General features: G+C 34.0%; 5 protein-coding genes across 16 annotated transcripts in view; 1 reads left to right on the top strand and 4 right to left on the bottom strand.

The window, feature by feature from the left end:
• The window catches only part of LOC111056747 (protein O-mannosyl-transferase TMTC1), a 397,568-nt gene extending 397,070 nt beyond the window's left edge, over window positions 1-498 (bottom strand). Inside the window, 1 exon segment of the mRNA XM_039438835.1 lies at window positions 50-498. Within this exon segment, the coding sequence (XP_039294769.1) occupies window positions 50-312 (263 nt within the window). The 5' untranslated portion in view covers window positions 313-498.
• Window positions 499-13,636: 13,138 nt separating this feature from the next.
• Window positions 13,637-63,438, bottom strand: LOC111045616 (nose resistant to fluoxetine protein 6). 3 transcript variants are annotated; one of them, XM_039438834.1, is made up of 14 exons: window positions 63,162-63,437; window positions 49,129-49,338; window positions 46,995-47,164; window positions 44,503-44,714; window positions 42,948-43,027; window positions 42,013-42,206; window positions 39,878-40,038; window positions 38,186-38,357; window positions 34,977-35,167; window positions 33,425-33,557; window positions 32,681-32,870; window positions 17,094-17,236; window positions 16,239-16,347; window positions 13,637-15,896 (listed from the first exon to the last, which is right to left on the bottom strand). In XM_039438834.1, the coding sequence occupies exons 1-14, from the start codon at window positions 63,241-63,243 to the stop codon at window positions 15,769-15,771; spliced, it is 2,175 nt and encodes a 724-aa protein (XP_039294768.1). In that variant the 5' UTR covers window positions 63,244-63,437; the 3' UTR covers window positions 13,637-15,768. The 3 variants fall into 3 exon arrangements, with proteins under 3 accessions (XP_039294768.1, XP_039294766.1, XP_039294767.1); XM_039438832.1 differs by lacking the exons at window positions 13,637-15,896; window positions 16,239-16,347; window positions 17,094-17,236 and adding exons at window positions 23,434-25,948; window positions 28,221-28,329; window positions 28,720-28,862 and having other exon boundaries at window positions 63,162-63,438; XM_039438833.1 differs by lacking the exons at window positions 13,637-15,896; window positions 16,239-16,347; window positions 17,094-17,236 and adding exons at window positions 27,237-27,831; window positions 28,221-28,329; window positions 28,720-28,862.
• An 18,813-nt stretch (window positions 63,439-82,251) lies between these two features.
• Window positions 82,252-113,102, bottom strand: LOC111050402 (nose resistant to fluoxetine protein 6). The gene is made up of 14 exons (XM_039438819.1): window positions 112,205-113,102; window positions 110,897-111,106; window positions 107,523-107,692; window positions 105,459-105,676; window positions 102,189-102,268; window positions 99,625-99,809; window positions 97,321-97,481; window positions 96,645-96,813; window positions 90,347-90,537; window positions 88,186-88,318; window positions 85,365-85,554; window positions 84,090-84,232; window positions 83,081-83,189; window positions 82,252-82,357 (listed from the first exon to the last, which is right to left on the bottom strand). Exons 1-14 carry the CDS (start codon window positions 112,251-112,253, stop codon window positions 82,254-82,256), a joined length of 2,112 nt encoding a protein of 703 aa, XP_039294753.1. The 5' UTR covers window positions 112,254-113,102; the 3' UTR covers window positions 82,252-82,253.
• Window positions 113,103-114,122: 1,020 nt separating this feature from the next.
• On the bottom strand, window positions 114,123-123,030 carry LOC120353802. 10 transcript variants are annotated; one of them, XM_039438820.1, is made up of 10 exons: window positions 122,856-122,989; window positions 121,836-121,865; window positions 121,034-121,096; window positions 120,639-120,695; window positions 120,472-120,528; window positions 119,507-119,563; window positions 118,988-119,056; window positions 116,820-116,928; window positions 115,811-115,916; window positions 114,123-115,135 (listed from the first exon to the last, which is right to left on the bottom strand). In XM_039438820.1, exons 1-10 carry the CDS (start codon window positions 122,915-122,917, stop codon window positions 115,050-115,052), a joined length of 696 nt encoding a protein of 231 aa, XP_039294754.1. In that variant the 5' UTR covers window positions 122,918-122,989; the 3' UTR covers window positions 114,123-115,049. The 10 variants fall into 10 exon arrangements, with proteins under 10 accessions (XP_039294754.1, XP_039294759.1, XP_039294758.1 ...); XM_039438825.1 differs by having other exon boundaries at window positions 122,894-122,958; XM_039438824.1 differs by lacking the exon at window positions 120,639-120,695 and having other exon boundaries at window positions 122,856-123,026.
• A 3,374-nt stretch (window positions 123,031-126,404) lies between these two features.
• LOC111050404 lies at window positions 126,405-138,275 on the top strand. The gene is made up of 9 exons (XM_039438818.1): window positions 126,405-126,592; window positions 126,911-126,931; window positions 127,573-127,647; window positions 127,949-128,014; window positions 130,826-130,939; window positions 134,362-134,502; window positions 136,117-136,252; window positions 136,793-136,898; window positions 137,973-138,275. Exons 1-9 carry the CDS (start codon window positions 126,528-126,530, stop codon window positions 137,999-138,001), a joined length of 753 nt encoding a protein of 250 aa, XP_039294752.1. The 5' UTR covers window positions 126,405-126,527; the 3' UTR covers window positions 138,002-138,275.
• The last annotated feature ends 5,904 nt before the right edge of the window (window positions 138,276-144,179 follow it).

The raw sequence follows: 144,179 nt of genomic DNA, 5'->3' as shown, positions 1-144,179 counted from the left end.
AAACAACAGAAAAATCAAAATTTGATTACTGTTTTGGATCATTACTCACCTAAACGTCAACGTGGTCAACGGCCGATAGCTCTTGTGACTGTTGACATCGGCCATAGGCGTGCCCCAGAAGTCGTTGACGAACATCGTTGGCAGAGCGTTGCCTCCCAAAACGTCAGGATTGGTGGTGAGCGCCGGGATATCATCGTGCACAAAATCACCCTCCAGCCCGTTCATGTAGCAGAGCAGAGCTAACAACGACACGGCACTGTACACTCTTGTCAGGTCGCTCAAGTCATGATAGCTCTTGGCCCGTCCCCCCATCACTTTGACGTTGTCACACTTTGTCCCTGTCTCACCTTGAATTTGTCGACGTTACACTTTGACTCCAAAAATTCCTCAAACTTGTCTCCCAACTCAATATTTAATTTTTTGGGGATAACACTTTGCCGTCGCCCGCCCAACGTGCTTAGTATGTCGACGTCACACTCTGACACGCCCGTCACGAGTCGCGGACACCTACTGAGCTGACGGAGCTCTGTGACGGGTTTAAGTAGGGTGGAAATTTTGGGGTGCGACTGGAGACAGCATGAATTGGAGCGCAGTAGCGCGCCTGTGCGTGAGAGAGCTCATGTTCATTGATGGTGGCTTGGGTTGTTGAGTGTGTGAGAGTATATAAATGAAGGTATAATGGTAGGGGGTTATGTTCGTAGTAGATAGTTGCCATTATTTAAAACAAGCAAAAGTGAAGGATATTTCAAAAGTAAAAAATTGAGAAGATGAATGGGATTAATAATATTGGTAGGTTACCAGTCGCATATAATAAGTACGCATATAATATAATAAGTACTGGTACCCAGGAAGGGTACCAGTCGCATATAATAATACATAGTCGCAATATAACGACGCATAATAATACAACGCAATATAAAGATGCGTACAGATATACGCGCCGCGAACATGAGCAATTCACTTTTAATCAGCTGACTATACCTGTATTTTTACAGAAACGGTAAGATACAGATATAAAAAGCTTGGCATCAGCTGATTGAAAGTGAATTGCTCATGTTCGCGGCGCGTAAATCTGTACGCACCTTTATTATTGCGTTGTATTATTATGCGTCCGTTGTGATAGTCTATGTGATTGTCTTATAGTGTGCAACTCTAATTCAAACACCTAGGAATGGATTCTTCATGTGTCCACATGCATACATCTGTCTAATGCTGTGTGCATATTTTATAGTTTGTCTTATAGTGTGCAACTCTAATTTGAGGGAATCTAGTGTCCAGTACAGACCTCGGTGATTCACAATAATGGTGAATGGTTTCAGTGCTGTATAGATATTGGAAAATTTTCTGTTCGTGAAGCTAATGGTTCTGAGTTAGTTGAGTGATTCTATACGAATTATTATCATCTTAGTTTGTGATCTAAATGGGGTTAGATAATCTAGGATTTCAAGCAACTTTGAAAAAAAACATAATTGCCTGATTTATCTATTCATACTGAGTTTAAAGAGACCATAGAATGATTCACCTATTCATTCTATTAAGTTATAAGTGATCAAAGCCCACATAATGGAGCCATTATCTATTCAGATTTAAAACTTTTGATTGAGTTTTTTCAAATGCAACAGCATATACTGGGCAGCTGACCGTAGTTCAAACCAGAGTCCTTACATTTAACCTAATATATAACGATTACAATAACAGACATTTTTTAAATTCATGTGCTTATGAAAAATAGAAGATACTGCCTGGAATATAAGGATCACATAGACTCACCCCCGTCTTATGAAATTCATGGATTTGGAGAGAAGATCCATTGTTCTGAAGCTATGTTTACACCAAAGATATTAACAAAATGTTAATAACTTGATCTTATAGATTCTATCAGATTGATAATAACTTATCATACACATGATGATCATAGTGTGTTTGTCACGTTTCGTTCAATCTAATAGAATCTATAATGATTAAGTTATCAACATTGTGTTAATAACTTTGGTGTAAGCGCGACTTAACACTAACTCTATTATATTGTTATGATTCTGGATCCAACAAAAATATGTGTGAATAATCTTAATGTTATGACATAATAAACTCGACAGAAAGAAAAACACAGAAAAAGAAAGAGAAAAGGATTTTTGAAGAGATGAGGTGGTAGAAGTGACATGTGAGAACGGATGTAGTTAAACGAAGAGGACAAAAAAACAAATGGAAATAAACTGAAAACTGGAGCTACAGACATTTGAAAGCGAAAGGAAAGCTGAGCAATCAAAGGGTTGAAATGGAAATCAAGCTCCTTTTCATGCTGTCTTCAAACGAGTTGTAGTTTAAGTTTGGTAGTTACTACCAACTATCGCCAGATAGCATGCGAGTTCAGTAAAGCGCTCTTCAATTCAAATCAATTTTGAATTAGAAACACTGGAACACATTATTTCCAAACTAACCAGCAAAAGCTAATGAAAAAAAAATGTAAAGAAAATAACATTATACCATAACAGAATGAAGAAGATGAAAAAGGCTAAGGGGAACAAAGATAGTAGTATCGAAGTCATGGAATTGCTGAATTGATCAGAATTGTTAATAATGGATGAATTGAATGAATGAATCCACTGTTGAAAAGAGTGTTAAAGTACAATATAGTTTTATGAAGCTATACTCAGTGACTTTTTATCTCATTCTTATCTCAGAACTTTTTTAAATTCAAACATTCATAGCAATCATCAATTCTCAATAGTCATGGGTCATACAATCTCAGAAGATATCACAATACTGCGTGAAAATAGTTAATTTCAACATGCACCATCTCAGTTTAAACGGAGGTCAGATAAAACCTGAAATGAAAGATATTATAATAAATGCGTTGTGGAAAAATACTCGAAAGCATCTGCCGATATCAAAAGGAGGAGATTAAAATTCTTTTGACATTTGATGAGACTGCCGGAGGGTAGAATGATGAAGAGAATCCTACTTTTTATGAAGAGCAAAAAGACGGGGGGAAATTGGATTAAAAATGTTAATTGGATTGAATTCCTGATGCAGGAATTGATGATGACATAATATTTGACAGAAACCAATCCAGAAGGAGTGATGCAAAGTGGGAGATACGCACTGTGGAAATTGAGAGGAGAAATGTAGTCCTTTCCCAAGAAAGAAGAGATGCTCTATCTGCTAGAATGAACAAAATTTGGGAGAATCGTAGAAATAAGGATCTAGTACGGCATTCAAAAAGTAAATACTTAGCGATTTCCATACAAGGGAATTTGACGCATAATAATAATAATAATAAGACAGCCAGGGAGACTATTTTGATTGATGTTGGCATACCATGTTGTCACAACTTGGAACAATATTACAATGAGAAAATATCCAAGTATCTCCCCCTTGCTGCTAAAATCAGGGATGTCTGGAAGCAGGAAAAAGTTACAACTGTCCCTGTAATTATCTCTACTGTTGAAGTGATCAGGCAGAAGGTTTCAGCGAACCTCAGTCGCCTTGGTGTCTCAGGGAGTGCAAAACATGGAATTCAAAAGGCGGTTGTACTCAGCACGGTATCAATGATTAGATCCTTTTTAAATTTGACAGAATAGAGATGTATCAAATTCTTGCCAATGGCCGACTTAGGTTACAATAAAAAATGCTCACTCTGTAAGTGATGAAATAATTGAATAACAATGATAACAATGATAATAATAATAATGATAAAAATAATAATAAATGCGTCCATATCTTCAATTATGATGTAGGCCTATGACGTGAGATATAGTGCTAGAAATGTAATATATAATATTAAATACGACTTCAATTATATTGTATACTAGGGTGAGCGTTAAGTGCAGATGATTCATACAGGCCTTAATGAAATAGGGTTGAATAAAACACTGGTCTAGATGGCATGATCCACACAGCAGCTTCCAGACAACTCAAACCAGATTTGATATGAAGTTTGACGGTTCTTAAACACAGGCCAGACGTGATAATCTAATCAAGCCAGTCTAGAGGTCGAGCATATCAGAGCCACAATCAGTTTTCAATGAATTTGTCAGATCACTTTTTGGTAGTAGTTAAGCTTCACGAAACAGACCTCAGTTTATTTTAGTATTTGGTTAGATCCAGTGTTCGCGCCACGCTTAATTTGAGTGACATGATTTGAAACTCGAATAATAGTAGCAGATCTGTTGACACAACAAAATAACTGTTATTCGGCCCTTCTTCGCTGAGTATCAGTTGAAGTCACTGTTCGTCTCTCCTGATTTGATTTGGAACCTGGATGATAGAAGAACAGCAGACCTGTCAAAACAACAAATTAGATGATATTATCCTCCTGCCTATTCTTACCTGTCTCTACTGTTCGTATCTCGTGGTTGTGTCTCGTAGTTTGTGTCCTTGACCCGTGGTTGAGTGGTAGATTCGAAATTACTGTCCAAACTTCGCCACGTCGAAAAATACAAAAGTCATCCTATTCTATCCCAAAGTCATACTATCTGCTACCTTTTGTGACATGTTTCGAAGACCAAGTGATAGCAACAGTAACGGTTCTATTGATAGGATAAAATAAAAAACTTAACATTTCTTGTATTCTTGTTTTTCATTTTATTCATTTTGAAGGGTACTATAATTCTATTTCAAATTACATTTTATAAATACAAGAAAGTAGCCATGAATTCATACATTTAAACAAGATACTAATTTTAATCCTTGCAGAATAGAACAGAAGAGATAGATCTACTTAGAGTGTAGCTGGATAGTCTAGCTAGATTGACATAATGGCAAAGGCTGCAGTCTGGAGATGAATCTAATAATCACAGACAACGTGTCTGATTTGAGTATTCCAGTATTTGGGCTTTTTTTTCTATCATACACAAATTTCAAAAATGTTGTAGTAGAAAATGTGTTTTCTCATCAATCACCAAGTATAACAATGATTTCTTCTCTGACTTTCAGATCTGATATTCCTAAATTTTGAGACTGATTCAGTATACCATTACAGTTGTAATAAGTATAAAGTTTCACTTTTTGTGTAGTTGAGAAGTTGATATTGTGGTAATTATTCATATTGAATGAAAAAGACTAAGATATTGTCAAAAAACCACTGATTTATTGAAATTAGAAAGACCGGTTTCGGTTATTACACCATTGTCAAACTCTCATAAACTAAAACTAAATACAAGAGCAGCAGAATTTATACTAGTAGGCGAGTACTGCTATTGGTCGAGGGCATGAACGCCTGCCATTGGCCTAGCTAGACAGTCTCCTCCCCCTCAACGGTGTGACAAAATAGCGGCTTAAGCAACAGAATCGCCATGATAATAAAATTTACTTTTTAGTACAAAATAAGAACTAAGAAAACAAATGTGAAAGATAATAAAACAAATATGTAAATGGAAAACTATTGACTAATGTATGCTTACATGATTATGATAAAACTAAATTCGTAGTGTTGTACTGGTTGAAATGAATCTGGTCATTTAAACTATACTGGGGATTTTCCTTAATTACTCTTGTTATTTCTAAAGCCTCTAGAATATTCAAAGATCTGCCTTTGTGATTAACATGCAGAAACTCAACATTCTCCTTAACTGTGAACTTGTGATTATTTGTTATCAAATGTTCTGCAAAGTTAGATTCCCCATGTTGTTTATTCCAATCTCTGATGTGTTCTTTAATTCTACTTTTGAAACTTCCACCAGTCTGACCCACGTAACAAGCATTACAATCATCACATTTAAGTTTGTACACCCCGCTTTTATCCCAAATATCAATTTTGTCTTTACTCCAGCTAAATAGACTATTTAAAATCGGTTTGGTCTTGAAAGCAACATGAAATCCATTCCTCTTCAATTCCCTACCTCTCTTATCAGATACAAGGCCTAAATACAAATACTAAACCAAATCTATAGGTTTAATGGTCCATTAGATTTGATTAGTGTCCACGAAACCAAGCCTCAATGTTACAAACAGGTTAGTGAGTTGAAATATGTTTTGTTATGGACCTGTATGGAGAAACCTGAATCCAAGAATCCAAATCCTTCTGCACGCACTTTTTGTACACACTTTCCTGCTATCCTCTCAGATGGTGTGTGCTGAACTCTTTTTCCGAGTACACTACCCTTCCTCCCCCCTGTTACAATACCTCCCTCTTCCTCTCTCCCTATTCATTCCCTTTTTTGCTACTGTCGGTAGTCGAGTAAAAAAGAAGGGACAAAATCCCTGCATCCCAGACTTCCCTTTCATATGGGGAAGTTTCCAGGAAACAGGGAATGAACACTTTCAGTCTGTTGGTTAATTTTGTAATATGCACCTATGGGGGTTCGAACTAAAGCTTCTGAACCTCTTTTTTCTACAGTAGTCTGTTTTCTCCTACTCCTTCACCACCACCTCATTCTTCTTTTTTTCTTTCTTTTCCGTTCATCCACTTTCTTCTTCTCTGTTCGCTTCTACTCCACCATACCGTTTGCCCCTCCTTCTACAAATTCTCTCACTTTACATTCATGTAGAGATTTTCCAATCATACAGATTTTCTTTCTCACATTCCATTTCTCCACCTCCACTTCTCTTCTTCACAACTTCAACTCTTTGTTTTTTTTCTCCATTTTTCCAGCTAAGTCTCCTTTCTTCCATTCTCTTGTATAATCTGTTCTTTTTATCTGAAAATGTGGTTTTTCTATTTTCAACTCATTCTTTATGTTATTCATCTTCCACTTCCTCTTACTGTATCCCTTATTCTCTTTTCTATGATTTCTGTTCCCACTCATTCACTATTTTTCCTCCACACCCTTTGCTCCTCCTCTTCTCCTCTATCTCCCATTTCTCTTCTCTATCACCGTTTTTCATACTTCATCTTTCTTTTTCAAAGTCTTTTGTCCTATGATGTTTTCCTCTTCCGTCTCTCCATTCTTCTCCTCGACCTCATTTTCTCTTTCTACATCTTATATTCAATTCATTCTACTCTCTTCACGGTCTAGTAAAATTCCTCTTCCATCCTTTATCATTCCCTTCTCCTTCAACCCTCCCACTCTTTCTTCTTCACCACTTCCCTATACTTCCTCCTTTCTCCAACCTCACAAATTCTCTTCTCCCTTCTTCACCTGGTTCTTCTTCTCCTTCTCCACATCCTCATTCTCTCCCTCGTCCTCTTCCTCATATTCTTCCTTCTCCTCCTTCTCCTCTACTTACTCCTCCTCCTCTCCACCTTCTATCAATTACTCTCCCTTCTCTTTCTCCTCTTCATCCACCTTCACCCCTTCCTCCACTTTCACTCCTTTCTCCACCTCTTCATTCTTCTCCTACTTCTCTTCATTCGCCTTCCACTTTTCTCTTTGCACCTGTTTCTTAAAATCACTTCCCAATTCGAAAAAGCTCATCCACCCTTTCAATTCCCATTCCTCACACACAATCTCTACCTCTTTTTTGGCCTACAGAGATCTCCAAATTGTGAATTCCAAACCCCCACAGTCAAAACCCGTGTACTTCCCTCCACGATGTTAAGTCACCCCTTTTCCAAAGTGCAATTCACATTCCTTCACTCCCTGCTCCACCATCTTCTCCTTCTTTCCCGCTTCATCATTCTCCTCCACCACCTCCTCCTACACCCTTTTTTCCCTTCTTCTCCTACTCTTTCTTCTCCTACCACTCCTTCTTCTCCTTCTCCTCCTCCGCCCTCACCACTTACTCCTCCTCCTCCTACTCTTCTTCCTCGTTCACCTCCGTCCGTTAAAACACATTGCAAAACGTAGGCTTTCCGATGTTTTTCACCCATTTTCAAAATAAATCTCATCTAAAAGTCAATATTGCAGTCGTTATAACAGGTATTATAAAAATATAGCAGAATCTCGGTTCTTTCACCTGTGTTTGAAATCTTTCTTCAGACCATTATCCTCACGTCCACATGCTTCAACATGTCTTTTCCTCTATCATATTTGTAAACATTTCTTCATTTTTTTTTATAAATGCTTCTCTAAAACCTGGCAATTACAAATTATTATGATTCATTCGCTTTTTTCACTCAGTCCAGATTGTTGGACAATGTTTTATTCATAAATATAAAAATGAATCGAAGCTGGAACTATTGATTCATGAAATAGCATCATAGAAGGCCTACCCTTTTTTTGGAAAGTTTTTTATATAAAATGATAGATTAAAAACACAAATTAAAACTACAAGTTTTGATGTTTCACATCATCTTCAGGTTTCAAAAATAAATTTCAAATAAATTTTCTACTAATAGTTTTGCTATTCCAAACATCATCTTTGTGTATTATTCAACATTAGGAATTTTCAAGAGAGGGTACTATAATGCTATTTCATGAATAACAATGAGAGCCCTGACATTAATTTCAAGAAGATCTGGAACTGTTTATATTGAAAATCCTCTTGATTCAGTAACGAGGAAAACGTTGTACAACATACCCTCAATATGATTATCCAGTACACACCAATTGTATCAAGTGTCGTAATCAATCCCAATTACGATTTCAAATCATCCAATTAAAATTCACAACTCATAGTTGCCGTACTTCCCAAATGAACCAATTACAATTCACCAATTCCTCCTCAGCTAACTGAATAAACATTATTGTTCTAATCGAAAATAATGCCCAAAACAATCGGAATACATTTTGACATACTTACCATGCAAATTTAATTCGAATGAATTCAATTCATGCATTGGAACTGAGCGCGAATGAATTGAACTCACACAATTGAAGTGGGTACAAATTGAATGAATACGAATCATGTGTGAGATGTTTAGCATTCAAATGAATCTATGGAGGGTCTAGGAACATAGGTCCTATTCTTATTGGTATAGCATATACAGAAAATGTAGGTGAATACACATTGTAGTTTATTAATATATACTGTGGATGGGAATGGTACTATATTCAACTTGAAATAGTTTTCAAATTGAGTTCTGAGTGCATCACTTCAGTGGGCACTCTGTATAATACCTATAGGCTACTCCTTCTTCATGTGGTTCTCCCATTTGAATTGAAATTCTCTGCAAAAGTGTCAGCCTATTGATAATTCAATGGATTGAATTTCTTCTAAACACAGCCTGCCAAATATTCATATTCATTCACTGTACTTATATCTAACCTACCCTTTTATTTCCACGCATCTATCTATAGCTATTTCACTAACAATTTATAACTACCTTGATTTGGATAATGAACCTTACCCTATTCTTAATGTAACATAATCAATCATCTTTATCTACCCACCGGATACCTACTTATCTATCTTTTGATTCTTGATTGTGGGAATAGGAATACGAATGTGTTAGATTGTTTGCTGTGAAATTAGGACCTACCTATCTATCTTTTGATTCTTGATTGTGGGAAAAGGAATACGAATGTGTTAGATTGTTTGCTGTGAAAATAGGACCTACCTATCTATCTTTTGATTCTTGATTGTGGGAATAGGAATACGAATGTGTTAGATTGTTTGCTGTAAAAATAGGATCTACCTATCTATCTTTTGATTCTTGATTGTGGGAATAGGAATACGAATGTGTTAGATTGTTTGCTGTGAAAATAGGACCTACCTATCTATCTTTTGATTCTTCATTGTGGGAATAGGAATACGAGTGTGTTAGATTGTTTGCTGTGAAAATAGGACCTACCTATCTATCTTTTGATTCTTGATTGTGGGAATAGGAATACGAATGTGTTAGATTGTTTGCTGTGAAAATAGGACCTACCTATCTATCTTTTGATTCTTGATTGTGGGAATAGGAATACGAATGTGTTAGATTGTTTGCTGTGAAAATAGGACCTACCTATCTATCTTTTGATTCTTGATTGTGGAATAGGAATACGAATGTGTTAGATTGTTTGCTGTGAAAATAGGACCTACCTATCTATCTTTTGATTCTTGATTGTGGGAAAAGGAATACGAATGTGTTAGATTGTTTGCTGTGAAAATAGGACCTACCTATCTATCTTTTGATTCTTGATTGTGGGAATAGGAATTCGAATGTGTTAGATTGTTTGCTGTGAAAATAGGACCCTAAGCCTTTCAATAAATATTCTTTTCCTCCACCTACTGTCTGAAGAGCCTACTTTACACCCTGAAACATAATACTAAGGTCTCACTTTCTCGTTCTCGGTAGGAAAAAACAGAGAAACTCCCTAGAGCGTAAAAGTAACTCCATTCAAATAACATGGGAAGCATCTTTATTTTAAAAACGTAAATTTGAAATAGGTTAGAAGGTCTAAGATCAGATAAAGAAGCATATAGAGTAGTCATAAACCAAATAAATTCAATACCTCAACCAGACATTTGATCAATATATGAAATATTTGTTTCATGCTACAATTAATTATTACAAACTTCATATCGATATATTATTAAAATGTATGAATATTTTCTTTTATATTTCATGTTATTCAAAATACCAACCAACGAATATTCCTCATTAGCTAATCAAATTTGAAACGGGAACTTCATCATAGTGTTGTAGTCGAGTCGGCGGCCATTGTTGTTACAACTCTTGCCGACAGATAGCGCTGTCGGCGGTGAACTGTGCTAAACTGTTGATTACAAGACAGCTGTTTAATTTTTAAGTTATGTTGTAACACATTTTACTGGTCACGTAAGTTTTTAAAAATTATTTTATTTGCAGTTTTTATAAAAATGTAGGTGGAGGAGAAATGTTGTGTACATCACGAGTGAAAAATGTTTTTTCTCCCTCAGGAAAATTGTTGCACTCGGCTTCGCCACGGGCTTCAAACTTTCCCCTCAGGGAGAAAAACAGTACTTTTCACTCTAGATATACAAATAACTACTATTTGGTGTGAGGCTCTATTTGGCATCGAGTGTTTTCCATACGAGAGTATGAAAAACTCATCAACAAATTGATATTATTAACGAGTAGTAACAAAAGGCGGGTTCTGGGACACAAGTGTCCCAGAACCCGCCTTCACCTCAAGGTCAACCAAACCTAACCTCAAGGTCATCTAGGTCAACCAAACCCAGCCTCAAGGTCACCCAAGTCGACCAAACCTAACCTCAAGGTGACCCAAGGTCACCAAACCTAACCTCAAGGTCATCTGGGTCAACCAAACCTAACCTCAAGGTCATCTAGGTCAAACAAACCTAACCTCAAGGTCATCTAGGTCAACCAAACCTAACCTCAAGGTCATCTAGGTCAACCAAACCCAACCTCAAGGTAATCTAGGTCAACCCAACCTAACCTCAAGGTCATCCAAAAAAAAACTCATAAAATCGGGAATAAATGAGAAAAAAAAAATAAAAAAAAACATAAAATCGGGAATAAATGAGAAAAAAAAATGGGACATTGTGTCTTGTGCAGTCATGCCACCAGTACGTGGGTGATTTTCGTGTAGTAATGAGATCACACCAGATGAATATGTTCATACCTACTTGATCAAGATGTCCATGGGAGACTCTAGATCGACATGGCCATGCTGCTCTAAAGATCAAAATGGCATTGAAGATAGATATTTTCAACGACTCCCACTCCATGTTCAGACATGACATATGGACATTCTCAATGACCCTCACTCCTCCTGTCATATGGACCATCATGTATGTATGGCATAATTGGGTCGTCCACTCAGTGGTCAGTCAGTCAGTTCAATTACTGATCAGTCACTGTTCAGTTACTGATCAGTCACTGATCAGTCACTGTTCAGTCACTGTTCAGTCACTGATTAGTCACTGTTCAGTCACTGTTCAGTCACTGATCAGTCACTGAACAGTGACTGATCAGTAATTGAACTGACTGACTGACCACTGGTGGGCGTGGCCATTGGTCATATGACTGGGGAGGTGGAGTGGGGTCATTGAAACAGCCTTCATTGAAAGCATAGCAATATGATTTCTTACCTATCGCCACCGATCGCCCGGCCGCCGCCTTTATTGATCAATTCAACATCCATTTCATTGAAAAGTTTACTACAAGCAGGTATATCTCTGTTCCAAAATCCAAGTTGTTTATCATATTGAGTGTGCAGAAAAGTGATTTATCCATGATGTTTCTCCTTGGTCCATGTCAAGCAGGTGATGTCTCAGGTAGTAGACTCCTTTTCCAGCACTAGTCCTTGGCAAGTCTTCTATGTTGTCTGATAGTCTTCGGATGATATTCAGTGATACCTCTAGAACACTGTTTCAGTTAGAGACAATACCCTGTCATTGATGTTGAATCAACTCACAACCTCTTTCCTTCAGGTAATTGATGCTCCTTCGAGTCAAAAGTATAGGTGTAGTAGTATTTCTCACCACTACATCATCCTCCTCCTCCTCCTCCTCTTCCTCTTCCTCCTCCTCCTCCTCTTCCTCTTCCTCCTCTTCCTCATCCTCCTCCTCATCCTCTTCCTCTTCCACCTCTACCTCATTGTTCTCCTCCATATCAGTTTCCTCTTCCTCATCTTCTACATGATCCTCGTCCATCTTCAGATCAAATGGGGAGATTGATGGTAAATTTGTCTTACCATAGTCACCCCACTTTGAGAATAGGAGTACCATCATTCTTCTCTATTGGTCCAGATACACAGTTGATCGACAAAATGTCTATTCTCCACAGATGATTCCAGCACAATGAATCTAATCTGCTATGTATCCAATATATATCCATATTTGTACAGCATTATGATTTTGATTAAACCTCAATATATTACCTAATGTCTAAGGTGTTGCTGTTCTCTGCTTTCTCAAGTAAAGACCTTCACCGACCTTTGATCTCTGCTGTCTCAAGTAAAGACCTGTACCAACCTTTGGTTTCTGATGTCTAAAGTAAAGACCTCGACCTCCTTCCATTGATTTTTTCTTTGATTTCTCTATTCTCTGCTACCATCCTCTTTCATCCTTTACGCTCTATTCCTCATCTTCTATCTGCATTACCCTCTAATTTATCATATTCTCTTCTCCCAAACTCCTGAATTCCCATATTCAATTCCAATATCCTTCACTCCCATATCCCCTATCCCAGATTCCATATTCAAATTTGGGGACAAGGTTATTGGAAGCAGAACTTTGAAAATGCTAGTGACGATGTTTCTTGCTTCCATCCGATATTACACAAGTTGGTGGGTTGTTACCATATATTATAAAATCATATTAGATGCGTATATAAACATGCAGATGATACATATTATATTATATGCTAGTTTCGTTCTGTTTTACATGCTAGAAATCTTGTTTTTCTCATTTCTGGTAGGATCTTGTTGAGAAACTTCTAAGATTTCTCTTAAAATGTTACTAAACACTTCCTGGTGTTTATTTCATGTGGAATCGGAGTGAGGTTAATTCAACTTTCCTCTCTCCGATGATACAAATAGATGATGATTTCATACGTTGTACGAATCCTTCAATATTGAGGGACTTGTGAGAAACCTTCAACAACCAGTAATGAATATCCTCAATATAAGGTGTTTTTCATCAAAGCATTAAATTCATTGAACAAATATATTCAAATTGATAAGAGATATCTCCATTTACAATAGATATAGATATATTCATATCTTCTTTTTGATAAGAGTAGGTCATATTTCAAAACGACTACATCGAAGAAACATTGTTGTGCTTGAAATGATGCTGTTTAACTTTTAACATGGAACGCAGGAAGCAAGTGGAGTTTCACGCTGTGTAGGATCTAGTGATGGATAGAAATAAAACAACTTTATAATCATAACTTACTATTTATTATCACAACACATATAATGTCTCACAGGATATAGAATTAGCCTACATATTGTTTTTGAATCATTGTCTATTGCAAATTTTATTCATATAATCATTATTAAAATATACCGTGATTCAAAAAGAATACCACAACTTTGAAAATTGATAGCTCTGCAAAGAATAAACGGAGAGTAAAGCATCATCTGTCATCGATTCGAGGAAGCTCTGAAGTTTTTTCTAGTTCCTTATTCAGTCCCATTGGCACTCATCTGACCGTGCCTATTTGAATGGAAACTATCCGAGGCAATGGATCAGCTGCTAAGCAGCTCGAGACAGAACACTTCATCACTGGCCTCCAAGAAGCCCTGAGCTCACCCCCTCCGATTTTTTTTGTGGGGGTACGTTAAAGATAAAGATTTCAAACAAGAAATGACAGTAGCTATACAAACTGTTACGCCCGATATACTACTGAGGGTGTGGAACGAGTTCGAGTATCGTATTGATATCACTCGAGTGTCTGGAGGAGGTCACATTGAACATTTGTGAACTTGTTTTCTAATGGGGAAAAACTTACTTTTTTAATACCCTTCATTTTGATTTACAACGCAAGTTTCTATTATGTTTTCTTGATTGAATACAGATTTTCAAAGTTGTTGTATTCTTTTTGAATCACGGTGTACTTGAGTCAGTACAATATAGCATCGAATAATGTTATAAGAATTGCAATAATACTAATACACAATCTACAAGACATGTGAATTATTTCAAATTTACCCTCTCAATAAGGAAAAAGGACAAGACCAATTTTGATACGGAAAACGATACAAAAACTCCTTCAGTCACAACAGTGTTAGGAGTACCCAATCGACAATTTCTAACGATTCACCAATTTGAATACAGGGGAACAATGTATAACCAGAACTATTGAATAAGGTAGGATTAACATTATCATTAGGTGTTACAATAAATTTGGTGTAACATCATCAATGATATTATTTCAATTTTGGAACTCATCTCGATGTGTTAAATACTTTTTTGATTCATAAGTAGCCCAATGAATATACTTAATAATAGTGCTTAAAAATATGTTCAATATATATACTCAATAATAGATTCATCATGCAAGATTGAATAAGAAGTTAACTTTATTAATCCAATTGGATGAAATTAATTTCCCATCTGAAAAGCTAACATTTTGGAATTGGATGTAAAACGTATAGTGATTGTAACCTATTATTATTTTGTGTATAGATCGATGAAATACATCTCTACTCGCTGAAGGCTTCCAGGATTCTCATCAGATAACTTGTAGAGTTTGGTTAGTGTAGAGAGGACACTGGGGAATTCGACATCATTCCTGTTCAATTAATTATTGCATTGCTTAGAATACGTGATTGAAACAAAAAATCATTCATATCAGAAGAACCTTATTATCATCTTGTCAAAGATAAGTTTGAAACGTTTCAAATGATAATTCATCAGATATTCACAACACAAAATTTATCTCAGTATTGACTGAACCGTGAGCATCACTCAACGCAAAAATACATTGCATTGACCTCAAATTTGACCTCTGGTCTAACAGTGACCTCAGACTTAAACTCTGACATTTGACATTGAATTCACGGAGCCTTGAGGTAGACTATACCTGAGGCCTACTATATTCCTCAATATTCAGCAGAAAAAACGGCAATAACGTACTTATTCATCATTCAGAACATTCCAACTATGTAAAAACGTGAAACTATCCTCAAATCTTATTCTACTATTCATTGATGTATTCTGATTTGGTTTAACATTATAGCATTTACTTTGATCCTAACTCACAAACAGAGTTTCATTTTATCAGTCATTGACTCCAAGACATCATCTTTGTTTAGCTGATTTTTGTATTTTGATAATGAAAAAATTCTCATTCAAAGTTCTTTCTACCATTCCATTCATAAATTCTAATCTGGTTCAAGAAGTACTATTATTTTGTGGCTTCATTCGAATTCTTTTCCGACGCCTAAGATCACTATATTCTCATTCATAAATTCCAACTAAACCGAGCAACAATTAGTTGTTGAAAGAGTTCTCAATGAATTATTTTACTATTCTATTCATAATTAATAGTTGGAATTTGGTTCAAGTTCAGCAAATTGTTGCGTTGTGGTTTGAGTTTCCATTCAGTTTTTGTGTTTCTTCTCCACTTCCACCATTCATAGATTTTGTTCTTTCCTTCATTTCTTGGTCGCGTTTCTGCTTTGGTCCTATTATACCTGGAAAAGTGGATGAAGAATGGATAAATTTTTATGTCTCATTTAAACAGTATATGCTTGCACATATCATTTTCTGTACCGATGTACCTATCTATAGTGTATGAATACATACTGCATACTGTATTATTTATTTTGCTAACTAATCTATCATTAGTTATTTCCATTATTATTCTTATCATTGTAGATTGCTATCATATAATGAGAATTGAGAGCTACAGAACTTATACACAATAGCTTCAATCATCTAAGAGATCTTCTAGATTATTTGAATATTTTTTCCAATTCTCTTCACACATTTCCATTCAAACTTCATGTAAATTGTCATAGAATGAATCTACTCACATCTATTTATGTAGAGCCTTTCAAGGCAGATGTAGGGAGCTTCATAGAAACATGATAAGAATGGCGTCACTAAAATGCAAGCTGTTATTTCACCGAGAATGTTTGTGGCCTGAAAATGAATGAAGAGAAGTTTGAACATTGATCGAAAACAAAATTCTTCTATAAAAAAGTAAGCGCAAGTAATTTAAAAATCTGATGGAAATTATCATGATGCATAATTGATAAAAGTGGTGAAAGAGTATGGGTTTTCTTTGCAGGGTAAGAAAGGAGAACACAGTTTTCAGCGAAGACTTCTAGTTTCGAACTCCTCTAAATTTGATAAATCAGATCACTTTTGAATGAAATTTCACACATTTTCCAGAAAAGAATTCTAACTTGAACAACAGAAACATAATAGAAATTGTAAAAATGAATATTTGGAAAATATTTCATTATAACTTCCATCTATATCATAGAGATCAACTGTTAGTTGATCTACCATAACTTATTCTACAACCAATACTACTGGATCCTCTCCCCCTTCTCCAACTTTCTCTTCCAAGGAAGGAGTTTCTGATGTTAAATTTGCACGATTGATTATGAGTTCCAGTTTCACAGTGAACGTTTGAGGTTCACTGTTTTTGTAATGTTATGGGGAACATATAATTATCATAACATATGAATAGACACAGTGTTATCAATAATAACATTGGAATTAAACAGTTGAAAATCTTCATATAACATGGGAGTAATGGAACAATAGATGAATATCATCAATTTACAGTGATTTAAAACTCCACAACCCATAACAATCCAGAAATACGACATCAAAAATTATCTAGCTCTTTCGAAAGCTCATTCCATAAGTCTACTAACCATAGGTACTTTTTCAATGTAGCCTGATGCTTTACTGGCACTAGAGTTTCCGTACTGGATTCCAATATGGCACATGAAAATAACGAATGTCAGTTTTCCCAAAGGCTGGAAAACTCGCCAGGCTAGGAACTTTTTCACACCGCCTGAAAAATGAATGTATCAATGTTATCATCTTTATCACTACCAATGAATTGAATAAAATAATATCAATTTCGATTTCGATTCAATATGAGATTTATTCAGGCTGAAGTTTGGCGAATTTGAATGAATTGGTGGATAATGAAGACATTAAATAAATTAGACGCCAGTAACTTGCTGTCTCTACTTCCTCCATCTATAAACCGCTCAATAACAACATGTCTCATATCTGATATTTCAATGTTATGTTTCCGTTCGAAAAAGGGCTGAAACAGGCACTTCGTTTTTTTCTGTTTCGGACGCTAATTCCCAACCGATAATCATGAAAATGGTACCAGATTGTTCAGAAAGATTTGGACATCTCGAGCCTTACCTCCAAATTTTCATAACACTTACAAAGTTTTTTCTATTGCATGTCAAACTTTGCCAAATTTTCTCCAAGTTCATCGACTTTTGAAGTCATTTTATAGTTGGAAAATTGGAATTTGGAGGTGAGTTTCAGGATGTCCAAATCTTTCTGAACAATTTCGTACCATTTTCATGATTATCGGTTGGAAAATATCGTATGAAACAGAAAGAAACGAAGTACCTGCAAAATACTCTCGATCGAGGGAGCTTGAATTCTGTACTAGCCTTTCAAAAACGTGTGGTTAAACCCACTAATAAAGTCTATGATTGATTGTGATTGATAGAACACAGTCTATTCTATGATTGTGAGTAGAAGAAGAGATGTAGATGTTTGCGCTAGGGCTTGGTCAGCTGGTCATATTTCAATGGTCGTCTAAACAATTGATTCTTTATGTACAATAAGCTAAACAGTAATTCGCTTGAACAGCAAAGAGCGGAATCGCTTTTAAACAGGTCACTATAATTATTCGTGGTCTTTTATAAGCACAAAGCTATTAATAATATTTGATGAAACTTTTATGTAACTTATCAATCCATCACAATAATACATCTCAATATTCATTACAATCATTATATTTATCTCGTACAATAAGTAACATCCCTCATATGCAAGCTCATTCAAAATTATGATAGACAAGACAACTGACCCTAGACATTGACCAACATTGCCAAAGTTCACCGTCCAAAATAGTTACATGTTACATATGAGCACACATCAATACATGTAAAGTACTCATGTAGATCAAGGTGAAGTGCTCACTATCTCTAATAAATGCAAACACGGAGCTCGACTGTTTACGTACTAGCTGAATCAGAAACATTAGATAATAGATTAAGAATGAAATATAACTCAATTTTATTAATTCTAGGAAAAGGGTACTATATAATTATATTTTGAAAATAAGAATGAGTAGCTCTGATCCCATACATTTATCATCATAATATATTCTTATTGATAAGAGTAAACCCAGACCTTGAAGTTGGGAGCTGGTGGCGTGATCTAACGGTGGTTTTAGCACTAGTTTTCATTGTATCCTATCCTATTACATTATTAAGCAAGCAATTTCTTTATATATTTATATATTTGTTATATATTCCAGTACTTTATTATTTATGTCCAAAAGATCTCGAAAATGGCTCTAACGATTTTCACGAAATTTGGAACATTGATATAAAAAATCGATTGCACTAGGTCTCATCCCTGGGAAAACTTACTGAAGGATAATAATTATTAATCCTTGGAAAAACAGATGATGATTTTATCATCTGTCGATAATGGAAGATCTATTTGATCAATTGCAATAAATCAGTGGATCTCATGAGAAGTATTAGTGGCAATTATAGATAATCCGACTTGATCAACCTTATCTGATTTGTTGACATGACCAACGAGATAATTTTATTCAAGATCCATTATTTTTATATTTACTTTAAAGGACCTATATCAAAAATTTTGAAGTTTATCATTACTTTACAGTTTTAAGTGATAGATTAGTGGATGTTATTTTGTTATTAAAATTGGTTTAAGAAAAATCTAAATTCGAACTTTTCTGTTCTCAAATATTTGGACTGGAAATTGGGATTCAAAAGTGTATGGAACATAGCCTACTTTTTGGACTACCATATTTACATCAAACTTCGGGGAAGAAACGTTTTGGGCTGTGCCTGTTGGTCCTTCCCCAATCAATATTGATTGACAGGAACTGTGTTCTGTGTATCAATAAATATTAGTCCAGTCAAGGAAAGGTTATAGAGGGAAAAGTTGGGAAGACAATTTTTTACCCCGCAGTTCTGTTTAGGGTAGTAAGGAGGTAGACATATCAAAAGTCCCCTACCCCCAAGCTCACAAAATTCCACTGAACAAGAAGTTTAGACAATTTATCAAGTTTCATTTTTGAATAGTAAGTTGAGTCGGTTGTATGCATCGTTCTCAAGATATGAGCGTGGAAGCAAAACGTTAAAAATGCAACTTTTAAACCACCCTCATTCCCTCAGCACATGAGTTAGGAATAGGGACTTTCGAATAGGACCCCTCCTAACTTGTTTCAACAAAGCTGCAAAGTCAAAAATGTTGCTTAAAACATTCCCTCCAAATTCCTTTGTCAATTGGTCTATAGTCTATTGTTGCAAGAATAGAAATTCCACACTCAACACTAAAGCTGCTGCAAAAGGTGTAGGGAAATTCGTAAGAGTGTGAGATTATACATCAAATTGGAGAGAACTTATTGCTTTATAAGCTCATAATCAATATGGATTTTTCCCATTGTTTTTTTAGAAGTTATATGAGCAAAAATAGGAAAAAAATGGTGACAAAAGTGTTTTTTCACAAATGTCACACCTTCAAGATTGGATATCTCGAAAACTAAAGAAGATTTAAAAAAAATTGTGGGAAATTATGTAAGCTTCAATTTGTCATATGACAGTCAAGTCCTTGGGATACATAGTTTTTGAGTTTCATGAGAGAAACCAAAAAATAGTATCTTTAAACCACCCTCACTCCTTAAGCACAGGGATTAGGGGTGGGGACTTTTGATATGTTTACCTCCTTACTACCCTTAACAGAACTGCGGGGTCAAAAATTGTCTTCTCAACTTTTCCCTCTATACCCTGTTTTGAGCATTCATTGCCTGGACTATAATTCTTTTATGCTCTGAGTTTTTGTGCTTCCTATCCGGAGCAAAGCTCGTTGCCCCCATAATAATATTATTAAACGAAAATCCCAATTAAATGCTGTTCACCCTGTTGTCAGTATTTGCAGTAGCGGAAGTCTTCGGGATGATTTACAGCATTTAATTGGGATTCTCCTTTAATAGTTATTATTCATTAATTAGCATTTGAACAAATGCATCTTCAATTTATTCCCAACTGCAGTTTTCACTGTGTCTAAACGAAGTAAGTTCTTTACTGAATAATCTTAGCAGATCATTTCTGTTGAATTGATGTTCCAATCATAAATAATGTGATGGATGTGTCAATTATATTTCAAAACGACTACATCGAAATAGTTATTTGTGCAACTAGTGCGCAAAGTGACAGTTTGCTGCACCGAAAGAAACGTTTACGCCCGAGCCGTAGGCGAGGGCGGAATGGTTTCTTGAGTGCAGCAGAGGAACTTTGCGCACGTATTTCACATTAAGTTTTTCCTACAGTTACCATTGAATATGAAAAGTGGGTAATTATGGGTAAAATTGCCTGAAATGCATCAAATATTTTTCTGTGTAATTTTATTATTGATAAAAACCTTAATCCTAAAATCCCAAAGTCCTCGTTGTCCTTGGTTATAATATCTAATGTAATAATTAGCGCGTTGTGCTTGGTTGCACCTCTGCTCACTATAGCAGCCACAGCAGTCACTGTTACCAACTTCATTTTGATTTTGCTGCACTGTTGCTCCATATAACCTACTAAGTATTTTGCGTTGCCATGTTGCAAATCTGGAGTGCAGAAAAATTTTTCCCGCACTAGAGCGGAAAAGTGATTCTTTGCGTTCTGTATTCAGTGCAGCAATGGCCACTTTTCAACGTAACTGTAGGAAAAATCATTTTTTTGCTTGAAATGATGCTGTTTCCTTTTTAAGATGGAACACAGAAAGCAAGCGTAGTTTCACGCTGTATAGGATCTAGTGATGAATAGAAATAAAGCAACTTCATAATCATAACTTACTATTTATTATCACAACACATATGTCTCACATGATACAGAATTAGCCTACACATTGTTTTTAAATCATTTATTATTGCAAATTTTATTCTTATAATCATTATTATACTTTAGTCACTCCAATACAACATATAATATATAAGAATTCAATAATACTGATACACAATACACAAGGCATGTGAATTATTTCACATTCAAAACTCTCAATAACGTAATTGGAACAAGGCAAATTTTGACACGGGAAACGATACGAGAAATCAACATTATCATTAGGTGTTAAATTGAATTTGGTGTAACATCATCAATGATATTATTTCAATTTTTGTAATTTATCTCTATAATAACGTAATGTGTTCAATGCTTATTTCATCCATAATTAGGTAGCCCAATGAATAATATGAGCAGCCGCACTCGACGTGTTAATAATAATTATATATTTTATACAAGGTTGAACAACTTCTATTTACTTTATTAATCCAATAAAAATAATATTTGGCTTAACAGTATTAATCTAATTGGATGAAATTAATTTTCCAGTTGAAAAGCTAATAGTCCAGGCAACGAATGCTCAGAAAAAGTTGAGAGGGGAAAGCTTGAAACACAATTTTTGACCCCGCAGCTCTTTTAAGGATAGTTGGGGGATAAAAATATCAAAAGTCCTTAACCCTACCACCTGTGCTAAGTGGGTTGCGGTGGTTTGAAAGTATCATATTTTGGTTTTTTGTATCATCTCGAACAATATAAAACTTGAAACTTGAAAAATATGCGTCTTTCGGAAATTTATGTTGAATACAAAATTGAAGCTCACAAATTCATCCCTTCAGCCCTCATTCCTTAAGCACAAGGAGTAGGAATGAGGACTTTTGATATGTTTACCTTCTAAGTAGTCCAAACAAAGCTATAGAGTCAAATAATATTGTGCTCCAATTGTTCCTTCCAGATTTCTTTGTCAATTGATCTATTGTTGTAAAACTGAAGATTTTACACTTAACACTATCACGGCTGCAACAATCGTAGGGAGATGCAAGATATAATCCAACATCAAATTGAATAGAATATGATGCTATATGAGCTTATGATTAGCACGGATCTATCCAATCAATAGTTAAAAAGTTATAAGGTCAAAAAGCAGAAAAATTCGGAGCCGAAAGGGTTTCTATTCAAATTGTGACACCTTCAAGAGCTCATATCAAGAAAGCTATGACAGATATGGAAAAATGTTACAGATAAAACTTGTAGGCTAATTTGTAAACTTCAATTTTGTGTTCGACATGAATTTCCGAAAGACGCATAGTGTTCGAGATATATACAAAAAACCAAAATATGGTACCAACCAGACCAGCCCCGCCCAAAGGTAGTAGTGGTGAGGACTTTTGATATGTTCACCCCCTAACTATCCTTAGAAGAGCTGCGGGGTCAAAAATAGGTTTTTCAAACTTTTCCCTCTATAATCTATCGTTGACTGGACTATAAATGAGATATAAAATGTATCGTGATTGTAGCCACTCGTTTGTGTATCAATCGATGAGAGACGTCTCCATTTGCTGAATGCTTTCAGGCTTAACATCAGATAGCGTGTAGAATTTGATTCGTGTAAAAGACACTGCGGCTTTTGAGTGCGTTACAATCTAATTGCTTGAAAAACGTGAGTGAAACAAAAAATCATTCATTTCAGAAGGACCTTATTATCATCTTGTCAAAGATAAGTTTGCAACATTTCAAGTGATAACTAATCAGATATTCACAACACATAATTTTTCTCATTATTGACTGAACCGGGAGCATCACTAAACGCTAAAAATACCTTGCATTGACCTCAAATTTGACCTCTGATCTAACAGTGACCTCACACTTAAACTCTGACATTTGACATTGAATCTACGAAGCCTTGTTATAGTCTACCAGTAGCCTGTAGTCTGTAGCCTATAGTCCTGTAGCCTGCTATTTTTCTCAATGTTTAGCAAAAAAACGGCCATTACGTACTTGTTTAACTATCATTCAAAACATTCCAACGTAACTGTAGGAAAATCATTTTTTGCTTGAAATGATGCTGTTTCCTTTTTAAGATGGAACACAGAAAGCAAGCGTAGTTTCACGCTGTATAGGATCTAGTGATGAATAGAAATAAAGCAACTTCATAATCATAACTTACTATTTATTATCACAACACATATGTCTCACATGATACAGAATTAGCCTACACATTGTTTTTAAATCATTTATTATTGCAAATTTTATTCTTATAATCATTATTATACTTTAGTCACTCCAATACAACATATAATATATAAGAATTCAATAATACTGATACACAATACACAAGGCATGTGAATTATTTCACATTCAAAACTCTCAATAACGTAAAGGAACAAGGCAATTTTGACACGGGAAACGATACGAGAAATCAACATTATCATTAGGTGTTAAATTGAATTTGGTGTAACATCATCAATGATATTATTTCAATTTTTGTAATTTATCTCTATAATAACGTAATGTGATCAATGCTTATTTCATCCATAATTAGGTAGCCCAATGAATAATATGAGCACATTGAGCAGCCGCACTCGACGTGTTAATAATAATTATATATTTCATACAAGGTTGAACAACTTCTATTTACTTTATTAATCCAATAAAAATAATATTTGGCTTAACAGTATTAATCTAATTGGATGAAATTAATTTTCCAGTTGAAAAGCTAATAGTCCAGGCAACGAATGCTCAGAAAAAGTTGAGAGGGGAAAGCTTGAAACACAATTTTTGACCCCGCAGCTCTTTTAAGGATAGTTGGGGGATAAAAATATCAAAAGTCCTTACCCCTACCACCTGTGCTAAGTGGGTTGCGGTGGTTTGAAAGTATCATATTTTGTTTTTTTGTATACATCTCGAACAATATAAAACTTGAAACTTGAAAAGTATGCGTCTTTCGGAAATTTATGTTGAATACAAAATTGAAGCTTACAAATTCATCCCTTAAGCCCTTATTCCTTAAGCACAAGGGGTAGGAATGAGGACTTTTGATATGTTTACCTTCTAAGTAGTCCAAACAAAGCTATAGAGTCAAATAATATTGTGTTCCAATTGTTCCTTCCAGATTTCTTTGTCAATTGATCTATTGTTGTAAAACTGAAGATTTTACACTTAACACTATCACGGCTGCAACAATCGTAGGGAGATGCAAGATATAATCCAACATCAAATTGAATAGAATATGATGCTATATGAGCTCATGATTAGCACGGATCTATCCAATCAATAGTTAAAAAGTTATAAGGTCAAAAAGCTGAAAAAATCGGAGCCGGAAGGGTTTGTATTCAAATTGTGACACCTTCAAGAGCTCATATCAAGAAAGCTATGACAGATATGGAAAAATGTTACAGATAAAACTTGTAGGCTAATTTGTAAACTTCAATTTTGTGTTCGACATGAATTTCCGAAAGACGCATATTGTTCGAGATATATACAAAAAACCAAAATATGGTACCAACCAGACCAGCCCCGCCCAAAGGTGGTAGTGGTGAGGACTTTTGATATGTTCACCCCCTAACTATCCTTAGAAGAGCTGCGGGGTCAAAAATAGGTTTTTCAAACTTTTCCCTCTATAATCTATCGTTGACTGGACTATAAATGAGATATAAAATGTATCGTGATTGTAGCCACTCGTTTGTGTATCAATCGATGAGAGACGTCTCCATTTGCTGAATGCTTTCAGGCTTAACATCAGATAGCGTGTAGAATTTGGTTCGTGTAAAAGACACTGCGGCTTTTGAGTGCGTTACAATCTAATTGCTTGAAAAACGTGAGTGAAACAAAAAATCATTCATTTCAGAAGGACCTTATTATCATCTTGTCAAAGATAAGTTTGCAACATTTTAAGTGATAACTAATCAGATATTCACAACACAAAATTTTTCTCAGTATTGTCTGAACCGGGAGCATCACTAAACGCTAAAAATACCTTGCATTGACCTCTGATCTAACAGTGACCTCACACTTAAACTCTGACATTTGACATTGAATCTACGAAGCCTTGTTATAGTCTACCTGTAGCCTGCTATGTTTCTCAATGTTTAGCAAAAAAACGGCCATTACGTACTTGTTTAACTATCATTCAAAACATTCCAACTATGTAGAATGGAGAACCTGGAACTATCCTAACATCTTATTCAACTATTTCATTCATGTATTCTGATTTGGTTTAGCATTAACTTCTATCCGAACTCACAAACAGATTACATTAGTCATTGACTTCAAGACTCCATCTTGGTTTAGCCGATGATTGTATTTTGATAAGAAATGAATAATTTCTCATTCAATGTCCTTTCTACTATTCCATCCATAAATTCTAATCTGGTTCGAGAAATAATATGATTTGTAAATTTATTCGAATTCTTTTCTAACACCTAATATCACTAATCCATTCATGACTTTGAACTCGACCCAGCAACTAGTTGTCGAAAGAATTCTCATCAGAGATTGTTATTTTACTATTCCATTCATCAATAGTTCGTGAATGGTTCAGCATATTGTTGCGTTGTGGTTTGAGTTTCCATTCAGTTTTTGTGTTTCTTCTCCACTTCCACCATTCATAGATTTTGTTCTTTCCTTCATTTCTTGGTCGCGTTTCTGCTTTGGTCCTATTATACCTGGAAAAGAGGAAGAAGAATGGATAAATAATTATTAATCTCTCATTACGATTATTACAGTAACTATATTACCCACAGTATGGCCATTGGAATTTTTTTTCCGCCGCCGCCATGAAAATTCCAAATATTTGATTTTACAATGGAGCTTATAGGCGATTATAAGTAAATCGCTTGCCTTTACTTATTAAGGCATATTTTTGTGATTATTAACTTCGATATAATTTCTTTAATGTTTTTTCTAGATTCCCATATAGTTTTGGAACTTGAAATAGTGATTCGTAGATAATAGCGAGTGAAAATGAAAGGTTGGTAACGTAATTTCAAATCTGAATCTCCAAAAAACTTTTGAGATATGTCATGATATTGTGATAAATTTTGTTCCATTGACAATAATAATGAAGTTCTCATATCTATTTGTAGAAATATGATGTAATTCTCATCACAATAGATTCCATAACATTCAAATATTTGTTTTATTAGTTGACATCCAATAAGTCTGACGAGCATATTGTAACACATTGGATATAACTGTGGAAAAGACAATTGTTCTAGCCATAGTTCCACTTAATGATTTGTAATCAATGAAAGAAAAACACATAACCCTTAACCATTATTATTCATATTTAGTGATATTCAAATCTTAAGCTCGTGGTAATGCACTCAAAACCATATTATGGTACCAACCAGACCAGCCCCGCCCAAAGGTAGTAGTGGTGAGGACTTTTGATATGTTCACCCCCTAACTATCCTTAGAAGAGCTGCGGGGTCAAAAATAGGTTTTTCAAACTTTTCCCTCTATAATCTATCGTTGACTGGACTATAAATGAGATATAAAATGTATCGTGATTGTAGCCACTCGTTTGTGTATCAATCGATGAGAGACGTCTCCATTTGCTGAATGCTTTCAGGCTTAACATCAGATAGCGTGTAGAATTTGATTCGTGTAAAAGACACTGCGGCTTTTGAGTGCGTTACAATCTAATTGCTTGAAAAACGTGAGTGAAACAAAAAATCATTCATTTCAGAAGGACCTTATTATCATCTTGTCAAAGATAAGTTTGCAACATTTCAAGTGATAACTAATCAGATATTCACAACACATAATTTTTCTCATTATTGACTGAACCGGGAGCATCACTAAACGCTAAAAATACCTTGCATTGACCTCAAATTTGACCTCTGATCTAACAGTGACCTCACACTTAAACTCTGACATTTGACATTGAATCTACGAAGCCTTGTTATAGTCTACCAGTAGCCTGTAGTCTGTAGCCTATAGTCCTGTAGCCTGCTATTTTTCTCAATGTTTAGCAAAAAAACGGCCATTACGTACTTGTTTAACTATCATTCAAAACATTCCAACTATGTAGAATGGAGAACCTGGAACTATCCTAACATCATATTCAACTATTTCATTCATGTATTCTGATTTGGTTTAGCATTAACTTCTATCCGAACTCACAAACAGATTACACTAGTCATTGACTTCAAGACTCCATCTTGGTTTAGCCGATGATTGTATTTTGATAAGAAATGAATAATTTCTCATTCAATGTCCTTTCTACTATTCCATCCATGAATTCTAATCTGGATCGAAAAATAATATGATTTGTAAATTTATTCGAATTCTTTTCTAACACCTAATATCACTAATCCATTCATGACTTTGAACTCGACCCAGCAACTAGTTGTCGAAAGAATTCTCATCAAAGAGTGTTATTTTACTATTCCATTCATCAATAGTTCGAATTTGGTTCAGCATATTGTTGCGTTGTGGTTTGAGTTTCCATTCAGTTTTTGTGTTTCTTCTCCACTTCCACCATTCATGGATTTTGTTCTTTCCTTCATTTCTTGGTCGCGTTTTTGCTTCGGTGCTATTATACCTGGGAAAGAAAAAGAAGAATGGATAAAAAATAATTATTAATGTCTCATTACTATTATTAATCGTTGTAAGCATGCACATATTATTTTCTGTAACAATGTATCTATCTATACTCTATGTATACATACTGTATACTGTATTACTTATTTTTCAAACTAATCTATCATTGGTAACTAATTTCGTCATTATTAACTAACCATTAGTCATTTCTATTATCAATTACTATTCCATTTTATTTTGCAATCATATCTTGATAAACTACTGAACTTAAACTCTATTTTTCCAAAAATCTTAGCCACTGATCTTCCAGATTACTTGAATATATTTTTTCTTTTTTTTCACATATCCATTCAAACTCTATGTAAATTGTCAGAGAATGAATCTACTTACATCTATTTATGTAGAGCCTTTCAAGACAGATGTAGGGAGCTTCATAGAAACATGATAGGAGTGGCGTCACTAAGATGCAAGCCGTTATTTCACCAAGAATGTTTGTGGCCTGAAAATAGACAAAAAGAGTTTAAGAATTGATCAAGACATAATTTTTCAATTGAAAAATGATATATCGTAACATATTATGAATAGAAACAGTTATTAATAATAATTTATGATTAAACGAAAATTAAAATTAAATGCTGCAAATTATTAATTCATTAGCATTTGAATAAATGTAATTTCTCATTAATTCTCATCTGTAACGATAGTGATAATATTGGATTCACACAATTAAAACTCTGCATATAACATAGGAGTGATAGAACAATAGATATTATCAATTTACAGAGATTTAAAACTTCATAACAAATAACAATCTGCAAAATAATTCTGAAATACAAGATCGAAAATTATCTAGTTATATTTTGAAAGTTCAATCCATAAGTTTACTAACCATGGGTACAATTTCGATGTAGCCTGATGCTTTACTGGCACTAGAGTTTCCGTACTGAATTCCAATATGGCACATGAAAATTCCGAACGTCAGTTTTCCCAGAGGCTGGAAAACTCGCCAGGCTAGGAACTTTTTCACACCGCCTGAAAAATCGAATGTATCATCTATTCCACTACCAATGAATCGAATATAATGATAATTCCAATCTATTCTTCTTCTTAATAAAATTTCAATGTAGAATCATTTCCAATTCAGGCAGATATTTGACGAATTCAAATGAATTGGTGGTGAAAGAAAAGGTGAAATAAACTGAACACCAGTAGCTTGTTTCCTCCGTCTATGAGCCGATTAATAACAACATGTCTCATCTTTGATCCTTCATTCAACAGGTCATCAAGCACAAAGCTAAACATTTTGAAACCATCATGGAAAAGAGAAATTGATTTTTATTGATATATTTATCTTAAAAAGCTTGGAGCCCAAGGATAATAACTAATAATAAATTGCTCTTTCTCTCTCACACACTTAATGGCCTTAAGCTTAATCCCATCAAAACACAACCCATTATAATTGGATATTCTCGTCTTATAAACAATATTGACCTTGAATCGATTCACAAAATTAGTGTAGACGGTAATGACATTCCTTACTGTAGCTCAGTTAAAAATTTAGGCATTATTATGAATAATACTCTTGACTGGTCAGAACAAGTGAACAAAACTTGTAAAAAGGTATTCTCAGCCATGCATGCATTGAAGAAAATGCACGATATCCTCCCTAGAAACATTAAATTATTATTGGTTCAATCTCTTATCTTCCCACATTTAGAGTATTGTAATTCTGTTCTTAACGATATGCAAGTCACTCTGAATGATAAACTACAGCGTTGCCAAAATTATTGTCTACGTTTCGTCTACTCTCTCCAACGCCATGATCATATCACCCCAGCCCACATTGCTAGTTCAACATTGAAGCTTCCCGATCAGAGGCTTTTTCGAATAGTCAAGCTTGTTAGAGATATCTTGAAATACGGTAATCCGAACTATTTTAAAGATGATTTCAAATTTGTCTCTGAAGGTAGGAGGATAGATGCTTCACATACTAGAACCGGAGAAAGTACTTTAAGGATACCCAATCATCGAACTACTATTTTCACAAAATCCTTCTTAGTCAGTGCCTGTCGTGCATGGAATACACTTCCTGTTTCTATCAGGTCTATCGAGAGCCGAGCGAGCTTCAACCTGACTTTAAAAAAACATATTTTGGAGCAAATGACTGAAACTGTCCGGCCCTAGAACGATCACATGACAACCATCCCTCACCCATTCCACCAATATAAACCTTTAAACCATGTTATAGAACGAATTGTATATATATATATATATATATATATATATATATATATATATTATATAAACTCATGTTATTTCAATTATCCACTGCATACTGCTGTATATTACTGAAATTTGATAACCCTGATCTACTTTCAGCCTACTTCATTTTATTAATCAATTATTTGATCTTATCTACCTATATAATTATTTTACTTTATCAATTTTCTGTTTTTTTTTCTCTTCAATATTCATATTAATTAAAACTTTTACAATATTTCCATTAATAAATAAATCCTTAGTTTAAATAACGAAATTAACGTTTTGGTAGAGAGTTAGTGGGGAGGATATTTTTATTATTCTTCCCAAAGAATGGACATTAATATGTCCAAAGCTCCGCCAATTTATGTAGATGCATAACAATATGATTATTATCTATAGTTATTATATTACAAATTGCTTTTTCATATCATATACAGTTCTATAGTTATTTTCCTAGTCTATATTATGTAAATTCATCTATAATTTTGCTGTATTGTAAGCTATTGTATATAAGTGTATAAGCCAGTATATATTGTAATCTACATAAATAAAGTACTCAATCAATCAAAAAACACTCTCTCTCAACACATGTGAGATAAAAAAATAGACAATTGAGAATGCCATATGCTATGACAAATTTTAGAATAAATGGGAAGTTTCTCTGGAAAATATCCAGAACATAAAAATGTGGAAGCAATAAATTTCGATAACAGTGAAGATTATCACAACAATAATAAAAGAAGAAAGGCTCTCAAATTATACAAAAGTCACTCAAAGAAAAAGAAAATTCGAGTAACGAGAAGAAATTAGGCACATGGATTGATTGTACCTTGTTTCTGTCTTATGCACCCTCCATTCAAATCTATCATAATAATCATAAATCTCAAAATCCATTACAATATCACATTTATCTCATACAATAAGTTACATCACACATCTCACATGCTCTTTCGAGCTTGTTGATAGACACGACAACTGACCCTAGACATTAACCAACATGCCCAGAGTTCACCGTTCAAAATAGTTACATGTTACATACGAGCACACGTCAATACATGTGAAGTACCCATGTAAATCAAGGTTAAGAGCTCACTATCTCCAATCAATGTAAACACGGAGCTCGTCTGTTTACCAAGTTCATAACATCAAGTACGCTTGACATAAACATAAAGTTACCACCTTGGTTGGTCTTGTTAGCTTGGAGTATGAATAGGTCAATAGTGTTACGAGGTAGGCCACTACATAACATTAAATTATCACAGTACATTATCTCAAATGGTGTGCGTTATAATGGGTAGTTCAGCTGGTATAGCTTAAGGGAGGTTGTGAATCATGGTGAGAGACGTTAGAGAGAGATTAGTACAGATTGTGAGGTGGAGCCAGTATGCGAGATTAAGGTGAGATAATGATGGGAAGAGTTTTCTCACACATTCAACTCTACGATTATTCATTGTTGAGCTGCGTTTACACCAATAGATTCCATTAGATTGAATGGAACTTGACAAACACATATGCTCATCATGTGGATGAAGTTATGTTCAATCTAATAGAATCTATCGGGAGTAAGTTATTAACATTTTGTTGTAACGTTTTGGTGTAAACGCAGATTTAGTGTCATTGAATATTGATCAGGAAGTTTTTCAAGATGTGATGACAATAAGATTTCTCCCACGAATTATCTTTTAATTCCAGTTAGAGATCTTGTTGGTCTGAGGCTCTCTGCTTTCAAACAGCTGTTTCTCGATGATGTCACAACATGCATGAGGAGCATGAGTGTTCAAACATGTTCAACACACTTGTCTTGTCGTTGATGGCTCCCTTAGCTATGTTATGATGATAATATTGTTTGCATTCAGAGATCCCGGGTTCAAACCCTCTTAATACCAAAAGTTTTTTAACCAGATCACTCCCGTGTTATCGGATGGGCGTTAAACTGTCGGTCCCGGCTGAAGTATGACAGTCGAAAGGCCCATTGACGGCTTAAATTATATATTCAGGCGGTGGGACCTTCCCGCAAGAGACTCCCCACCAACAAAAGCCATACGAATTTACTTTTTTTATTGTTTGCATTTGTTGAATTGTAAGCGTCGATGTCATTTATCTATGAAAAATGCTGTTTATTGAAAATTTAGTAAAGTGATAGAAAATTTACAATTTAATGACATTCACTTTATATTGTCAGTATTTCCCATTAATGCAACCAGATCTTCCCATTGAAATAATGTCAAACAAATCAAGTTTGTTATAACGTAGTTTGTGGCCGTAATCCACTCACTAATCGAGTGGATTAGATGCTGGCTTTATGATTCAGAGGTTCGGATTCAAATCCCGGCCCGGGCAAGATATGTATTTAGGGCCAATCCCGTGTTCCGTAAGGATACGTTATATCATCGGTCCCGGCTGGCTAAAATGCAGTCGTTAGTTCATGTCAGAGGCACTGAAACTGATCAGTTGCGCTGAAAAATCTGACAACAGACCTGAGCCAGCCAGGTCAATTGATATTATTATCATTGTTGTTATGGCATTCCGGAATCTTTATTCTTTGATTATAACCCATGTTACTAGCTGATTCAAAAACATAGTCTCACCTCCATATCCGGTTTCGCAGGCGAATATGACCCAAGATATGCAGAACGCCCATATAGTACTATGCAGACCTGAGTAGGTAGAGGACAGCCATCTGTTGTATTCCGTGCTATCCTGATGGAAGTAGGAGATGCTCATTATCACTCCCATGCCGAAAACAAAGCTCAGGGTCCAGCCTAGCTTCACCATTGGCTGAAAAATTTGGAACGGATATTATAAATCGTATGATGAGGCAAATAAACTTACACTAGAATCAAACGAAATCTGGATTGAACAAAAATTCAAATTAGGCCGTTTGCTATTTTATTGAACAACATTACTTTGCTGTTTCATATATGTTTCATTCATTTCAATTACTTGAAATGTCTCATCACACCAACATTAAGTAATAAAAATCAATTTTATTACTATTTTTTACTATACTATTTTCAGAGATGTTGAATAAAATTGGGTCATATTACTACAGAAGAAATATTGTGAGTAGAACTCCGTTTTGTAAATTCTGTTGGGGGATAAAATTACTGAATCATGGTTCGTTTATCTCATCTATAGATTCAACTTTGTTGAGATTAGGAAGTAAGTAGGAGAGTATAAAAGTAAAGAATTCCTCATTTCTCAATAATGAAAAGCATACAATTGACAATATTGAAAAAGTCAACATTGAAACTTGTGCCCTCTCCAAATAACTTTTTCAATTGATTCAAGTTGAATGAACCTTCTATTAATCTCAATTTTTCTAAAATTACCGCTGTTAGTTTGATTGGCTTTTCTCTGGCGTAGTAAAGTATGTATCCCAATCCCAAGCCAATAAACCAAGGTCCAAGTTTATTGTGGGTCGTGATGTACTCATAAGGATACGTGTGAACAGTCTTCAAATCTCTGAAAAAAATTGAAATTCACATAATAGTATTTATTACATGAAAAACCTCCATCTATTGAAAAAATTACATAATAGGTCACAATCTATAAAAATAAAAATCGAGCCTCAAATTTTGACGTTCAATAACTTTTTTATGTGTGCATCGAATTTGATGATTTTTCTTTAGTTGTGTTCGTTATGTTCAGGACCAGGTTTATGACCTACCAAATTTATAATCCGACTTGAGAAGTCTTTCCTACGGTCCTTCAAAGTTCACATGTAATCCTTATGGGAGAAGATGTGTGAGCCGGCCACACACAGAAATAAAAATCAGCTGTTATAATCATTGCGTCATCCAACAGCCGTCGGTAGATAGTAGACAAGAGTGTGTGCTGCTCCAAGAAACCGCCCATCTATTTTATTCTAAACTCCCCCACTAAAAACAAAATGACTGTTATGTGTGTAACCATCCAGCAGTGGTGCCAAAGCTCAAGGACTTACATGCTCTAAAGACATTGCTTTGTTCTAAGTCTATTCAATTAGTTTATTATAATTATAGAGAATCACTAGTAACCATGAAATATTCTAAAATCAAGCAGGACTAACTCCCTTAAATTGGAAATTCAAGTAGCCATATTGAAATAATCGTTTAGAAAATATTTTCCAATGTTTTTCTGTGTTCTCACAAAGATTATGAGGTAGATACCGTGGTATCTATATTGAAACATTCAATGAGAAAGAATTCAGTGGTTTCCAAAACCAATGATTTATTAAAACAAAATTTGAAATACTAGTCTCATTCGTTACCTCATCATCAATTTCTATTGAATTGAGAGTACAATGAGCAGCAGAGAATAATATTAGATGGAACCAAATCAAGGCTGCGCACTGTCATTGGCCTAGAAAAATATTGACCCAATTATTCCAAATATTGTGACTTTATTGGGAAGACGGCTTCTTTGATTGGTTCTTGTGAAATTTATTAATCACGGTTGAAATTCAACCGGTTTCTGTGCAACTGGTTCATAGTCATGTACATATCATGTGCTGCTCCTGACAAAATCAAGTCATGTCGACTCCTATAGTAATTTGAACATTTGATCACTTCTTTTGTAATTAGGAATAAAAGTGATTGGCTTGGAGATTCAGCTGATAAGATATCAATAAAATTAGATCCAAGTGCCTGCTACTCCCTTTCACAACTAGAGCCGAAAACCTCCAAATACTATTAATGTGCTTGTAAATCGCTTCCCGTTGGTTCCAAACTCAAGAATAGTGTATAGGGTATACTATAATTATATACTATCCTTTTTCCAAACTCACCTAAAGCTTTAGGTCCACTCATCTCTAATAATCAGTTTCATTATCCACGCACTAGCCTAGAGCTTGACATTATGGCCAGCAGAAGAATTACGTGTTAATGTGATTGAATTCATTACCTTGCAATAATGGAACCAGCTGGGAACTGACCGATGTAGGAATTCAAAAATGCAATAATATTGGCGAGCACAATGAATAGCGGTATTCCATATTTGACAAAGCGTTTCCATCTCCAAATTGAGAGCAGAAATATTGGGGCCGCGAAATGCAGTTGCATATCAAGTGATAGGTACCATGTTGATGGTATACACTGCAAAATAAGAAAAAAATTACAACAGATATTTGATTCCGAACTGCATTTCAATAGTGAATAATTATGGTTTATGATTTTGAATATATCAAAAATATGATGGAAAAAAGATTAAAGATTAGAGTACACTGATAAAAAGGATGCAAGTTTACAGAAATCATGTTTTCAAATGTATTTTAACTGAATTACATGGGATTACTTTAAATTATACTTAAAAAATAAGGTTTATCAAATTTTCGAATTAAGCTGTTACCTTGCAATAATAGTTCATGATACATGAACTATACGCACAAATGTGCGTACAGATTCACGCGCCACGAACATGAGCAATTCACTTTTAATCAGCTGATGTCAAGCTTTTTATATCTGTATCTTACCGTTTGTGTGAAAATACAGATACCGGGTGAGCATAAATTATTGAACACATTTCATAGGTGAATAAAAAAATAACAAATGAGTGTACTTACATGAATATTGATTTATTGAAAAGCCAATTTCAAATAGTTTTATTTAGAACACATGAAAAGTTCAACAAATTTCTACATGAGCACCTTTTGTTGCACGTAAAATATCTAGACGATATTCAATTTCACGCCATACATTGTCGATTATTTCTGGAGTGATGTCCTGAATTACGGCTACAATTCTTCGTTTTAGTTCGTCAATATTACGTAGCTTCGTTGCATACACCTTATTTTTGACAAATCCCCAAAGGAAAAAATCGAGTGGTGTAATATCAGGGGATCGAGGAGGCCAGGAAATCGGTCCATCGCGGCCAATCCAACGTTCAGGAAATTGTTCATCCAGGTAATTTCGAACATGTAGACCCCAATGTGGAGGTGCCCCATCTTGTTAGTAGTAAACATTTGGCTGTCGATATTCGATTTGTGGTACTGCATACTCTTGTAGCATGTCAAGATACGAAGCACTAGTCACGGTAGGCTCGGCGAAAAAGAACGGGCCGATAACGCCATATGCAGCCAACGCACACCAAACATTAACCTTGGGGCTATCACGTTCAACTTCTTGAACAACATGAGGGTTTTCGCTACCCCAAATCCGACAATTATGACGGTTAACAACACCGTTGACATGGAAGGTAGCTTCGTCAGAGAAGATAACCTTTCTTAAAAAATCATTATCTTCTTCAACTTTGTTCAGAAATTCGACAGCGAAATTGTACCGGCGTGGTTTATCGTATTCTTTAATGTTATGCAACAATTGAATTTTGTACGCATGCAATTTTAGGCGTTTGTGTAGCACTTTCACAATTGTCGACTGCGGTATGCCAAGTTCTAAACTCGCACGACGAGTCGATTTACTTGGGTTTCTCAGAAATGCTTCCCTTACTCGATCGACTACTTCCTCGGATACAGTAGGCCTGCCAGCACCTTTCATGTGCAAAACATTTCCTGTGTCTTTAAATTGTTAATACCAACGTTTAATGGAGTTGTTAGAAGGAGGATCACGGCCATACTCTAAACGAAAACGTCTTTGAACAGTAATAACCGATTTGCTTTCGTGAAACCACAGAACGCACATAGCTTTCTCCTGCACGGTAGCCATTGCTCAACTGAGGCTCTGTCACCCCCACCTTTGAGCCGACTGTGTTTCAATGAAGGTCATCGCAAATTATAGCAGGTACACCAACGTTTGCCACAAAAATTGGCGCGCTACTATTATTTGATATTTTTTTATTCACCTATGAAATGTGTTCAATAATTTATGCTCACCCGGTATAATCGGCTGATTAAAAGTGAATTTATTGCTTATGTACGCGGCGCGTATATCTGTATGCACCTTAATAAATCAGTATAGTATAGACATAGATATGTTCCTGGTTTCTGGAACACTTATAGAAATAACTATCAAATCTTCAATATTATAATTTATTATTAATATTTGAAAGTTCAACAAGTCAAATACCTAGAACAGTAACTTGAGAGTTCAAATTCCACTATAAATGTGATAGGATGAACTTGAATAAAAGCTACCTACATGTCATAAACATTCTTGGATCAATATATTATTCTAACATATTTGCACAAAAATATTGCTTCCATGATAAGATTCTATGTGACTTGATACAAACCGTGAGCGTCTCGACATAGGATGATGATATAAAAGTTTATGGCGCTTAAACTTTTGAAGAGATTCCTTAACATCTATTCAAGTTAATTCGTTAACAGAGTCAAACTGTCAGCATTCTTTTATATCAATGCTTACCTTTCATCTAATGCTGACAGTTCTACAAATCTCGCTATACCTTCTGTTTATTATCTAGTTGATATTCAACTTTTTCCAAGGACTTTGAACTTTATTTTGATCTTAATCTGTCATAAAACCATTTTTTTCGCTGAAAATAATGTCAACCAGTATGACTACAGGATATAAAAGATCTTTATTATCTGCGAAATTTTGAGTGGTTTTCCTCTAGAACAGCTTATTTCTTATGGAGAAAATAATCAGGAAATATATTTGATTATTGACATTGTGAAGAGAATAGTGTATGATATTTTACAATTATTGATTCGTGAGTCTATAAGATTGAAATGCTGCAACTCAAGCCATACAAGCTTTGTTGTTTCTCATTCATCCAATATCAAATGATTGAACTCTAATGTGATAGAACTGAGAGCAATATACTACGTATATCATAGTTATTCTCCATCAATAATCCAAGACAAGAACCAGGCTCATTCACACTATATTATAATTTCATAATAATGCAAGAAAGTAGCTTAACAGTTTCAGTTAATATTACCTTTATTCTCTTTTATATGAAATTTTCAATAAAAACCTTATTACTGTGATAATACAAGACGAAATAATCTCCAAATAATCGAATCAACAGAACTAACCTGTTTATCAACGTTGACGTTAACGTAAGAAAGTAGCTTAACAGTTTCAGTTAATATTACCTTCATTTTCTTTTATATGAAATTTTCAATAAAAATCTTATTACTGTGATAATACAAGACGAAATAATCTCCAAATAATCGAATCAACAGAACTAACCTGTTTATCAACGTTGACGTAGTTATTAATGAACAATATATTAGTCCACCAAGATTCCATGCAGTTCTCTGTATGCCTTTCCATGAAGTTCTTCCATAGCGGTCCTTCACTGTAGTATCTTGACACTAGTGTCATTGTGATAATCAACTGCAAAATGTATCCCGGTAGAATTCTAAACGAAAGAGAATAAATTTTAACGGAAAAATTTTAACAAATCAAGTGATTGAACTAGTATCTTAAGTCACAAGGACGGGAAGGGGCCTTTTGCAGGCGAGAATGATGTTTCTAGTCGAGGCGTTAGCCGAGACTAGAATTTCATTTGAGCACTGCAAAAGAATCCACGTCCAAGTAACTTACCGTTTACTATTTTTTGTCATAATGATCTAGAAAAGAATAATTGAGAACAGAAAACATTACCCGTTTGTGCTGACATTACTACATGCATTCTACAAACATAACCTAATTACAAGTTTTTATCAGGAATTTCTTGATATTAGTTGACAAAGCTTCCACCTGGAGTGCTAAAAGGCGGTTTTTGTACCAGTTTTGCTGTTCCTAATTCGGAGCTAGGAAACATACTCGACTGTAAAGAAAACATAATATGATTTTATTACAGTATAGTATGCTGTAATGAGAATCATATTGAATGAATGAATGAATGAATGAATGAATGAATTTTATTTGCCAAGAACAAAATACAAAAAAGCTCTACAAAAAATAAATATAAGTATATGCTACTGCACTTAAACCAAGATACATACATTTATTCAATTAGATGTTTATGTTTTATTATGTTTATTTATTCTACAATCGGCTGTTTATTTGTACCGGCTGTTTACCGCCTTGATTTCATGGATGTAAAACAGCTGAAATTGAATAACTTGCACAAAAATATTTTATTCGCAGAAATTTTTCTTTCAAAAGAGAAATAATGGAGATTGAACTTACAGAGCGAGAAATCCTCTGGAAGAATGATGTGAAGAAATCATATCACAATATTCTCACTTCATATAATATATAAACTTCTTTCCTATGAATAGTCTAGGGTTATAAATAGAAATTCAAATTTATGAGGTATATCAGAATGAGACGTGATTCTTCTAAATATAAATGAAATGGTGTGCATTGTAATAGAATGATGTTGGAATGAAGAATTTTAAGGGACAGTTTCCGAGCTCAGGATTTAGCTAAGTTCTAGACTTTAAACAGCTGGAGTCAGAGAATTGGCTTTCCGAAACGAGGCGTAGCCGCAGTTTTCATGATAATCTCTATTTTCTCATTTCTATGTATGGCTATGTTTTTCCTTGAGGAAATAATAAGAAGTTTTTTAATAATTCAAAATAGCTGAAACTTCACATTATTCTCTCTTTATCTTATTTTTTGTCTATGAATTTTTTTAATTTGAACGTGGACTGCGACTGCGCTCACTACCTCCGTAAACAAAGCCATAGTGCATTCGTGTGAAGTCAGCACAGGTAGGTCTCCCACACCAATAGAGACACTAGCTGATATAGATCAGCTGAAATCAACGAATTTTTATTGTTTTAGGAGCCTTACCTGTGCTTTGTTTACAGAGGTAGTGCTACGTCCCGTTTCGGAAAGCCAATATTCTCTGACTCCAGTTGTTTAAAGTCTAGAACTTGGATAAATCCGGAGCTCGGAAACCGGCCATGAATGAGACTGTGCAATCACCTGACAAGTCTGTGCAAGTAGAACAGGATAATGTTGAATTTGTGACCCTTGTGCATAGCTTCCAGGAACAGGTAGGACAGAAGAAGGCCGTTCATCAGGATGAAATTGTCCACTGCCAATAACCCATTCAATATTGGAGCTGCATAGATTCTGGTGAATAACTGAAACATATGAAATATTTATTCAATCCAAGAATATTGAGTAGACTAATTGACTGAGCGAAGTGAGGTCTAAGATTCAAGTCGATTTGACATTTCTTTTAATGTTTAAACATGTTTGAAACATATAAAGTTGCGCATTTACGGGGAAACGCGGTAATAGATTTTCATGAAATTTGACAGGTATGTTCCTTTTTTAATTGCGTGTCGACGTATATACAAGGTTTTTGGAAATTTTGCATTTCAAGGATAAAATAAAAGGAAAAAAGAGCCTCCTTCATACGCCAATATTAGAGAAAAATTCAGACTATAGAATTATTCATCATAAATCAGCTGACAAGTGATTACACAGATGTGTGGAGAAGCCAGTCTATTGCTGTATTTCCATAAGGTCTACAGTTTCAATGAGGTACTTGTGGATGAGAATACTGCGTGAGGTCTACTGTTCACAGAACTACTAGTATACCAATATGTATAATCAGACCAGAACTCTACCCATGAGCACCATCTAAGTTTAACCATAGAGTAAATAAACTTTTGGTTTATTTGTCTCTGGTTGAATGCTAAATCACGTTAACTTGAAGATTTATTAACTCATTCACAATGCAATTGATACTAATGTGATAACATTGGTAGATAAAATAATAGGTTAGTCTTTGTGCTATTTTTCTCCCAAATTTATAGGTGACAAAGTCCAAAATTAGATATGTTTATATGTTTACTAGCCGTCAGGCTCGCTTCGCACGCCATATCCGTCTGGACCCCCGACTTGATCGTCCAAAAATGAGATCAACGGGCTCGCTTCGCTCGCCTGCATGTAGACCTCAGCGGAACCTCTGAACCGAATTTGAACGTATTATGTCAATTTGATCACGAAAAACACCTTTTACTATATCGGTGTATCTTTGGCGAACAAAATTCTTCCACCTCAGCTAAACCTGTGTACTGAATTTTTTTAAATATATTTCCATTAATTATTGAAAAAGGTGAGGAAACGCAGAAAAGTTGAGAAAACGCTAATTTTGGCTAATTGGATAAATTGGTATTTAGGAGGTCCTGGATAAATGCATTTCAATCTTCCACTTGGTGCCAACCTAAGAAAGTCAACTCAACTTAATGCCAACCTGACAAAATTTTAAATTTAGTTTCCAGTTCCAGAACAACTGTTTCGAAGAGATACTCTCTCTAGATTATAGTTCTTTAATAACTTATTATTGTATAAACATTTCAATTATAATAATTTCAAGATATTGGAATAAGAAGAATATACATGCTAAAAGAACTTTAAACCCTAAAAACCACCCTTAGAGTTGAAATATCGCCAAAAGATTTCTTAGTGCGCCCCTAAAGGGCCAACTGAACATACCTACCAAATTTGAACGTTTTTGGTCCGGTATATTTTTTAGTTCTGCGAGTGAGTGAGTCAGTCAGTCAGTCAGTGAGTGCCATTTCGCTTTTATATATATATAGATGTAGATATGTTTACATTCATCATAATGTGTTTCATACGGGGTTTAAACTAATAGCTGCGACATTTATTCGTTCAAACAGAGTACCCGCATACTAGGCCCATAAGGGTCGCTGTATCCAAAGCTGTTTCAACTATTATCACATAAATAATAATGGTGTTTCGTGTTCCAATTGAGTCAGCTGATGGTTTAAACTAGAATCAAAGTTAACTTTTATGGAGGAAGTGACCCTAAATTATTTCAATTTCCAGCTTAAATTATTATATAGTCTCCTAATGTTTCCCAATTGATTCATTCAATAATAGTGCTTTTCTATTCATGAATCTGTTCACAACTTCCTCCAAAATATTTTTTTGATTTCACACCATACTGTAATCTTTTCCTTATCATTCGATTCTCTATTTATGAATATGTACGCGACTTCCTCCAATATATATCAGGTTTTCAAATTATCCACTCAACATGGTATGTAGTTTTGTCTCATGATTTGATTTTCTGCTATTTTTACCTGTGACATTTCCAAATAGTTGACAGCGGGCCTGAGAACGCTGAACAGGTAGTGATGGCAGATAATCACCCAAGTCACGCTCAGAAAACGGAACGAATTCAAAGTGGCCAAGGGACGTTTTGTGGTTTCCGTTTTGAAAATTGCTCGTCCGTTTCTGATAAACGAGAAACAGTTGAGGAGATCACGGCCAACACCTGAAAATCAAATTGAATGGAGAATTAGAAAATATTGGATCAGTTGCACAGAAGCCTAATTGAATGTAACCCCATGGAATGACAATATAATATTCACAATATACAAGAAAATCAAATCACCCTCGAATTACGTTATTGTTTTAATAATTTATTCATTTAATACGCGACAGATTTGTTTATAATCTCTATTTGTAGTCTCGTTGCATTGGATGACATCATTTCAAGGCGGTTGAATTTGATTGGATTTCCAAGCTGTGGCCGCTGTTATTAGAAAATATGAATCATTCATGATCTATAAGGTTAATTATATCAGTTATGTTGGAAATTCAGAAACATTGCTTATAATGTACAGATAATAGTATAATATTTCTGTGCAGTAAACAGTTTTGGGCTATCATGCCTGTTACTTCCAAAGTGGTATTGCTATTTTTAGAATAGAAAAATGAAATAGAAACAGAATCGCTCATAATGAAACCGAAAAAATTGAGGAATTGGCATATCATAGATTATATCATCTCATTGAGGTTTGGTTATGATATCAATTGGAAAAATTGGATATTGAGAATTATAGACATTATGAGTTGAAAAAATAACGAATATCATTGATTGAGTTGATGCTTGAAGATGATGGAAAATGGAAAGATTGATAAATGGGTAGCGATGATCTTGATGATAGAAGAAGTTCATAAATGATTATTAAGTCATGAGATAAAAGATCATTTTGTTAGAGAAATACATTACCTGGTTCTCCTTTCTCCGGGAAGTTCATGTCGACAATTGTTGCTATAACTACTATGATGGTTAACATCAGCACAAAGTCTCTGAAAAAGCGTAGAGACGAATCAATAGAGAACAAAAATTGAATGAATTGAACGATTCACTGATTATCAGTTTACAGAAAACAAGTTTTCAAAATAAGAGAACAATTCCATCTTCAACATCGTACCTCATAATTCGTAGTTCTCAAAACAATCTAAAAATCCATCCATCTTTCTTCTTTTCAAACTTTAATTTTGTAATGAAATCAATGAATTATAATCTTTGTGACTTATCTACTTATCTATGTGACTTACTAGTTTCAGTCCATAAATGTCATTATCACTTCATTTTCCAGAGTCCTCTACCTTTGTGCCGAGTGAGCTCATTTTTTCCCAACGAAGTCTGATAAGTAAAATGACTAAGTAACTATTTGCAAAATAGCTATTTATTTTTGCAAAGCCATCCTCTTCGAGATAAGAGAAACTAACCAGTTTGATATTATTAGTTTTCGAAATATTTCTCTGAGTATCTTCCAATCTATCATTTGAGTAAAGAATCTTTCTTAAAGGATGATGGCTCACAAAAAAACTTTTCTCTTAGTTTATCGGTAGACTTGTCACGTTTTCCACTATCCCTTTTTCTTCTAAATCGTAATCCTGTTTTTCCACTCATTTTGTCCTTCATCTCCATTGAAGGTTAGTTTCTCATGTGAGACTATATCCCAGGATTACATCTTAAAGAAACTCTACAAGATTCTACGTTTCACACACACTCCTAAATAAGTTTCATCTTTAAACTTACAGATGTATAGTCTAAACAGAGAAATATTGTTACAAAATTATACTCCATAAACTTTCAAAATTCGGTTAGTTTTCTAAATTGAAGATTAATTATTGTTCTCAAGCATGACAACCAGAACTATTCTCTCGTTATTAAATTCACAAGTTGAAGACACGATTTTTCAACTAGACATGCATCTGTCACAAGCAAATGTTATAATGTTGTTTTCAACTTATTTTCAGCAATTGATTGTATTTGAATATATTATGATATTAGTATTGAGTAAATATGATCCATTTCGTTTAATTGAATTTCAATTTCAATTTCAATTTCAATTTATTTTCCTTTACACACATACATAAAATACAAGTAATATTAAATTACAGCAAGAATAAACAACTAGCAAAATTAGTACAAAAAAAAACCAAAATGTCCGTACAAGATGCTAATTCAGAATTTGGTGTAAAGGGGTGGGATTGAAGCTCTTCCAACTATGGTTACCCATGTACTAGGAAGGCTTTCAATCCTTGAGAGGGAAAATAAAGGATTAGGAAAAAAGGTGAGGTGGGATGATAGGATAGTTAATTTAATAAAGAAAAATAAATAAAAAGGTCCACACTAGATTGGTAAGTGATTGGTAATTTACATTGATGTTCTACTGCTCTAGAGAATCTATTATAATTCAAACTTTGAATGATCAATTCTTATAAAATTATAGTACTTTAATTTTGAAATCATACAAATTAATGGTACTTACAATAGTATAATCTCGAGCCAAGTGAAGGGCTTTTTCTCATCACTGGCTGTGCAACTGTACTTGTTCATTTGAACAGTCACATTATACTTAGATGCAAAGTTCCGATAATGATCGATTATCTCTTCCTTGCCGCATCCAGCGGGCAGGCACAAGCCTACCGAGAGCAGTGGCTTAAGCACCGGCAAGCCACCTATCACTGTTTCCACTTTATCCTGTAATCCGTACAAAGAAAAATAAGGAATGAATAGAAGAGAAAGTAGAAATGTCAATGAGAGAGGATGAATCAAAAATAGAGATTCAGCTATGGAAAACTGCAATTTTTCCTAAAAATCACACAAAAAATACTTATTGAGAATAAAAAATAATAAAACAAATGGTGACCGGATTAGATAATATATTACATTTCTCTATCTCAATGTGCAAATTACAATCAATTTGCTAATAGAGTAATACTACAAGTTAATGTAAAATTTTATTTTTGAAGTCTCCAGTCTTTTTCAAGATTTGACTAGCCGTAGGCTATATACAATACTTCTTCTCGCATTTAACGGAACATGATTTCAAAGTATTTTTGAAGTTTGCTGTATTCTTTAAGATTTGACATATAAATACAGTACTTCTTTCGGAATTCAACGAAACATGACTTAAAAATTCTTGTTATGAAAACCCAATTTGAATTCAGTCTTCCTTAAACTACTCAATCTGAAATGTTCCATGATATTTCAACAACTTCTAAAAAGCTTCCTCGTTCTTAAAAATTAAAAACAAATAAATGTAACCGGATTAGAACCAGTAGCTACTCTGAATGAGTGCTGTTCATTGAATAATTGCAAATGACATCATTAGGCTACTTTTTCAGCTTGCCTTGAGCAGGTTTGAGCCATTTTTTTTATTGTTTTCTGAACATTAACACATGAGTTATGTGCGCCATTTTGAATAACGATACTGCAACATTCTCGCTGCGAAACGAAATTGATTGGTCGTCATTCATCTTTAATCGTCGATTAGTTTTAATCGATGATTCGAGTGTAGCTTAACTATGTTCGCAGCAGGTTAATAAGAGTTGATTTGATTCAATGTTATTGAATATTTGAACTTCAGTTGGAGTTGGTAGTCTCATTTGCTAGAGAATAAAAGTAACCCTGTTAAAACAACACCGTTCCAAGAGCGCGCGAATTATACGGACTCTATTAAAAACAATCACAAGTGAGATTCGCTTTGAATTGTCAGCAGCATAATATAATATTATGTAAATGTTTCCCATTCAACTATGCTGATAGTTTTAGGTGAATCTCACTATAGGAACATAATTATGAAAATTCAATTAACATTCGAGCAAGTGAAAACAAACCTATGATTTGGAAACTGTTATTAATAATAATTCAGGAGAGAGGCAGTTTTGGGCTGAGCCTGTTTGCTTTCTCCCAAACATTCTTCATGATTATTGTGTTTGTATTATTATTAAGGATATAAATGATTGTAACATAGTACTCGTAGTTTTTCGCAATCATTATCTATGATTTGTGCTCATATAATGGATCAAATAAATGAATGAACTATAGCTTCTGTCATACTAGATAGTATCATAGAGAAACAATAGCGTGAGTAGATATCCCATGGTATAGGGAATTTATGTCGCAACTTCTACTGTTATCTCAAGCCGATTACTGTCGATTATTGTCTTTTTTAACTGTTTTGTTGGGGTGAGAGTGTATGAACGGCACAGTATGAGAGACTACCAGCGTCATACAGCTGCATGGGAAAGAACTACGTGAACTATCGGCTTGGGATAACAGTGGAAGTTGCGACATAATCGCCCTATACCATGGGACTATATCTACAATATCTACTTATGATATTGTTTCTCTATGATAACCTATCTCTTGATTTTAGTGGTAGAAGATTTGCAGTCAGGATTTCAGATTCTTTTAAAATTTCACTTGGAATACCACAGTCATCTTCAAGCATTTTTGAAAATTCGGAATGCACTAATCAACAATAAATAATTGAATAAAACTGGTTGCGAAGCGAATTAGTTTGATTCGAAACTGGAACTGAAATCATGGCTACTTCAGCTGATGATGAAAGTGGCCACTCGCCCGATCTAGCGGATGACTTATTAACTACTTCCATGAGCGGCTGGAAAGAGACAACTTTCTAGCCTAGCCCGGAAAAGAAACCCTTTTCTGACGTCGTCTGCAAACAAGGTCTTTCAGATCTACGTAGGGACTGGAAAACAGCTGCTTTCTGTGCAGTGTGGCGAAAAATCAGTAACCATATATTTTTTAATTCTCAGTTTGAATTGAGACTCATTTCGTTCTGTCACCATATAAATAGAATGAGTTATTCCCATTGAATCAATGATGAGAGTTGAAAGTGGATCCTACTAAGATTCATTAATTTTTGAAATTTATTCATTTATCTATTGAGGAACTATTTTATATGGGAATCTATATTATTTTATTCTAAATCTGAATTTTCCAACGTCTTACCCAATCAATGGGTCCCTTCGGAAAGCGCACTAAATTGCCAAACTGCACCATGCAGTGTTGGACCTGGAATGGAGCGATGGCTGCAACTTCTAGGCATTCCTCGTAGTTCCCCATCGCGTGGAAATGTGCATGCATCAGGCCCGACGGGAATTTTCCGGACGAGTCGAGCACTGGAAAAGCGGAGGAAAATTAGGGCAAAAAGTATCAAAATGAAACTACCAGCTTATCTTATCAATTTGAACCTATTTCATGCATTTAGACCATTTGGATGATACCTAAAAATGTTAGTTGTATAGTGAGGTCCATATTATAATGACAGTGAAGAAAGATAGGAGAATAGCTTTGCCGATTTTCTCTCTAGCTACTGCCTTCATAATAGAGGATGGCTGATGCCGGCATATCTGATGTGATATCAACTGTTTATGCTTGTTTAAAATAATCAATTATATTTTTTAATCTCAATCATGACAAAATTTGTAGACTAATGCATTATTTTTTGATCTGAAATTATTTGCGAAATTCATTTTATTTGTTTTTCCAATGTTAAATTGTCTTGAGAAAATGGTTGTTATCAATTTTGGACCTCCTAGTATAAAAATTATTAATCCGAAATCAAAGTGAAAGTGAAAATTTCCAGTTATAAGCTATAAGTGTTTGTTCACTTATAGGAAATTACTTTCTAGGAGTTTTACGGCAAGGCGGGACGGGACATCCTTACAGGATCTCTCTGCCAAGAAAGCCATACGCATAATAGTTATTTGTGCAACTAGTGCGCAAAGTGACAGTTTGCTGCACCGAAAGAAACGTTTACGCCCGAGCCGTAGGCGAGGGCGGAATGGTTTCTTGAGTGCAGCAGAGGAACTTTGCGCACGTATTTCACATTAAGTTTTTCCTACAGTTACCATTGAATATGAAAAGTGGGTAATTATGGGTAAAATTGCCTGAAATCCATCAAATGTTTTTCTGTGTAATTTTATTATTGATAAAAACCTTAATCCTAAAATCCTAAAGTCCTCGTTGTCCTTGGTTATAATATATAATGAATAATAATTAGCGCGTTGTGCTTGGTTGCACCTCTGCTCACTATAGCAGCCACAGCAGTCACTGTTACCAACTTCATTTTGATTTTGCTGCACTGTTGCTCCATATAACCTACTAAGTATTTTGCGTTGCCATGTTGCAAATGTGGAGTGCAGAAAAATTTTTCCCGCACTAGAGCGGAAAAGTGATTCTTTGCGTTCTGTAATCAGTGCAGCAATGGCCACTTTTCAACGTGACTGTAGGAAATAATAATATCTCAATCATGAAAACTTATTATTAATCTCTTCAATGTTTGTTTCCATTACGAACTTCTTGTTAATTATCACATTTGAACAACTAAATTACGACATAGCCGTCACATGTGTTGAGGAAGGGCCTAGTGTCCGAAAGCGCTCCACAAATGTGAGTAGAAGCTAATATTCATTTATAAGTATCTCACTGCTATGTCATAATTTGGTTGTTCAATAGTGATTATTTTTAATCAATCAAAAAAAGATTTTCTCGTCAAGAAATTATAACTTACTAGTATTTCTCATTGATCAAATAATAGAATTTCATGGTTGAAATCCAATATTTTGTTAATCAATTATAATATATATTGTTAAAAACGGTTGCGTAACTTCAAAAGGAGAGCGCTTTGTCGAATGAAAGACTAGGATTGCACCAACACCAATGTTAATCAAATACTGCCATTATAACGTGAACCTCATTAATAGGACTTATTTCACAAATATTTCACATAACCGTAATTATTGATCATTGATTAGTTATCCTCCATTACTTTAACACGTCATCAATGAAAATTAAGACTATTCACTATTGTAAGCTACTGCTTCGATATACTCACAAACTCAACCTATTCACAATAGTACTATAATATTATTACCCACTAAAACCCCGTTCTGTATATTAACATCTAAACATGTACAACTATTATGGTTTGTTCAATAAATAAAACTTCAAAATAGGAATATTCTTCCAGTTGATTACGAAATTACAGATTATAATATAGAGGAAATAGAGCATATGCTTATGCTATCTATTTTCTATGATATTACGTAAATTGATTACATAAACTACAGTTTAAACTCACTCTGAACAGCCCATCTCTCGAACCTCAGCAGAGCCTGTCTGTAGTGAGCACTGTGACTGGCGCAAATCTGATTGCTTGCATTGGTCAGCGAATAGAAATCGAGCAAACTGTCAGGCAGTCCGTCTGGGTAGGCGATCTGCGAGATCTGTCTGAACCTTTCAGGAATCTCCAGAAGTCTCGACTCGAAGTCATCGCTGTTTGCGCTCACAACTGGAAACAAAAATAAATTCATGACCTATTTGACTGGAGAAATCATGGAAAGAACATGCATCCAATGTAGTTGTTGTGGGTGAAACTGAATCGCTGATTTGAAAATGGAAAAAAATGGAGTGTCAAGTGGTGTGTAGTGTTTTCTAAAACGATGTGTGGTGATTCCTCTGTCATGTAACCCATGTCAGAGGTATTTATTAAAAATTAAAAACATTCACAATATGAAAAAAAGTTCGTTACATACTTAGATTATATCCCTCAAAGGCCTAATATCTTGTAGCATCCCACAATAGGTTAAGTTGAATACCACATGAACAACCGACTAACAACTTCTTTAAATATGAAATTTCCATGAATTGAAGAATTGTGTTCAAATGACAATGATTGTGATGAGAACTGTAAATATTATAAAAATGACAAGAACAGTAATTCTATCAAATAAGAAAATAACTAGATAAGTGAAGAGTCATGAAATTAGAAGGTACAAGAGATTTTATTGAGAGAGATTATTCAATGAATAGAGAACTATGAAATAGGAAGAGATTTTGTTGAAAAATAATAGGCTCTTCACGTTTACATTGTTCTGATGTAGTCGTTTAGCAATTTTCTACCGCATAATGATTTCACCTAGTGATGATGATTATTTCCTGTGAATAGAAATCCCATTAATTGGCCGGAAATAGACTGACAAAGAATAATTGGAATCATTTTTCAAATCAATTTATTGTTCTCCAACGAACCGAAAGGAGATTGGTTTTGAATTTAAATTAATTGAGCTCTAACGAAGTGCTTCCGATGTGATGTGTCTCTCTCTAAGAAGGTGTTGAACAGTATTTCAGGTTTTTGTGTTATTATCATATATTTATATATATCTGATCCAGATTGGCATAATATAACATGCAATGTATATGTTTGCATATATGTAGATAATAGTTAATAGTCTGCCAAGGTCATCAACTTGTTACTGGTGCACTGGTGGTTTCAAATTACCTCTCAGCGTGGAATGAAGAAAGTTGAACTGGTTTTTGTAATTTTAATTCACCGATTGTTAAAAAATTGTTAATTTATTTGATCACATGCATATGAGAAGCTCATTAGATAATCACAACGTGTATCTAAAGGAAGTAAATGCATAGCAAATTTTATGTAATACAGTAATAGAGACGCCTAGAAATAGAAACGCCTATATGTGAGACTTTGATAAGCTGTTTCGAATTGATTTGATATTATTGGACTCAATTTGGTTAACAGTAGCCTAATTTGTACATTATGATGTTCAGTATTTTGTTTCATTTTTTTTTACTTTCATGATGCCTGATTGTTACTATCAGCTTCCTATTCCCGACTATAGATTAACCGAATTTGATCATTGTGTAGACTTAAACAAAGTTAGGAATTTGATCATTATGTATCGTTCATTTCTATTTTAATGAATGGATGAGATGATTTTTTTCAATATTTGGTTTAATTCCCATTGTATTTCCTACAGATGCTTGGCAGTCACCGTTTACTTCCTATTCTGAATCATGAATGGACTTAATTAACCAGTATCTATTTACTCTTGTATTTACACTAAAATAAAAATGAATGAATACATCACCCGACAAAGATCTCTGATTCCTCATTAAATTTTTTTCTTCTTTTCCTTTGTTCTCTTTAATCTCTCTTTCCTTCATTTCTTTTACTTCTTTTCTTCGTTTCTCTTTTTCCTCGTCACAGTTCATCTCTCACTCTCTCTCTCCCGGTCGTGTGTTAATGGGAAGGATATTATTTTATATCCTCCTTAATGAATCGTCAATTATTTGTTGAAACACCGCCGATTTATGAAGTTACATTACAATTTTATATTATCGTTATTCCAATTGCATTTAATCTTCATTCTCATTGATTAATTATCTATACTTTGTAAAATTCGTTGAATAATTAGCATTACCGTCATTTTTTTAATGTAAATTAGTGTATAGCCTAAGCCAGTAAATATTGTAACGTACATAAATGAAGAAATCTAATCACTCAATCCCTCTCACTCACTCACTCACTCTCTCTCTCTCTCTTCATCTTTTCATGTTACACATTCATTCGCTTATTTGTTCTTCCGATATTTCTAAGCCTATAGAACGATTTCCCATACTTTTGTAATCAAATCATTCATCTACACATTCCTTTCATACTGTATCGTTATAGCAGGAACGAATTGTACAAAAATTATCTAGTGCAAGAATTTAAAGTTTATAGAGTTTTGGAGAACAGTTTCGGAAGAATGTTGCTGTATTCCACTCATTACTTCTATATTATCATGTTGATGAATGAATAAATAAATGAATTCCAAGGTCCTTTCCCCATCTTTCATCCTCAAAACTTACTCATGTTGCAAGGGAATAAGGTCATGAGAAGTGAGAAATGTGGAAAGGCGGTCTCCAACTCCAAAATTCAATGTCTCAGTTACCAGTGGGCTGCTTTTTATGGAATGGAATATATTGATGTTGTTTCATAACATACAAGACATACAAGCTCGCATACTGCACTGCAACGTTGAGCATGACCTTGTAGATCCGTCTTTAAATTGAGCTTGAAGGAAGACACGTGGAATTTTTTATTTCTAAATTTATATTTTCAATAAGAAACAACTACCTTAGCATGAAATTAAAATATGTGGTGTTTCATGCATTTAATCTATTAGGTTCATATTGAATAGTTTCAATCTGAATATTCTTAATCTTAACAATAGATTATTTGAGCCTTTTATATCAATTTAAATTTCAGTGACGTAAATATGGTGTTGTACTAGATATTGATCAAAATGACTTCTAAAAATACAAAACTACGAACAAACAAAACACTAGTGGAAAGAACCACTACCTATATTGTTGAACACTCATGCTGTATATTATCTAGACATCAAGCCCTGTACATTATCTTGTGTTCTACGTTGAAGCTTTTAGTTAACATAGTTCATACAAAATTACTTTTGACTTGGAGTGATATGCGGAGCAGGTAAATATTGTGGGAGATCAGCCAATAGAGACGGTAATGAATAGAGTGATAGGTAGAAGCGCAGTTGCCAATTCGTCGATTAGACTCAGTCGACTCAGTTCTCTCAGAGAGGTATGTGTATCAGGAGCACTCGAACACTCACTAGAAATTAGATAACGCTGGTCGGTTCAGAACGGAACATCGCCGCCGCTGTATCCCTACCTGTCGCTGAAAATGCTGCTGCGAATGTCCCTTCGAGTCAAAAGTAATTTTGTATGGACTATAGAAATGAAGGTGCAGCAAACGGAACGATATTATCTCAAAAATGACAAACAATGAATAACAAGGAATAGCAATATTCAAAATCATGATATTCCTTCAGTATTTTCTTTCCCAGTACTTTAGAATTCATCTTCCCCCCCCCCCCCACAATGTTTTTCGGGGATCTATACTGTATAATATTACATTTTTCAAGATTGAAGACTTGAAATATACGGAAATTTCTGGTAATAATACGAAACTTTTACCATACAGCTAAATCAAAGACTGCCTGTCTTTTTAATCTATTCTCACACTCATTATGATCATCGTATTATTGATACAATTGTGAATCGTGTGGCAGTCTTTGTTTTGCTTTCAATGTAACCAGCCATAGAATTTTGTACTGCCCAGAGAGGTCATCAACTTTTCAGCGAGAATTTTTTCCGCCCACTGTTCAAATCTGCTCATGAACTTTACCAATGATTGAAATTTATTTCATCGCTTCTGGTATGTAATTATGAAATTTCGTCTGGTATTATTGATCGTTCACCAACTCCAGGACACACACAGAAACCTCTATAAATTTAAGGTTTTGAGATGGTGAAGGTTAAAATCAAACCAACTAAACCAATTATAGCGTCCAAACTTCATATTGGATCCAAATTATTCATGATTTTATGCAATGAATGAGTCAGGAACATGAAAGTAAATTGGTTTATCAATGTAATAATTGAACCTATGAAATCTCAACAGTTACTGTACTACGAGTATAGAGCCTATAGAATAGAGACACAAGCTATGTAGCCTGTACTAGAAATAAAGAGTATACTGCTCGTACTAAAAGATAATAGCTATTTATGTATTAAGAGCGTAATGCGCGACTTAATCGCTGGCGCAAAACAGTTATCACGCGGCGCGAAGCGGATTACGCGCGATTTACATACAAAATTTTTTCTACAACTGCCCAAACCTGTTGAATTACTTATATCGGCGGAGTTACAATTACCGACTTTTTAGGTTAAGATCTTACTTTTTGGCGAGCTGCTTACAATCAGCTGATTAGGAAGCATATAGAAACTCTTCTGCGAATGCGCGAATGATTTGGGAGCGTAAAGTTAATCTACTATGCATGCGCGGATGGTTAGCGAGCGAAAAAGTAGATTCTCCTCAGAAATAAGCTGTTTTACGAGGAGAATTGACTGTGTAAATTCTTTCTTTACGCGCAGTTGTAGAAAAAAGTTTTTTGTTTAGTTATACCAATTCATTAACGTGAGCTCATGTATCTGTACACTACATGTTCCATTGAAGAATTCATTCACGTAACTATATTATTACTAGTTTCGACCATAGATCATATGGGTCATAAATAATTATACACCTATATGGTATATAGGTCATAATATCGATTGACCTGTTGGCTCAGGTCTGGTGTCAGAGCTTTTTATGGTCGCAACTGGCCAATTACAGGGCCTCTGACATGACTTAATGACTGTTTTCTAAGCAGCCGGGACCGACGACTCAACGTGTCCATCCAAAATATGGGAATATCTTTGGTGGGTGACCACTGTAGGTTTGTTGCAGTATACACCAAGGCATACTGCTAAAGTCCGCATCAATAATGCTACAATCTCAATTTGCTTACATGTTATTAGTAAGCGATTTTAATTTATTACAAGCAATGGTAAAACATTACATCACCCACAAGGGATAGGTCACCTACGACTATAGCTGACATATATCATTGAATATTCGTTCAATCTTGAAAAATTATGCAATCAAACGATTTGTAATAAAATTTACCAAATTCCTGTTATTTTTTGACAAAACAAAGGTTTTAATTTGTTTTATAAATTTGAAAAAAAAATTCATATAACACAAGCAATCTGGAAGTACACTACTTTTTTATTTAAATCGTTTCCTTCTTGTCTGTTCCAATCTCTGTCGCTTGTCAAATGATACAGTATCACGGTGGTTTGTATCATGCTTGCTGCCAGCGCTATCTAGCGTAACAATCTGAAACTACATTAGGCTTTTTTCTACTTTATTTTCCGTCAGTGCAACTTTGATCCAGGGTTTTTTCTATTAATTTGCGAAAAATGTTTGTAATTTTCACTATCAACAAACCTTTTTCGACGTAGAGAGAGTTCTCAAATTAATTTCAATGAAGTTATCATCTGAATTGTCACTAATAACTGACTTTATAGGTGCTACCTCTCGCCCGAGTTTTTGTGCAAAAGTTAGTATAGAAAGGCACTTTTTTATGTTTAATATAACATTGTAATGTACATATGAATTTAAATTTTATGGAGGATCATTGTGAATTCAAGTAAATTTTATTACATTCACGGTGATTCCATCATCTTAAACAATGAAATTCTTCGTTTCGTTCTTAATAATTTACAAGCTGGCCCAGCGAACTTCTTGCCGCCAAATAGTTAATGCATCTCAAGACAACCTTTATCTGGATGCACACCAGAGGAGGTGCGAAGCGGCATTTTGCATCCAAAAAGGAGCTTCTTACACTTAGCTTAATCTGATGCATCACTATATTTTCAAGAAAATTATCCAACAATCAGTATTTACATTCATTTCTCAATATGGACTTCCTATGTGCTTAGTTAGTTGTGCAGAAGTTTGTATTTTTTAATTACTTAATATTTGTAAAGTGATTCTATTCTCCTCGAACATTTAGTATTAAAATTTTAGTATATTAATTTTATATCAGTAAAGTATCGAAGATACTATTGTAATGTGCTCATAGTTGCTGATTCAAGTGCTGACCCAACAGACGTTGTTGAATCTTATATAAAGTATTATCAATAGTTTATTTAACTCTGAAATGAATTTTAAAAACAGTTATTTAAAAAAATGTTTTTGTTCTAAAGCTTTTTTATACACAACAGTCATTTTGTTTCTAGTCGGGGCGTTTAGAATAAAATACATGGGCGGTTATGGAGCAGCACACACTCTTGTCTACTATGATCCACCGACGATTGTTGAATGACGCAATGATTATAACAGCTGATTTTTATTTCTGTTTTGCCAGCTCAGAAATTTTCTCCCATAAGGATTACATAAGGACAGTAGAAAAGAGTCCTGATAAGTCGGATTATAAATTTGATAGGCTATAAACCTGGTCCTTAACATAACGAACACAACTAAAAAAAATTATCAAATTCGGTACACACATATAAGTTATTGAATGTCAAAATTTGAGGCTCGATTTTTATTTATATAGATGTCTAATGCCCGGTTGCAGAGTCGCTACATAAAGTCACCCATAGTTAACAGAGAAATTAGTTAACAACTCGCCCATAAAAATAGATGTTCGTTGCAGAGTCGTTTGCCAGACCCCTTTTAACTATGGCTCTGATAAGGCTCACACATGTCACACTGCTGCTCATACCACTTTTTGCGCGGTATGCTTCTATCCAACTAATGTATTGGCAATGGGAGAGAATCACTGTGAACAGTTCTTCCAATGACAGCTGTTGTTTAGGAGTACGTTTGAGTTTCTTTTCGCGTTTTAAAATTTTCAATTATTAATACAGTATTTTCAGTTATTAGTGATGATTTAGTGAAGTATTATTATTTAATTTGGTTTTCAACTTTTCTAAATTCTAAATTCCTAGTTTATAAATATTTTGGACTCAAAATTGGACAAAAAACGTGTAGTGTAAACATAACCTATTTTTGGACAATTTCTATCAAAATTTGGGAAAGGAACAGTTTTGGGCTTTATGCCTGTTGTTCCTTTCTCAATCATTCATAGTTGAGAATGATTGTATCTATTAATGTATAAATAAATAAATAAATAAACCTTCAGTCGGATGACGTCACAACATGGCGCTTGTTTATCACAACACTACTGTCTGCTTATTGTGTTGTTTATGTTTAAAGGTTACGAATCAAGATCGTAAACTGCAGACTAATTGTAATTATTTTCAGTTAGTTTGACTTTTTGATAGCTAAATGAATGAATTAAGTAAAATAAAATTTAAGGTAGAAGTAAAATAAGTGACTGGTGTATTTATTTTAGTATAATATTAATTTTAAAAAAAATTGACCAGAATTATTTCATTGCCTTCTGGCATTTTGATATAATTATCTTGGAAGCCAAGCAGCCTATCTTGTATATTACAAGATATATTTCTAATGACTCTGCATACGGTGCTAATGATAATAATTGATTATTCAAATTTATTAAATTATACAATATATAAAAAATTGTATTACATCTTCGTTCAAGCTACTCGAATAGTCAATAATATTTTATTCAGTTTTACAGTTCATATAGTTTCAAATAGTTAACGTTATTATAATGTAATGTTTTCGGACCATTTTCGTCTGTCTTTTAAAACATGCAAACAAGTCAACATAACGTTAAAATGCACTTGGCGCGAATGTATAGTGGATTTATAAGCACGATTTTGGGCATTTAAATAAAAAGCACTTCTAGTTATTGGTAGCCTCAGATGACGTCATCTGCCTGTAGGGTTTTCGTCTCTGCAACGGAAAAACTTGTTTGTTGGCGCGCTGTTAACTATCAACTGTTAACTATTTAACAGGCCAATTTCGTTGCAGAGACGTTAGCTATTGCTCTTCCGATAGGTAAGTCCGCGCTGTTAACTATGGGCGACGTTATTTGTCGACTCTGCTACATAATGTACTCAATCAAGTACGGTACTTGTTTCAAGTACTTAATGACTCGTGTCCAATGATTATTCTGACCTTAGTGCATTCAAATTGAGCCGATAATAGTTTTATTAAAACATGAAACAAGTTATCGGTTGAATTGAACGTGATGTAATTTACATACGGCCTTTTTGCACATGCGTAAACTATACTTGTTACGCATTAATTTGAAAGTCTATTGCATAAAAATGCACTTGACAATGAAGCTTGAGTAAGGAAGTTGATAGCTGAGGTGAATTCTATAGGAGAAGGTTAGGAATGATGTATCACAATATATATATCTTATACAAAATACCAATTATTCCTAAAAGATTAAATAAGAAGTTCTTATTGTAAGTTCTGGGCTGTAGATCCTACGGCAGTAGATTCTAAGTTTAAATAGAGGGAATTTAAAAATAGCCGAATAGTTTTAAATTTGAAATCTTCCACTACAAGTTGAAATTTAGCAGAATATGGAACTTGAAAATAGTTTACACTAAACCAAGGTAAATAATGAATTAATATCTACTGAGACGATCATTTTTGCTTTTCCGATGAGAGTAATGTTCCCTTCAGATTAACGCTTGATAATGGGCATGGGCAATGTTAAGAATAATGATGAGAAATGAGTAAACTTACTGGATTAGATAGGTTAAGCTGCGTTTACACCAAAGTTATTAACAAAATGTTGAAAATAGTTGAAATGTTGAAGATAAATATGTTGAACATATCTATTTTGTTATTAACAAAATGTTAATAACATAATCCTTATGGAATCTATTAGATTGAACGAAACTTGACAAACACTTATGTTCATCATGTGTATGATAAGCTATGTTGAATCTAATAGAATCTATTGAGGATTAAGTTATCAACATTTAGCTTCGGTGTAAACGCAGCTTTACGTGCTTCTGGGAATAATATAGTGATATTCTTTGTATTAATTTTCTGTAACTTGTATAAACAGTATAAGCATAATCGTTCTTGAAATAACATAAATTATTTTTATTTCTTCAAATTTGTTGATGTTCGTATCCATTCACTGAGATATAATTGCAATATCGTGTTCTTACTTCTATTCTTTCAAGTGTTTCTTGAGTTTCACCCTTAACACAGGATAATTCAGAAATTTAGTTATACAAAATAACATTTCCAATTTGGAGGTCAGCTTTAAAAAAATTTAGTATAAATGAGTGAATTCTTTGGAAATAAATGAGTAAATTTTAGTGAACTTGAGTGTGAATGAGTTTTCTAGAGTGAGATATAAATGAGAGGAACGAGATAAAAAGGAACCGAAGAATGTGAATGAAATTACGGTAGTTAGCAACATTTGAATTATTATATTCATATAAAACTTATTCTTAATACTAAAAATTAAAAACTTAATTATTGAAACTTATTAATTCTTGTATTCTTATATTATTACATTCGTATTATATTCTCATCAGTATTATATTATTCTTATTGAACAGATGATGCCAAAGATGAAGGAAGTTCGCAGAAACGAACGAATAGGAATTATGTAATAGACATTATTCCAATTCACAGGGAATATACCATGGGAGTAAACCACAAAAGGTTGAAACGGATTAGATGGAGAAACATTATTAAAAAAAGAGTAATGATTGGAAGTGATAGTATTTTAGAGGAAGCTTATTGAAAGTATTATAAGTAAAAAGCAGAGAGTATAGAATGTATAGAATGTAAGAATGTATAAAATGAATCTATCCTCACAAGCTGAACGTTGAAGAAAATTAAACAGAGGAAATGATAAAAAAGAGTACACAAATTAAGAGCTGAGAATGTGATAAACTTATTAAGAGAGATACATTTATTAGTAGAAATAGATGACAAACGAGATAAAAATGAAATAAGAAGTAAAAAGTATTTTTTTTGTAGCAAGAACAGTCGCGAAATATAGTTCAAAGAACACCGACAACAGGCTTTTGTTTGTCAAAGTGGTGCTTACTCTTCACATTTTTGTTATTTTTCAATCTGAATCATCACTTTTAAACCGGTAATGGAAGACACTTTGCAGATCAGAGTGGCAATAAGTTATTTAAATGGTGCAGAACTGGTTTGAAAAATTCCGAAACAGAACTCAACACAAATTCAAACTCAACGCAAAACTAGTTGAACTCCAGAAGAAGATTACAGTGGTGAGTTCTATTTCATACTGTCAGCATTGGCTTAATTGGAGGTGATTTTGTTGTTAACTATAGTAGAACCTATTTTCAAGGAATCCTGACAGTTTTTGGTGAATCTCAATGCATTTCACGAACCGGTCATTAGTAAGGAAGAAGAACTGATTGACGTCATACTGACTGGGTCATGCCAGGAAAACGGGAGAAAAGACAGGAAGAAGAGGAAGAAGAATGAGGGGAGGAAGAGGAAATGCCACGTGCAACGATAAAGGAACAAGATATATGGATAGATAGGCTGCCTTTATTTTGACCTGGAGGGCGAAGTTAGGGCGCAGCCGGCCCTCTCTCCCACTCAACCCTCCTATACAATTTTATTCCATTTACTCAATCCATCTATTCAATTGCATTTACATCACAACAACATAAGGAGATAATCTCTTGATAGAATAATAAGAAATATGATAAAAAAGTATAAATCGATAGTATAGTAATTGAAAAAAACGACAATTATTTCATTTAATTTAGGAGAATATACTTTGGACTGAAAAAAGTTAGAAAGAAGTTGTAGAAAAAAAGTTTTTTCAAAGTTAGACTGTATTAAGAAGGGTTAACATGTGACATAGCAGAAAAAGGATAGACATAGTTGAAGAAAACAAACTGGAGAGGAAAAGAAAATGAGATAGAAAAATACGAAAAAAATAAAATGAAGAAAAAGGAAGAAGAATACATTGAAGAAGAATATGAAGAAATAAAAGTATTTGTTGGAGTGATCATGAAAGGTTTATCATAAGTGAAAATTGGAATTTTATTGTTACTGGAGATGATTGAGAAAGGAATCATAGAATAAGTGAAATGAAAGAAAAACAAGGATGATAATTGCTAGGAAAAGATTAAACGGGGAGTTCGGAGGAGTCGGAGAATAAGAAATGAGAATAAGCATGGTGAGAATTATTATGAGAACACCAATGAAGGGAGTGAGCAATAGATGAGAATTGAGGAGACAAAAGAGTTTGTACTAAAAGATTGGAAAATGTGATGAAGAAGGAGTAACGGAATAAAAACTTATTAAAGAAGCTAATATAGAACCTATTTTTGTACAATTTCTATCCAAATTCGTGAAAAGATCAGTTATGGGCTCAAAGCCTGTTGTTCCTTTCACAATCATTCATAGTTATTGATTCTTTATCATAAATTCACAAATGACAAAATGCATTGCCAGGTCTTGCAAGACCCATTGCATACTAACACTACATTATAATGGAAACAAATGAACAATTAACGTATTCAGAAAATGAATAGGTAGATAAGAATAGTTGAAAATGATATTGTTTCTATCAATGTATGAATTGAATAAATAAATAAAACAATGTGGAAGAGAGGAGGAAGTAAAGATGAGAGTTCATGAGAAAAATTACTAAGAAGGAAGAAGTACCTAATCACTTCTCACTTAAGTGAGAAAGGATGATAAGCAATTGAAAAATTAGTTGTATAAGATTACCCATGTTATAAGAGACAATAAAGAATGAAAAAATAGGAATAAATGTATAGAATGTGTTGAAGACAGGGCTAACATTTTCTCTGGCTACATCAAAGAAAGAAAAACAAATTGAGCAAGTGGAGCAAGCACGGAACATAGAAAAAGGAGAAGTAAAAGTAGATTTAGGAAAAATAATAAGTAAGAGTAGAAAACTAAGAAAAAGAATTGAAAGTAGAATAAAAAATGTAATAAAAGAGGAAGGAACATAGAAAGAAGCAGACAGGAAGGACTGCGTGATAGGCTCTTAATAACAGTGTGAAGTAAATGTGGTATATGACAACTTGTAATTATTCATCTGTATGATTGTAGGCCTACGTTGGTATCAACTCACGCATTATAGACATTTGGTAATTTTTTTAGTATTCTTGAATTTGTTTTAAAGTTATTTTTCCAACTTTTCACTGATTGTCAAGATATGTTCCGCCAATTAAAGTTAAAAATGATGTAATTGATAGGTGCACGATGTGAAATTGTCTGATATTTGTGTTGAAAATTGGATTTTATTTCTTACTGTTTGGTTATTCGCTCTGTACAATTGACAAGCTACCTTTGTTGTATGTAGCTATCATTCGAAATAAATTGAAATAGTTAACCAGCCGTGCTATTACAATCCCGTATATTTCATAACACTCAGGTATAATTATAAGAGTTTTGCAAAAGTGACAGCTACTGAAGACTAAATATTGGATCAATTATTTACATGTGGTTTGCGCCAAAACAAAGGTAACGTTCTATACTATGTGCAAGTTTTATTCGTATTTTGAAAAGAGTCTGATCAAGTGAAAAAATCAAATAATAAGTAAAAATGAGTTTTGATACCCTGTTACAACTTTTCGAAAAATAAAAAATGCACTAATATAGACTGAGTATACCAGGTAAAATATCGAATAAAGTGGCAAATAATATAGATAGAACAAGCAAAAATCATAATAATGATTAGAGTTATCTTAAACACGTTTTCCAAGTCCAATACCACCTTAAATGACGAACTATACTCTTTGTGAATGAATATAGACTAACTAGCCGTCAGGCTCGCTTCGCTCGCCGTATCCGTCTAGCCAGGGGGCTCCGCCCCCTGGACCCACGACTGGATCGTCCAAGGATGAGATCAGCAGGCTCGCTTCGCTCGCCTGCACTTTTCATTTGAGCATTTTTATCATATGTTAGGACAATCCAGTCGGGGGTCCAGACTAAACGTCTGGCTAAACGGATACGGCGAGCGAAGCGAGCCTGACAGCTAGAAATATAATATTCCCAGGATTGAAGTAGCAGTGCCCAATCAATTTTTCCGCGATAAATGCATTTAAATCTTCAACTTGGTGCCAACCTAACAAAGTCAACTCTACTTAATGCCAACCTGACAAAATTATTAATTTAGTTGCCAGTTAACAACTGTTTCGAAGAGGTACTCTCTCTAGATTATAGTTCTATAGTAACATATGATATGGGAAATTTCAATTATAATTAGGAGATTGGGAGAAGAAGAATATACATGCTAAAAGACGAACTTTAAACCCTTAAAACAACCCTTGGAGTTAAAATATTGCCAAAAGATTTCTTAGTGCGCCTCTAAAGGGCCAACTGAACATACCTACCAAATTTGAACGTTTTTGGTCCGGTAGATTTTTAGTTATGCGAGTGAGTGAGTGAGTGAGTCAGTCAGTCAGTGAGTGAGTGCCATTTCGCTTTTATATATATAGATACTCAGTCAAAAAACTGGGAAAACGAGAGAGAAATATGAACTGAATAAGGGATACCCCGAATTTGAAGATTAAAGATGATGTTCACTGATCCCTTAGCTTGGGCTTGGATACTGATAATTGTAACGATAATGAAGGTTACAATACTATCAAATTTCTTGAGTTTAGTTGATGAGAAAATGATGAAAAATGCATGGACTTGAACTAAACAAAGGTGATTCCGAACCTCACATACTGTTCCAGTTCGGATATTCTCAAGTGGTAATTCATTTTTCCACCCTGAGTTCAATTGAATAATTATTTTTATATTCAATTGAGAAAAAATTTTTTGATCCCAAATAGAATAATATTTAATTCCCTAGAATATTTTTTATTCAAGGGTATTGAAAATTTTGTTTTATTCAAGTTTGAAACTCCACACCAAATTAATATACAATTGAAAAAACTTATCACGCAGGCCTATAATTGATTCATTTTGATAATTCTTTGAAAAAAAAATTGTGAAACTTACAATAATTAATGCAAAATACTCACTTTTTCCAGCATCGACGCATCCAATATATCCAAGAGAGGCTACCAAAACTAGTATAAATTTCAAATAAACTTGGCACTCCATGCCCCCTATTATCCAATTACTGCTCACTAATTATTCTGATAATTGATGAGTAATAATCTCTAGTAATTACAATGAGTGAGTAATTAACTAACTCATCCACCAACCGACTCACTGACCACTGCACCGCTGAGGTAGGTTAGGGACCTCCTCCACAACTGACTGAGGTGTTTTCGAGTCTTCGGCTCTCGAAGAAGAGAGGATAAGGACAAAAAGAAGAAGAAAGGGTGAAGAAGAAGAAGGGGAGGAGCCGCACACTACGGATAGTAGACGACCTTCAGACTATACTTTACACATTGCAATATATCTGTATACTTTTTGCAGAACATGCTTCACAGTTTCAGTTACACCTATATTGTGGGTTGCACCTACTCCTCTAATTTGTATATTTATTCGTGTTTTCATTGTTGTTCATCTGCATTTCCTTCTAATTCAATAAATAGAATTCCGGAAGACTTTATTAAGGATAAAATTGATAAAAACCAAATTGAGATTAATAAAATCGTGGGTAAAACAAAACTATTATTTCAAATTGAGAATTGAGTTGGCTGAATCACCAATTTTTCGCAATATTAATTGTGTAAAGATTATTAAAACTCGACAATTTTTATATTATTCTTTTGTGCATCTATATTTTGTTTATCAAGTACCTGATTATTGATAAAATTCAACATCGATAGATTATTATCCATCAACAGAATTGTATCATTTGTACTGCTGTTATTAGATTAGAAAACGTGTTTCTTATTTTTAGAACTCGTGGCTGGAGCTCAAGGCTTCTTTTTCCAGTCACGCCAAAAACTGTTGTAATTCAATGATTATTTTATTTGTAAAGATATTTCTTGTATGTGACAATAAATTCATATTCATTCATTATCACCAGTTTTCATTTTTTTTTCTCAGTTTTGGCTTTCTGCTTTTATCTTGATCATCATAGATAGATTTTTGTCTTCTTCATGATGTTTGTTGTTTCTCTTGATGTTCATCTCCTTCTTCATACGTGGGTCTTTGGAGTCTGAAGACGTCTTCAAAGACTGAATTCTTCAGTCTTCCTATTCATCAATTCTTTGTCCACCTTCGTTTGTCATTTCCTCTCTTTTGTGCGTCGGCCTCGTCTTTTTCTTGCTCCTCCCAGTTCTTTTCTCTTTTACCTCCATTGCTTTCTCCTCGGTTAGACTTTCTTTATTCCCCTCATAATAATATAATTATTTGTTTTCCCCATCAATGAAATCTCCTACCCCATCAGTTTCTCCTATATATTCATCTTTGATTCTCTCCCCTATACAAAATACTTAAATTTGGCTTCATCTCGATCTTCTCAAGGAGCTGTGTTTTCGTATTTTTAAAACTTTAATTTGATTCATATCCGTTTATCTTTTTCTTCTTTCTCACATATTACTTCAAAAGCTGCTCTTTTGTCTTTGTTTCTAGATAAAATTGGATATCATCAGCTATAATCTCCTGCATCTAGCTGTTTATTCTGAAAAGGCTTTATTTTGTCCAAACAGGGCGATTTATGGTGGACAATCGCTTTGCTGAAAAAAATGTATTGTTCTATAAAGATTCTTGAAAATATCTATAGGAGTATTGACTCATGCTGACAAGATAGCTTTATGGAATGTAATAGAGAGTAGCATGATGAAAGAGTGTAAGAACTTCCAGAAGCAATGGTATATGGTATTTTCCTTTGCTCAGTACAATTAATGAGAACTGATCAAATTCATGAGAAATCAGAGCTTCAAAGTGCGCTCAATCTCTGAAATGAATGAAATTTTGAAAAAAATCGATACTAGGACAAAACTCATCAAAGAACTGGAAGGACATCTCAAGGTATAAATTAAACCATTAAGCAGCTTTCAATCTACTTTTTACTCATTAAGCTATAGAATGTACATTTACATCTAACAGAATACCTGAGAAAAAAATATTTGGTAAAAGACGGCGCTCTTAAAACATCACCCAATAATGTTCATGACATTAAACTACCGTTTCCTTGATTCGATTCGGTTCGATTTAAAGTCGGATTTGTCAAATTAATTGACGATAATTTATGCTAATTGACTAGGAACACATTCAATAACCTTATCTCTTCTCTTCCTTTCAGATCTATTTCTTGTTTGGTTGACAGTTTTTTCTTCTGATCAAGGTTGAATGAGGTGAGTATCTAGAATTAGTTATTTGTGCAACTAGTGCGCAAAGTGACAGTTTGTTGCACCGAAAGAAACGTTTACGCCCGAGCCGTAGGCGAGGGCGGAATGGTTTCTTGAGTGCAGCAGAGGAACTTTGTGCACGTATTTCACATTAAGTTTTTCCTACAGTTACCATTGAATATGAAAAGTGGGTAATTATGGGTAAAATTGCCTGAAATGCATCAAATGTTTTTCTATGTAATTTTATTATTGATAAAAACCTTAATCCTAAAATCCTAAAGTCCTCGTTGTCCTTGGTTATAATATATAATGAATAATAATTAGCGCGTTGTGCTTGGTTGCACCTCTGCTCACTATAGCAGCCACAGCAGTCACTGTTACCAACTTCATTTTGATTTTGCTGCACTGTTGCTCCATATAACCTACTAAGTATTTTGCGTTGCCATGTTGCAAATCTGGAGTGCAGAAAAATTTTTCCCGCACTAGAGCGGAAAAGTGATTCTTTGCATTCTGTAATCAGTGCAGCAATGGCCACTTTTCAACGTAACTGTAGGAAAAATTCATTACAAATCACATGAATGTCTCTCAAAAAAAAAATTGTTCATTGATGTATTTAGGTGAGGTGAACACTACAACTTGTAAGTTAAATACAGTTTTGTGAGTCAAGTCATAATTGGTGTTGGTCACTTTACCAATCATCTTCTTTCTAGGGTTAGTTAGTAATATGGCTGGCCTTCTTCTGAAAGCTAGTTGATTTAATCCAATTTTTTTGCTAGTTGGGTTCTTCCTTGTAAGCCCGAATACTTGAAGATGATAAAGTGCAGAGATCGACTTCTTTAGTTCAAAAGATCGACCTCACCAGGTCGTATTGTCATTTATAGTATAAATCAATTTACAAACTGAAACAAACAGTATTGGAACGTACATGAATAAAGAACTCCAATCTAATCTGATCTAATCTCTCTCTCACACGGTGTCGCATAAACACACTCTCTTTCACTCTCTCTTTCCCACTGTCTCCCATTCACTCTCTCACAATGTCTCTCATTCTCTTCCTCTCTCTCTATCGTGGTCACACTATCTCATTTAGTTCCACTGATTACCAGGATGTCAGTGGGGCATCAATATTTGAGTTTGGAGGTGGATTCCTTTTCAAGTTGTCTCTCCGTAAACTACAACAATTTTTAATATAAATAGAGGCTAATATTTCAGCTGGCGAGAAAATTTCGCGCTGTAATAAAAATAGCAATTGAACTTTGAAGAATCTTGCTACTAACTCAGGTGCTTTCAATTTCCTTCTCATTCTCCTTATTCTCCTTATTTTTCTTCTTCTTCTCCGTCTCCTTCTTCTTCTTCTTCTTCTTCTCCGTCTCCTTCTTCTTCTTCGTCTTCTACTTCTTCTCCGTCTCCTTCTTCTTCTTCGTCTTCTACTTCTTCTTTTCTTCTTCCTGTTCTTCTTCTATATGTCATATTTCTATTATTTAGGGATAAACCGTTAAGTTTAATCTTGGAAGTGATGTTATAAGATATGCATTCTATTTCAGTTTGAGAAGGTCAATCAGTGTTGTCCAATAATGAATTATGCAACACATGAAAATAGAAATTGAAAACTTTTTATCCACTCAACAGCTGATTCGAATCTGAAGACAACTTTCCAGTTTGTTCAAATTTCATTCCGGTACCTATCCAAAGAATATAATAGGCTTCTAGTGAGACTATTATATATATATATATATATATATATATATATATATATATATATATATATATATATATGTAGGCTACAGGAAGATAGTACAATTCCAACTATCGTTATAAATAGGCTATGCTCATTACTCACCATTCAACTAATGCTGACAGTTAAAGGCGATTCTCACTGTTGTAGTTCTGTGATATCAGTAGAAGGCTGACATAGTCTACACTACATATTATGGATTGTGGGGAGAAATATGAATCATTTCATAATACTGTATTGTATTATGTCAATGTATTACTGTTGTTCAATAGAGTAGTATATTTTTACAATATTACAGGATTCATCGATTCCTTGATAATCCGTTCACTCAAGCCTGGTTTTCACTTGTAGAATTAGTGTTCGAGTAAGTAACTCTACCGAGTATACTAACAAATGATGCATACCAGCTAATATACTAATAATAATAATATGGATTAAAAAAGGAGACACAAGACATGGAGAGATTGAAAACACTTAAAAACTTACATTAAAAACGGAAATTGGTAAAGTGGTACAGTTTGAAATCCAACGGAGTCCGGACTCACTGCTCGGTTGAGGAAGGGAACTCAGTTCCCGAAAATTTCCGTTTCTAATGTAAGTTTTTAAGTGTTTTCGCCACACTGCACAGAAAGCAGCTGTTTTCCAGTCCCTACGTAGATCTGAAAGACCTTGTTTGCAGACGACGTCAGAAAAGGGTTTCTTTTCCGGGCTAGGCCAGAAAGTTGTCTCTTTCCAGCCGCTTATGGCTGGAAACAACGCGCTAATTATTATTAATAAGTCATCCGCTAGATCGGGCGAGTGTCCACTTTCATAATAAGCTGAAGTCGCCATGATTTTAGTTCCAGTTTCAAATCAAACTAATTCGCTTCGCAACCAGTTTTATTCAATTATTTATTGTTGATTAGTGCATTCCGAATTTTCAAAAATGCTTGAAGATGACTGTGGTATTCCAAGTGAAATTTTAAAAGAATCTGAAATCCTGACTGCAAATCTTCTACCACTAAAATCAAGAGATAGGTACGATAGCTTAACGAGTATTCTTTATTTTGTATTATTTATTTATTTTGTCAGCAATACCTGTAGTGTGGCGAAAAATATCGTTCGCACCACGGGCAAAAATGTTTTTCCAGCTCTCAATCTTTTCTAGTCCTCGGCCTACGGCCTCGGACTTGAAAACCGATTTCGAGCTGGAAAAATCTCATTTTCTGCTCTAGGTGCGAAATATACTATTTCAATCCATTTATGTCTTGTGTCTCCTGTTTTAATTGATATTCCAAACTTTGAAGTGTTTTCTAATAATAATGGTATACTAACTCTACCGAGCTAACTCTATTCTACTTACTTGGTCGAGTAACTGTTTTCACTAAAATATTGAGAATAGTAGGTAAAGTGGGTTGTCTAGTGAGCAGAACTAACCTTAAAAAGTCAATACTTTTTGATACAATAACACTGAAACAAATATTAAATAGATAAATTATTTTATTATAAATAATTATTTATTAATAAATCAACACTCTTTAATATCGGGTACTCTTTAATAAACTTGATAGCCTAGGGTACGACTCTCCTCTACTAGCTCGAGACTGTTTCATGAATAAATCATTTTATTTTATTAATGAATAATTATTCATTAATAAATCAACACTCTTCAATAAATAAAAATACTTCTTAAACTTGATAGCCTAGGGTACGACTCTCCTCTACTAGCTCGAGACTGTTTCATGAATGAATAATTTTATTTTATTAATGAATAATTATTCATTAATAAATCAACACTCTTCAATAAATAACAATACTTCTTAAACTTGATAGCCTAGGGCACGACTCTACTCCACTAACTCGAGACTGTTTTAACAGCATAGTAGTGGTAAAGTAGAGTGAGAAGCGGTGGTGGGGGAAGGTAGGTGGTAGAGTACTATCCCACGGTGCTATACCACTCTACTCCACTAGAATCTAGTACTCTACCTTGCTTCTACTCTATCATGAACGTTTTCATTGGGAAATAGTTAGTACTTGCCCAGGGAACTCTACTAATGAAAACCAGGTTCGGAAGCAGGGCTGGAATGATCAAAAAGACATCATGATCAACGGATAAAGTAGTTTATTCACAAAAAATGAATGGAAGGAATGTTATGAGCAAGAGGAAGGAGAAGCAGAGAAGCAGGATCTGGAAGAGAAAATAAGAAAGAAGAAGAGAAGGAGAAGAAGGAGAGAAAGAAGAAGAGAAGAAGAAGAAGAAGAAGAAGAAGAAGAAGAAGAAGAAGAAGAAGAAAGAAGAAGAAGAAGAAGAAGAAGAAGAAGAAGAAGAAGAAGAAGAAGAAGAAGAAGAAGAAGAAGAAGAAGAAGAAGAAGAAGAAGAAGAAGAAGAAGAAGAAGAAGAAGAAGAAGAAGAAGAAGATAAGAAGAAGAAAAGAAGAAGAAGAAAAGAAGAAGAAGAAGAAGAAGAGAAAGAAGAAGAAGAAGAAGAAGAAGAAGAAAGAAGAGAAGAAGAAGAAGAAGAGAAGAAGAAGAAGAAGAAGAAGAGAAAAGAAGAAGAGAAGAAAGAAGAAGAAGAAGAAGAAGAAGAAGAAGACGAAGAAGAAGAAGAAGAAGGAGAGAAGAAGAAGAAGAGAAGAAGAAGAAGAAGAAGAAGAAGAAGAAGAAGAAGAAGAAGAAGAAGAAGAAGAAGAAGAAGAAGAAGAGAAGAAGAAGAAGCAGAAGAGAAGAAGAAGAAGAAGAAGAGAAGAAGACGAAGAGAAGAGAAGAAGAAGAAGAGAAGAAGAAGAAGAAGAAGAAGAAGAAGAAGAAGAAGAAGAAGAAGAAGAAGAAGAAGAAGAAGAAGAAGAAGAAGAAGAAGAAGAAGAAGAAGAAGAAGATGTATGGTCGGATTAACAGATAAGAAGAATCAGCAGGAGTCGCTTTAGTGAGATTACTCTACATATTTGAATAAAACTCGAGTGTTAACGCAAGTGAAATGGTTATGTTGAGTTTCAGAATGTATTCAAAGGTAATCAAGTCAAGGAAATGGAAGAGCGGAGAATAACTGATGATTCTGAAGAAAAAGGACGATCCATTGTTACTCTGTTTCTCTCAGTGGACAAATATTATTCTGTTGATACTTCCAAACAGGCAGAAATTTGAATAATATTTGGAAACGAAACCAATATGATTACAGAATCATATTCTTGTAAGTAATTGAGTAAGGGATGTCTGTGGAGGGGGAAGGGAAGTTGATAAAGGAAGGGGGTGGAGGCACACAAGGATCCCACGATCAGTATTCAGATGATCAGCTCATCAATGAGCTCTTTTCCAGACGTGTTTCACTGGAGAACTTATCCAGTGTCGGTTCTCCAGCGTTGGCTGGAATTTGAATTCGAGGCACCAGACTGTCGCTGGGTAACACTAACCCAATTGTCTGCCGCTGGAGAGTCACTCTTCTCTCTGGAGAGGGAGAGGATCCAGCACTGGAGAAATGCTCCTTATTGTCACTCTTGTATTCAAATACTAGAGGGAAACTTATATACTGGAGTGGATGTTGGAGGAATTTGTTCGGCTCACCAGAGAGTATTGTTTGCATATATTGTATTCAAATCGAATACTGAGGGAAACTTGAATACTGGAGTAGCTGTTGGAGAAATTTGTTCGGCTTATCAAATAATATTTCCCTCAAATATTGGAGAAATTTTCATAGGATGAAGAAGGTTTGCTCAGTTTGTTATGTTCACACTTGAATGAGATTCAAAATTGCATAAAATTCAGAATTGCGTCCATTGTGCTGTATTGATTCTTCTCTACTATTTTCTATGTAGAAGGAATTGGATAAGTGTGTTATATTACCTAACCGAACATTACCTAACCCTATGATAATTATTACTCTGAATCAAGTGTATGATACTATTTAGTATACAATAGGTATCATTACAACACTATTCTCCCACCCTCTCATCAAATAGTGAAGAAAGGAGATTTTGAAGTCAAACTCAATTTGTATGTCTTTTACTTGATGAAATTGTTTGACTATTATATATAATCTTGAAAAATCATGAGATTTTTGCTAAACTCAAGTTGTTTTCTAAGTGTGTAAGCGAATCAAGATACTCTTTGTAGTGCACATGCTTCATCCACTTGAATAAATTCTAATAGTTTATTCATATACATAGCCAGTTAAGTTTTTTGAGGTTACGTGTACGAGAGGCCCAGCTGCGCCCTAACTTCGCCCTCCTAGGTTTTCAACTAGTAGTTCTGTGAACAGTAGACCTCGCACAGTTAAAACCGTAGCCTCCTATAATACTGTCCATCGGAGTGAATTATATCATGTCCTGACGTGTATAATAATTTAATCATTAAGTGAACAAGATAATTTTTCACAAGATTTTCTGAATGTACTGAAGCGGATAAGATAATTTTTTACAAGAATTTCTGAATGTATTGTAGTGGTCATAGAATAAGGGGGGGTGGCGGTCAAGGGAAGGGTTTAGTCCAATGTTCTATTGGAATTGAAATAGGAATTGAAATAGTGAGCTGTTCTGACAAACGGTGTTTGAAATAGCATATCAAGTATTATCCTATTCCATGGAATATGGAAATTTCACAATAAATTGATGAAATCTGGCTTGAATATAATTATTATTATTTGAAATTTCATATAACATTGATGCTCTAATAGATCTTCTGGTTTTTAATTTTTGAACTTCAAATGTTGACCTCGAAGTTTCATTGGAAAAAGCTATTGGACAACATTTATAATACTTTTTGAAATAAAGATACTTCAATAACTTATTTTGAATAATCTTCAAATCATTAACAGCAGTGCTTGACGGCATATCGGTGTGTAATCAATAAAATGAATGGCTGTTTGGGTGTTGTACCGAAAATCATTTTTTTGTAAACAACTATGTGCTACTATCATCAAAAGCTTGCCGAGTTGAAAGCGGAGAAAAGTCGAGAGAAAATAATGTGCTACTTCGAGTTATCAATTGCATGCCTCATCGCTTGCAATTAATAGTCCACACAACAGCTGATTTTTTACTAAGTTACATTGAGATTCAATTGCATGCGTCATTGCATGCAATTTTTAATCCACTCGACAACAGATTTATGATGAATAGAGTCTGATTTTCACAGTAATATTGGCGTTCAAAGGAGACTCCTTTCCTTTTTGTATTATCCTTGAAATGCAAAATTTCAAAAACCTCATTTGTAAGTCGACGCGAAATTCAAAAAGGAACATACCTGACAAATTTAATGAAAATCCATTGCTGCGTTTCGCTGTAAATGCGGAACATAAATATAAACATAAGAGAAATGCAAAACCGTCGACTTGAATTCTGGACCTCACTTCGCTCGGTCAATAAAAGCAGCTAATCAATCAATCAATCAATTTAGGTGATACAACAGGGATCAGTCCAAAACCACTTTGAAATTAAGAATATAGTTTTAGTTTCAGTTCAAGTTAAAGTCATAGCTCTACAGTTCAAGTTCGGGATGATATCTACACCTTGATTCCATAATGAGAAAACTGGTTCAACATACTGTCACATACTAGATTATCATAGATCAGGTTTGACAAAATTATTAACTTCCCACTAATCAACATTTGCAGTCTTATTACAAGAACATGTTTTCAAGTTCAATGAGTAGCTGGATGCCTCTAGTTATCACAAATCCCTCAAACCAGATTTGCAATCATTGCTCTTCGGCTGCAATACGCTAATTACTCAGTAATTACTTACAATATATACTCAAGAAGCTTTATTTTTGAACAATCTTATACACATGGAACTCTCCTTGAATACTTAATTGTATATTTTGTTAACATAATAGTAGCCTATATTATGCGTATAATCATACAAATGGATAGTAGGTACCTGTTGAACGAGTTGTGCTCTACAAACCTTGATCGACCTTGACAATCCATACTAAGTACACGATTTCTGAATTATCAGTTTGAGGAACCTCCGTTTAATATAGTTGCAAAACTAGATTCGGGTTGTTTATTTCTAGTATTTTTTTGAGTTTCCTCAATTCGACCAGGCAGAAGTCATTAATGGGTGAGCATTTAATGTTTCGAGCAACTTGGAATAGAACATTAGAGTTGACTGCTGAAGTTGTCAGACCACATTGACGCTTTTAACTTTGGAGTGAGGTAACTTTGTGGGTTCACGGAAAAAGTTTGGGGAAGGTTATAATTATTGAGGAATGACTAAACTATAGTGAGAATTACTTTGAACAGGCAGCATTCATTATAAATAATATCAACGCTTCCCATTCTTCAAAGTATAATGCATTGTAGTCTTCTTCTATCATCTTCTCTATATATAAAAGCGAAATGGCACTCACTGACTGACTGACTGACTCACTCACTCACTCACTCGCAGAACTAAAGATCCACCGGACCAAAAACGTTCATATTTGGTAGGTATGTTCAATTGGCCCTTTAGAGGCGCACTAAGAAATCATTTGGCGATATTTTAACTCTAAGGGTTTTTAAGGATTTAAAGTTCGTCTTTTAGCATGTATATTCTTCTTATTCCAATATCTTAAAATTATAATTGAAAACGTCCATACCATATGTTAATATAGAATATAATCTAGAGAGAGTAACAGTTGTTCTGGTAACTAAATTAAAAATTCTGTCAGGTTGGCATTAAGTTGAGATGACTTTGTTAGGTTAACACCAAGTTGAAGATTGAAATGGATTCATCCAGGACCTCCTAAATACCAATTTATCCAATTAGCCAAAATTAGCGTGTTCACAGCTTTTCTGCGTTTCCTCACCTTTTCAATAATTGATGGAAATATATTACAAAAAAATTCAGTACACAGGTTCAACTGAGGTGGAAGAATTTTGTTCGCCAAATATACGCCGATATAGTAACAGGTGTTTTTCGAGATCAAATTGACATAATACGTTCAAATTCGGTACAGAGGTTCCGTTGAGGTCCACATGCAGGCGAGCTAGACGGATATGGCGGGCGAAGCGAGCCTGACGGCTAGTATAAGTATAATTCTTCAAAGTATAAATAGTTTCCAATGTTCAAAGTATAATGTGAATAGAAATTCAACTGAGTCACTGTCAGTGTTGTAGAACCGTTCCATAATGAAATCATATATGTTCCATAATTTGACAATATATGTGTGTTTTTATTTCATTACTATGTGAATTTTGCTTCAGTGAGTACTATAGTGCGTTGTTTGGTAAATCAGAGGATTTCAACTCTAAAAATTATCATTATCATTTTGGGTTCATAACTGAAGCTAATTATTAGTGATGACGTAAGTGAATATTTTTGGAAATTGCACCAAAAAAATTCCCCTATAGTGAGATCACTCACTATTGGTTGAATTTGGAGCACTGATGTCTTTTTAGGAGGGATGCTGACAGTTTTATGTGAACCTCACCATAATCTGTTGAATATCCTATTATATTAAGCGAGCAATTTCTGTAAGTTATTTATACACTGTATCTGGTTATTTTCATATTTGGTTATTTTCATATCTGGTTATTTATGTTTAATGGATCTTGAAAACGGCTCTAACTATTTTCACAAAATTTGAAGCATAGTAGGTTTATGATATAAAGATTCGATTGCTCTAGGTCTCATCCTTCGGAAAACTCGCTGAACGACATTGAAATAGTTATTTGTGCAACTAGTGCGCAAAGTGTCAGTTTGCTGCACCGAAAGAAACGTTTACGCCCGAGCCGTAGGCGAGGGCGGAATGGTTTCTTGAGTGCAGCAGAGGAACTTTGCGCACGTATTTCACATTAAGTTTTTCCTACAGTTACCATTGCATATGAAAAGTGGGTAATTATGGGTAAAATTGCCTGAAATCCATCAAATGTTTTTCTGTGTAATTTTATTATTGATAAAAACCTTAATCCTAAAATCCTAAAGTCCTCGTTGTCCTTGGTTATAATATATAATGAATAATAATTAGCGCGTTGTGCTTCGTTGCACCTCTGCTCACTATAGCAGCCACAGCAGTCACTGTTACCAACTTCATTTTGATTTTGCTGCACTGTTGCTCCATATAACCTACTAAGTATTTTGCGTTGCCATGTTGCAAATCTGGAGTGCAGAATAGTATATTTCGCACCTAGGGCCGAAAACGAGACTTTTCCGGCTCGAAATCGGTTTTCAAGTCCGAGGCCGTAGGCCGAGGACTAGAAATGATTGAGAGCCGGAAAAACATTTCTGCCCATGGTGAGAACGTTATTTTTCGCCACACAGAAAAATAAACAATATAAATATGAGAATAATATTGTTTATTAGGCACTTCCTAAAGCAAAACAGGAAGGTCATAGCTCTAGCAAATCTGAGGTAATCTGAATATCAGGAAATTGTCCAAGTATGTTTATATTTTATTCTGATTTGTCTAAATAACATAAAAGATTATGTTCAATTATCTAAGAGGTTGAGTTTATACTTTTTATTCTTCCAAATGACAATAAGATGATATTATTATGAATGTTTTTTTGATTCTTGAATAATAAACACAAATAATGAAAAGTTTTTTGATCAGCTGTTTTAGCACACTTGAAATTTGGCAAATCTGAATGTCAACTTCAACAATGCTTGTTATCGTTGACTTCGGAAGTTTAGGTTAGAAGTTCTATCCTACTCTGAGAATCAAATTTGAATAGTTTATAATATATATCTCATCTGTATTTTATTCATCCAAATAAAATGATAGTATCTTATTGCAGAATACTTATTCAATTCTAGAAGCATAAACTGATTCCGTTTCATAAACCATTTTGTAAACACGTTCACATCAAATCAGAATCAGCTGACTTCAAGGTTATTTTACAGCCCTAGGGCCGTAAAACTTTTACCGGCCTGATCAGAAAACAATAATTTTCGGTCTCCATATGATGCACGAAAACCAGCTCATTACATTCAAGTGGGGCGAAAAAATTTTTCCCGCACTAGAGCGGAAAAGTGATTCTTTGCGTTCTATAATCAGTGCAGCAATGGCCACTTTTCAACGTAACTGTAGGAAAAGATAATTAATTCATCCTCAGCTGAAACAGCTGTGGATAGTAAAAACGTTAGTATGTGAAAAATCAAAATATCGCATCCCCGAAATTCATAAGATGACGTATGGCCAGCTGTGAAATATAAACACGATCATTTTAGAGAATAACTAGCAGAAACCCGTGCTCCGCAAGGATCCATTTTAAAACTTGACAAACTGAAAACTTGACGTGATGAAATTTTGAAGAATTGAAAATAGGCCTATATAACCATCCTTGGCTAATTAAGAATCTATATGCAAAATTTAAAGTTATTTAGTCCAGTAGTTCAGACGTGATAATGCGTAAAACATAATTTTCCTATTCCGTACGTGTATAAGCCAGCTCTTACAACGACTGCAAGAGATAGGGCTGTGGAACATAATAGTGGTGAAACTATGATAGCGCCAGAAGTGTCTCAAACACAATAGTAGGTACTACATTAACTTTTTGAAAGTGATTTGAAAAAAAATGTTAAAACAACATAGGCCTAACTGAAAGTTGTCAACCTTATCAATCTACTTCCATTTAGAGAGGCTTTTGTTTGAGCCGAAAGTGAATCTATGGTTTTCCTAAACATATGTTTTTGGGATAATTTCTTTTATGCAGCTGTTCCACATACCATATTATTATACAGAGTTTGTGAAAAATAATATTTATTGATTATCAAAACAATACTATTATTATATCAATAATAATAATGAATTATCAAAACAATACTATTATTATATTAATAATAATAATAATATCATTAAACATATTTATCAATTATCAGAACAATATTATTGAAGTTGAGTGGAATCAGGTAGAAAGCAATAATAGAACAGATGTTCTTTTTTGAATTTCTATCATATGACATTGTTATTTCCAATGATTAAACCATATGTTAGAATATCACATGTCAATAAATAAATTATCTCATTTCCATATGGCACTCACCTTATCATGTTCATAACCTTACTTCATAGGATCCTTTTTCATCCTTTGAAACCCTTAGAAGCAAAATATCTCAAAATCCGTTCTTAGTGCGCGTCTAGCATGTTTGAAGAATATTTGTGCAAAGGTTCAAGTCTGTAGGCCAATTAGTTTGAGCTGTAGTGTGATTTTACATCAACATTTTCAAAAAATGCCCTCTCCTGGACCCCCATGTGCTCCTGATCGAAATTTTCCTGCATAGATCTAATGTTTTTTCGTAGCTGAACAAAAAAGTTCCTCATGACTTTGCTGTGCAATGAGCGGTTGAAAAGTACAAAACTTTGGGGGGGGCCCAGCTCCCTCAGGGGGGCAAATTTCTGAAAACCCTTCCTTAAATTCTTAGTGGATGTTTTCAGGCTACCATAAACAATTTTGCAAAATTTCAAGATTTTAGGCTCAGTAGTTTGGGCTGTGGTGTGATTTCAGTCTGTCAGGGCTTAGCCTTTTATAGATATAGAGAAGAGATTGTGCTCTTTCATAGCTTACTCTATCTTCTATAGTAGGCCATGGTTCTGTTTATCAATAAATAAAAATAACGAGCGACGATGGGTGCCCCGAAATTATGTATTGATAGAAGCTTCTCAACTCATCAGAATCCTTTTTTAAAGACTACGTTTAACTCAATTGGCTGAAATTTGATTTTCAACCATTAATTACTTCTACAGCGGGGTCAAAGATTTGTTACAATGTGAGTTATTAATAATGTATACATACGAGTACATTGATAGTGAATATCTTGATAACGCACTGACAGACTGTTTTAGACCGACGTGAGTAGCCTGAGCGACGTCATTTGAAAGACGTATCTCCCAACGTTAATAAATCTGTTCATTCAAAAATGCATGGATGGCTCACGCTACGTAATACGCGTGGTGAATGCTACGTTATCCAACATAGGCGTAGCTACTCATCTCGGGCAGCACAGGCGCTCTGAGCCAAACAATGGCACTCGACTACAGCTTAAAATGTGATCAACTACAAAAAAAGAGGACATATCTTTTGGTGTGAACTGTTTACAGTTTGCTTTTAAATAGATACTGAGATACGTGCTACATCACACGAAGTCGCTATGACGGTCCAAAACGGCCTCAAAGTTTGCATGTGCGGGCAACTCATGTCACACTTTTGACAAGAAATTTAACTTAGAAACAGAGTATAGTCCAGGCAATGAATGCTCAAAAAAGAGTAGCCTATAGAGGGAAATGGTTGGAAGACAATTTTTAACACCACAGTTCTGTTGAGGTTAGTAAGGAGGTAAACATATCAAAATTCCCCATCCCTACTAACTGTGCTAAGGGGGTGGGGGTGGTTAAAAGGTACCATTTTTTGGTTTCTCGCATAAAACTCGAAAACTATGTATCCTAAGGACTCGACTGTCATATAACAAATTGAAGATAAAAATGGTTCATGTAAGAACAAAGCTTACATAATTTCCTTCAATATCCATTTCACAAATTCTTCCATATCTCTAGTTTTCGAGATATCCGCTCTTGAAAATGTGACATTTTTGAAAAAAAACACGTTTGCCACCATTTTTTTCTGTTTTCGCTCTTATAACTTTTTAAAAATCAATGGGAAAAATCCATATTGATCATGAGCTTATAGAGAATTAAATTTTTGTTTTATTTGATGTATGAATTCACAGTTTCACGAATTTCCCTACACCTTTTGCAGCAGCTTTAGTGTTGAGTGTGAAATCTCAATTTTTGCAACAATAGACAAATTGACAAAGGAATTTGGAGAAAATGATTTAAACAAAATTTTTGACCTTGCAGCTTTGTAGAGACTAGTTTGTTAAGAGGATAACATTATCAAAAGGCCCCATTCCTTACTCATGAGCTAAGGGGATGAGGGTGGTTTAAGAGATGCGTTTTTCAGCGTTTTGCTTCAATGCTCATATCTTGAGAACAATGCGTTCAACCGACATAGCTAACTATTCAAAAATTAAGCTTGATAAATTCTCTACACTTTAGAAAATTTTCAAAATTGAATAACTACAAGTCACAAGTAGTTCCAAAAGGCTTCCCTTTTTATAACATTTCTGTCTATCGTGGTATTCTTTGTAGAGATCTAGCGACATATTTGCTCACAGTCTGCCATGATCAAGGCTTTTAGGGTGTGTCATCAATAGAAAAATAATAAATAATTCAATACTTCTAGATTCGAAATCAATTAAATTCTTACTGATGGATCGAATAATTTCACTCAAACTCACCTGACAACATTTGCAATGGCTAGGACGTTTCAGAATCAAAATACGTTATTATTAACATAAATACTACATGAGAACTTGACATTCACATTATCTATTATACTCATGTATTCTTAATGTACATTTGACATTTGATATTTGAATGTACTTCTGGCAAGTAAAATTTAATGGATGAGTGACTGCTCTTGAAAAGTCGGTTGTTTGGATTGACATGTGTTTTAATTAATACGATATTTTGTTCAAAAGCTCTTAACAAAGCTCAGAAACGAATCAACTGAGTGGAGAATCAATCCAATAATAATGAGTTCTGTCAATCATGGATGTCATGGTTTGATTAAAATCTGTGCGCATGTGCAGTTAATTCAAATAAAATCAAGTTTATCATTATTCCAAAACAATACATAACATTGATAATTTATTATCAATGTGATTTTCTTGAGATAAACTCTTTCAATAGATAAATGTATAACCCTCTTACTATTTAATCTTATTTATATTCTTGCAATTATTAAATATTCGACCAAGATTGATGATCAAAGTGAATGAATAAATCTTGATTGCATTCAGATATAGATATCTGTTGACATAGAAAGACCTGATCAGTAAGGTATGTGATACTGCAACTAACAAGTCTGTTGACATAGAAAGACCTGATCAGTAAGGTATGTGATACTGCAACTAACAAGTCTTCTGCCTTATAATATTGGTCAGGTACAACAGATTCTTGTAAAATAAGTTAGTTTTATCAGTTCCTCTCGTAACCTATATTATTATAATTATGAAAGCTCTTTTTTAATTTTATTTACAAAAATTCATCAGAAAAGACTATACTACAGTCTTTGAAATAATAAAAGCCTATACAATTTAAGTTTTATTCTATTTATTGATACAATTATTAATATGAATATAATCAGGAAAGAACAACAGGCATAGCCTAAAACTATCCTGTTCTCAGATTTTGATAACATAAATAATAACATGTCCATGAAAATATGATGTTATGTTCTTACTGTGGGAGGTTAAAGTTCAATTTCTGTCCATAAATATATGAGCTAGAAATTTTGAATTTAGAATGATTAAAACAGCAAATTATAGTCGAATATTGCACCTTACATCACCACACATTAAATAAATAAAGTTATTTCACAAAATTTTGAACCTAAAAATACAGACAACTTTCAACTGTCTTGAGTTTGTGATGATACATGTAACCTGTAATTGAGGTTATATGCATTTCTCTGTGAATGATATGTAATTATTGGAAGTGAGGAGATTTTAGTTTGGAAAACTGAAGTTTTTTATCAGCATATACACAATAATGAATATTCTCATTAATACTTATTCTAGGCATACATAATATTTGTAAATAAAATGAAAGTATGAATTGTAACTTATCCAAACGATTGTTCCCATCATATTCAAGAAGAAAACAAACATTTAGTAAATCCAATCTCAGAATACTATCGGAATACTACGCATCACAAAATGTCAATTTTCACCTTGAATTTTATATACATAAATGAATTGGCCCAGCGAATTCAATCTTTTTTGAATTGATATTTCATGTTAACATCTCTTACAAACCACACTACGACCGTTACTTGGGTTTGACATATTTGGAGAAGTAAAAATAACTAAAACTCAACTGCTCAGTTCTTTTTTGTAACTATACGATTTGTAACTTTAATAAACTACCATGACCTTAGTCTATAACGTCACTTCTACTCCTGATTTTTCTTTTTCTTCTCCATCTACGCCTCCTTACTCTTCATTTCTTTCCTCTTCTTTATCTTCTATTTCTTGATCTATAAATTGACAACTCGGAGTGTAGGTCTATTAAGTTCAAGGTCATACAATCGTATAACCAAAAATCTACGAAGCTCAAAGAAGTTACAATTATCTACAAGCTCTGTCTCTGTCTATATGTTCAAGTCAACTCTTCTTCCAGAAGACTATATCTTTCTGTGCTACTCACACACACTCTCTCGCTCACTTCCTCCCTCTTACTCTCTCTTCATTCACTCTCTCACACTCTCTCTCTTTTTCCAATCTTGTGTTGAGGGAAAGGATATTATTCTATATCCTTTTCAGAGAGTCGATAATAAAATTTGTTGAAATAACGTCGATACAATGTAGTTTGTATAAAGGAGTGGTTACATGTCAAGTAGTTACATAACAATATTATAGTTATTCAAATTTTATTGAATCTTCATTTTCATACTTTGTGCAATTCTTTGAATATTCAACCATATTGTCATTTATTGTATAAATTAATTTACAAGCTAGAACAAACAGTATTTGAACTTACTCGAATAAAGAACTTCAATCTAATCTGATCTAAACTCTCTCTCACACGGTGTCGCATATACACACTCTCTCTCTCGCTCTCTCTCCCATTCACTTTCTCTCTGTCTATCATAGTGACACTATCTCATTTAGTTCCACTGATGTCAGTGGGGCATTAATATTTGAGTTTGGAGGTGGATTCCTATTCAAGTTGTCTCTCCGTAAACTACAACAATTTCTTCTTATTCTTCGTTTCTGACTTCAAATTATTATCCTGTCCTCACTGTTCTATCTTCCTCTTTTTCCTCTTCCTCTTGTCTAGTTCACCCCTTTTCAACGACAGCATTCTTGGCAAATTCGTTTAGTTGTCAAATACTTCATCAACTTGTTTTCCACGTCAATTTAACAATTTCTGTTTCTTCTAAACTGTTCTGAAGCCAAGAGTGAGAAATAGTGTTTGGATTAATTGTACTATCATTTGAGAAAGAACTTGATTCTCCAATTAAGTTTTGCGCAAGGACATTTACTGATAGAGAGATGTTCACAGAATGTATTTTATTAGAATAGGCTACTCAATAGATGAAAAATAAAAATAGGATATCGAATAAATGTGGATGGAATGAGCAGGTCGTTCTATAAATGAGATTAGAATGACAAGTTTCATTTGACAAATGCTTTATTCACTAGTTTCAAATTCTCAATCTGTTTTCCATCTCCAGGTTTTTCGGTTGACTCTTGAACTCTGCTTTTCTGGGATCCAAGAACTGAAATGAGAAGTGATTTGAAAATGAAAAGCCTGATCAAAGAAGGTGGATGGATCAGAAAATACCGAAGAAAAACAGAATAAATAGAATTGAATATGAGGCACAAGAAATTCGAACAATACATTTTCTGCCAAATGAATGAGAAGAACTATTTGGAAATGAATAAGTTTGAGAGATATCGAGAAAGAAGATAATAAATGTGCTAATAATAATTGATCAAACTTAACATGATCAGCTAAAAATTGTAAATGAGCTACGAATTAGCTCCTATAGGAATGAGCTACATAAGTAACAAACAATGACGAATAGGAAAACCATAAATCTCATTTTATCTCATAAAATATAATTGAAAGTTGTCGAAGTAAATAATAACAGACTTTTCAAGCATTGTATTTTTTTTTTTTTTTTTTTTTGAATGACAAAATAGCATGTATGAATCAAGTGATTGTCATAATTACAATAATAATTATCAAGAAATAATTATAATCTTCGCCTGTATTAAAATTATATTCAAGAAGAAATGGAATGAATTCTCAGAATTCACAGTCATTTATTATCACCCTGATGGTCGCTGACCAAGGGTTCAATGCTAGCCTTAATAACTGTAATTGTTTTTGTTATATAATTGAATATTTTGTAAAAATAAAAGCAAGTCATTCATCTATTCATTCATTCAATCACTTATTATACAATTTATTCAAAACTTGAGAGTAAAGTACTCACATTTCTTCCTTATAACTCGTTCCACATTTATGAATGGCATTTCGAATACCAGAGACACTATTGGAGATAACAGGATACTTATCAGGATTTCGCCAGCTGTTTCCCTTATCTATTGGAACAATTAAAAGAAAATGAACAACTTTTCCAAGGGAATCCAAAATTCATAAAATAGGTACTATTTGAACAATGTTTCTCTTGAAACTCTGTTGTACTCATCTCAACATTAAAAATCTCAAAATACCAAATTTTAAGTGTTGGATTAGATGGAACAATGGGGATGAATTAGTGGTTTCTTGATGCATTGGTATCAGTATGTTGAAATAATGATGAATTACGTATTTTTTTCACGACTATTTTTCAAGTCATGACTTTGAATTCGAAATGAAACTTTATATTTGTTTTACAAATACTGGAAACCAAACGATATTTCACCTAAAACTAATTTACCTAGGTCATTATGTTTACAATGAACAAACTAATGCAACAATGAAGAATAGTTAAGAATTCTTTCATGATTCTGTAATGTTCGGATTGATACTGGATTATTTTATTTGTCTATTCTTATTTCAATTCACAACAAAAAATGATACCATGTAAATTTGTTTTGAACTCAAGAGATACAAAACAAATTGAAAAAAAAATTTGGATTTATCTAAAAAATTAATAAATTCTCATTTGTTCTCATGAGAGTTGAATGGGGAATAATGTGTTCCTTTATTTTCCAGCTCATTTCCAATTATACCTATCAAACTCGATACTATTGAAATTGGGTGAGAAGCCTGATTTTCATAAACTTTGCCTTCCAATTCCTCAAGCTAGTTTCAGACTGAAAACTAAGCCTAAAACTAGCTTTCAAATTGGAATCAACTAAAAATCCCTCAAGCATTTAAATTGTGATCAATTTTTCATTTAAATCTACTCTTCTACCAGGAATCAAAATGATGAACTTCGCCTTTAAAAGCTTTTTCAATGAAAAGCAATATCTTAAGAAATCAAAGTCAAGACTTACCGTAAAGAGAACTTCAAAATGAGCGGCCGATTTGATCAGTGCCAAATAAGCGTATTCCACACCAACGTGTACCAAATAAATCACATAGGTGAGTTTTGACAGTGGCTGAAAAAAGTTCCATGACAGGAATCTGCCTACGGGACCTACGAACAGAATGAAGTAGTTTTACATGTCTGAAATGGTGATTACTGAAAATTACATTGATTTCGGAACAAATAAGAATATTCTACAATAATGGGGAATAAATTAATGATACCTTCAGTTTCATTTGAACAGTATTTTGGCACCTCCAAATCAATTTGAGGTTTCATCTTTATAGAGGAATGGAGAAGATACGTTGATTAAATAATAATTTTCCAGGTAAAAAGTTGGTTCTTCATTGATTAGATCCTAGATTAGATTGATCCATTGATTAGATTCTTCACCTTATTAGATCCTAGAAAGCAAATTGAATTTCCCGGTTGAACGTTCCTCTATTAAACATAACCGTGATTAAATGACGTTCAAATGCGTCGATAACCAATGAGAGAAATGGATGACGTCTTAAATTAGCGATTGAATGAGTAAATCAGGGATCCTTCAATTAGGAAGTTCTAACCATAGAGAAACAATAGCTCTAATTCAGCTCTAATTCTATGCTCCAATTCAGCTTTAAACCAAGCTGTTCTTCCAATCACTTTTAGAATGGAATCCTCTGAAACAGATCTCATTTAATTCTTACCATTTCTATACTATGTCCATGTTGATTCTATATTGTTTCTATACGGATTCTATACTTTTCCTGTTATTCCTTACTTACTCATATAATCTCTAACATATAGAAATAGAAAGAAAAATAAAAATCTTAGTACCCTTTTTGAAATATTTAATCACAGTGATTAAATATTTCAAAAAGGGTACAGTACTAAGATTTTTATTTTCTTTCTATTTCTATAAAAGTAGCCCTATACAGAAAAGAGATAAATAAGATTTCTAACATATGTATTTATAAGATTTACGTCTATTCGATAATATATTATTACTAGAATTTCTTCCAATTCTATCTTCCCAGAACATGATGTTTAACTATTTTATTCCTCATATTATTCTTACATCGTTTCTATTCTGCTTTTATCAGTTCTTAATAATATCATCTCAATACTGAATGAAAGTTCACTCTGCCACAGTGTTTTGATTCGGTTTTCACATCCTATTCTTGTAGAAATTCCTCTATATATTTTCCCTATTCTTATTGAAAAACAAAAAAGGATCTAGCTTAAATAGATTCCCGCCTACCTCCATAACCATGCTCGGTGGCGAATATAACCCATGATATACACAGGGCCCACAGAGAGCTTCCCAGTCCGGTATAAGCAGACGATAGCAGTCGGTTGTAGGGGTTTTCATCCTGATGGAAATAGGTGATTGACTGGAATATACAGCCGGCACATACCACACACAGTATCCAGCAGAGGCTCACTATATTCTGAAAATATGAAATTGATACATTAAAAAAAATCTTTTTCAAATTAGAGGATAACCATACTCAGTAGAGAGTAAACTCGTTTGCCTTTTTTGATGTTGAGGAGTTCGTAACAGGAAGGTCTCCCCTATCATACTAAGTAGAAAATAGGAATACAAGTTTATAAGAGTATTTTGCTAAAAATTAGTTGAAAATATGGAAGTTTCAACGCTGATAGTATATATAGGCTAATAGTCCACCACATTACCCACGCACAAGCATTGAGTATTGAATGAAAAAGACTATTCAATATGAATAATAACCACAATATTAACTTCTCAACTACACAAAAAGCACAAGTATAGAGCTCATGTGGGAATCACCCTCAGCAAAAAAGTTTATTCAATATCCTCATTTCTCAAATTATGAAGACTTTATAAACCTTCAACTTCTGTCAATAAAATTATGTTAATATGGTTGTACCATTAATTGTAACAAGATCCATCCATATATTGATAATTGAGACTGAAATTATTTACATTTCCAATTACTACACTTATTTTCATTTGGCTGTTTGCAATTAGTATTTCCTCATCAACCAACAACACTCACGAAGGAGAACAGGAGTGACTTTACTATGGGAATGACTAGCACCAAACAAAATATTCTAAAATATAATCTGATAAGGGGTTTCCTCATGAAACTGCAAGTTATGCCGGTTCTTATGCATCTCATTATTCTTGAAAAAAAATGTTCGGATACCTTACGATCAGATAAGGCTTTCTTTGGAACATTACACTGCGTTCAGGACTTTCCTTATCACTAATACACATTGCGGCTTAGAGGATGTGAACTTTAATTATTTTTCAACATTGAATAAAAAATGCACATCTGAAGTGCATCACGATAAATAATTTCGCATCGTTGCACTTCTATTGGACACGTTATCAGATTTTGTCAACATGATAATGAAAAAAACTTCGAATAATTTATTAAGAATAATTTTAATAATTAGAATAATTTCAAGAAAGATGGAATCAAATTAATGGGGAGTTTATATTTTCCCACGGATAAGATTTTTTGAGTTTTTGGAACATTGAGGAAATGCTGTAAGATGATATCCACTTGAATCGAATTATAATTTCGTACGAATAGTACTTATGAAGACGGAGATTCAGACTGTGATTAACAAATAATTTAAACAGTACATGGTGTATTGTTCCAAATCATGACCAAGCACTCTCTGTTCCTCTCGGTTGAAGGCTAAACCTTCAAAGTATGTCAATCAAATAACTTCTGAAATATAAATAAAAAAAGAAGGCATTCAAATGAAAAACTCCAGATATCGAATGAAAAATAAACATGGAAAAACATATATAAACCTTTTAAATTCTGGTTCTCACAGAAATTCAAAATCAAAATTTACGCTATTCACTTCGCATATAGAAAAATCAAATCAAACTTCATTTTCACAAAAAACCCAATAAATATTATTATAGGCAGCATTAAAACTCGAAATATTCACAGCATTATAACACAACTGAGTATAAAAGTAGTATGTCGACAGTATAATGTTCATCAATATATCTCAAATACATGACCATGATATCAAACTATGACTGCTAAGTTAATAACCATTGATAACCATTATTGCTGTTAATAACTCTGTGGGTAGATGACACAAGTTGATAAGTCACATTTTTGACCATATTGAGTTATGCATATGGTTGTGTTCAGAAAAATTAGATCTATAAGATGACTAAATATGTTGTATCTCTGTAAATAGCTGAGATATAGGCCTTGCTCAAGCCTGATAGAGCATTATCTTCCAATCCCTAAGTTGACAAATATTGAAGTACATATATATATTACATTTATTACATTTATTACATTCCTTAATTACAACATCAAATTAATGATTGGGAGAGAATCAACAGGATAAACCCAAAACTGTTCCTCTCCCTAATTTTGATAAAAATAGTCCAAATGAGGACTATATCAACACTCTTCTACCGGTTTGTATTATAGTCCAATTATCAAAAGATGGCAAAATTTGATAAGTTTATGTACTGGTAGGCTATTATAAAATCTGAAAATCAAAAACCTATATTGAGAACTACATAACCCACACAACTTCGCAAACAGTTCAAGTTTGGTTAACTTGATCAATACTTGTAAATAATATCAATCAATTGTTAAAAAATATATTCGAATTTCTAAATAATCGATTTTTAAGATATTTCCTATACTGTTACATTGTGATTTGAAACATTATTTGGCATGATATCTCTGACATCACTTGCAAAAATTCTCAATAGTTAATTTAAATAAATGTTTTATTCCTTGATATTTTATATTTAAATAGTCAAAGATCAGGTGATTATATTAGTGTAATATGGGTAAGAAAAAGTATGATAGATAATTTTTGCAGCTATGCCAAACTTTCAAATTGCTCTCCTGAAAAGTTTACAAATCATGACTTATCAGCTTGTGTCATCTACCCACAGAACTATCAGCTGTTAAATAGAATGAAGGTCCTCGCATGGGCCCTGCCTGTGCGCGGGGACCGAGAAATTTGAAAATGTGTTGAGTTTTAAATGTGTTGAGATGAATGTATATGGAAATATCACAGGTGAACCATAACTGCTTTCTTACCTTATTCATGGTGACGTTTTTGCCCCTGGTTAGAAAGAGTATGTACCCTAATCCAATGCCCACGCCCCATGGACCCAATCTGGTATGTGTTGTAACATATTGGCCGGCGTGCTTCCTTGCTGCGTCGTAGTTACTAATCAACATAATCAACAGATTAGATCAGAATAATTAATGGATTGGTCAAACTTCACCGATTGCACAAAATCCTGTTGAATGGTAATCATGATTAAACGCTTCAAGAACCAATAAGGAAAGACTTTTGCAAATGTGACTTATCCGATTGGCTTTCGTGTTATTTAATCACAGTTGAAACTTAAGAGGCTTTGTGCAACCGTGCTCCAGTTAGCTATAGGAAATTAAAATTAGAATATTGTGGAAAGAATCCAATATCCAAATCTAAACGTAGTGTATCAATGATACTCATTCTATTCCTAGCTTAGTGTCAAAATAATTGTTTGAATAGAATATATTCTCCAAGACTTTTTTTGGTAAATGACGAGAGAAAGCTTCATGTATGCAACTGCTTCAAACGATTCTTCTTAAGTTTTTGAGAAACTAAATTAAAATTTTTTGAAGAATATTCACCATTAACTCATCCTTCTAAATTTGGGATAGGAACAGTTTTGGGCTTAAAGCCTGTTGTTCCTTTCCTAATCATCCATAATTAATTCATAATGATATTGTATGTATTAATGTATAAATTAATAAATAAATCCTTGAAGACTCTTGTCGATTTAGATATACACAACAGGTAAAATGCATAAGCAGAATCTACATTTCTATGGTGCAATACTTTGAGTGTCATTGTTCCTAAGAAAGATTTAACATATGTGCGGTTATTTAAACTTTTCGTTATTTGTGAAATTATCAACACATTTTGAATAATATTAACAGTTTTGAAGCCAAAACCTTACTCCCATAACTTTTCGTTTCATCTTGAAACCCTAATTGAAATGGACCTCTTAGTGTATGTTCATACACTAGGCAAATTGCGACTCGCAGTTCTGAGACACTCCAAATACTCTACCCAATAATTGCGTGTTATAACGATTTTTTATTTGGAACAGTTCAATGCCAATGAAACTGGAATATGAGTTTTCCAAGTTTAAAATATCTTTTCCTACAGTTACGTTGAAAAGTGGCCATTGCTGCACTGATTACAGAACGCAAAGAATCACTTTTCCGCTCTAGTGCGGGAAAAATTTTTCCGCACTCCAGATTTGCAACATGGCAACGAAAAATACTTAGTAGGTTATATGGAGCAACAGTGCAGCAAAATCAAAATGAAGTTGGTAACAGTGACTGCTGTGGCTGCTATAGTGAGCAGAGGTGCAACGAAGCACAACGCGCTAATTATTACTATTATATATTATATCGAGGACAGCAACAGCACAGTGCCACCACAGCACACACCACACAGCCGCCTCGCCATTCAAACACTACTAAGTTATTTGATGGATTTCAGGCAATTTTACCCATAATTACCCACTTTTCATATTCAATGGTAACTGTAGAAAAAACTTAATGTGAAATACGTGCGCAAAGTTCCTCTGCTGCACTCAAGAAACCATTCCACTCAGTAAACGTTTCTTTCGGTGCAGCAAACTGTCACTTTGCGCACTAGTTGCACAAATAACTATTCCATAGGCTACTCGTGACTATTGATATTGCCACAATTGGCAGCATGTCTGAAGTCTTATGCTGCAAATATTTTGCAGCAGATAGAGAATCATCCTTTTACAACATTTGATAAAACAACAACAATTTATCATCATAGATATGGAGAATATAACGATAACATTCACAATTCTCGTTTATGATCACATTCCTAATTACACTAGAAATCTATTTAGAATTATTATGACATGTTCATTTTTGAAGAGAGATAATACAACACTTTTATAATACTCGCGAGGAGCAACATTAGGGAAAATATAATAAACAGATTTGAAATCTGCATTCCTTATTGTTTGTATTGTAAATTTGAGTATAACTCGAAAATGTGGAAGTGACATAAACGTAGATTGGGCTGTGGTATAAATTAGAATTGGAACCGTTTTGAGCTTCAGCCTGTGGTACTTTTGTAGAAGTTGTATGATTCTGGATAAATAAATAGATAATCGGCATGGAAAAGTGATATTTGAAAACAAAGGAGACATACCTTGATACAACACTGCCAGCTGGAAACTCATTGTAGTAAGATACGCCAAATGAAATAACGTTGCCCACTATAATAAGTGCTGAAATCAAGTATTTGGGTGACTTCTTCCACCTATACAGCGGTATAAGTATGAGAGGTGACAGAATATACAGCTGCATATCCACTGATAGGTACCATGATGAAGGGATACACTGCAAAAAATATGGAAATAACAGACTCACACTATATATTTACTGCAATCAAATAGAATAACATGGCTAGGGGATTTAACAGGAGTTATTGCAATTTTACAACTGCTACAATATTATATTGAAGAGTAACGTGTTTATGCTTCAGTTTGGAAATGCTTGTGTGTGAATAATGAGATTAATAATATTTATTTATTCTTATGGCTTTTATCGGCAGAGAGATCCTTTAGGATGTTCTGCCTTGCCGTATTACCCAATGTCATTTCCTATCAACACTCAAGTTTATAGGCTATGTTTATAAGATGGATAATGAAGAGCTATGAACAATGACATTTTTAAGATGAGCTTTTTATTTGATGTGCTTGGATGGGTTTCACACAACAGGAATGTGATATCAAACCTAATTAATACGATTAGTACATCTGGTCTCAAGCAGTCACCCTTACAACAGGATTACCGAGAGTACGTCGCTTATCTTATCTAAGAAAATGATAATATAAACAACAAGCAAGGTACTCGTTTCTATTACGCTTTCAAAGTGAATTAGAATCGAATATTATAGTATCTACGAATCTTTCAAAGCAAAAGCAAGCCAAATACCTGATGTCTAACTTATAGGTTGCATAATCGTTATGGGATAACAGTGATAAATAAGGTCTTGGTAATCGTAATAATGAGTTTCTTTTGAAAAATAACTAGTCTATAAGAAGTTATAACTAGCTAACTAGAAATCAGATTTGAAATGGAAGTATCTCGGAACAAAATTTGAAAGTAAAACCTTAGTAGCCTACCTCTGCGATCTGAGCAATCTAATGCGAATAACGATGCATGAAGATGTACTGGAATATTATAAATACCTAATCTATTATGAATAATTTAATGACTAAAATAACTGATTGAATAATTCATTAATATTATAACTTCTGACAGTAGTCTATTTATGATTTTTACTATGAGAGCAGTCGAATATAGACAGTATTGAAATAAGTTGTTATTCAATCCACGAAATCCGAAGTTCAAAAGTCATGGTCAAGATCACTGAACTTCATTGTTACATAATCAGGAGTACCGTTTCTTTGTGCTTCTTCTTTTCACTCTTTCATTCTACTTCTCCCTCTTCATTACTTCGTGGGCCTCGACTCACATTTTATTATGAGTCTTGTTATTGCCTATGCTGCTATGTTACAAACAAGTTGATGATGATGATGATATGTTGGGATGCTTTGTGGGCCAACTTGATATTCAACTTTGCATTCAAGTTGCCGCCAAGTTTGTTCAACTTGACCAAGTTCAGCTGAACGTTTTTCGCTATGCACCTGTCAAATTGATACAGTATTAATATCTTCTTCTTATCCTCTCAATATCTTCGTTCTATCTTCTTATCCTACCTCCCTTCATACTTCTTCCTCTTCTCATTATCATTTTCCTCCTGTTCTGCACCTTCTCTCTCCTTTTATTATAATCATAATCAAAAAACATCATCAAAAACATCATCATCATCATCATCTTCCTCTTCTTCTCCTTCTTCTCCATTATCCTCGCTGCTGTTGCGTGAACTAACTCCGGTAATGGTGACAGGGAACCAATCATAAGCGAGTTCTGAATAACTTATCAGGATCACTCCTACTGTCACCTCAAGACTCCGCCTACTCTCTCTTCTGATTGGTCAACAGTTTGACATGTATCCAATTCTCGATTTCGCGGTGTCGTCCGATGAGTATTCGGGAAAAAATAGTCCACTGAGCAATCCATTGTTCAGAATAACAATAAGGATGGGCAGACGCTATGAGTGGGAGGACTTTGGTGTCATTAATCATCAGGGACTGTGATAGAGGAAGGCAAAATGGGTAGTGTCACGTGTTTACTCGCAATACGATATATTGATGATAATGATTGCAGAATACAGAATTAATTAGAGGACATATTCATGAAGTTTCAATCAAACTATAATAAAGTTTTCAACTACATAATCATGTAGTCAATCTGGATGAGATATAATCCACTATAATGTTTTTTTTTGTAAGAGTCGGACTAATCACTTTGCTATCCTTCGTTCAATAACTTTTCTCAGAATCAAAATACATGTCCAAGTGGAAATATTCTTTTCCTACAGTTACGTTGAAAAGTGGCCATTGCTGCACTGATTACAGAACGCAAAGAATCACTTTTCCGCTCTAGTGCGGGAAAAATTTTTCTGCACTCCAGATTTGCAACATGGCAACGCAAAATAGTTAGTAGGTTATATGGAGCACCAGTGCAGCAAAATCAAAATGAAGTTGGTAACAGTGACTGCTGTGGCTGCTATAGTGAGCAGACGTGCAACGAAGCACAACGCGCTAATTATTATTCATTATATATTATAACCAAGGACAACGAGGACTTTAGGATTTTAGGATTAAGGTTTTTATCAATAATAAAATTACACAGAAAAACATTTGATGCATTTCAGGCAATTTTACCCATAATTACCCACTTTTCATATTCAATGGTAACTGTAGGAAAACCTTAATGTGAAATACGTGCGCAAAGTTCCTCTGCTGCACTCAAGAAACCATTCCGCCCTCGCCTACGGCTCGGGCGTAAACGTTTCTTTCGGTGCAGCAAACTGTCACTTTGCGCACTAGTTGCACAAATAACTATCTCATGAGTTCTAATGGCACAATTCCCACTCAACCCAACTGAGCCTTTGACCTTTGACCCTTGAGGGTTGAGTGTAAGAGAGGGCCGGCTGCGCCCTAACTCCGCCCTCCTAGGTAAAAATAAGGCAGCTATTCTATTCTAGTATAAATAAATAGTCCCATGAGAGCTCGTGGAAAGAATATTTCCACTGATTTAGACGAAGATGCTGGATTCTCATCCCTGGTATCATATAATATAATTTTAATGTACTCTGTCATATAATTTGATCAAGTATTTCCATAATGAATGTTATGGAATATACCTATTATATCAGTAAGTAGTGAACATAATGTTTAGCTTCCAGGTAAACCTATTTTCGGGAGAAATGGAAGAAGAAGAAGAAGAAGAGAAGAAGAAGAAGAAGAAGAAGAAGAAGAAGAAGAAGAAGAAGAAGAAGAAGAAGAAGAAGAAGAAGAAGAAGAAGAAGAAGAAGAAGAAGGAGGTGAAGAAAAATGTGATGCTGTGAAGAATTCAGATAACAGGAGAATACTAATACAAGTACGTACTCTTCTTGACAAATGAGGATGGACTGAAATATATGAATATAAATTATGGAGGGGTTGATGATTATAAACCTATCAACATGACTATACCTTTTTTAGTAGGGGATGTTCTAGGGAGATCTTTCCTCCACTAATAAGCGAATTTCGAGAAAGAATGACAGGAGGGATGTATTCGTAGTGAGATTCAGTACAAGCAGTCAGCATTGTTTCCATGGACATCATTCATAATTTATCTGGGAGGATGATGCTGACATTTCAAGAGCGAACTCATTGTATGTTATCAACCCCTTTTTGTTCTCCTTTTAAGGAGGTTTTTCGTTTTGAAAAATGTTTAATTCCTTCATCCAGTATGTAGAGTTTATTCAAATACATGCAAATTGATGTGAAGGTTTGAATATCCGTGTTCGTTTCTTTTTTTTTCTTCTGTGTATATTCTTTATTCGGTTGCGTATGATGTAACTAGGAAGGAGGCAAGAAAAAAAGTTGGGATGAATTTTGCTGGGCTCAGAATTGAAATAAGGATGCAGATTACGTTTTGTGCAACACAGGAATTGATAAATAGACCTCGCACATCTTCTTCCATTTGTTCCTGTATATTATAATTAGTCTCCATATTAAGTCGATGAACATGTTTTATGAATATCATCTGATGGGCTTGAGAATGACATAGAATTGCATGTGGCCTTTGTTTAACACAGAAATGGTTGAGCTTTTCACATCTCACTATGTGTCCCTATTTATTTCTATGTATTACAAAATGTCACCTCATACCAAATCGACAAACCATTGTTCGATCTTGTTGGGCGTAGCACCAACATAGAAACATAGATGAATTATGGCAACTCAGGAAAAAATTGAACCTTGTATCGCTTCTGTTTGGGTGCCCCCATTCGTTTCTATGTATTACAAAATATCGCTTCATGATGAAGTGATAATCAAGTTGTCAAACCGTCATGTATTGATTTCGTTGGGCCTAGAAATGAAGAACGAAGACAAATGAAGACGACGTTTTATACAACACAGGAATGAACTGAACCACGCATAGCTTCTGTTTGGATGTCCGTATTAAATTTGTTCATTTAAATCACGAAATCCCACCATCAAACCCGAATACATGATCTATTGTAATTTCTAATGAAATATCCTAATATGGCTACTTGAAAATCTAACTAACGATACTATAGAAAATCACTCTTGTACCCTTGAAATATTCTTACACGACAAAATGGCTTAATCTCTCGAATCTAGTCGTGTCGTATGAAATTAACAAGTGTGCTAGTGATTTTCTATAATATTATTTGTTACTAAGTGTAAATATTTTTAACAGTAATGATTTCTTTATTCTGGAATATTTCATTGAAATAATATAGTCGAAAGATGTAACAATTTGGACATGATTATTTTTATCTTGTTTTTCTGTTATTTCGGTTCTAAATTCGATTGTATTATCAGCTTGTTTTTCTCAGTGAGACAAGATGCACTTATGGGATCGAGCTGTACCCTTCGAATAATCTACTTTCTTGTTCTCTCCAGTTCTTTTTTGCTATTTTCTTTCTCCCTTTTTCTGTCCTTGTTGGTAGCTTTGAGTTTGCATTGCTCTTTCTCTCTAGTTTCTTTGTCTAATTTTGATAATTCCGTTTTGCTTACGTCACTGTCTTGTTTGCTACCCCGTCTTCAACGCTCGATGATCCATTCTGTCTCTGAATTTCGTGAGTGGAGGTTGTAAATTTAACTTTTTCCTTTGATTCCATTTTTATTTAGCTTATGCTAAATTTTTCTATTTATTACAATATGTAGTTGATCAAGACAGATTTCATTCATCACAAGTTGTGATATTATTATTATTTTCTTTATTTTTTTTTATTTCCTTTTTAATTATGTAAATTTTCTTGTTTGTTATTTAAAAAAAAAAAAAAAAAAAGAAAAGTAATCATGTCCGAAAATTTAATTGAGTATTCATTCTAGCTGGCCTAAGTAATGGCAATTTATTTATATTTGTTGAAAACCTCATTCATCACATATGTATCCATAGTAATTTCTACAATTTCCGCTGTACAGCGGTCATAGACTCATAGACTCGTAGACTCGTAGACTCGTAGTATCACAGGATGTCTTAGTTATGGCCATGGAAGCTGAATCCTTGCTGACCAACTCATCACAAGGAAACCAATATTTCCAGAAAAGATCTAAATTCGCCGTAAAAAGGATACTTCAAGAACTTCTTGTGCAGTGAAAAATTAATAAGTGAAAAATTTGAATAAAGTGTACGGAGGCCTCCTCACTTCAATACACCAGGTATTTACGAAACAACCAATATTAATTTATGGAAAATTCACAGGCAACTACTTCGCAAAAATAAATGGGACAGGATAATAAATAAATTTGTAATTACTTGATTTAAATTTTGTTTATTTTTTGGAAATTCTATTTATTTGATCTATTATGTATATTAAATTGCAAACATGATTACAATCTTATTGTTGATTATTGAATATGCCTAACAATCATCAATGACAAGTAATGAATGGGGTAAATCTTGAATTGTTGAGCTGTCATATCATTCAATTATAAATGTTGCTACTTAGAAGGGGTTGGAAATTAAATAAATGGAATATTTTAGTTAATATATTGAACTATATATTCAATTTATTGATTTAAATATTCGGAGGATTATTTCCTTCCCCATCTCAAAGATTAATTTCAACTGCGGTAAACTGAGGTAACATTTCAAAGGAAAATACTTGAAAATCTAGTTGAATTGAACAAACCATGGACTTCCTAAATAAATTGACAATCTTGTTTCAGACAAACCTCATTGCATACAGCTTTTGGCCTATTAGTTATTTCAACAGATTTCCCAGACAGTTTCCTACGGAGTTTGCTTATTTGACGCTTAGTGAGATCGGACTCCCTTATTTTATTCCTTACCTGAAAATCAGGTTCCACGTAGTTGTTGATGAAAAGTACGTTTGTCCACCAATTTTTTTGGCAAATATCTCTGTGACGTCCCACGAAGTACTCCCACATGGGACCACCAAACATCCTCGGGTAAAGTGTCATTGTCATCAGGATTTGGAATAAGTAGGCTGGAAATACTCTGCAAATCGTGAAAATTCTATTGAATCGAATAAAAATCACGAATGCAATGATATTGAGGTTTAGTGATTGGGATTTAACAGATAAGTGTTACAGTTGATAATACTTTATCGTAATTATCCTAGTACTCTTTAATTATTCACTTCTAAGGAAAGAAACTCTTCAATTCATATAGTTGTTGCTAATGAACTTTGAAAAATTATGAAAAAATTGCGGGATGATTGTTGAAGTAACAGTTATATATAATTGATCATATTCATTCACAAATTATGACTATTCAAATTTCAAAATTAATAATATTTGTTGTAGTTTGTGTACTCATTATTTTGATGATAGTATGGAGTTTAAAATTATTATCAAACGAAAATCCAAATCAGAAAGAATGTAATTTCTCATTGAATTCCATCTGTGTACTATGTAATTTGTTAATTTGATTGATTGTCCAAGTATTCTCATTCTATTTTGAACTATTCATTACTAGTATTTGTTATTGCTCACACAGAATTACCTGATTAGTCTGTGAAGATAGAACATAGGCAGGTTGAATTTTATTCCAGCTTTCATATTGATTAGGAAGTAGTAAGTAAGCAAAACTCCATTGATGATTATAAAGTTGTCCACTCCTAGAACTCCATTCAGAATTACGGTGGCGTACCATTTGGAATAGAGCTGTAGAATAAAAAAATGGATTTCTTGAAAAAACAGTGTATGGTTATCATGATATTTTTTTCTGAAAACTCAGGAACTATGATTGTGTGCCGTTTGTGATGAATTTGGAAAGTGGATTAGGCTATTCCATGAATAAATAATCAAAGCATGAATTATTCCAATTCATAATTTGAAAAATAGCACAATACATTATTGTAATGCTGTAAGGATATACGTGATTAGTTATGATAGTTGCCGTTGATTATTATTGTTCTTTTCAATGAACGTTATTCTCGTTCCAATTTCGACAAAGTTGTATCAGAGACAACTATACTCTATAGTTGTATTACAACAAACTGTAGAGCAAGATAAATTTCTTTAACAAGTTGTTTTTGAACAGCGGAATTCAATAATTTTCTGATGCTCTTATTCAATGAATATGAAAAATAATATTGGTTTTGTACGGTTCTTATCGTTTTAAACTATGAATCACTGAAAAGTCGAAGGATTTCGGTGAAAAAGGCGTTGGAACAAGTTAATTTAGTGGTTATTTGCCTCTCACACAGTTAGACTAGTATCTAATATCCATTTACGTTCATGTTGAATTCAACTGAAATAGAAAATGCAGACTGTTACTGTTATAGAACATAGATCATCAAAACAAGATGAAGAAAAACAGAAATATACCGTTTCAGACTAATCTACCATACGTTGTGGATGTGTAGACCTGTAGACTAATCTACAGGTTCATGTAGATTATTGTGTCGGTATAATGTTATTCTGGGAGTTGTTAACTAGGGGCTAATAGACTTGTACTTTATTTCTGATGAGAAGCTTGACAGTTATTTTCCAGAGTTTGTTTCTATCAATAGATCCGCAAATGAGTCTCTCTCTCATGGTCTTTATGTGGAAAATCATGCTTCAGCTAAACATGCTATACGCTATAGGCTACCAGAGAAAACTTATATCATAGTAAACTTATAAGATCGTTTCATTCTATGGCTATACATGTTATGCGGTACAATGGTAAACATTGTGAAAGATAATAAGAATAGAGAACATAGAAATATAATCCATTCTAGATTCTGTAAGACTGAAAGCTGGTTAATTAAATTAGAAGAATGAACACTTGTCAAATTTTTAAGATATAAATACCAGCTACTCATGACAATGAATTTTTCGAAATTTCTGATTGAGTATGAATTTTAAAGGAGTTGAATCAATGATTTTCACTCTATGTTTCTCTCTCTCTCTTTACCTATCTCTCCCTTACTTTACCTCTCTCTTCCCCTCTCCAAGTATCTCTTCCTCGGTTCCTCTCTCACTCTTCGCCCTCTTCTCCTCTCAGCTTTTCTTTTTCTCTCTCCTCCACTCTTGTTCTCTATTTTCCTCTCTCTTCCCCTCTCTTCCCCTCACTTCCCCTCTCTTCAACACTCTTTCTCTCTCTTCCATTCCAAAGAATGGACATTGATTTGTTAAAAGCTCCACCAATTGGTAGAGATGCAAAACAATATAATCTATAAGTTAGTAATAATTCCAAATCGTTTCTTTTTTACCTTTGACATCATGTACAGTTGAATTATTATTATTCCAGTTTATATTGTGGATTCATCTTCAACTCTGCTGTATTGTGAGGTTTTATATATGAGTGTGTATTTTGATCTTCATAAATGGAGCCATCAATCAGTTTTCCTCTCTCTTCCCCTCCCAACCTCTCTATTCATCTCTCTTCCTTTCTCTTCTCCTCTCTACCTCACTCTTTCTCTCTCTTCCTCACTCTACCTCTCTCTTTTTCGAATGTAACTACTTTAACTTGCATTGAAGGGTTAAGTGGAAGAGAGGACCAGCTGCACCCAAACCTCACCCTCCAGGTTTGAAATAAGGGTAGCGATTCAATTCAATTCATCCGCAATCGACAATCCAACACAATTACCACACAAATACTAACTAAGAAAAATAATAGCCACTGGTAGACTATAACTAATTCAACGTAAAACTATTTGAAAGTGTTAGATACCAATAAAATTATTACGAATATAATAACTACTAGTTCATTTCTTCAATTTTAAACTATTTGAAAACGCTGGATACCAATAACTATTAATGTGACAGGAAAATTTATTGATGATTTTTCGCCCAATTTCCATGACTCGTCACCAGTTACCTGTGATATGTTCAAATAGTTGACAGCCGGCTTGACAATGTCGAACAGAGAGTGATGACTCATCATAATCCAGAGAACGCTCAGGAAACGGATGCCATCAATTGATGAGAAGCTGTCACTACTCTTCAACAGGTAACTGCCGTTTCTACCAGCTGAGAAAGACCGAATCAACTCCTTCAAAAATCCTATGAATTGTAATGAAATCAGAGAGATAAATATATTGCATATTCGCATTGCAAACTGAAAATTGTAATATATTCATAAATAAACTATAGGAAGATTCACTTCAATCTGGCAGCATTCCTTATGAATAAAATCAATGCTTCCCATTCTACCAATGCTGACAGTTCACGATGAATTTCACTAGATCAATATTAATGAATAAAAACGATAAACCAATAAACCTATTAATAACCATTACGCTTAGTCAAGGTGTTAATTAATACATGTGAGTAGGCCTGAATTCAACCATTCTCTAAACTTTATACGATCCAGTGCCATTCTCTTTACTTCATTCATTGTCTTTCCTCTTCCAGCAGCTATACTCTCTACATACTGATCCCATTCCAGTTGTGGTCGTCCCCTGCCACGTCTCCCTTCCGGTCTTGCCTTTATAACCAGCCTTGCCTTTCGTTCATCACTCATCCGAGCTACATGGCCATACCATCCAAAGGTTTTTCGGTGAACAGTGATAATCAGTTCCTCCTGTTTTGATGTTTCTCTGATCATACTATTTTCTCACTATATCTCTTTTGGTTTTTCCAACCACCCTCCTTAGGTATCTTTTTCTGAGGAGGTAATTCCACTCTTGTGCTTTTCTATCATAGTGAGGCATTCTGTTCCATAGAGTAGAACTGGCTTAAATATTGACTCGTATATCCTTATTTTAGCTCCCTGGCTTATTTCTCGTTTACCCAGGATGGTTCTGCTAAGCTGGTAATACACTTGGTTGGCTTTCCTTACTCTGTTGTCTATCTCTTCATCAACTTTCCAATATGCAGATATTAATAGTCTGTTGAAAATGTAAGAAAATATGTGATAAAAATATAATATTTGACAGTCTAAATATATTTTAGAGCTGTGAATAACAAATAGTGAGTAGGTTTTTGATTTTGTATTCAAATTTTTTAAATAAGTGCAATATTTTCAAAGTTTTTAATTTATTGTGATTCATTTAGAGTATAAAATCAACCTTCAAAATTCAAAATTTTAAATCATCATTTCTGGACCGAAAATCAAGTGACGAAGCAGTGTGTGACTATATAACCTTATCTTTTGGACAACATTAACATTTTAGCAAAATTTTTGGAGAGAAATAGTACAGGCTTAGCCTAGTTTTTTCCTCCAATGTCATAATTGTATTATGATTATACTATTTTATACAATAAATAAATAAAATAAATAAAAATGTTCCAAAATATTCATAGCTGTTCTCACTTTCCAATATTTCACTATCCCATGTTATATCAAACTTCACATTCTCCTGATCCTTTGATACTATCACATTGTTGACAATAACACAAAAAAAAATGTAAAACGAATCATATGATCTGTGATGTGCAATAGTTGCTTATAAATTGAATTGAGCTCTATCTCTACTGAAATCCACCTGTAAATGTGGATGCAGTTGATTTATCCTAAGGGAAAGTATATTTTGTTGATTCCAGCTTCTTTGATTATTTTTTAAGATGTATGAATTCAGGGCTACTTTCTTGTATTTATGAAATAGAATTATAGTACCCTTCAAAATTAATAAAATAAGAACACAAATTGTAGCGTAACAATACGTAAATTTCTTGATAATATACTTTTGTTTTGAAACGCAATTGTAGAACTCTACACAATACATATTGGGCAACTTATTAAGATATACAAGGTATTCCAATTGAATAAAATTGTTGCTATTCAACACAAAAATCCGGAACTTTAAAATGTTTTGATTCTCCCAGAAATGGTTTTCATAACTTTGGTTTGGAAACTGGGACAATCAACGGTTTTTCGGATGTCTGTACACCCTACTCTAAACACATATCCCACATCGCCAGCACCGTTTGATTTTTGTTCTCACCACCTCAAGGAGTATTCCCACATATCGATATCAGTAAACCTGTCAGGTACAGTGATAATATTATTCCAATAAGTTTTAATGGGACTATCCATACCCGTCTAGCCGGGCTGAGTGTGAATAGTCCAATTAGAACTCATAGGAATATTATAATTCAACTGCACCGGTCAGTGAGTTTGATACTGATATCTCTGATAGTGATTCTGATAACGAATCAGTGACAGCCTCAAACAAAAGAATTGATTCAGATCCAGTATCAGTGAAATGATACAGAATCCGCCTTTATTAATACTTTCATCCACCAATAATAATCTTTAAGCAGTAATCTTCGAAATTTTTGTCAGAAAACCACGATTAACGCTCAAAGTGAAGTGGTTGAAATAGATAGTATACGAATAGTACAATCTCCCATGTACAACTGATAATTGTTGTTACAACCCTTCAGAAAATTGGGAAGTTTTTAGAGTTCAATGGTTCAAATCATCAATAATTATCTTACCTTTTTTGAAACAATGAAGAAAATATGCATCAATAATGGTGGCGAGCAGCACTATAGCGAACATACAGGGCAGCATTACACTGAAATGAATTATATTAGAATCATTATTATATAAGAAAATTCGCTCCATTGGTTTGACATGGTTCTAACTGACATTTCTGGTCAAATTGAGGTTATGTTGTTTCTGAAATGTATTAAACCATATCTATACAGAGAACTCACTTTGAATGCGATCTGTTGACAAATAATGGAACTAATAAGAGTGACAAGGTTGTAACTGACAAATAAGAAGATAGTGTCTCAGGTTGACAAGGTTCTAACTGCTGAAAATCAGCTGTTTGATATTAATTTGTTCTTGCAGCCCTGTTTTTCCTGTGTCACCATGCAGCAGCTAAGTAAGAAGTGAAGTTTTGAGGTTATCCTTGTATGTTTCAAAGTATTTTATGATTTATTGCTCATTTTATTGAATCCAAGTTAGATATTTTAGTCGTTTCTTCCATAATGGATGAAGATGAAATTGGAAGTGATAAAAGCTCATCCGACCTATTCTCTTGCGATGATTCTGATGAATTTATTCCACCAACATCATCTTCTGATGAAGAATGCTTTAGTATTTTTACTAACAAGAGGTAAGTTTACGAAAATTTCGCTTATTCTTAAGTATTTATGTTCATATTTTGTTATTTTCTCCTTATATTACCCAGGGTATAAAGAGTCTAGGCTTACAATCTCAGGTTGTAACAGGTTGAAGGAACCTCAGGTTTCAAGCAAGCTCAGGTTGTTGAAGTAATAACTTATAATTATAATAACTATATTTAAATTTTGAATAATTTATACTTTTCATCATTATAGTTTCATGTGTATCATCCCTTTTGAGATGTAATCCTCTTTGTTAATCACGATTTTTTTTAGTAGCCTATGTAAGGAATGGAATTTTCTTTTTTTGACTGATAAAAATTATCAATTTATTATAGCCTAAGTCTAGAATATTTCAAATAAACATAACTTAGGTACTGTAATATTTTCTCGAAATTGGGGGTTTTCTGAATATTTATTGAGTTTTGAAATGCAAGCCTAATTACTTTTAATTTGTTTTCAGGAAGAAAAGAGAGAATCTTGCAAAACCAATTTGTAGGAGAAGATTGGTTCTAGCCCAGCTGCTCTTGGAAATACTTCAAAACTAGTCATGACCCTTATGAACCAATCAACTGTGGCAACATAAAGTTCAACGAGGTGCCTAGAAGGGCATCGAAAAAGGTTCCAAAGAGTTCACCCGGTTTACAAGCAGTTCAAATTAAACCAAAAGTTCAAAAATGTCCAGAAGAAATCTCTGACGCAAAAAAGAAGGATTTGAAAGCGGCATTTCCTTTTATGCCACTGCAAGACAGGGCATTTTACATGACAGTTCTTCATTTGAACTAGATGAACTAGGTCCTATTCACCTGATAGTAAGAATATTGATGTGTAACTTACGTATAACTTCTTAGGCTGACCAGTGACAATATTTTTACAGTTCAAATGTTGTGAGCATAACCATAAACTTCACTGCTGAATACATCATTATTTACATATATTCTTTCCATTTAATATTCTTTACATTATTGTTAACATAGTCTACAACGTACTCATTATTTTGAACAAAATGTGTTTGTAAAAAAATTCATTTGATTAGAACCATAATAATCTATTAAAGTCACTTACTGTATTTGTGACAATATTTTTATAGTTCTAATGTTGTGAGCATAACCATAAACTTCACTGCTGAATACATCATTATTTACATATATTCTTTCCATTTAATATTCTTTACATTATTGTTAACATAGTCTACAACGTACTCATTATTTTGAACAAAATGTGTTTGTAAAAAAAATCATTTGATTAGAACCATAATAATTTTTTACAGTCACAATTATATTAGTGTATTCAGTGTATTAGTGTTAGTATTAGTGTTATTTATTAGTGTATAAGTGACAATATTTTTACAGTTCTAATGTACTGTGAACTCTACTGTACTGTGAAAATAACTATGAACTCTACTGCTCAATAATATGTCATTATTTGCATATTATTCACATTATTTTGAACAAAATCTGTTTGCAAAATAAAATTTTTCATTTGATTAGAACCTTAATAGTTTTTTTAATCTCCTTCATTTCAGTATGGGTTGATTTGAAATGGTTGTATGTGCAGTTAGAACTTTGTCATCTTCATAGTTTGACAAGTTGACTATGACAAGGTTCTAACTGCAATATTCGCGACATCTATTACAACCTCATGATAGATAACTAATGCTATTGCACAATAAAACCACTTGATCCGTTATTTATTAAACCCTCATGATGGATAACTAATGCTATTGCACAATAAAACCACTTGATCCGTTATTTATTAAACCCTCATGATGGATAACTAATGCTATTGCACAATAAAACCACTTGATCCGTTATTTATTAAACCCTCATGATGGATAACTAATGCTATTGCACAATAAAACCACTTGATCCGTTATTTATTAAACCCTTATGATGGATAACTAATGCTATTCCACAATAAAACCACTTGATCCGTTATTTATTAAACCCTCATGATGGATAACTAATGCTATTCCACAATAAAACCACTTGATCCGTAATTTATTAAAACCTCATGATGGATAACTAATGCTATTCCACAATAAAACCACTTGATCCGTTATTTATTAAACCCTCATGATGGATAACTAATGCTATTCCACAATAAAACCACTTGATCCGTTATTTATTAAACCCTCATGATGGATAACTAATGCTATTCCACAATAAAACCACTTGATCCGTTATTTATTAAAACCTCATGATGGATAACTAATGCTATTCCACAATAAAACCACTTGATACGTTATTTATTAAACCCTCATGATGGATAACTAATGCTATTGCACAATAAAACCACTTGATCCGTTATTTATTAAACCCTCATGATGGATAACTAATGCTATTCCACAATAAAACCACTTGATCCGTAATTTATTAAACCCTCATGATAGATAACTAATGCTATTGCACAATAAAACCACTTGATCCGTTATTTATTAAACCCTCATGATGGATAACTAATGCTATTCCACAATAAAACCACTTGATCCGTAATTTATTAAAACCTCATGATAGATAACTTCTGTACAATAAAATTTGGAAGTAATGCTCGTAGAACAGAATAAGAGGGTGAAATGAAAATTCCCTAAAAAAACAAAACAATATGATGAAAGTGGAAATCTGTAAAACTTACAAAGAGAACATCTCCAGCTTAGTGATTTTCATCTCTTCAATAGTTTTCGAACAACTATACTGGTCGAAATGCAAGGATGAATTGAACTTGCTGGCTAGAGGCTGGTAATGCTGTCTTAAATCCTCTAGACTACAAGAAGCTGGCAGACACATTGCTATTGTCAGTCTCTCCTTCAGAACTGGTATACCACCTGTGATAGTGTCTACTTCTTCCTGAAACTGATTATGGGAAGTATATAAAAAATAACTTATGAAAACTTGAACCAAATAGATGTAATTTTGGATCTATTTCTACAGTGGTTCAGAACCCAACTTCAAAAGTCTATTTTCAAATTAAGGTTCAAGGTAGAGCTTGAGAAATTGATCTTTATTGAAATGATCAACTAACAAAAAAAAAAATAATATTCGTTTTTCTAAGAATTGATCATTAGTTGATAAACAAAGTTAATCATTGTTGTAGTAGCCCATCTAACTGAGTATTACAATCTCTCAGTACAAATTAGTAATAGAATATGAAATTGCATTATTTGTCCCTGGTAAATGCTAACCGATTTATCTATACATTTATCCGATGTATCTATTTATCCAATTTATCTATACATTTATCCGATGTATCTATTTATCCAATTTATCTATACATTTATCCGATGTATCTATTTATCCAATTTATCTCTACATCATGTTAACTCTTCCTTGATAAGAGTCTTAGGTAATAAAACTTCATTGGTATTCTATTCGAATTATATTGATAAACTCGATAATTGCTCGCCATTGGTTCAATATTAACCTCCCACAAGATAGCGTCTATATGACATTATCAGCCATGAGAATTGATCTTGGAATAAGGGACGATGCTACAACAAAATGGCTGCTTGCATGTGATCCGCTGACGTTTTTTATGCATTTTCTTGTAGTAGATTGATGTGCTTGAATTTTTGACGTTGAAATATTTTCTTATTTTCTAAGGTTTGACCAGAGAAAACTTCTATATATCTATACATTTGTTTATTTAATAGAACAATATAGTTAGATTTAAAAATAGTGAGGAAGATTTTGCTCTCTTTGATTTCCATAATTGGAATTAATGAATTATTCATTTATCAACAGTAATATCAAACTCTAATAAAAATAGTCTACTGACAGAAAGCATTGACTTGCATTGTGAACCGCCATTCCTGAGACAAAATACTCTCTTAACTTGAAAACTCTCCAAAAGTTATGAAGTTATGAATAAATACCAATAACAAATCTTTTTCCACCGTACTAAAGTCTTGAGGGTGTTTGCAATCGATATGATACTTGTAGAATTGGGTTCGTTCTCTAGGAAATTTCATCGAATTGACCACTCGACTCAACTTATAGATTCAATAGTCTATAAATTCAATGATCCATGAGATTTATGATTTGTATCAATGAATGAATAAATATTGAATTCTTCTTCTTCTTCTTCTTCTTCTTCTTCTTCTTCTTCTTCTTCTTCTTCTTCTTCTTCTTCTTCTTCTTCTTCTTCTCTTCTTCTTCTTCTTCTTCTTCTTCTTCTCTTCTTCTTCTTCTTCTTCTTCTTCTTCTTCTTCTTCTTCTTCTTCTTCTTCTTCTTCTTCTTCTTCTTCTTCTTATTCTTATTCTTCTTCTTCTTCTTCTTCTTCTTCTTCTTCTTCTACTTCTTCTTTGGCTGTACCTTATCCCATTCAATGGGGTCGGCATTCCTCTCCACAAAGCCCTATCCTAATATATGCTTCCTCTCTCCACCAACCACTCTCCCGCAAGTCTGCCGCTATTCTATCTCCCCACCTCATCGTAGGTCTACCTCTGTACACTTGAACTTAGGTACTTAAAACTTGCAACTGGTTGGAGTTGGTTTCCTTCAATCTGTAAGGGTAACCCATCATTATTTCCCAAATAAATATCTAATAAATATTGAATGAATCGATAGGCCTAAATATTCGATTAGTTTCAGAGTAATGCTTACTAGACGTGCAGTTGAAGTATTACTCAACTATTATATTCACGGTAATAATAGTAGTTGGTAATAATAATGGTTTGTTGTTATGAAATAAACAATTACCCAGTTTTTTGGAGTCTTCTGTGGCCGAATCATGTTGCCAAATTGCACGAGACAGCTTCTAACTTTGAAAGGTGAGGATGACGTCACTTCCATACATTCCTCATAGCTCCCCAAGTGATAGAAGTTTCCATAGTACAGACCGACTGGCAGTTTACCAGAAGAGTCCCACACTGTGAATGGAATAAGAATGAGGAATGAAAAGAGAAAGAAATATTATCGATATTATGCATAGATTTGATAAGTAGTGAATTTCACTAATAATATAATAGTAACTTAATCATGTGATGGAGACTTTACGAAACATTGGAGTAGTTGGTGAAATGAATGGGTAACCAATGGAGCTATGAGTTGTGGACTACCTGCTCATGAAGTTATCCCCATGGTGGTGGAGGAGGGTTGACGCACACTGCATCCTTGAAATTTTTGAAGGAGCTCAAAATGAAATCTTGAAGGGTCCTAGAAAGATCAGCGTTTAGAATGACAGCATTTTATGGGTTCCTTTCAATTCAAGGGATAACAGCGGAATTAATAAAAATTGCAGACGGTAGTGAGCATCCATTGGCTCTTTGGAGGGGGGGGGGTGTCCAGTGAGTTATGTAACCAAGTTTTAGACTAGTAGTTCTGTGAACAGTAGACCTCACGCAGTATTCTCATCCACAAGTACCTGATTGAAACTATAGACCTTATGGAAATACAGCAATAGACTTGCTTCTCCACACGTCTGTGTAATCACTTGTCAGCTGAATTATGATGAATAATTCTATAGTCTGATTCTTACTCTAATATTGGCGTATGACGGAGGCTCCTTTATCCTTTTATATTATCCTTGAAATGCAAAATTTCCAAAAGCCTTGTATATACGTCGACGCGCAATCAAAAAAGGAACATACCTGTCAAATTTCATGAAAATCTATAACCGAGTTTCGCCGTGAATGCGCAACATATGAACATTTAAACATCCAAGCATTTAAACATTCAAACATTAAGAGAATTGCCAAACCGTCGACTTGAATCTTAGACCTCACTTCGTTTGGTCAATTAGGTAGTGACTTTTGGGCCCCATCTATGGATGTGCTAATTCAACATCACAGATTTCCATTACTACAGATTCCCTTACTTCAAACAAATTAATGCATTTCCTCTTCGATATTTGTATGTTTTCAAGGTGCTGGCTCTGTTTTACAGGATGAGTGGAAGCTATGATCAACCTATAATAATTGAGAATAATCATACCCAGCAGACACGTCAGGCAACTCTGGGTTTGTTGAGAGGACCTAGGGCAAAATGTACTCTTTTCCAAAAAAGCTTTCTGTTTCTGGGCCCCAAGTTTTATAATATTCTGCCACCTGACATGAAAAGTATAAATACATATAGAAAGTTCAAATCGAAATTGAGGCCTTGCCTTTTTGAATATCTTCCAGATGATGTTAAGCGATGGTTTACTGTCTTGAGATGAGCCCACATAGACCAGCACTTTGAAATTATCAATTTCAGATTTTTTCTTTCCTATTTATTAATTTCAATCATCGAATTAAATTTGTTTTTTTATCTTGATCTATTGTTCAGTTGACCGAGTCTTGCCCTGAAAATAAATTATTGTGTGTGTGTGTGAGAGAGAGTGAGTGTGTGTGCGTTTGTTATTTGCAACTAAAATCTATTATTTGACTCCTACTTGCACTCAAGTGTTATTATTTACCACTTTGCAAGTAGTAATTTGTTTCACTTGCCCTAATCATCATTTGTTTCTAATATTTTACTTAGTTAGGCTAATTGCAGAAAGATCAAAATTTTATTTTACTGTATGTGGTTATAATTCTATGTTTTATTCTGATATTATGCAGTTGTAAATTTATTTGAACTACTACATTTTTTTTAAGTTGATATGTAAAACTTTTTTGTTGTTATGAGCAAGTGAAATAAAAATATTCTATTCTATTCTATTCTATTTAACGCAGCAACATGACTCGACATCGAATTACGGGAGCCTGTAGAAATGGAAACGATCTACAACATTATTTACTCAGCGGTTTCTCCGCAAGAAATGCACCACACAAATGTGCCGCAAAACAAAGTTGCTGCGGTATCATAGTTTACTGGCCCTACACTATAGATCACCTATCTACTTCTCCTCAAATTTCAACTCTCTTGTAATAAGAATGGGAGGATTCTGATTTCTGATTTGGATCAAGCATCCTCAAATACTGTGTGCGTATGTTAGATTTTCGAAAATACCCAAAAATATGGATGTTCAGCCTCTTTTACATTATTTTTATAGTACTCATAGTCCAGTCAAAGAAAGGTTTTGAAGGGAAATGTTTGGAAGATAATTTTTGACCACGCAGTTCTGTTGAGGGTAGTAATGAGGTAAACATATCAAAAGTTTACGTATAAAAAGTCAAACTCGAACAAACTCGAAAGCTAGAGAAGATATAGAAAAAGTTGTGAATTGATATTGTAGGAAATTATGTAAGCTTCAATTTTGTATGTAACAGTTATGTCCGAAAGATACATATTTTTCGAGTTATATGCGAGAAACCAAAAAATGGTACCTTTGAACCACCCCCACCCCCTTAAAACATGGGGTAGGGGTGGGGACTTTTGATATGTTTACCTCCTCACTACCCCAAACAGAACTGCGGGGTCGGAAATTGTCTTCCAAACATTTCCCTCTATAGCCTTTTTTGAGCATTCATTGCCTGGACTATCAAGGTCACTAGAGTTTTGATGTAAGTTAGCGACTACGATGTCATTGCACCCAGTTTTTTTTTAGATTGTCCCGAAATGGAAACAATAGGTGAGTCATTGTAAAAAATCACTCAATGTTCTAGCGCGGCTCATTGTGTTATTATGATATTACCAATTTCCTAAATGGAAACTGAGCTTCAGGAATAGCGGGAATAACAGGTTCATGTCTCTCAACTCATCAGAGTGATAAAATATCAGCTCGTCCAATCGCTAGTTGTAGTATATTGATTAAGTTGTTTTGTTGGAATTGTCTTTTTTTCTATTGGTCAATACTATAGCCATCTAGTCTAAAGACTAATGACCTAATTTTTTCTATCCTAAATTACTACTTGAAAAATTGAACAGTGAATTTCTCATCAGGAACTCTTACTGCTATTGTTTAATTAATATGTTGGAATTGTAAATTATCATTTCATTTTAGAATTGTGAAGTATATTATTTATTCTTATGTAACTTATAATCGTGGGTCAAGTGGAAGAGGTGGCTCTTATTGCCTCAATTCCGCCCAAATCACTTTTATTCTAAAATGTAAATAAAAGTCATTTATCATCTATATATCTATCTTGTTCAACTAAATAATACTATTTATCTAAAATTTTCCAAAAGCAGAATGTGTAAAGTGTACTCACTCTGTAGAGCCCACGGTGTGAAGTTCTTGAACTCCTGCAAGTAGACTGCGCTGTGATTCCTACATATTGAGCTGTTGGCATTAGTGGGTATGTACATGTCCAAGAATTCGTTGGGAATTCCATTAGGGAAGATTTCTTTGGCCAAACCTTGCAGTCTTGAAGGGATGTCTCTCAGTCTGTAATGTAGTGTGTCTTCAACTGATGAGGTAACTGTAATCAATACAGTAGAAATATTATGGAATTATATATTTTTTATTGGGAATAATAATTTATAAAACTAATTGATTATCAATATGCGACTAGACTGAACCAGAAAAAACTTCTGTACATGAAAAATTCTAGATTGATTATTCTGAGACTGAACTCACAGAGTTGAGTGATGCTTGCTTTGTTTTGATCATCCGTTTCTTCACTCAATAGTACTCTTTAAAATTGAAATTCATTCCAAAACAAACATGAACACTGTACAAACAATAACCAGAATGGTTAAGAGTATGTACATATTATAAACTGTTACATGGAAATCCTTGTATGATATACGTACTCTATCTAGCAGTCAAATTCAAGCAGCAAGACTGAGTTTCTCTCAAGAGCCGTGAGGTAGCCATTACACAACAATTAATTCTCACTTATTGATGAATTTGCTGGTGCACTATCGTTTCTGTAGCTTTCCTCCTATTACAGACACCATCATCATATTCACTTCTGAATAAATCATGCACATTGAAGTATGTTACTATCCTTCTATGTGCAGGATATTGATTTTGTTTTGATGCAAACCGCTTATTAACCTGTCAAGTATATTATTTCCATGTTGCTTACCGTATGAATACTCTGATTGAGCAAACAAATCATATGTATGCCATCAAGATACTATCATGTACTCTCATATATCGAATATTGATCAACAAATTATAATTGCGATTGATCTCTAAAATTAAATGAAATATAGAATGAATTGGAAGTTCAGTATTTCCTGTGTGAAGAGTTTCACGATGATCTATGAAATACTGTACTCGAAGTGCCTACAGTTAGTATATAGTACAAAGTATACAAACTCAAAGTTTCTTTGAGCATGATTCTTATCAAATAGCATACAGAATACAGAAAAGCAATTCAAATTGAAGCTCAATATTAGCCAATATCCTAGAAGACAATATTTATGACTTTCTAATGTTACCAAATTTAGTAGAGGGATAATACAAGGTAGGTATCCTTAGATTTCTCACCCTGATTTGTGCATTCTTGTAAGAGAAAAATGATAAAAGGATAGATAGAAAGAATCAATAAATGTGTTTATTTATTTACCTTCATTGAGACACAAGATGGCCAGTAATCCAAATAGCGGCAACTTCATTACTGGAGACTCTTCATTCGAATCACTCACAAAATCAGAGAACTACCGTCCGATGTATCCTATTACAATCCTATCCTGTTACATACGACACTAGTATCGTCCTCAGCACAGTTATGACTTGTTTTGACTCGTCAAAAACTAATACTGACTCGACCTTCCCATACTAAAATTGAAAACTGGGAAAAAGTCCTTGAACATCCTTCAAAATTGATCTCAAGGCACCTCAAGAAAGGACACATGTGAAACGATTAAAAAAGTATTAAAAGTCTTGGAGATCCGATACAAAAGAAATAATCAAATTTGCCTGGGAGCTTAGCTACTGTCATGTTGAATTATAGTCGCCAATCTAATTCTAGTTTACTAACTCTCAATTATAGTAAACAAGCGCTTTGTGAGCATGACCTGTAATCGACTAACTAAACATGAGCGGGCACAATTTTTCAATTACTAAACAATTATATCTATGTTTACATGCAAGTGTACAAGGGAAAAAAGCATCTATTGTACTTGGTGAATCTCTATATCTATCTATATGTAGTTGAATAATGTCTAGAAATACAGGTATGAAATTGTATGAGGTACCAACGTCATTATTGTGAAATTCATACATAGCAATTATATCTATGTTTGAATCTGGGGGAACTTGTAAAACTAGCTCCCAAACTATTGAGTATATCTATCTATATTCATTCTCATGTATCTTGTTTTGAATTTCTTATAAATATAGGTATGAGACTATACTATTGTCTGATAGGGAATTCCGGAGGAACTTGGATATAGTGAAAAAGTAGCAATTTTGTGTGCACTATGGATTTTTTCACATAATTGTTGTGAGTAATAATTTATGGTTGACGATGAAATGACAGATGATATGGTAAATGGTAGGTGGAAGCTGCGCCTTTTGAAAGATAGAAGCTTGAGAAGATGCTTTGAAGAGAAGACAAGGAGATAAAGTAATGATTATTGTAAGGGGAGGAGAAGAGGAGAAGAGTGGATGTTGAGAATGGCGAATGAGGAGAGCGGTATTGAGTGGGAAGAAGAGGAAGGAGATGGAGAAGAAGGTGATGGTGGAGGAGGAGGAGTAAGGAAAGGAGGATGATGAAGGAGAGTAGTAGGAGAAGGAAGAGGTGAAAGAAAAGGGGGAGCATGAGGAGATACTAGAAAAGATTATTCATATTGATTCAAAATGATTTATTGTATAAGATACCATAATCATAATATAATTATGACATTGGGGGAAAAAAGGATAGTTCATTTATGATAGAACTGTATCTATTTTTGTTATTTTAAGACCCCTGATATCGAATGAAGAGAGGAAGAGAAGAATTGGATGAAGACAGATTGGACGAAATAATGGATAAGGATAAGGATAAGACAAATAAAGTAACTGAGAACTGTGGAGAAAAGTACGAATTTGAGAGGATTTTGAGATTCAGAACATCATTTTGATTGTAAAAAAAACCATAACAATCAGAACAAGAGTGAATATTGGAGGTGCAGGAGGAAGAGTGTTGAAGGAGAGGGTTGAGGAGGAGAAGAAGAAGAAGGTGGAAGAGAAAAAGAAGGTGAAGGAGAAGAAGAATACGGAATATGGGTGAATGAGAAGGTGGTGAAGGAGTTGAGGAGTAGGAGTTGGAGGAGGAAGAGGAGTAACAGTGAGAGGAAAAAAGAAGAAGAAGAGAAAAAAGGAATATGAAAAGAATGGAGGGAATGAAATTACAAGTCGGAAAAAGAGAACAGGGGAATAAAGATGAAATTATAAAGGAGAAGATGGTAAAGGAGGTTGATGAGTGGGAGTTGAAGAAGGAGGAGGAGTAATAGTGAATGAAATGAAGAAGATGAAGAAGAATAAGAAGAAATATGAAAAAGGAGAATCAATCAATCATTTTATTCAGTAAAATTCATTACAAAATCGGCCCTTAAACCTAAAAGATTTTACAGCAGGTGCCTACAAATAATAAAATACATGAATAGAAAAATAATCATGAAACTGGGAGTTTAGGAATTTAGAAATGAGTATGAGGTATTATCTAAGGATGATTGATAGGGTATAGGGTTAATAGAAGTTGGAAAAAAAGGAAAATTCAAAAACTTCAAATCATAAAGCTAAATAAAATTTAAAATAAAATATACTTGATAGGCTACTCTATAGTAAGTAAGAATCAAAATATATTAATCTTATTCAGAATAAAGGATGATATTAAGCAAAAAATTACCGGGAGTCTTAAACGTTAATTATCCATCCATATAGTATATAAAAATTATATGATATATTATGAAAAATTAGTCACTCTAAGGCGGTGGTGTTTCACAAATACTAGAATTCATTTCACCAGCAACTTAATATTCATAATATTATGGAAAAAGCAAGAAATTTAGTTATTTTTCTCTATCTAGTGTAGACTAAAGTATTGAAGCAGTAGTGTCACAATTGAAAATCATCCACAATGATAAGTTGGAAAATATCTTCGTTGGAGTAATCTCGGATGATGATTAGGAGGAAATTAAACAGCTCTGGGATAAAGGGAAATGAAGGAAAAAAGGAATAGAGAAATAAAGGGAATGAAATTACAATGCAGAGAAAGAGAACAGAGGTGAATGAAGAAGATGTTGTAAGAAGTGGGGAAACGGGAATGAGAAGAAAAAACGAGACGGTGAGAAAGGAGGGAACGAGGAAGAAGAAGAACAAGAAGATGAAACTTGTAAATATTCAAGCATGATATTGATTTCGATTACTGTACAAACTAATTTAATTTCAGTAACGTCTTTTCAATATTAGTTTTGAATTGGCAATCATTATAAAGTAAGCTTTGAAGATGATGAAATGTTTTCATCGCTCTTCGAGCAGTCCTCATTGGCTGGCACAAGCCTCACTTTAGGAGCTGCAAAAAATATAACAGAATTATTATCGATTTTTTCAATAATATTTAATCTATTAAATCACATGGAGAAAATATTATCATAAAAATATAGTATTAGTAATATTCCTTACAACATCCCAGTGTTTTCATAATAATAATATATCTCATTGTATAGGTCGTTTATGTTCCAAATTCCTAGTCGATTTTTGTTTTACTTAAGCTGTCGACTATAATTGCCTAATATTACTGTTTTGGCCGGGTGAAAGTGTAAGAGCGGCACAATATGAGATACTACCAGCGTCAATTTTCTCAACGAAAAATAACTACTAGGACTATCGGCTTGAGTTGGTAGTGAACTTTGGACATAAACGCCCTATCATGGAACATCTTATCATGCTATCTTTTTACTATGATATGTTAAAATGACTTGAAATGAAAACATAAATAAGCCGAAAAAAGTGAGGGAGTGTATGTAACTCATAGTATTTATTAGGGTATTGTTAATTCAAGTGAATACAAAATTGACATGATTTACAGAATGTAGTATTGACATAATATTTGTATTATAGTTATGAAACTATTAGAGGGAAAACTCAGTGATAACTATTTTGATCATAATTACAGCAATAATAATTAAAAACCCCAACTTTGAAAAAATACGAGATTCGTAGGTGGGAGAGAAATAATTTTACTTACAATAATCTATCATCTCTCCCTTTTTGTTGTAGAATTTTGCCGTTTTGGTAGTGCTATGCTCTCCTTTCAGAACCACTGTTTGGAGCATGTAGAAAGTATCCGTGCCCTAGTGGAGAAAATAAGTTTCATGATCAAAATCATATAAAACGAGAAGTGAAATGAATAACAAACATTTTTTTGTGAAATACACCACATACTTTCAATTCTCCATAAGAGCTGCAATAATCAAGTTTGACACCATCATCTGGAATTCCCGTGTTATCATTTTAAATCATCAATTAAAGTTTTGAAAAAAATACAGCTCATTAACAATACTATATTACTTGTCAAGAAGCAAAATAAGTTCTTCACCACCAACAGCAGTTTCAGAATTCTATCGGTAATGCTATTCAAAAATCTGTTTAAAACTGTGATGATTATTGACTGAGTAACTACACAATTATTGCATCAAAAAAAAAACAGCTGAATTTTTTTCCAAAGCATTCGTGTGACCTCTAACATTCCCTTATTCAGTAGGGAATACCGTAGTACGAATTACAAAGTAAAATTCAATAGTAAATCAAACTCATGAATAGGCTCATGAACAAAGGATTTCACTAGAAGCTCATGAAAATATCATCACAAGTGGGATATTCAAATAAGCGATCACTACCTTTGCATTTCTATTGCATCGAATGGAATCTCTATTGTTATGATCAGTTTAAATCAGCGGTTGACAGTCACATAATATCAAGCAGTATAGTGTATTTCTTCTAATTTCTTGTAAATCTATCTATTTTGATATCTGATTAAGTGCTCTATTCATCTCAAATAATTGAATTTGGACTCTATCTATTTATCCAATCAGTTTAAATAGTCAATTGAAAAGTTTTGCATTGAATCGTTCTCTTAGTTGAGTGATAATCTCATTAGAATTCTCGAGAGAATATTATTGTAGAGTTGAGGCTCCAAATTCAATCAATGACGTGGGGCAAAATCCCTCCCATGAGTTCATGAGATTGAAACTCACATAATCTGGATCCTTGCACATGAAAGAGCGATGCTCAATTTTCACATCCTGATTTCCATAGACTCTCACTTTTGGGTATTCGAAGCCTGGATCTGCCACTGTCTCACAACTGGAATTACAAATATTATCCAACAAATTAAAAACACATTGAAATTATAATTTTTAAAATCAAGTAGAACTAACGCTTGTCTCTAGTTCACAATTAGACTGAAAATTGTACTTATACTGATTTGGTGATATACCCATTTGAACTGTTACATTTGGTCTAAATTTGGAATAGGACTCAAGGTTGACCTAATTTTCCCTCTCTCAATTATTTTGATTGATAGGAGTGTTAGGAAAATAAAGAATTTTCCTGATTCGCTTGGATTGCCATAGCTAAATTTCTTTTTACAAGCTTTCCAGTGCCACTATTCAACCTTTCAAAATTACAAAAGTAGATCAGTAATAGTTTTTTACAATTGTTTTGTGATTCAGCTTTCAAGTCACGTTACCTTTAACTCTCTTCTATTTCTACTCACAATTATCTACCATCTACTGTTTCAAGTTCTAAAACTATATAAAAAATATATAGGTAATATAAAAAAACCTTGAAAGAGATTATATCGTAGTTAGTAAGGTAAATGATATGCGTTTATGAGTAAGGGCGAGCAATTTTACTTATAATCCCATATAAGCTCCAATTATAATTTAAATATTTTAAATCTTGATGGCGCCAGCGGAAAACAAGTTCCTAAAGCCAAACTGTTAGCCCTGATATCCTATACTATTAAACGAGCAATTTCTGTTTATATGTTTAGATGTTTGGATATTTAGAAGTTTATATTTCACCGGATCTCGAAAACGGCTCTAACGATTCTCACGAAATTCAGAACATAGTAGGTTTATAATATAAAAATTCGATTGCACTAGGTTTCATCCCTAGGAAAATTCGCTAGAGTACATTAAAAGGATAATTATTATTCATCCTTGGAAAAACAGCTAATAATAATTATTTCGTCGTCTGTAGATTATGGAAGTGAATGAGCGAATCCACGTGTGTAGGACTCGGTCAAAATTATGACTCAGATGTTGAACTTTTGTAATTATTCAATCAGGTAGGCCTACTAAGTGCCGGTTGCAAAAAAGCCGGATAATTTTTAATCCCGATTAATTCCAGTAGATTAATCTTTTTGAAATGGTCTTCTCTGATTTGGTTCACGTGAAGTCAATCACGATTAAAATTTAACCGGCTTTTGTGCAACCGGGCCTTTGTGAGGGAAATTTTTGCATTCCTATCGGAATAAATCTCAATTTACTGTGATTAGATAGAACATTTCTGTAGGAACTATGAATGTTATTATAATTTCTTCTTTTGTAATAGATTGTTTATGCTTTTGTACTCCAGAGCGAAGCTCGGTCTCCGATATTAGTAACTATATACGTGAAACTACTATTTTAGCGTTTTGTATCTTTTGCCATGTTTCGAAATGACGGCGTATCAAGTGAGCTTACAAGCTGTAGTTTCTTTTATCTTTACCATGTTATTTTCCCATCAGGCCAAAAGCCTTGATTTCGGTCTGTTCTATCTATTAGCATTGCTTAGGCTGAACTTGACCTTGCTTTGACATCATTTCGTTGCTTCAAATTTCCACCGTATCAGAAGCGCGGCTCTCACGTTAACGCCACTATCTCTCCAATGCTATTTTCACGGTGAATCTCCGATGTTAGTGAATAGCTTGCTACAAAGCGTATCAAATCATGTTATATCGCGTTGAAAAGCGCTTGGAACACGTTTTTGGTTATTCTCATCGACTTTTCCAACACAGATATGCATGAATAGCCTGCATGTTTTATCAATTTTATCACACTGGGAAGCATTAAAAAATTGTTGGATTGTTTTTTTTTGTATAGTCTTTGTTTCATCATATCTCACTTCCCATGTTCAACACTGCAATACGTTACAACGCTCAAGGAAGTCTTAAAAACTTGGTAATATCAAAAAGCTTATATTTTTCCTTTGATATACTGATTCGATCGTTTTAAACAGGCTTCCAACAAAACAGGCATGAATTAATACTCTGCATAAACTGCATTTTGTTCATGATCTTAGAAAGATGCTCCTAGCCTCTCTGTACGAAATAAATCTATTCGATTAATAGAAAGAATATGATTGTATGTTTACTTACTCTTGTGGAAATGGAAAACACTTTGGAAAACAGGGGACCATAGGAGGAGGTATATTCATTGTTTTATTCCTGAAGAAGTAAGAAGAGCATTAGTCAAGTTTTACCAATTGCAAAAAACAAATACTGTATACAATAATGGTAATCAAAATGGGAACATCAACATGAAATAACCTCACAAACTTCAAAACAACACATAATGTGATGTTCAAAGTTTCTAGAATTTATTTATTTATTTATTACAATATTACATACATAAAGTAAGTAACATTACACATATCCAAGCTCTTTCGAGCATGACCGCATATGGGAGTATCGAATACATACATATAAATTATGAATTTCACATGATACCGATAAGAAAAAAAAATATATATATATATATATATTATATATACAGAATTCAACAGGAATGAACTTTGAAGGTTTGAACATTCAATTTTTCTTAAAAAAATCAATTGTTTTTTATTATTAATTTGATAATGAACATGTAAGCTAATAATGTGTAGACCAATAACTTACATGCTTTCATTGAATTTTCTTTGCCATTCTGGACTACCTGGAAAGTCTGGTCTCCTCCTATAAGACGAATAGGTAGATGAATGACTAAATTGGTTCAAATGTGAACAATCAGTTCATGGGTGATATAAATGGATGGATTATTTATTGTTTATTGTTTTTGAAGGGACGGATTCAAGGATCCAAAGGTTCAAAGAACCCCACACGTCAACCGAAGCTTATTGTGTTCCCAAGTAATATGTTAGTTAAGCAAACCAATACCTGTGTCCTTTACAAGAACCAGGAGTTTTTTTCCTATACTAACATCTCATTCATCACCTGGTTGCTTGTCGCAATTCAGTGTGATATGCTTGGCAGTCTCTTCAGACTGATTAGTCCTCGTGACCTACGTGAGTTCCACTCCTGGCCTTCTTTGGAGGTCCTTCCGTTGAGGAAGGGGAGGCCAAGCTGCCTCTAGGGCGCCTGGTCACCCTTGACTCAGCCTCTTGACCCGAATTTGTGCCTGGAGTTTCACCCATCTCTGTTCTCTTGGTTTTTTTTCTTTTTGCCCCTCTGAAACTCCGCAGGCTCAAAATCCTCACCTCTCCCAAGAAGTTTTGCCTAAACGGCCGCACTTCTTTGAGCAGTGGCGAGGTTTGGTCTCTTCACCCACAAACTAATGACCTACGTGATTGGATGAAAATGACTGTAATTTGTATTTAATAATTAGTTTTGTAATTTGAAATTGAATGAAGACTCACATTCTCACATTCCATCTTCAAATTTTCTTTGCCTCTGTAGACTGCCTGGTAACTCTACACTCTTCATAATATGTCAATTGAAAATAATCATAATCATATTATAGGACTTATATTATGAGACAAATAAATAGGTAAAGCATGAAAATTATTGGAAATATGATCAATAAATTCATGAAAGAAATGAATGAATAGATAGCATTGTATTTGAATATTGTATATAATACTCACATTTCCTCATCGAATTTCCTTTTCCATTCTGGACTGCCGGGAAAGTCTGGGCCTTTCCTATAGGGACAAATCGGTAGGTTCAAGTTTAAATTAGAGGGAATATGATTAATATATTATTTACATAAATGAATAGCAAGTGCTATAATCAAAGGCTGAATAAAACTTACATTTCCTCTTCGAATCTTCGTTTCCATTCTGGACTGCCTGGGAAACCTGGTTTGTTCCTATAAAAAGATCAACATTCGGAGAATTATGATGCAAAATCAACTGAGGCCTATGAAGGCCTGATAAATTGCAATGATCTAGCAAATGAGAATATCTTCACTGAATCAAACTCTTTTCAACGTATAAAGAACCAGACAATGGTGAACAAAGATGAAATCTCTTCTTAGAGTATCTCCATACTCAGAATTTCCTATGCAGATAAATCCAGAGAGGAGAGACTAATAGATAGATAGATAGAGAATAACTTAGAGTTCTGTTCTCTCTGGATGACCAGATAAATACATGAAGTAGGAGTGAAACGATCAATTTGAATATTGAATCTATGAATTTCACTCACATTGGTAGGCTTTCCTTAAAATTTTTCATCCAACCTGGATTGCCTGGGAAATTTGGATCTTTCCTGCAAATATGAAACAAAAATTACTCAATGCACTGAAAAGTATGAAAGCTTACAGAAAGGATAATTAATCAATATCAAGTCAACAAGTTCATTCAATTTTATAATCGCACTTTTCATAGAGAATCAATCCATAATCCGGATTCAAAGAGAATAGAGACAGATATTTTCTATATTCAATTCTACGTTGATAACTACTCTCGAGGTGGATAGGTAGAGTTCAACTGTCGACTACAAATTTCAATGAAATCTCTTCTTACAAAGAAAGTAACAGGACTTATTCGATTAAAAAACTTCCAATTATCGATACATAGAACTGTCGAGCTTCAACCAAAAGGAAGTAATTGGAAAACTTCTAGCTTGACTCTCAAACAGTAGTTCTCCAATGAGAACTAAACAGAATGGTCAGTCTCGTAGAGACTCGTAGAGACCATCATTTCCATGTTTGATAAGTGTAATATACTACTTCACTTGAACTCTCATGATAGTTTAATGAATTGAATATTGGACAATTATTATGATGTGAGTAGAGAGAAACAAAATTCAAATATGCATGTAAAGAGGAAAAGAATGATGTCTTAGTACAACCAGAGAAAACTCCTATAATACTTCTGCTGTATTCTGTGGAAAATACGGAGTGTATACGGAGGGTATAAAATAAATACAGAGTATGCTGTATTCTGTGGTACAACCATATTGAAAATATAGCCTACATAATATTTTTTCAAAAACTCCTACTTACATGAAATCCATGCCCATACTAGCTCCATCCCTGTGGAGAGATAAGATAATAATTCTTTAGATGGGATCTGACAAAAAACACTGTCAATAAAACTCAATTAGAAAAATTGTTTGATTCATTTGAAGGTATGAACAGAAAGAGTAAATCGCTCGTGAGTCATCCTTGAAAATTGGTGTCACTGAAGAACTTTGCAATGATAAAAACATTTCGAGTCATTGATATACTCGTACATAATAGTGGATAAAGATGTAGAAAGCTCAATAGCGAGCTTATATCTACATATTATCGACTTGACCGTTTTGTTCTCACCCTAAGGCTAGCTACACATTTATAAACAGGAAAGCTACACTATAAATTCTATTGAATGAAATAGATGATCTAGAATAAATGATGTTTGTCAAGCTCCGTTTAATCTGATAGAATTCATAAGGACGGCAAAATATCGTACGAACAAAAATCGTACATCTCTTCCATCATCTAACCCATTATCTTCATTCTTCCCCATCACCCACGCAAAACCATAAAGCTTTGAGTGGTCCATGATTGTTATTTATAATTCGGTCTCTCGATTAAGATAGTAATAAAATGAAAGACGGAGCTCGAGGAATTCCCAGAATGGAATAGATATTATTTCATTGGGACACAATGAAATATATCAAGTACACTCCTATTCTATCACAACTAGTTTCAACTCTCCAAGAGTTATTTTCAAGGAGTGTGAATAAAATGAAATAAACTACTCTCAGTAGCCCTGGAAAGAGAATTTGATACTATTGTTTCATAATATTAAGTTATCAGTTTCCAATGGATGATCCCGTTTGCTTACTCAAAAATCACACAAACCAGTTGGTTCACAATAAAAATTCATTTATAAATTCATGCTCTATCTTCCAGGTAGTATCATATTTCCCGACTTAAAAAACAATCATATGAACACTTCCAAATTTTAATGAGGAATACAATAGAAGATTATTACAGAACACAATGAAAACACGATTGAAATAGTTTGAAAATACTTACAATTCAGTAACTCCATTGATAACTATGATAAAACTTACACAGAACACTGCTGTAGTCAACATCTTCACAGTCTGAAGAAACTTTAGTTACTGTTGAATTTTATGATCGGCAAGCCTTTTTAAATTGCTAATAGACCGTATACTTAACACGTCATACTCTTTGAGAGATAAACATCGCGAAATTTTTCGTAGAAATTTATGAACTATAAGAAGATATGAGCCAACAATAATCGGTTCGTCTTCATCTTATTTTCTTCGAGAATTCTCTAGAATATTCACAGATTTTCTCAACCATTAGGATAAAATGTGAGTAACAATGATGCGGTCTACGGTCCCCATGTCAATATTCCATGAATTTTCTCAACTATTCAAAGATGCTTGTCAACAAAGTATTTACAATCTTTTGTCTCCAACTCAATCATCATTTGGATTTACTATAGTTGTGACAAGTCATTATTATTCGAAAAATGAGATAAAAATGTAGAATTTCAGAGCTGATGATATTCCATTATTGTAGATTTCCAGTTGCTTTGATAATATTATCAGAGGAGAAAAGTTACACAATAACTTCAAATAGAGAATAGTCTCACAAATTCTGAAAATATGTTTCAATGGTCACAGTAAATTCTTTATTCCTATTTATTTCTTGATGATTAAGAGTAGCCCTAACTAAAGAGGGTGTTGAGGACAATACAGAGAATAGATTATTGAATAATAAATGTATTTTTAGTTTTTCTCTCCCATTCAGTGCTTCTTGTGAAAATTATAATAATAATAACATTGAAATTGAATTGAAATTTTTTTAACAGTGAATAGACCTACATAACTGAGAAAAGTTTAAATAGCAAGAAACAAAAATACATGGAAAGTGATAATTTGATAACCTAGTGAACAACGAAACTATTTTTCTTAAGTAAGCAAACAGTGTAAGGTCAGTATGAGTTAATCAATTTCTGAGACAAGTCATACAAGAACCAAACTATTACGATAATTATAAGGTGGAGAATAGCGTGACCGTAAAATTACAGAGCTCGTTATGTGAGCTATTATTATCTGTCATAGTAGTTTATGCTGCATTATAGCAGCAGTTCTACGCAGCAGTAGGTCACTGTCATTCCACATTATGCATCACTGTATCCTTGTAAAATAAACTTTTTCCTCCACCTACTGTCAAAAGTACTTACTTTACTCCCTGAAACATGATACTAAAGTGTCACTTTTTCGCTCTCGGTACTAAAAAACAGAAAAACTCCCTAGGGAGTAAAAGTGACTCCATTTAAATAACATGGGAAGCATCTCTATTTTAAAAACGTACATTTGGAATAGGTCAGAAGGTCTAAGCTCAGATGAGGAAGCATATAGAGTAGTCATTAAACCAACTTAATTCAATACATCAACCAGACATTTGATCGATTTATAAAATTTATGTTTGTATGCTGAAATTATTATTTAACTTCATATCACTATACTAAAAAAATGTATATATTTTTTCTTTTATTCCATGTTATTCAAAATATCAGCCAACGAATATTACTTATTAACTAATTAACTAATTAACTAATTAACTAATTTGTAACGGGAACTTCATCATAGCTGTAGTTTTGGCTGTCATTGTTACAACTTTAGCCGACAGATAGTGCTGTCGGAGGAGAACTGTGATTACAAGCCAGCTGTTTCTGTTTACTTTTTAGATTACGTTGTAACACATTGTTTGGTCACATACGTTTTTAAAAATTACTTTATTAGCAGTTTTTATAAAAATGTAGGTGGAGGAAAAATGTTGTGTATATCACGAGTGAAAAATGTTTTTTCTCCCTCAGGAAAATTGTTGCCCTCGGCTTCGCCTCGGGCTTCAAACTTTTCCCTCAGGGAGAGAAAACAGCACTTTTCACTCTAGATATACATATATCCATTTTGTATTCTAAAACCATAGACTTAATCTGCGTATACAACAAAGTTATTAACAAAATGTTTATTTCTCCGTCCTTATAGATTCTACTAGATTGAACGGAATTTGACAAACACATATTATGTTCATCATGTGTATGATGACTTATGTTCAATCTATTAGAATCTATAAGAACGGAGAAATAGAAAGGTCTGTGCTAAAACGCAGAGGATAGTATTCACTGTAGAAAGTACTCAAAACTGACTGCTCAGCTCAAATTTGAGATTCGAAATACAACAATTTTGGGGGAGACGCCTTTGGCTATTATTCCTCCATCTTCAAAATGTTCCTTGACAGAAAATATCTGGAAGAATAGATAATAGTAACTCGAGATCTAGATCCTGGAAACTATTTATGATTCCAAGGACAAGCACAATCCTTTTTCAAGCACAAGAATAGAGCTCATATGGGCATCATCCGCAATAAAAAAAAGTAGTTTCGAGCTGGATTTCCAAATTTTATCAGTGTCACTGAAAGCGACCAGTACAGTGAAAATACTATTCTAATGGGACTATCGATTCTCGCTTAGCCATGATGAGTGAGAATAGTACATGATTGGAACTTGTGGGGATTATCTTTTCAATTTTACGGCTACTTTCACTGATTCAGATTAAAGGAATCCAGCATTCTTCAACTCTTGATTCTTTTCAGGAGTTTCGCGCTATTGGTGGGAGTCAATTATTCAACTGAGAGATCTACTATGTTACATAACTTCACGGACGTCACGTGTAAGTACTGCAGATGCTTAGAACAAGTGCGCGACTACAAAGAGCCCTCAATGGAATGGCTTCTACGTCATTATCAAGACTCCGTTTCTGTTGAACGATACATTTTATACAGAAATTTAAATCAATTAAGTATTATAACTCTCTCAATTTAATGAAGAGTTAACTATCTTATGACAGCTCAGATAAAGATCAAATAATAATTATGTGTACACTTGCATTCAAAATGGAATATTATAGTTATTAGAATGCTTGTGAATAACTGTGATATTCATTTATTAAAGAAAACCAAGTTATAAAATAATTGGGAAAAGGAATGGAATAAGTTCACTTAGCTGTACTATATTCTTATTCTTTGCATATCATATCATATCTGTTTATCAGGATTATTTTGAATGGAGAGTTGTAGAAATTTAAATAGAAATACACTCTAAAGGGCCTCATCCTGATAAATCGTAATGTAAATGGCAACTTATTAAAATATTCCCGGTAGCGTGATATGCTACTATACAGTATCATCATGGAGAAAAAATACTGTTAATATTGCATTATTCGTCTCTGCTATTATAGACCTACCTATATTATATCAGGATTATAAGATGTATAATAATTTTTCAAATCAGGATAATAATTTTTTGTCATGGAAATCGAATGATAAAACATTGTTCAATTAAGACACAGAAATTTCATCACTATTTGCAATAGTTTTCTTTGTAACAATTTTACATAAATCATTCAACTAATGAAACACAAACTCTTTCAACAATGCTGTGACACATCTTCGAAAGCTCTACCAAACTTAATTATGATGAACAAGATTTATGATTTTCGTTAGCTTTCATTGTTCCACCGTCATCATAACAATTGTTGAATCATATCACGTAACTAGGTTTCAACTATAGAAATCAAGTTCATTTACAAATGTTCATCTCTGTGCAAGGTTCAGTGAAAAACCAAGGAATTTTATTTCGAATGCTTGAGTATTCTCATTCGAAGCAAGATGAAGGATATAACGGCTTTTACTGTTATGATAACTGGAACCCTATTTCTTATTCATTTTCATGTGTGAGTAAAATCTCTTATTTGAATTAAGAGTGAAATTTGTCTAATTCATTCAGTTCCAAAGCTAGAACTTCAAAAACTACTATTCATTCTAGAGCAACTCATATCTATTAGAAGAGTTCTGATATCAATGATGTTGTAATCAAATACTTAGAACATACACGAAAATACTATAAATAGCTTCAATCAACTGCATCAAGTGAAGAATCTCTTTTTATTCAAATGCATTTGATGAGTGAATCTATGATACAATTATTATCAAGATGATACTTACATCAACTTAAAACAATAGTATTTAAACATTTTTTTCTTATTTTTCAGAGCGATTGTTGCAGGGTTCTAGTGAGTATATTGAGTTGGTAAACTTAGAATTTGACCAATAGTACTATCAACAATATTTTAGTAACAGTTAACAACTGCTGAATCTCTTTAAACATTCGACACAAATGGGTCAACCCATACTTATTACGTATTATGAAGAGCTTTGATCCAATTTAATATTGGAATAAAATAATTCATCAATTTTCCTAATGATTTTCAAATGATTTCCTAATGATTTTGTATCTGAGTTCTTAAAGTTATTGAGATGTACTAAATAATCCCTATTTTATAAAAACTCTTTATTTGGTATATATATTCAGTCTTCTTTCCCTATTTTCATCGAATGAATTGTAAATCAACTCTACTTGCATCTTTTTATATATTCATCCATTATAAAAAAACTCTATAATCATGACAATGGTGGAAACTAGGCTGAGCCTGTACCATTTATCTCCAAGATTTCCATGAATACTTATTGCTGTTCAAAGAATTATCATGTTATGAAATCACAACATTTTTTGTCATACTTAATTCACTGACATTTACCTCGTCACTTGTTTTTCGGCACCGAATTTATTCGAAAATTTCGATTTTCTACTACTCCTCTACTTTCTCTTCTCGAATTTCTCTACTTTTTATTTAGAAGTTACGTTACGTTGCAGTAATGATCCCTATTTCCCTGGCAACCCAGGATGGATGGCGAATTTCCATAACCAGATGAACCAAATGTATGAAACGTAAGTAGAGTAATAAATTATATGTACCTATATGTATCATGAACATTTTAATTTATTCTATTTTCTATTTGAATTTTGGGTTCTACTTGAGCAATAAATTCACATTCATTAAGATTGTATATCCCTCATTTATCAATTCCTTGTTGATTTCCCTTCTCATATTCAACCTTTAACAATAATCACCAATTATTTTTATTTGTATTTTGTTTCCACTTATACAATCCTCATTTATTTGTAGTTTCAAATCTTCAATTTCTTGTCGATTCCCTGCCTTATATTTGCCCTATTTGACCTTCTACAGATTTAATGATCCTTTTTTTCCGGGAAATCCTGGATGGATGGAGAATTTGCACCGAAATATGTTTGTGTGAGTACTTACTTATATTTTTTATATTTTTATTTGGTAATTACTTATATTTTCAAAATATATTCTACTCACTTACTGAACTCACTATTCAACAATACCTTCCACTCACCCACTCGATTATTTCTTGCACCATTCCGCCATTACCTCTTCTTCCTATCCAATTTTTCACTTCTCTATATTGGCTCACATTTTTTCCTTTTATATCTTATTCCATATCCTCTTTTCCATTTACTTCTTGATTTATGCCATTCCTCTTATTGTTCCTCCATCCACGATCTTAGTCTGTTCTTATCAAAATTTCTCCTATCATCATCATAATTTCTATCAATTGTCTGAATGCACATAACTACGATTTTTCTTCTCTCAGAAAATGTAGTTTGAATCGACCAATCTTTTCTCTCCACTTCTGTCTTTCAATCCACTTTCATCCTATTTCTACGATTCTCCGTCTACCCTTCATTTTATACCCTCACTTTCTCCCACCATTTTCTTTCTCTCTTCCAACCCCATTCCCCCCGATTCACCACACTTCATACATCCACACTGCAATACTTCTCACTTCCATCACAATCTTCGTCTGTTTTCTTTTACACAAATCCTATTGATCTAGGAGAGAATAATTCAAATTCTTATTTGAAAAATCTGGTGAGGCGCACTCACACAACTCTCCTTGCCGTTATGAAAATTGATCACCTGACGCTAGTGTTCACGCGCATCTCAAGTCTACTTATAAACAAAGATCTGAGCCAGCTGGTGACAGGACAATAACGCTGGATGCACACGAGATCTGCTATTTCTTCATAGTGAATCATTTAATAGAATCAACAGTTGCCAACAGTTGGCAATTGGATAATAACATTATCCATTAGCTTATTTTCAATTTCAGGTGAAAATGTTACTGAACATTAATTGTAGAGATTTTCATGCTGAATCTTTTCCACTCGGAATTTTTTGTTTAAATTGCATCTGAAGCCTGAAAATTTGGGAATCTGAAATCAAACTTTGCATAGATGGGGTGGAGCTCCTTAAATTTTTACAGATATGGGACTTGCGGCAGTTGATAGAGCTTATCAATGACTATTTTATGTATAAATTTAATCAAAATCGTTGGAGCCATTCTCGAGGAAATCGCGAAAACCCCTGTTTTTGACAACATTTCCTCCCTTTTAGCCGCCTTCTTGAATCGCATTTGATCGAAATTGTTCGTGTCGGATACTTATAGCGTAAGGACCTTAAAGGTTCGAACCCACTAGAACGTATCAGACACGGACCGTGTCAGACCATGCCAGGCACGTAAAATAACAACTATGCCCACTACACCGGATCAACAGCGGTCTATGCCAGTACATTACGCGTATGGTACGCGTATGATACGGGTATGATACGCGTATGATACGCGTATGATGCCCGGTCAGAAGTTGTTGGGAACGCGTCAGTTAGCAAGAGAATGTAGCGGTGAACTGGTTACCAACGCGGTGCATACGCGGTTACAACGGGGTTTGCAGGCGTCACGTGCCATGCAAGGAGCGTTCCGTCACAGACAAAATATACTGGCTGACAAATGTTGACCTGGACGTGCATGGCACGCTCCGTGCTTGGCCGGTGACGGAACGGTCTAATGGGTGCATTACATATCAATGATGCAAAGAATATTTTTTTGCATGTGTCGGTACGGGCACGGTCATGGTATGATACGTTCTAGTGGGTTCGAACCTTAAGTTCCAAATTTCAAGTCATTCCGTTAATTGGGAGATGAGATATCTTGTACACAGACGCACATACAATCATACACACACAAACAAACACACACACACACACACACACACACACAACACACACACACCCACACACACACACACACACACACCACACACACACACACCACACACACACACACAACACACACACACACACACACACACACACACCACACACACACACACACACACACACACCACACACACACACACACACACAACACACACACACACACACACACACACACACACACACACACACACACACACACACACACACCACACCACACACACACACCACACACACACACACACACACACACACACACACACACACACACACACACACACACACACACACACAACACACACCACACACACACACACACACACACACACACACACACACACCACACACACACACACACACACACACACACCACACACACACCACACACACACACACACACACCACACACACACACACACACATACAGACCAATACCCAAAAACTACTTTTTTGGACTCCGGGCACCTTAAAACGTATAGACATTTAGAAATTGGGGTACCTTGATTTTTTTCGGAAAGTAATACTTTCTCCACCTTTGGTAATAGGGCAAGGAAAGTAAAAACTCTTAATGCTGATAGACTCATTTTTTCGAATTCATCCGAATTCTTCTTCACTTATTACCTTATTTCTTCACTTATAGTACCTTTCATCTTATACCCTCCTTTCCCCCACCATTTTTGTTTTTCTCTTCCTTCCCCCATTTCCCCCTCCATTCTCCACACTTTGCAATACTTCTCACTTCCATCACAATCTTCGTCTGTTTTCTTCTACACAAATCCTATCGATTTAGGAAATCGAATAATTCAGATTCTTATTAAAAAAACTCTTGATGCTGATAGACTCATATTTTTTCCAAATTCTTCTCTAATCCTTATTGTGTAAATATCTCTACTTCCCCATTCTCATAATCTCTTTTCATTGATAAGTTAATCAGCATTTCGGATGAATATGAAGTTGAATAAATATTATAATTAATTTTTCTAGAGTACCAGTGAATCCTTTTCGTCCACGCCCTAAGCCCCGCAAACCTCGTAAGCCAAAAATCGTAAAAATCAGTATCGAAGATAAAAATCAAGGGGCACAAGAGATTTCGGTGTTGTAAGTATTGTTATTCTAGTATTCATGAATGAAATAATCAATTAATAGTGTTCCCGAGTGTTCCCGAGTGTTCCCGAGTGTTCCCGAGTGTTCCTGAGTGTTCCTGAGTGTTCCCGAGTGTTCCTGAGTGTTCCCAAGTCTTCTCGAGTTTTCCCGAATCTTCCCGAGTCCTCCCGAGTGTTCCCGAGTCTTCCCGAGTCCTCCCGAGTGTTCCCGAGTCTTCCCGAGTCCTCCCGAGTGTTCCCGAGTCTTCCCAAGTCTTCCAGTGTATTCCCGATATTTATAAAATTTAATGTAAGTCATTTGAGAAATTTTGCATTTTTGTATTGTTTGTTACATGGTATGATAGTATTTCAAGTTGTTATAATAATGTTCCAGAAACTAACAACAAATCGAAAAGTAAGATACCTCTCTTCCCTCTACCTGGAACTAAGAAACCAAATTTTGATGATATTGTTCAACTAAATTTTACTGATCTCATAATCTGAGAAAAACTTTTGAAACAATGAGAAATGTTGGACTTCGCAGACAAAAACCAAAACCTACCGTACAAGTATCCATAACAGAAAATAAACCTACTGTACCTGCGCTACCTACAACTGGGACTGAACCTACTCTAGAAGTTCAAGAACCAATGACACAAAATGTAGGCATACCGGGTTTGATACCTGCTACGCCTGGGGTGGATCTACTGGATGAATTTTTGTGAATAGCATGAATTCAGAACTGGATATTTCTTATTCAATTTCCGAAATTCAAGTGTCTTTTCAATAATTAATATCAGGCTGAAAGCCAGCAACTTCCCTTCCTATGTAATGTATGTATTGTGCATGTTATACGACGAATATATTGTGTTTTTTTTCAGTTAAAGTCTCCATTACATATTCCTCATGAATAGCAGTAGATGACAACCATAATAAATTTTCATCTTTTCATTGAATAAAGGAAACAATACAAATATGTAATTAGTATCGAAGAATAAGTAATAATATACCCATATACCTGCCTTGATCGATGCGTGTAGCCACCTGCCCACTGTCCTTATAATCTGTATGCACCAATATACAAATAAATTTTATTTCCATTAATATACAAATAAACAATCAATAAAATGTATATGATATTCAAGAATACAATATATGAAATTTACTAAAAAAAAAAATAAATAATTTGCATTTTTCTGAAATTATCCTACTCAACTATGGGGAATCAATGTTCTAGAGCAGGTGTAGTAGTAATACAATCAAATTTAGACTGGGGGTGCAAATACATTGGATAAGTGAGCTCACATATTGTTCGAAATTATGCTCTCTATATTATGTCTTCCAGAGGTTGTGATCCAGTTTTCAACGGAGCATTTGAATTTTCTTGAGTTTCCTATTATCTTGATGCATACAGGAAGTAGATTGTGGAGTTTTGGTGCTAGGTGGTTGAAATGTCGTTGATATATTGCTTTCCTTGCCACGTTTCTGTTTCTTGTGTTATGACTGTGGCTCCTATTTTGAAAGCTTTCCGGGTTTTTGTGTAGTCTGCAAATTATTTCCAAGGAGTAGAGCTGTCTTATGTCCATCACACCAAACTCATTGTAGAGCTGGTCTGACGGATAACGGAGTGGCCTCTGCTTGATGATCTTCATTGTTGGTTTTTGCACTTTCAAGAGGGGGTCAAGCCAATATAATTGGTTAATTTAATAATTCACTGAATGCAGTAATAATAGTCTCAATTTTGAATGAATCAAAATATTGTTTCCTTTCTATCTGTATAAATCCGAGTAAGCAACTCTGGTTCTTCTTCTTAAGGTGCCTGTCCGTTTCGAACGTTGGCGATCATATTGGCTATGATGACTTTGTTAGTTGCGCTCCGGAACAATTGAATGGAGGTTTTTCCAAACCAGGCTCTCAGGTTGGCCAGCCAGGATATTCTTCTTCGACCTGGGGCTCTCCTGCCTTCTATTTTGCCCTGCAGTATGGTCTGCAATAGCTCATATCTGCCCCTATTGCGCATTATGTGGCCCAAGTATTGCAACTTCCTGAATTTTATGATGTTAACCAGTTCTGGGGCCATATTAATCCTCCTCAACACCTCCTGATTGGTAATTCTATCAGTCCATGGTATCCTCAGGATTCTCCTATACAGCCATAACTCAAATGCTTGGAGCTTTGCTACTGTGCTTTGCTTTAGAGTCCATGATTCAACACCATACAACAGTACTGAATACACATAGCACTTCAGTAATCGAATCTTCGTATGCAAGGTGAGGTCATGGCTCTTGAAAACAGACCCCGCAACTCTGGTTGCGCACAGGCAATTGCCTGCTGGAGTGAACGTCTACTAATCTTATAATACTCAAGAAACTATTAAAACTTTTCAGGCATGAACCAAAACCTACTGTACTAGTACCTATTACAGAAAATAAACCTACCGTGCCTGCGGTACCTATAACAGGAACTAAACCTACTGTACAAATACCAATAACAGAAAATGTAGTCACACCAGATGTGGAGCCTGCTATTCCCAAGATAGGTACTTGATGGAATTTTGTGAGTAACATAATATATGACATCAAAACTGAATGATTTCTAATTGAATTTCTAAAACTTCAAATGCTTTCTGAATGATTAATATTGGCTGGAAGCCAGCAACTTTCTTTGTATTATCTTTATAATATTTTTCTTTGTATCAGTCTTTGTATTGTCATAGAGAAACAATAGCGTAAGTAGATATCCCATGGTATAGGGCGTTTATGTCGCAACTTCTACTGTTATCTCAAGCCGTTTACTGTCGATTATTGCCAATTTTTACTGTTTTGACCTGGTAAGAGTGTATGAAAGGCACAATATGAGAGACTACCAGCGTCATATAGCTTCACGGGGAAGAACTATGTGGACTATTGGCTTGAGATAACCGTAAAAGTTGCGACATGAACGCTCTATGCCATGGGATATCTACTTATGCTATTGTTTCTCTATGACCATATATAATTACTAATTCTTAATAATATTCGAATGAAAGGCACAATGTGAGAGACTACCAGCGTCATAAAGCTTCACGGGGAAGAACTATGTGGACTATTGGCTTGAGATAACAGTAAAAGTTGCGACATGAACGCTCTATGCCATGGGATATCTACTTATGCTATTGTTTCTCTATGGTATTGTCCATGTTGAGGTGCGTACAGATTTACAGAAACACACACCAAACATGAACGGAACGCGAGAGGTTGGCAATATGTTAGCAAGATGATAGTGCGCTTGTCTTATTGTTGACTAAGAATAAACTAACCTCACAAATATACCATAGCCACACTATAAATACTATACTATACCTTAATAAATATTATAGGATTATTATTATTAATATTAAAAGCATAAATTTCCCATCATCCAAACAAATCATCACAGATGTTCTAATAATATTTTCAGGAAAGATCCTCTTACAGCTCTTATTGAAGTAGTAGGGAACAGCGACGAGAAAGAAAAGGAGAAAGAGAAAGATCCTGTTACAACTCTCATAGAGGAAGCTGAGAAAGAGACTGTGAAAGAAAAGGAGATTCCCAACTCACCGTAAGTGGACATAATGTATTGTAATCTCATTTTGGTAGATTTTCACTTAGTGAATAACCTTCTACATTGATTTCATGATTTATTAAACATATCTAAGCCTACATTCATCCTTGAGCTCTAGTGCAGATTGTATATGGAGTTCTAAAAATGGGAAATGGATACATCATAAAAATTCGAAAACTTCCCAAATTTATGAGGAAAAATCCCAGTTCAAAGTGAATAACTTTCATTAGGCCTTTATTCATTCTTAAGGTCTAGGGCAGATTATATGTTGAGCTCTAAGAATAAGAAATGAATAGACAAGAGCTGTTCCAAAACTTCCCATAATATACAGTATTACTCAATTAAAACATTTCCATACATTAAATGTCATTAGGCAATATTATGCATGTTAGAAATGAACAGAAAGGTTTTGGCCCGGCTTTCGAGCTAGGGATCCAGCCAAGTTGTAGACTTCAAACAGCTGGATTCATAAAATTGGCTTTCCAAAACGGAGCGTGGTCGCAGTAAATAGTAGCAGCAAAATAAATCTTTATTTTCTCATCTCTTTAATAGGAAACGTTTTTGCTTGACGAAATGAAACATACCTAAATATAAAAATAGCGGAAACTTTATACTATTTTCTCTTTATTTTATTTTGTGTTCAATTTTCCAGTTTTCGAGATTTAATTCAAACGTTATTTTGACTAAGACTACGACTACGCCTCGTTTCGGAGAGCCAATTTTCTGACTCCAGCTGATTGAAGTCTAGAACTTGGGTAGCTAAATCCCAAGTTCGGAAACCGGCCCATATAATCTTTCTGTTCATGTCTAACATGCATAATTGCCAACATTTTTTAATGTATGGAAATGTTGTAATTGAGTAATACAGTATATTATGGAAAGTTTTGGAATCGGCCCTATAATATAGTTATTTTTTCAGTAACTATATAACCATATAGCTATACTGTAGCTATGACATGTTTCAATTTCCATCGATTCTCAAATTTATTAATCTACATAAATTATGTATAGAAAGTTGCTCTTCTATTCATCTAATCATCTAACTACTACATATATTTCATTTGCAATATTTTTTATTCGCATATGATGAAGTCCTCTATAGAGTGCTCTATTAGTTTGAGTGTTGTGTGTGAGCACTACATCCGTAAACAAAGCCATAGTGCATTCTGGTGACGTCAGTACTGGTAGGGCTCCTACACCAATGAACAATTGTTGATTTCAGCTGATCTATATCAGCTAGTGTTTTTACCTGTACTGACGTTACCATAAACCACCTGTCATGCACTATGGCTTTACCTACGTCAAGGTAGTGATGTGAGTCGTTCTCGAGTGATGAAAAATTCGAATTCCAAGTGAATCCCAAAAATGCTATTGTTATGAGGGGAAACTGGGAGTAGGCTACGTGGTTCTGATCGAGAGGTCTCTCTTTCAATTCGATATTAACCCCATGGAATTTCTTCAATTTCTATAAAATTACCAAATTTCTATAATTTTTGAAAACCTTTTCTATGTTTCTATGTACTGGGTTATACTACAATATTTTCTACCAAATTTTCAACAATAATCTTGTTTAAATCCAATCGTGAATTTGATTTCTGTTCGCTGTTCTAGTTGCAAAGAAGTGCCAGACCCAAAAATCAAATTTCAAGAGAACAATTACGACTCATCTGTGATGTTTTGGCAGAATGGTGTACAACTAGTACCAAAAACTGAGAAAAAGTATTATTTGTGTACCGATAAGAAATACGTAAGTGGTTCACGAATTCATTCCATTGAATTCTCTTAAACTTCATAACATCTATCATATCTTATTCCTCGCATATTTTACTAACTATTCTATAGGTGGAATAAGTATTATTGCATTATTTACAATGAACAATCATTTTATTTACATTTTTGAATTCCATGTATATTCTTTACATGACTAATTCTTTTTGAATAAGGTGTCATTCGTGATAGTGTACGATTTTGTTGTAAATTTAAATACGATGAATGGGATAGCTTTTTTATTGGAATACATGGTGAAGTTTGGAAGATAATTTCCACTCTACAATTCAACCATGTAGAAAGTGATGAGCACGTTATAAAATTTCAATAAATATGATTTGTTCTATTATTCTCAGAGAGTATACATTCCATACTATCTGATAAATTCATAGCTTCCTGCACTTTCTTTGTTTACTTCATTTAGTTGTTGTGTTATCTGAAACTAAACTGTTTTCTTTGTATTATAAGTTAGGTTAGCCTATATCAGAATTTATCCAACATGAAATTCATTATTTTCCAGGGCAAAGATGATTACTATAAAATTAAAACCGTAAAATCGTTTGGGCCAAATTCGTTCAGTTCCTGGGAAGATACCTATGATTTGAAGGGGAACAAAATGGGCTTTGGTAAGAATATTATGAATTCTGAAACTCGAATTTATTTTCATCAGTAATTTGATTTGAGTCACACAATGAACCAATTTTATCCACGATAAAAACACGCTAAATCATTGGAAATTAATCTATCTATCTGTTTACTTGAATAGAGAAATTTCCAATTAGGAATTTAGGAATAGAATCTAGAAGGAAATAAGGAAGATGCCATTTACTATTGGTAAGAATTATTCTGCAGCTCTGCAGCAATATCAAGCAATGAAATTACTTTGAAGTTTTTCTAGAAAATGCAACACTAACTTGTCATTGGTTCAAATGGTTTCATCTTACAAAATGGGGTCTACTTTACATCATTAGCCAATGAGAGGACGTTTTAAGAACAAGGATAGTGATAGTGTTGAAACAAAATGGTGGGTCGCATGTGATTGGTACAAGTTGTTCACAATAGAGTACCTGTCAGTTCCCTTATTATTAAACTCATTTTTTCATATTATGCTATATAATTATGTGCTTCGAATATTATTAAGAATTAGTAATTATATATGGTCATAGAGAAACAATAGCATAAGTAGATATCCCATGGCATAGGGCGTTTATGTCGCAACTTCTACTGTTATCTCAAGCCGATAGCCCACGTAGTTCTTTCCCGTGAAGCTTTATGACGCTGGTAGTCTCTCATATTGTGCCGTTCATACACTCTTACCCGGTCAAAACAATAAAAATCAACAATAATCGACAGTAATCGGCTTTGGATAACAGTAAAAGTTGCGACATAAACGCCCTATACCATGGGATATCTATTTACGCTATTGTTTCTCTATGATATGGTTTATTTTTCGTTCACCAATGTTGAGGTGACTTATTACAAATATTTATTGATCAACAAATCAATGAGTCAATTGGATTTTATTAATCAATCGCGTTTGCACTCTAAATTTTATTTATAATTTATCATTCAATGTAGTTGATTAATCCTCAACTTCTCAGTGTTTTGTATTTCTTCTTCATTTATCCCATCAGACTCCAATGATTCTTAACCATCACATCAGCTTCAAAAATAAACCATGAAGCATTTGTTTTTTCCAGGTTCATATAATAGTCATATGAAAAAATGACTCGGTCTCGAATCTACGCACTTTCAAGGAATGAAACCTATAATAAGTACTAATCATATTAAATTTTAAAATTACTGTAAGTATTTGGGATGAATTAAGGTTGTATAAGTTGATTTGCAAGTCAATACCAGCAAGATATATTCTATTCAATAAAAAGACTAAGAAATTGTCAAAGAAGCATCCCTTAGTCTTCTCATTTAATATGAGTAATAAATAATAATTATCACAATATCAACTTCTAAACTACACAAAAAATATATTCTATTCATGAGAATGTAATGTGTCTATTTCATTTTTTCACCGTTACCTTTCCAAACTTGTGAAGTTTCTCTCCTGCTAATTAGTTGGGTTGCAATTGAATTCATTCTATGTTAATGAGATATGACTTATCAGCCATTAATCCCTTCACTAAACAAGCATATTGGTCAATTCCAAAACCGTTTCTACTACGTGAGTAATATAGTTACCACCAATTCATAGTATATTCTAATGACCTAGGTTTCACTCCCATACTCTTCTTTGAATCACCATTTTTCATTTGTTAGCTGGAGATGATGCCCACATGAGCAGTAAGCATGTGCGTGAGTAGTGAGACAGATTATGATGAGAGATGTGTGGACCTACATCTTCAGGTGAGTTTCGAACCAGGAAGCAATTCTTAAACTCATGAAGATGGTATTTAGAGAAGTAATAGCTCTTCAAGTGGTCAGCCCTACAAAGGGAGTATGAACCTTAACTTAATATCTCATCGATAGCTTATCAGCGTACCAACGAAAAAAAATTTAGAAGATATATGTTACTCATATTCTCAAATTTGATTAAACACTAGGAATTGATTCTGGTGAAGCATCAAAAATGCAGATCACCGAAAATCCATATTCCGAATTTAGTTCTTGCTAGGAGTTTTGAGCCTATGTTTTTACTGTACACTTCATACATGCTCCCATGAATATAAGATACGATACTGTGCTTGAGAAATTTAGATTAATATACAGGATTATCATTTGAGATATTCACAGGATAACTCATGATTTTAAATCTCAAATTTTAGAAGGGATACGCGACTGGGTACAACCCGTCCACTTGACACCCACTAACTGGAGATTCATGCAAGAATAAAACAATCTAGTTTGACAAGGATTGTACAGAGAGTTCTATTCTCCTCTAAATCCTTTGTCTTCAATTCAAATCAACAATCCCATTTGATTGGGAAGTCGCTTAAACTATGTGGAGAAGATGGATTTATTGAAATATTCAGCTTCTAAAACCCCATACCTTACCAACTACAAACCAAAACATTACAAAAGAAACCAATAAACCATAAAATATACAATGCAATAGTGGAATAAATTTACAAAATGAATCAAAAGAAACTACTTCCCCAGAAGGGAGAGCTCAAGCTTGGGAAGGAGATTAGCTGGACAATCAATTAAGATTATATTACATTAGAAACATATGATTTGAAATAAACAACAGGCCTATCTGAATGTCTTGAATTGAGCTAAACTCTTATATGAAACATTTTTTTCCGAAAAAATAGAGGCAAAGTTTGACAAGATATGAAGTTATGAGGTGGAAGTTATCTGGTTCTGTATGGGAATGACTTCCTAATCACAAGATGCAGGCCTATGATACAATGTGGTGGGAAATGAGTTATAGATCTATTTATCCTTGAAAGGATAAAATGATTGTCAGCTCCATAACTTGATATGGAACAGAAATAGAGTTATATTCGTTTTACAAAACCCTTGCAGTTTTGAAATTCGAGGCTGTGGTGGTGGGTGGAATAGGTTTATTGTTGTCAAGTAGGGGAGCAAGCGGGGGATACTACCACCTGTTTGAAATCACAACTTTGTTTTCGCCACACTTGAACATAATGGGCAGCTTTTCATGCTACATATGAGGGCCGAAAACGATACATTTTTGGCGAGCTCGCCGGAAAAGTAGCATTTTCGGCCCTAAGCCGATAAAATAACCTTGGATGTCAGCTGATTCAGGGTCATTGTCGATGCATAGATAGCCTCCCAAATTTCACCCTCCAACATTGAATCTGCTATAACAATTGAAGGAGAACAATAAGTAGTGTAAGTATACATAAAATTGAAGAGAAAACGAAGCTCTACAAATCTGCGGTGAGCATTATCTTTTACGATGCATTGTTGCAGAGTTGTAGGCCCTGAAACTTCAAAAAATAGGAAAAAGCTGTTATTTCAACAATTTTACACTTTTAAGAGCGTATATCTCGAAAACTGTTGGAGATATCACAAATCATCAAGGAACAAATAGTCTGAATATGCAGTCTGTTAGTCAATGTAGTCTGAATAGCTAGTCGTATCGGTTGAACGCATTTTTCCCAAGATATGAGCGTAAAGCAAAACATTGAAAAATGCAACTTTTAAACCACCCTCATCACTTTAGCACAAGGGGTAGGGATGGGGACTTTTGATATGTTCACCCCCCAACTGGTCTCAACAAAGCTGCGAAGTCAAAAATTATGTTTAAAACATTCTTTCCAAATTCCCTTATCAATATTGATCTATTTTTGCATAACTGAAGATCTCACACTCAACACTGAAGATGCTGCAACAGTCGTAAACTTGTGAAATTATACATCAAATTGGAGAAAATTTGATGCTCTATAAGCTCATGATCAGCATAGATTTCTCCCATCGATATTCAAAAAGTTATAAGAGAAAAAAATTGAAGGAAAATGTGTTAATTCAAACATTTCACATCTTTTCGAGCAGATATCTCGAAAAGTGAAAGAGATATGGAGAAAGTTTTGAAATCAATATTGTAGAAAATTATGTAAGCTTTTATTTCTTATGGAATAGTCATGTCTGTAAAATACATAATTTTCGAGTTATATACGAGAAACCAAAAAATGGTACCTTTGAACCATCCCCACCCCCTTAGCAAAGGTGGTAGGGGTGGGGACCTTTGATATGTTCACCTCCTCACTACCCTAAACAGAACTGCGGGGTCAAAAATTGTCTTCCAAACTTTTCCCTCTATAACACTTCGTTGACTGGGCTATAGTTTATAGTTTTCTCAATTATTGTTCTGGAGTAGGCCTACAGTTGATATTTCTGGAAAATTTCATTTCTTCTTTGAATTTTCACTCTTCATCGATATGTAAGAATAATACATAATTATGCTTCGAAACTATATGTGAATTTTCTAATTTTTCCAGAATTGATGCGTTTGGTGGGTTCATGTGAGTATTTTTGTGAACTTTCTATCAAATTTACATATCAACTTGTCTATTTCGAACAAGTTAATATGAAAATTTACATGCATATTGTTTGTTGTTAAACGAACATTGTATATTGCATATTGTATGTTACACGAAGTAACTTATTGATAGTATTCAATCACTCATGTAACACTCAGGATATCAAAAATGACTCAAGAACATGAGCATAATGAGTAGTATTTCCAAGTTGGAATACCATTGTTAAACTTAGCAATTTCTATGAGTTTTGGAGGGTGCCTTTAGCAAAACTTTTTGAAGTCATAACAAACAGTTACACTTAGTGTAATCAACCAATGAGTGTTTTCAAGAAGTTCTTGAAATTCACATGGAAATTAATTTTGATTTTTTGTAAAAATTACTCTACCTTTTCCTTTTTGACTTCACTTCCATTTTTTTTCCTCCAGGGAAAATCATCTATCTCCAATGAACTCAATGATGATGGGAGATCCAATGATGGAATCGCATAGTTTTCATAGCAGTAGTATACATCACAACGTGTAAGAATACTAACTTATCTCCCATGCTTCTTCATTCAATTCATTCATTCTTATGTATTCTATTGCTCAACATTTCCGGTCATCACGCTGTTTAGACTCTTCATACTTTGTCTTTCATCTTGTCTCCCCATTGTTACGGAGCTAGTCTACCTTGTTGGCCTGTTTTGCATTTTTATTTTGGCATCCTTCATGCTCCCTCTTTTGTCGAGAAACCATGATAGCATTGATACCATGATGAATGATAGCATTCTAACAGAAATGGAAACCTACGCATACTTACACACGATTTTCTTATTGATTAATTTATCTAATATCACATTATTTGATGAGATGATAATAATAATAGTATTGAGTACAGTTACTGTGTTCCTAATGTAGTATATTGAGTAATGGAAACGAAAGCTGGACTATCTGCATTGATCATTGACTATAATTACTTTTGCACTTATTTTTCTTCCAAAAGAATTTTCATGTTTCACAATATAATTCATCTATGGTATTTTTCACACAGTAATTCATTGATGGATCCTCTCCACATGGGTCACGGACTTATGATGGATGATTTTGGTCCCCATCATGGGATGATGTCGTAATTTTACCAATTTATCCAAATTGCTCTTAAATATTTTGTTTGTCTTCTCTTCTTTCCTCCGACAATTTTATTTCTTTCCTTCCTGCTCAATCTCTTTCCTTATTCAACTTCACCACCTTTCCATTTCTCTTACTTTCCCTTCAATCTATCAACCATTTTCATCCACTTCTAGTTATTTTGCACCTAATACTCTCATTGATTTGCATCTTATGGAATTGTGTTCTTTTTTTTATTCATCTCTTGAAATTTGTCCAGAATCTGTCAAACTCCTTTCCTATAATTAATTTATCTCTGCTGCATTTTTTACTTTCATTTTTTACCTTTTCACATGTCTTTCTTTCTTCTCTCTTATAAACATTTCTCACTTTCCTCTTTTCCCTTACTTCCTCTCCTTTCTCTCTCACCTTCCCTTCCTTCTATTGAAAATCTCGCTTTTCTTTTCTGCTTATCCACTAATCTTCCTCTTTTTCTTCTTTCACTTAATCTGAATCTATCCTGATATCAATCTATCTTTCAATCAATCTAAATATATTTTTACATGGAAATTGATGAAAAATTGCATTTTTTCAAATTATAGTAGATGAATAATTATTGGATTAATTATTCTCCATTAATCCAGCTTATAATAATCATTGGGATACTTAATAATAATTAACACTCATTTTGTACTTTCGTTTGATAATAATACTTAATTACTAATTTTTTTTTCATGGGAGGCTTTATATTGATTATACTCCTCTCTTGCTCTTTAAAATCTTCATATTTCTGAGAGGTACCACCTCTCTCATTCTAGAGGATGCAAACAGATTCGACATTCTGACTATTGTGAATGGACCTGGAATAGGGATGCAATTATCCAGAATATAAAGTAAAAGTACCATACGTTCAATTACGTAACTGGAAAATGTCTGTATTGTATTATCGAATTTGATCACAAATTTCTAGTATCAATATAATTCTTATTGCAGCGGATATATCAAGTGATAACCTATGTTTCACAACATAATTCATCTCTTTTTTACACAGTAATCCATTAATGGTCTTTATGTTCATGGGTAACGGACATATATGATGAATGATTTTGGCTGGCATCATGACATGATGCCGTGAGTACACCAATATTTCTATATAACTTACTTTATTATTTGTCTTCTTGTGATTTCTTTCCTTTGTCAATTTTACTTATTTCCTTCCTGGTCAATCTCTCTCCCTTTTTCAACTTGATCACTTTTCTCTTCCCCTTATCCATTCATTCTATTTATCAAATTTCAATTGAGTACCTAACACTCACATGTGATTGATTTTTAGCTTAAAATATGTTTTCCTGCCTTCTGTTCCTTCTCTTCAAATTCATCTAGAATCTATCAAACTCCTGTCTCACAATATAATCAATAATATTCGTTTCATTCTCTTTCCTCTCCTCACCTTCTATTCTATCTTTTTCTTCTTCTTCTTCATATTCTTCTTTTTCTTCTTTTCCTTTTTCTTCTTCTTTTTCTTGTTCTTCTTCTTCTTCTCCTCTTTCTTCTTTTTCTTCTTCTTCTTCTTCTTCTTCTTCTTCTTCTTCTTCTTCTCTTCTTCTTCTTCTTCTTCTTCTTCTTCTTCTTCTTCTTCTTCTTCTTCTATATCTTCTTCTTCTTTTTCTCTTCTTCTTCTTCTCCTCTTTCTTTTTTTTCTTCTTCTTCTTCTTCTTCTTCTTCTTCTTCTTCCTCTTCTCCTCTTTCTCCTTTTTCTCCTTTTTCTTCTCTTTCTTCCTCTTCTTCTTCTCCTAGTTCTTATTATTCCTTTCTCCACACACCTAATCCACTCCTATCCAATGATTACAAATTCTGT

Source organism: Nilaparvata lugens, chromosome 12, assembly GCF_014356525.2.
Source record: "Nilaparvata lugens isolate BPH chromosome 12, ASM1435652v1, whole genome shotgun sequence".
Lineage (NCBI taxonomy): Eukaryota > Metazoa > Arthropoda > Insecta > Hemiptera > Delphacidae > Nilaparvata > Nilaparvata lugens.
This window is presented reverse-complemented; position numbering and strand designations above follow the sequence as displayed.

Bases quoted from the DNA above. Each gene is read 5' to 3' on its own strand.
- LOC111045616 (XM_039438832.1), bottom strand. From the start codon at position 63,243: ATGGAGTGCCAAGTTTATTTGAAATTTATACTAGTTTTGGTAGCCTCT. The intron at 49,339-63,161 runs GTGAGTATTTTG...TTTTGTTTCCAG, and splicing joins ATGCGTCGATGCTGGAAAAA to TTGTGAGCGCAAACAGCGAT. The intron at 47,165-49,128 runs GTGAGTTTAAAC...CCGCTTTTCCAG, and splicing joins CGAGAGATGGGCTGTTCAGA to TGCTCGACTCGTCCGGAAAA.
- LOC111050402 (XM_039438819.1), bottom strand. From the start codon at position 112,253: ATGAAGTTGCCGCTATTTGGATTACTGGCCATCTTGTGTCTCAATGAA. The intron at 111,107-112,204 runs GTAAATAAATAA...TATTGATTACAG, and splicing joins CATCTTGTGTCTCAATGAAG to TTACCTCATCAGTTGAAGAC. The intron at 82,358-83,080 runs GTGAGTACTTTA...TTCTCATTTCAG, and splicing joins ACGAGTTATAAGGAAGAAAT to TTCTTGGATCCCAGAAAAGC.
- LOC120353802 (XM_039438820.1), bottom strand. From the start codon at position 122,917: ATGTTGACTACAGCAGTGTTCTGTGTAAGTTTTATCATAGTTATCAAT. The intron at 120,696-121,033 runs GTGAGTGAAATT...ATCTTTTTATAG, and splicing joins TTTAAGGAAAGCCTACCAAT to GAACAAACCAGGTTTCCCAG. The intron at 115,917-116,819 runs GTGAGTTTCAAT...TTTCTCCACTAG, and splicing joins TGTGCAAGGATCCAGATTAT to GGCACGGATACTTTCTACAT.
- LOC111050404 (XM_039438818.1), top strand. From the start codon at position 126,528: ATGAAGGATATAACGGCTTTTACTGTTATGATAACTGGAACCCTATTT. The intron at 126,593-126,910 runs GTGAGTAAAATC...CTTATTTTTCAG, and splicing joins TTTCTTATTCATTTTCATGT to AGCGATTGTTGCAGGGTTCT. The intron at 134,503-136,116 runs GTAAGTGGACAT...TCGCTGTTCTAG, and splicing joins AAGGAGATTCCCAACTCACC to TTGCAAAGAAGTGCCAGACC.